Source organism: Lithobates pipiens, unplaced genomic scaffold, assembly GCF_037356315.1.
Source record: "Lithobates pipiens isolate NorthernLeopardFrog02 unplaced genomic scaffold, aLitPip1_a1.2 Scaffold_23, whole genome shotgun sequence".
In the NCBI taxonomy this organism is placed as follows: Eukaryota; Metazoa; Chordata; class Amphibia; order Anura; family Ranidae; genus Lithobates; species Lithobates pipiens.
Window position 1 is genome coordinate 161,364,711 of NW_027507785.1, and position 143,059 is coordinate 161,507,769.

The window sequence follows — 143,059 nt, forward strand, 5'->3', positions numbered from 1 at the left end:
TGCTGAACAGGATAGTTAGGGCCCATACCAGCCCTGGAGCCAGACTGTCCTTGGTTTAATTCACTGTTTACATTTGTGTACAGTACACCAGAGAAGAGCAAACAAGTTTTGACAGTTATGCTTACTACTTACTGCACAGCTTTGTAAAATGATGTAAAAAGACAAACATCACGTTTCGCAACTGTCTGGTGTTTGGGAAACAATGAATTTTGCAATAATTGTGATAACCTCTGCAATGTAATTTGTGAATATCTTCTAGAAAAACAACTTCTGTGCTATGAGGAGAAACCTAAACAATCCATTCAACTAGTATTAAATAAGGCCCCTTTCAAACGATAAGCCCAGTCGGATCCACCTATCTGTTTTTCAGGCGGATCCGAGCAGGCCACCTATTGACTCCTATGGGAAGGCGGATGTCAGTGGAGATGTGTCCGCTTTCACCCGTCTGCCATCCGATCCACTCAAGACAGATGTATGGCGATACATTTGTCATCCCTCTGGCAGATCGGTTGGGATTTGATGACATGCTGTCCATTTTCATCTGATCTCCCCATATAAATCAGCAGGGCCCTGACAGGTCCCTCCCTGCTCGTTGAGCAGAGACGGACCTGTCATCCGCTGGGTCTGCGGAGATCAACAGAGTGATCTCCTGCTGAGCTAGTGAAGCCCGATGAGTGGATTCACGCCATGTGAAAGGGGCCTTAGGCTAGCCCTTCTACTGAATAGTGGATGGTAGCTCTAAAGGAGATTGTACAATCAGATTGTATAGTGTATGGCCAACCTTTGAGACATAACTGCATGGGACAGCAGAGTAGGTGAAGAGGAGAGGAGTTATCATTGGGGAAAAAAAAACGAAACTATAATTATATTTTGTGCAAAAACTTAAATACATCAATAAAAAATTGTGCAGAAAACACATGGGAGTGAATAGATAACTATAAATCAATTATTATTGTGTTGAAAAAGTCCCAACAAACACAGGATGAACTTTAAAATAAAGAATCCATAAAGACTGCTTATAATTAATGTGTTAAAAAGTCCAAAAAACAGACACAATGAATTTGAAATAGAATGACAATGAAAGCAACTTCTGATGCAACCCCTGGAAATCTGCGATGGTGACTGGTCAATCCTTAATATCCGAACAGAAAAGTAATCTAAAAATAACCAGATGGCCTCTTACCGGACACGATAGGCCCATCCACTCTGAATAGGAATAGCCGTGCTTTGGTGTCTGGGACAGCGAGATGGTTTAATAACTTTCCAGCCTTCTAGTCACTATGCTCAATACTCCTCCAATAAGATTCAAAGGGGTTTAGAAGAAAAAGAGGAACTTCATGGTGCAGTAAATAATAGTTTTATTCCAAAATTTTCTAAGAAATACAATGCAACACACAGCTACAAGCTATCAAGTGTTTGGCTGGGACGTTATTAAACCGTCTCATTGTCCCAGACGAGAGAGAGCAGCTATTCCTCTTTGGAGCGGACCAGGTGGAACATCACAACTGATACTGTAGATATCAGGCGAGTTTGATGCCTATAACTTGGGGTCCATTGTGTCCGGTAAGAGGCCATCTGGCTATTTTTAGCTTGCTTCCCTGTTATTAAGCATTGACCAGTCACCATTGCAGATTTCCAGGGGCTACATCAGAAGATGCCTTCATTGTCATTCTATTTCAAATTCATTGGGTCCATTTTTGGGACTTTTTAACACATTAATTATAAGCTGTCTTTATGGATTCTTTATTTTAATGTTCATCCTGTGTTTGTTGGGACCTTTTTAACACAATGATAATTGATTTATAGTGATCTATTCACTCACATGTGTTTTCTGCACAATTTTTAATTGATGTGTTTGAGTTTTTGTGCAATCTCTTTTTATATATATGTTTGTGAATGAATATTTATTTCTTTGAGATAGCAGCATACATACATATTTTTTTCACCTTTTTTTCACTTCTTTGCTTTTTTCACACATGAATTGTATTTTGTATACAATATTCTTATAGTAATATTGATGACATTATTAGTTTGGTGAGTGCAGAATAATTTAATTATACATAGTTAGTCAGGTTGAAAAAAGACACAAGTCTATCCAGTTCAACCACAAAAAAAATAATATATATATATATAATAAATATCATACCAGCCCATATACCCATATATTATAATAATAATAATAATAATAATAATACATATAATTATATTTTACAGAGCCTCTAGCCCTTCCCCATTTTAATAACAAAAAAAAAAAATTGTTGTAGACTATGTCAACACTGGAGAGATTTCCAATTGCTGCCTCTTCTGACAGGAAATTAGGGCACATCTACCCAAAGAGGTCACAGACCGCATAAAAAACCTGACATGTGCTTCATGCTACCTCGCTCTGTCCAAAGCTTAAAATAATTGTATGGCTGGAGTATGACTACAGCTGGGCAGGTTAATGTTTGCATGGTCTAAAAGAAATCTAGACCCATCATACCACACCAAAGCAGAAATTCCTTGCTGGAATGATTGGGTCATGAAAATATCAGCAGCCCCTCAGCCTATTTCAAATTAAGGGCATGCTGGCAGTAGGTGCTGCTGTTCACATGTAGCCTCACACAGAGCTGTTATCTGCAGTTAGTAACCGATGTACAGCTGACTGCGTCCAGGCTCTAATATCCATCCATAACCACAGCTATCCGCATGCCATTAATTTAACCACCTGTCAGAAACCATTAAACAGACAGAGACAGAAGTACAATCAAATCTCAATTGTTTATTAACCACTTCAGCCCCGGACCAATAAACACCTTAAGGACCAGAGGTCTTTTTCCAATTTCGCACTGCGATGCTTTAACTGGTAATTGCGCGGTCAAGCAATATTGCACCCAAACGAAATTTGCGTCCTTTTCTTCCCACAAATAGAGCTTTCTTTTGATGGTATTTGATTGCCTCTGCGATTTTTTTTTTTGCGATATAAATGGAAAAAGAGCGAAAATTTTGAAAAAAAAAAGATATTTTCTTCTTTTTGTTATAAGAAAAATCGAATAAACTAAATTTTAGTCATACATTGAGGGCAAAATTTATTCAGCCACATGTCTTTAGTAAAAAAAATGTCAATAAGCATATATTTTTTGGTTTGCGCAAAAGTTATAGCGTCTACAAACTAGAGTACATTTTCTGGAATTTACACAGCTTTTAATTTATGACTGCCTATCTCATTTCTTGAGGTGCTAAAATGGCAGGGCAGTACAAACCCCCCCCCCAAATGACCCCATTTTGGAAAGTAGACACCCCAAGGAAATTGCTGATGGGTATGTTGAGCCCATTGAATATTTATTTTTTTTGTCCTAAGGGATTGAATAATGAGAAAAAAAAAAAATATATATAGATATATTGCTCACACATGCCATGGTTATATGTGGAATTGCACCTCAAAATATATTCCGCTACTTCTCCCGAGTATGGGGATACCACATGTGTGGGACTTTTTGGGAGTCTAGTCGCGCACGGCACCCCGAAAACCAATCACCACCTTCAGGATTTCTAAGGGTGCAAATTTTTGATTTAACTCCTCACTACCTATCACAGTTTCGAAGGCCATAAAATGCCAAAATATTTTATATTTTGCCACAAGTTGCGGGAATATTACAAACTTTTTATTTTTTGCACAAAGTTGTCACTAAATGATATATTGCTCACACATGCTATGGGCATATGTGAAATGACACCCCAAAATACATTCTGCTGCTTCTCCTGAGTACGGGGATACCACATGTGTGGGACTTTTTGGGAGCCTAGCCGCGTACGGGACCCCGAAATCCAAGCACCGCCTTCAGGATTTCTAAGGGCATACATTTTTTATTTTAGGGTCCTTTCACACGGGGCGGATCAGTTCTGATCCGCCCCGTGGATGTCCGTTTGCTCAGCGGGGATCACTCCGCCGATCCCCGCTGAGCAGGGAGATGACAGGTCTGTCTCCGCACACTGTGCAGGGACGGACCTGTCACAGCGCCGCTCTCCCCTATGGGAGATCGGATGACGACGGACCGCAGTGCCCGTCGTCACCCGATCCGATCCGCAGACGGATGGAAAAATAGCTTTTTCCTCCGTCACACTTTTTCGGATCGGAGCGGGTCGGATGTCAGCGGACATGTCACCGCTGACATCCGACGCTCCATAGAGCTCTATGGAGCACCCGTTCAGGTCCGCCTGAAAAACTGACAGGCGGGCCTGAACGGGACGTTAGTGTGAAAGGGGCCTTACTCCTCACTACCTATCACTACCTATCACAGTTTTGAAGGCCATAAAATGCCAAGATGGCACAAAACCCCCCCAAATGACCCCATTTTGGAAAGTAGACACCCCAAGCTATTTGCTGAGGGCCATGTTGAGACCATTGAATATTTTTTTTTTGTCCCAAGGGATTGAATAATGACAAAAAATAAATTTTTTTTTTTTTTTTATAAAATGTTGTCACTAAATGATATATTGCTCACACATGCCATGGTTATATGTGGAATTGCACCCCAAAATATATTCCGCTACTTCTCCCGAGTATGGGGATACCACATGTGTGGGACTTTTTGGGAGTCTAGTCGCGCACGGCACCCCGAAAACCAATCACCACCTTCAGGATTTCTAAGGGTGCAAATTTTTGATTTAACTCCTCACTACCTATCACAGTTTCGAAGGCCATAAAATGCCAAAATATTTTATATTTTGCCACAAGTTGCGGGAATATTACAAACTTTTTATTTTTTGCACAAAGTTGTCACTAAATGATATATTGCTCACACATGCTATGGGCATATGTGAAATGACACCCCAAAATACATTCTGCTGCTTCTCCTGAGTACGGGGATACCACATGTGTGGGACTTTTTGGGAGCCTAGCCGCGTACGGGACCCCGAAATCCAAGCACCGCCTTCAGGATTTCTAAGGGCATACATTTTTTATTTTAGGGTCCTTTCACACGGGGCGGATCAGTTCTGATCCGCCCCGTGGATGTCCGTTTGCTCAGCGGGGATCACTCCGCCGATCCCCGCTGAGCAGGGAGATGACAGGTCTGTCTCCGCACACTGTGCAGGGACGGACCTGTCACAGCGCCGCTCTCCCCTATGGGAGATCGGATGACGACGGACCGCAGTGCCCGTCGTCACCCGATCCGATCCGCAGACGGATGGAAAAATAGCTTTTTCCTCCGTCACACTTTTTCGGATCGGAGCGGGTCGGATGTCAGCGGACATGTCACCGCTGACATCCGACGCTCCATAGAGCTCTATGGAGCACCCGTTCAGGTCCGCCTGAAAAACTGACAGGCGGGCCTGAACGGGACGTTAGTGTGAAAGGGGCCTTACTCCTCACTACCTATCACTACCTATCACAGTTTTGAAGGCCATAAAATGCCAAGATGGCACAAAACCCCCCCAAATGACCCCATTTTGGAAAGTAGACACCCCAAGCTATTTGCTGAGGGCCATGTTGAGGCCATTGAATATTTTTTTTTTGTCCCAAGGGATTGAATAATGACAAAAAATAAATTTTTTTTTTTTTTTTATAAAATGTTGTCACTAAATGATATATTGCTCACACATGCCATGGTTATATGTGGAATTGCACCCCAAAATATATTCCGCTACTTCTCCCGAGTATGGGGATACCACATATGTGGGACTTTTTGGGAGTCTAGTCGCGCACAGCACCCCGAAATCCAATCACCACCTTCAGGATTTCTAAGGGTGCAAATTTTTGATTTAACTCCTCACTACCTATCACAGTTTCGAAGGCCATAAAATTCCAAAATAGCACAAAACCCCCCAAAATGACCCCATTTTGGAAAGTAGACACCCCAAGCTATTTACTGAGAGGCATGTTGAGTCCATGGAATATTTTATATTTTGCCAAAAGTTGCGGGAATATTACAAACTTTTTATTTTTTGCACAAAGTTGTCACTAAATGATATATTGCTCACACATGCTATGGGCATATGTGAAATGACACCCCAAAATACATTCTGCTGCTTCTCCTGAGTACGGGGATACCACATGTGTGGGACTTTTTGGGAGCCTAGCCGCGTACGGGACCCCGAAATCCAAGCACCGCCTTCAGGATTTCTAAGGGCATACATTTTTTATTTTAGGGTCCTTTCACACGGGGCGGATCAGTTCTGATCCGCCCCGTGGATGTCCGTTTGCTCAGCGGGGATCACTCCGCCGATCCCCGCTGAGCAGGGAGATGACAGGTCTGTCTCCGCACACTGTGCAGGGACGGACCTGTCACAGCGCCGCTCTCCCCTATGGGAGATCGGATGACGACGGACCGCAGTGCCCGTCGTCACCCGATCCGATCCGCAGACGGATGGAAAAATAGCTTTTTCCTCCGTCACACTTTTTCGGATCGGAGCGGGTCGGATGTCAGCGGACATGTCACCGCTGACATCCGACGCTCCATAGAGCTCTATGGAGCACCCGTTCAGGTCCGCCTGAAAAACTGACAGGCGGGCCTGAACGGGACGTTAGTGTGAAAGGGGCCTTACTCCTCACTACCTATCACTACCTATCACAGTTTTGAAGGCCATAAAATGCCAAGATGGCACAAAACCCCCCCAAATGACCCCATTTTGGAAAGTAGACACCCCAAGCTATTTGCTGAGGGCCATGTTGAGGCCATTGAATATTTTTTTTTTGTCCCAAGGGATTGAATAATGACAAAAAATAAATTTTTTTTTTTTTTTTATAAAATGTTGTCACTAAATGATATATTGCTCACACATGCCATGGTTATATGTGGAATTGCACCCCAAAATATATTCCGCTACTTCTCCCGAGTATGGGGATACCACATATGTGGGACTTTTTGGGAGTCTAGTCGCGCACAGCACCCCGAAATCCAATCACCACCTTCAGGATTTCTAAGGGTGCAAATTTTTGATTTAACTCCTCACTACCTATCACAGTTTCGAAGGCCATAAAATTCCAAAATAGCACAAAACCCCCCAAAATGACCCCATTTTGGAAAGTAGACACCCCAAGCTATTTACTGAGAGGCATGTTGAGTCCATGGAATATTTTATATTTTGCCAAAAGTTGCGGGAATATTACAAACTTTTTTTTTTTTGCACAAAGTTGTCACTAAATGATATATTGCTCACACATGCTATGGGCAGAAGTCAAATTACACCCCAAAATAAATTCTGCTGCTTCTCCTGAGTACGGGGATACCACATGAGTGGGACTTTTTGGGAGCCTAGCCACGTACGGGACCCCGAAAACCAAGCACTGCCTTCCGGATTTAAATATAAAATGCTACCAAAAAAACTGTTAGCGATCACAGGGATCAGGCCTGACTCTGCGATCGCTGCAGTTATGTGTTTAGTGTTTTGTAAGTGACAGTGATCGATCGATACTGCACTTGGGTGGGCTGGGCAGAGGGGCAAAACGCAGGTGCTAGCAGGTATCTGGGCTGATCCCGCTAACAATGCGTTTTTTTGGAACCCTGAACTGCTGGGGACGCTAGTATAGATCTGATCAGATCAGATATTGATCTGTTCAGATTCTATACCACTACGGGAGGTGTATGCTTTGCGCGTGGGTGTTAGCGGTACTGGCACTAACCTAGAGCTGCCTGGGGCGACGCAGACCCTGACCCTAAAACCTAATTGATATCACCCGCCGGGTGATCAGGGGGTTAAACCTTTATTGGGTAATAAATGGTGGGTGCCCTGATGCTATAAAAAGCAAACTAACCAGAGTCACCCGTAACACTTATACGGTGATCAGTGGTGAAAGGGTTAACTAGGGGCAATCAGGGGGTTCAAATTTTTATTAGGTAGTATATGGGGGTCCCTGGCGCTATATAAAAACCTGACGGGGAACCTAAATAACTAACTGGCTAACCAGCGTCACCAGTGACACTTATACTGTGATCGCTGGTGAAAGGGTTAACTAGGGGCAATCAGGGGGTTAAAACCATTATTGGGTAGTATATCGGGGTACCTAGCGCTATAAAAACCTGGCGGTGAACCTAAAAAAATAACTAGCTACCTAGCGACAGTAGCGACACTGATGCAGCGATCAGAAAAATTATCGCTTAGTGACACTGGCAAAAGGGGGTGAAAGGGTTAACTAGGGGCAATCAGGATGTTAAAACCATTATTGGGTAGTATATCGGGGTACCTAGCGATATAAAAACCTGGCGGTGAACCTAAAAAAATAACTAGCTACCTAGCGACAGTAGCGACACTAATGCAGCGATCAGAAAAATGATCGCTTAGTGACAGTGGCAAAAGGGGGTGAAAGGGTTAACTAGCGGCAATCAGGGGGTTAACACCATTATTGGGTAGTATATCGGGGTACCTAGCGCTATAAAAACCTGGCGGTGAACCTAAAAAAATAACTAGCTATCTAGCGACAGTAGCGACACTGATGCAGCGATCAGAAAAATGATCGCTTAGTGACACTGGCAAAAGGGGGTGAAAGGGTTAACTAGGGGCAATCAGGATGTTAAAACCATTATTGGGTAGTATATCGGGGTACCTAGCGCTATAAAAACCTGGCGGTGAACCTAAAAAAATAACTAGCTACCTAGCGACAGTAGCGACACTGATGCAGCGATCAGAAAAATGATCGCTTAGTGACACTGGCAAAAGGGGGTGAAAGGGTTAACTAGGGGCAATCAAGATGTTAAAACCATTATTGGGTAGTATATCGGGGTACCTAGCGATATAAAAACCTGGCGGTGAACCTAAAAAAATAACTAGCTACCTAGCGACAGTAGCGACACTAATGCAGCGATCAGAAAAATGATCGCTTAGTGACAGTGGCAAAAGGGGGTGAAAGGGTTAACTAGGGGCAATCAGGATGTTAAAACCATTATTGGGTAGTATATCGGGGTACCTAGCGCTATAAAAACCTGGCGGTGAACCTAAAAATATAACTAGCTACCTAGCGACAGTAGCGACACTGATGCAGCGATCAGAAAAATTATCGCTTAGTGACACTGGCAAAAGGGGGTGAAAGGGTTAACTCTAGGGGCAATCAGGGGGTTAAATCTTTATTGGGGTGATAGGGGGCTACCCTGGACCTAACACTAACTGCCCTGACAGTTTTTACTTTTACAACTTACACTGAATGCATTGATCAGTAAAGAAATGATCAATGCAATCAGTGACACTGTGACTGGGGGGGGGGGGGGATCGGGGGGGGATCGGGGAGGGGTTTGTGTACCTATGTGTCAGTGTAGTGTTTTGGTGCACTTACTTTGTGTCTTCTCCTCGTAGTCCGGTCAAAAAGACGGCCCCGAGGAGAATGACATCACTTCCTCCTTCCTGTGTAAACAATACACAGTGAGAGGAAGTTCGTCATTGGCCAGGAGCGATCGAGAGGGGGTGACCAGAAACCAACGGCCATCCCCTCATCACGGATCGCTCCCGGAGGGAAACGGACCGCCGTATCCAGCGGGAGGGGGTCCGATCGGACCCCCCACCCGCTGGAAGGCAGGCACGTACATGTACGTGCTTGTGCCTGCCTGTGCCATTGTGATGACGTACAATGGCAATACGGCGGTCCTTAAGTGGTTAATAATAAAAATAAAAGGTTAATAGAAAAAAGTGTAGTCAAGTAGCCAGATCGGGTAGTCAGCCAGTCCAAAGTTCATAAACCAGATCGGGTAATCAGCCAGTCCAGAAGTCAGAGATCCAAGGAGAGCAACTTCAAGCCAGATAAGAAGCCAGGAGGGATGTCAGCAAGCCAGTCTTGAAACAAACAGCAGGAGATGGTTCCATGTGATGTGACCAAACCTGAAGGCAATGGAGAAATGAGCTGGAAGACTTTAAATAGGCAGGTCAGACGAGCATCATCGGGAACAGCTGGTAAATATGGAGAGAGAGAAGAGAGCTGGCAATTAGCCGACAGCTGAGCGGCCAGCCCAGAGGAGGAAGGGCTAAGCCAGCCCTGACAGTACCCCCCTTCAATGACCCCTCTCCCTCGGAGGGCCACCAGGCTTGAGGGGAAACCGTCTATGGAACTCGCACAGGAGTACAGGGGCATGTACGTCAGAGGATGAAACCCAGGAGCGTTCCTCCAGACCGTACCCCTTCCAATGCACTAGGTACTGTATGCGCCCACGGAACCTACGGGAGTCAACAATGGATTGTACGTCATACTCCTCATGGTTCTCAACCTGAATAGGATGAGGACGTGGCACCAAGGTGGTAAATCGGTTACAGACCAACGGTTTCAATAAGGAGACATGAAACACATTTCAAATGCGCATACTAGGAGGAAGTTCCAATGCATAAGCTACTGGGTTAATCCTGCGAAGGATACGGAAAGGCCCAATAAACCGAGGTGCAAACTTCAGTGAGGGAACATGAAGCCGGAGGTTGCGAGATGACAGCCAGACCCTGTACCCAACCTGATAGGAAGGCGCTGGCAGGCGTCTGCGGTCAGCATGGAGTCTGTACCTATCAATCATTAGCATGACGCAAAGCCTCCTGGACTTGTACCCAAGTGGAACGAGATGCTCCTCTAACGTAGGAATACTCTGCGGAACAAACGAGTCAGGCAACATGGAAGGTTGGAAACCATAATTGGAGACAATCGGGAGCCAGAATTCAAGGCACTGTTGTGAGCAAACTCTGCCCAAGGTAATAGGTCAGACCAGTTGTTATGATGGTCAGAAATATAGCAACGTAGGAATTGCTCCAAGGACTGATTGGCTCGTTCTGCAGCCCCATTAGACTGCAGGTGATACGCAGAAGAGAACGCAAGCTGGATTCCTCATCTGTGCACAAAAGGCTCGCCAGAACCGGGAGCCAAACTGACTGCCCCTATCCGAGACAATCACCTTGGGTAGCCCATGTAAGCGAAAGATCTCCCGAGCAAAAATGGAAGCCAGTTCCTTAGTGGTGTGTAGGGTTGAGCCGAACACCCCCCCCCCCCCCCCCGGTTTGGTCCGCACCAGAACTTTTGAACGGAGCGAAAATTCGTACGAACTTTAGAACCCCATTGAAGTCTATGGGACTTGAACGTTCGAAATTAAAAGTGCTAATTTTAATGGCTAATATGCAAGATACTGTCCTAAAAAGGGTTTGGGGACCTGGCTCCTGCCCCAGGGGACATGGGTCCATGCCTAAAATGTTTTTAAAAATGGCTGTTTTGGCGGGAGCACTGATTTTAATGACGATTAAAGTGAAAAAAAAAAGTTAAATATTCCTTTAAATATCGTGCCTGGGGGGTGTCTATAGTATGCCTGTGAAGTGCCACATGTTTCCCGTGTTTAGAACAGTCCCTGCACAAAATGACATTTAACGGAAAAAAAGTAATTTCAAACTGCTTGCGTTTTTAATGTAATATCTGGTTCCGGCAATATGGATGAAAATCATTGAGAAAAATGGCATGGGTAGCCCCCCTGCCCATTACCAGCCCCTTTGGGTCTTGTACGGATATTAAGGGGAACCCCGTACCCATATTAAAAAAGGGAAAGACGTGGGGCCCCCAGGCACTATATACTCAGAACAGCAATATACAGGCGGTGCAAACAAGACAGGTACTGTATAGATTTGTTGTGTTAAGTAGAATCTGTGTGTAATTTTGAACTGGTACATTTTTAAAGTGTAGCTCCAGTCAAAAAATCTATTTTTAAGCTTTTTGGAAAACATAGGGAAGGGTTATCACCCCTGTATAATTTGTTTTGCCGTCCGTCTTTTTTCATCTCACTTCCTGTTGTCTCCTTCTGTTTGCAAGTAGGAGACGTTTGTAAGTTGGATGTTTGAAAGTAGGGGCCTGCCCTATATGCTCTGCAGAAATCGTGGAACAAGGTATTGGTGTTGTAACAACATTGTAAGCCCTCAAAGTGACTCTTGGTGGGCGCTGGAGCGCCCTGCTGTGAACGATTATATCAAGAATTGTAATTATATGCCATTGTTGAACAGTGGTAGAAAAATTGATCTTTGGTGGTTGTGGTGCTGGTGCCACAACACTATAAGTCCTCACAGTTACTCTGGGTGGGCACAGGAACGGGCCCTCCTGTGAAATTTTATATCAAGAATTGTAATTACATGGCCCTATTAAACAGGGGCTGAAAAATTGGGCCTTAGGCACTGGTGCTGGTGCCACGACACTGCAACCTCTCCCATATACTCTAGTTGTGGTGCAGGAATGAGCCCTGCTGCAAAGCATTGCATCAAAAATTGTATTTAAACGCCCCTGTTAAACAGGGGTAGAAAAATTGGGCCTTAGGCACTGGTGCTGGTGCCACGACACTGCAACCTCACTGCAACCTCTCCCATATACTCTAGTTGTGGTGCAGGAATGAGCCCTGCTGCAAAGCATTGCATCAAAAATTGTAATTAAACGAACCTGTTAAACGGGGGCAGAAAAATTGGGCCTTAGGCACTGGTGCCACGAAACTGCAACATCTCCCATATACTCTAGTTGTGGTGCAGGAATGAGCCCTGCTGCAAAGCATTGCATCAAAAATTGTAATTAAACGCCCCTGTTAAACAGGGGCTGAAAAATTGGGCTGGTGGCATCACCCAGAACCAAAAATGTTCTTCCAACATATCAGCGGAGGAGGAAGAGAATAGACAATGAACATAACAGGACAGTCACTCAGCATCAGCATAGGCAGTCTTGAAGGGATGTGATTTAAAAAAAAAAAAATATTCCTTTACATCAGCTTCAGGTGCTTGGTAGCTGTGGGTGATCCAAGACTGATTCATCTTGATGAAGGTCAGTCGATCAACTGAGTCGGTGGACAGGCGCACCCTGTGATCGGTAACAAAGCCACCAGCAGCACTGAAGGTGCGTTCTGAAAGAACGCTGGATGCAGGACAGGCCAGTAGCTCAATTGCATACTGTGCAAGCTCTGGCCAGTGATCCATCCTCAAGACCCAGTAAGCCAGAGGATTTTTGGTGGGAAAGGTGTCCAAGTCTAACCTTGCCCCTAGGTATTCCTGCACCATGTAAATCAGACGCTGGTGATGGTTGCTGGAACCGATCGTGCCTTGGGGCTGCGGACTAAAAAATTATCTGAACGCACCGGTCAGACGGCCACCTTCTCCACCACTCCTTCTGACCGATGCCTCAGCAACACGTCCAGGACCAGGAGTTTGTAACCTCCCAGTCTCTGGGAACGCGTTGCACAGACCTTTCTGCAAGGCCTCCCGGAGATGTCTCATCCTCTGCTCCCTCTGCGACGGCAAGATAAGGTCGGCAACCTTACCCTTGTACCGTGGATCAAGGAGAGTGGCCAGCCAGTAATGGTCCCTCTCCTTGATCCGAAGAATATGAGGATCCTTCCGCAGGCTTTGCAGGATCAGGGAGGCCATGCAGCGTAGGTTAGCGGAGGCATTCGGTCCGGAGTCCTCTGGGTCACTAAGGACAACATGATCCACAGCTACCTCCTCCCAGCCACGTACAAGTCCACGGGTTTCTTGGAACTGTAAATCATCCTTACAAGACTGCTGCTGTTGCTGATGCTGAGTGCCAGCCTCCACCTCCATGCTGTCACAATCATCCTCCTCCTCCTCCTCATCCTCTTCCTGTGTGATGGGTGGCACAGCAGGAACACTGTCTGGATAAAGGGGGCCTTGAGAGGCAAGGAAGTCCTCCTCTTCCTGCCTCTGATCTGCCTCAAGTGCCCTGTCCATTATTCCACGCAGCGTATGCTCCAAGAGGTGGACAAGAGGTACAGTGTCACTGATGCATGCACTGTCACTGCTCACCATCCTTGTGGCCTTCTCAAACGGTTACAGGACAGTGCATGCATCCCTGATCATGCCCCACTGGCGTGGTGTGAAAAAACCAAGCTCCCCGGACCCTGACCTGGTGCCGTAGTCACACAGGTACTCATTGATGGCCCTCTGCTGCCTGTGCAGCCGCTGCAGCATGGCCAACGTTGAGTTCCACCTGGTGGGCATGTCACATAAAAGGCGGTTCTTGGGCAGGTTCAACTCCTTTTGGAGCTCAGCCAGCCGAGCACAGGCATTAAATGATCGGCGGAAATGCACACAGACTTTTCTGGTCTGCTTCAGGACATCCTGTAAGCCCGGGTACCTGCCTAAGAACCGCTGCACCACCAGGTTAAGGACGTGAGCCACACAGGGCACATGGGTCAGTTGTCCCGGTCGGAGGGCGGAGAGGAGGTTGGTGCCATTGTCGCAAACCACCATTCCTGGCTTAAAGAGGAGGGCCGGTTAAAAAAATTAAATTAAAAGTCAGTAGCTGCAAACACTGTAGCTGCTGACTTAATAAGCCGACTTACCTGTCCAGGCCGCACACGATGTCGACCGCCCGAGGCCGACCCGTCCCTCATCTCTCGGGTCCCGGCGCCGCCATTCGATCTAAGGGAAACAGGCAGTGGAGCCTTGCGGCTTCACTGCCCGTTTCCTACTCCGCATACGCGAGTCGCGCAGCGCTTTGTGAATGGGACGCGCTGTGTTCTGCGTAGCCCCTGGAATGCCTATGGAGCACTGCTGGTTTTGAGGACAGAGCACTGGAAGAGGCCATGGAGGAAGAAAAAGAGGAGGGGGTGGAGGAGAGAAGTGTGTCACAACCAATAGTAGCATTTTGGAGGTGTGGTGGAGGAACAACCTCCAACACTACTGCACCTTGTCCTGCATCCTTCCCAGCTGCCAGAAGAGTGACCTAATGGGCCGTGAAAGACAGGTAACGTCCCTGTCCATGCCTTCTGGACCATAAGTCAGCAGTAATATGCACCTTACCGCTGACCGCCCTATCCAGCGAGGCAAGGACATTGCCTTCCACATGCTGGTAGAGATCCGGAATCGCCTTCCGTGAGAAAAAGTGGCGTTTGGGGACCTGCCGCTGAGGAACCGCACATTGTACAAACTCATGGAAGGGGGCCGAGTCTACTAACTGAAAAGGCAGCAGTTGAAGTGCTAGCAATTTAGCCAAGCTAGCATTCAACCGCTGGGCATGTGAATGGCTGGGAGTGAACTTCTTTCGACGGTCCAGCAGCTGGGGCAGGGACATTTGCCTGCTATAATCGGACGTGGGTGTACAGCTAGCAGAGTGCACGGAAGCACTTGGCGATGACACACCTAATTCTACACCTTCATTCCTCTCAGAGCAGGTTTCAGAGAGGACTGAAGGTCTAGTGGGGTTGGAGATCCCAGCTGATGAGGAGCAAGGAGAGGTCCGCTTTGTTCTTTGGTGTGGGTCTTTGAGGTACGCTTGCCAATGAACTGCATGGCAGGTCAACATGTCTGGTCAAGCATGTGGTGTCCAAGCGGCTGATGTTTTGGCCACGCGAGATACGCTTGAGACATATGTTGCAAATAGCAGCAGTGCGATCTGATGCACTCGTCTCAAAAAAGGCCCACACCAAAGAACTTTTATAATAACACACAGAGGCAGCGCCCTGCACAGGCGGAGCTCTGCGGTGTGATTCAGTCGGTGTGCTGCCCCTAAGCTGGCCCCCGGAGGGCATCCTGCCTCGTTGGACATGTGCCTCCTCCTCCTCCTCTCTCCTACCAGGCACCCACGTGGAGTCAGTGCCCTCATCATCCCCTCCCTCTTCATCGCTGTAGCAAACCTGGCAGTATGCTGCAGCTTGTGGAACATGACTGCCAGATTGCTGTCCTTCTTGAGAATCCCCTCTCTCTGCGCTCACGCTACTGCCTTCCTCTAGCTGAGTATCATCATCAGAGTCTACAAAACACTGGGCATCCTCCTGGAGCATGTACCCAACACTGTGCCCAAAGAGTTCAGGAGACTCCTCAGGAGGACGTGATGGGTCTAGGGAAGGAGTCACTGATGATGACACTGAGAGGAGGGAAGATGATGCGTTGGCAGCTGCTTTGCTAGTACCCTGAGCCTGGGTGAGAGAGGATGAGGAGGATGAAGAGGGCTTGGTCATCCACTCTACTAAGTCTTCGGCATGTTGCGGCTCAACATGTCCAGCTGCCGAAAAGAAGGACAAGCGTGTCCCATGGCCACGTGCTGATGATGACGATGCACCGCGTCCGCAACCAGCACTGTTGTCTTTAGACACAGAGCCTGCTTGCCCTCTTTTATCGCCTGTCTGCCTCTCCTTGTTGGCCTTCCAGACATGGTAATGGCCTGAAGGGAGATGGAAAAACCAGCAATTGGGTAGTGTATATTGTGCTGGAGGCACACAACACCCACTAATTCCTGCAGATGGCAGATGGCTCAATTAGAGAAGAGCTATATAGGTGGATATAATGGTGTATACTGCGGTCAGGGCACACAGACAGCACGCACAATCTCCTACAACTGACTGCAAGCTCTATTAAAAAAGAGCAATATAGCTAGCTATATAGGTGGATATAATGGTGTATACTGCGGTCAGGGCATGCAGACAACACCCACTACAGAAGAGCAAGAACGCAAAATCATCCGATAACAAACGGTGTATACTGTGTTGAAGGTACACAGAACACCCACTAACTCCTACAGACGCCAACACACTACACAAGGCCGACGCGCTGGCGGCCTTATATAGTGTGGGGCGTATACTACACAGCCTGAGCTATGATTGGCCACAGGCATCCTGCCTGTGGCCAATCATGGCTCTCCTCGCTGCCGGCGCTGTGATTGGCCAAGCATGCGGGGTCACAGTGCATACTTGGCCAATCATGAGCCAGCAATGCACTGCAATGGCGCAGTGCATTGTGGGCCATGAGCACCACACAAATTTGTTGCGAACGGCCCATAACGTTCGGTATTCGCCGAAGGGGCGAACAGCCGATGTTCGAGTCGAACGTATGTTCGACTCGAACACACGAAGCTCATCCCTAGTGGTGTGCAACTATTTAAGTGGAATACAATGACACATCTTTGAGAACCGGTCAACCACCATAAGGATAACAGTGTTGCCTTGGGAGTTGGGCAATTCCACATTGAAATCCATAGACAGGTTAGTCCAAGGCCTCTCTCCATTGGGTATGGGTTGTAGGAGGCCCACTGAAAGGTGTCGTGAAGTCTTACTATGAGCACACACGGGACAGGCAGCTATGAAAGCAGTAACATCAGTCCATAGACTAGGCCACTGGAAATGTTGGGAGATGGCCCAAATGAGTTGATTCTTCCCAGGATGGCCAGCTGCCTTGGGAGAATGATAAGTATGGAGCACTGCAGTATGGAGACTCTCTGGGACAAAGCAGCGGTCACAAGGTTTATCAGGAGGAGCATGGGCCTGAGCAGCAAGATTTTTGTCACCCAAAGGAGAAGTAAGACTGGTGCGAACCGTAGCTAAGATATGATCAGGAGGAATCATAGGAATCGGAACCGACTCTGACTTGGAAGTGGAGGAAAATTGTCGTGACAAGGCATCAGCCCTTACATTCTTAGTACCGGGTAAGAATGAGACAATGTAATTAAAGCTTGACAAGAAAAGAGCCCATCGCACCCTTCTGGGAGAGAGTTGCTTAGCCTCAGAAAAGAATGTAAGATTCTTATGGTCAGTAAGAATAAGAACGGGCACAGTGGTACTTTCAATGAGATGTCTCCATTCTTTCAGGGCTAAAATGATCGCCAACAGCTCTCTGTCACCAATCTCATAATTGCACTCAGCAGATGACAATTTCTTGGAAAAGTAGCCTCCCGGATGCATAGTGCTCTCAGAGTTAGGACATTGAGACAGAAGGGCGCCAATTCCAGTCTCGGAAGCATCAACTTCTAGGATAAAAGGCAACGTAGGATCAGGATGTGCCAACACAGGAGCAGAAACAAAGGCAGACTTGAGAGTCTCAAAGGCCTTAATGGACTCCAGAGACCAAATCTGTGGGTTACCGTCCTTTCTGGTCATATCAGTCAGAGGCTTGACCAGAGACGAGAAGTTACGAAATAAACTTCCGATAGTAGTTGGCAAAGCCCAGGAAACGCTACAGAGGACATAAACCCACGGGTTGAGGCCACTGTAGGACTGCCGAAAGTTTCTCTGGGTCAATTGAAAAACCAGCAGTGAAAATGACATAGCCCAGAAATGTAACCTTTTCATGATGGAACTCGCACTTCTCCAGTTTACAATAGAGATTGTTCTCTCTTAGTTTCTGAAGTACATGACAGACATCTGTGTGGTGGCTCTCCAGGGACTTGGAAAATCTGAGGATATCATCGAGATAAACCACCACACACAATTGCAACAAATCTCGGAGGACATCGCTAATAAATTCCTGGAAAACTGCCGGGGCGTTACAAAGGCCAAAAGGCATTACCAGGTATTCATAAGGGCCTGTTCTGGTATTAAACGCAGTTTTCCACTCATCGCCCTCCTTAATGCGCACATGATTGTATGCCCCTCTCAGGTCAAGCTTCGTGAAAACCGTTGCTCCCTTGAGGCGGTCAAATAACTCCGTAATCAATGGAATCGGGTAGGCATTCTTAATCGTGACACGATTGAGACCCCTATAATCTATACAAGGTCTCAGTTCACCGCTCTTCTTTTTCACAGAGAAGAAACCAGTACCAGCAGGACATGAGGATTTGCAGATGAAACCTCGAGAAAGTGCGTCAGCAACATACTCCTCCAAGGCCTTATCCTCCAAGACCGACAAAGGGTAAACCCAGCCATGAGGAGGTATGGCACCAGGTTGAAGGTCAATTGTACAATCATAAGGCCGGTGTGGAGGCAAACTACCGGCTTGACCTTTATCAAAGACATCGCCAAAATCACGGTACTCCTCCGGCAGGGAGGGGAGTGAAGCGGTTCACAGGACCTTAGATACCTTCAGGAAGCATGTCTCACTGCATTGTGGTGACCAGGAGAGAACCTCAGCACGGAGCCAATCAAAAGAGGGGTTGTGCCTCTGTAACCAAGGATAACCAATAACCAGCGGAAATCTGGGTGAGAAAATAACTTGGAATTGGATTATCTCATGGTGAAGAGCCCCTATGGCCATGGACAATGGAACCGTCTCATGAGTCACATGGACAGGCTGTAAATGTCTCCCATCAAGAGCCTCAATGGCAAGTGGAGTGTCACGCAGCTGCAGCGGAATTGAGTGCTGCAAAACAAATGCAGCATCAATGAACAGGCCTGCAGCCCCAGAATCAATTAGAGCCTGTATCTTGATGGACGACTCAGCCAAAGAAAGGGTGACCAAAACCAGGGGCTTATCCTTCTGGATAACTGGGGACGAAACAACGCCACCTAAGGTCTGTCCATGACAGGACCTCAAGGTTCGGGCTTTCCCTGGACGGGTAGGACAAGACTTCAAAAAGTGACCTGTCTGGCCACAATAAAGGCAAAATCTCTCCCTCCTCCTAAAGGCTCTCTCATCCGTAGAAAGACGCGTGAAGCCCAGGTGCATGGGTTCATCTTCGCTGACCAACTCGGTACCGGGAGGCATGGGAGGTGAGGAAGGCATGGGTGGGACTACAAAGCTCGGAGGCAAACGTACAGGAGGCTTCTGCAAGTGCTCCTTAAGAGAATGTCTTTCTCTGAGTCTGGAGTTAATGAGGATGGCAAAGGAGATCAAACTCTCCAGCTCAGTGGGTATATCTCGGACTGCTATCTCATCCTTGATGGAATCCGAGAGATCATGAGAAAAGCAGCCAAGAGGGCCTCATTGTTCCAAGCAACCTCTGCTGCCAGAGTACGGAATTCAATGGCGTAGTCGGCAACAGTTCTCGTACTCTGTTTGATGGACATGAGCCACTTGGCAGCAGAAGCGGAGCGTGCGGGGACATCAAAAACCCTTTTAAAGGAGGCCACAAACTGAGGGTAACTCAAGACAACAGGTTTTTGCGTCTCCCATAGAGGGTAAGCCCAGGCCAAGGCTCTCTTAGAAAGCAAAGATATCACGATACCTACTTTGCTTCTGTCCGTGGGAAACGCCTGGGGCAGCATTTCGAAGTATATCTCAACCTGATTGAGAAACCCTCTGCATTGAACTGGATCGCCCCCAAATCGCTGGGGAAGCAGAGCAGAACCAGACATACCTCTTATAGAGGTAATACTCGAGGCGGGTGCCTGCACAGAGACTGGCGCAGCAGCAGGAATGGCCTGCGACTCAGGTTGTACCGGAGCACCCACCGTGGGAGATTCCAGGTGAGCCATGCGATTCAGGAGCGTTTGTAACGCCAAGGCAAACTGATCCATGCGGTTATCTTGCTCATCCAAACTGGAAAAAATATTACCAACAAGTGGATTGACTGTATCTTCTGAATTCATGGCCTTCACGTACTGTCAGGAACCATGAAACAGACAGAGACAGAAGTACAATCAAATCACACTTGTTTATTAATAATAAAAATAAAAGGTAAATAGAAAAAAGCGTAGTCAAGCATAGCCAGAGTCCAGTAGCCAGATCGGGTAGTCAGCCAGTCCAAAGTTCATAAACCAGATCAGGTAATAAGCCAATCCAGAAGTCAGGGATCCAAGGAGAGCAACTGCAAGCCAGATAAGCCAGGAGGGATGTCAGCAAGCCAGTCTTGAAACAAACAGCAGGAGATGGTTCCATGTGATGTGACCAAAACGTGAAGGCAATGGAGAAATGAGCTGGAAGACTTTAAATAGGCAGGTCAGACGAGCATCATCGGGAACAGCTGGTAACTGTTGAGAGAGAGAAGAGAGCTGGCAATTAGCCGACAGCAGAGCGACCAGCCCAGAGGAGGAAGGGCTAAGCCAGCCCTGACACCACCTCAATAACGCCGTGCGTACATATATGTTCCGGTATTGAGGCAGTTATACTGGGATCATACCGGGGTTATGGTTGAGGCTACAACTATAATCCCAGTATAATGTTTTTTACATCGGGCACTTCTCTTTTCTGTTTAAAGTCAGAAGCCATAAGTGACAAGGATTATGTCACTTCTGGTTTTGGTTTGTTTGTTTACAAAAACGTGTAAACAAATACCCTGCAATACCCTGCCATAAATTGCCATACCCGGAGATACCCAGCCATGCTCAGAGATACCCAGCCATACTCGTTGATGCCCTGCAATACCCAGCCATAGACATCCCCTCCCGCCCCGCCCTCCGGTGCTTCTACCGATTCACCAATACGATCAAAGCCAGAATCTTTTTTTTATTTTATTTCAGGCTTCCCAGCTTAGAGGTGAGATGTGGGGTCTTATTGACCCCATATCTCACTGTAAAGAGGACCTGTCATGCCATATTCCTATTACAAGGGATGTTTACATTCCTTGTAATAGGAATAAAAGTGATCAAAAAATTTTTTTTTGGGGAAAAAATGTCAAACTAAAATAAATAAAGTAAAATGAACAATAAGAAAAAATTTTTTTTTTAAAGCGCCCCTGTCCCCATGTGCTCGCATGCAGAAGCAAACGCATAAGTAAGTCCCACCGACATATGAAAACGGTGTTCAAACCACACATGTGAGGTATCGCTGCAAACGTTAGAGCGAGAGCAATAATTCTAGCCCTAGACCTCCTCTGTAACTCAAAACATGTAACCAGTACAAAAAATTTAAAGCGTCGCCTATGGGGATTTTTAAGTAGCGATGTTTGGCGCCATTCCACGAGCGTGTGCAATTTCGAAGAGTGACATGTTAGGTATCTATTTACTTGGCGTAGCTTCATCTTTCACATTATGCAAAAATTGGGCTAACTTTACTGTGTTTTTCTTTTTAAGCACAAAATTGTTTTTTTTCCAAAAAAAAGCATTCAAAAAATTGCTGTGCAAATACCGTGCGAGATATAAAGTTGCAGCGACCACTATTGTATTCTCCAAGGTGTTTGCTAAAAAAACATATATAATGTTTCGGGATTCTATGTAATTTTCTAGCAAATAAATTAGGATTTTTACATGTAGGAGAGAAATGTCAGAATTGTCCTGGGTGCTCCAGAACCCCTGATGGTGCTCTCTGCATGTTGGGCCTCTGTATGTGGCCACACTGTGTAAAAGTCTCACACATGTGGTATCGCTGTACTTGGGAGTAATAGCAGAATGTGTTTTGGGGTGTAATTTGTGGTATGCATATGCTGTGTGTGAGAAATAAACTGATAATATGACAATTTTGTGAAAAAAAAAAGTGAAAAAAACCTTGATTTTGCAAAGAATTGTGGGAAAAAATGACAATTTCAAAAAACTCATCATGCCTCTTACTAAATACCTTGGAATATCTTCTTTCCAAAAAGGGGTAATTTGGGTGGTATTTGTACTTTTCTGGCATGTTAGAGTCTCAAGAATTGAAATAGACCGTCAGTCCTTCAGGTGTGATCAATTTTCAGATATTGGCACCATAGCTTGTGGACTCTATAACTTTCACAAAGACCAAATAATATCCACCAATTTGTACTTATTTTTACTAAAGATATGTAGTAGTATAAATTTTTACCAAAATTTCTGAAGAAAAATTACTAATCTGCTAAATTTTATAACAGAAACAAAGAAAAATTATTTTTTTTACAGAATTTTCGGTCTTTTTTCTTTTATAGCACAAAAAAAAAAAACTGAGCGGTGATTAAATACCACCAAAAGAAAGCTCTATTTGTGTGAAAAAAAGGACACAAATTTCATATAGGTTCAGTGTTGCATGACTGAGTAATTATTCAAAATGTAAGAGCACCGAAAGCTGAAAATTGGTCTGGTTATTAAGGGTGTTTAAGTGCTTAGTGGTCAAGTGGTTAATGTGCCGTAGTTTGTCGCCATTCTACGGGTGTGCACAATTTTTAAGCGTGACTTTTCTGGTATCCTTTTACTCAGTGTAGCATCATCTTATATATTTTACCAAAACTGGGTATTATGTTGTGTTCACAAAAATATATATTTTTTATTTTTAACCAAATACCGTGAGACAAAAAAAATTAATCACCTATCATTTTATTCTCCTTTATGTAATGCTTGGGGATTCTGAGTACTTTTTTAGCAATCTATAGATAGGTAGAGAGACAGAAATGTTAGAATTGGCCCAGTAAGCAAGTTGTTAAAAGAAGTGTGTTTTTTTTTTTGTCCTATTATCATACTTACCTAGGTGGATGCACCTCTCTGCACTGAGAACAGAGCCATTGAACAGTGCCGATGGCTCGGTTCTCTCAGCTCCCCGAGCAGAGAGCTGCTGCCTGTCAGTCAGCAGCTCTCCGCTCTGCCCCCCCCCCCCCCGTGCTCACTGTAGCACTGAGCTGTGGAGGGGCAGGGAGCGGCCTTCTCAGTGGCTCACTGAGAAGCTGAGACAGGCATCAGTCCAGGCACCTAGGGGATCCAGACTTTATTGTTGTGATGACGTTGGCGCCTTGCACCCCTGTGACCCACAGGAGAAGTCCAGGTAAACAAGCTCAGGCTGGACTTCTCTCTTTAAATGGGCTTAGCAGCCATTGCTAATTGCATGACCCGATCATTCAAGCAGCAAGAACCTGCTTTTTCTTGCTGCAGGAAAATGGAGGTTGCATGCAACTGGCCGTGTGAAAGAAGCCTTATAGTTGTACAGTGTGCGCTTGTTTATGCTGGCTTGTTTATCCTGGCTTAGGGTAATTTATTGCACCCTAAGCCAGGGGAATGCAAAATATGTTTTAACGTAATTTGCATTGTTAAAAATAAATCTTATAGAAATATGTATTCTTCAACTACTAGGAAATTATCTTATATCTTTATTATTTGTGTAGGAGAATTAACTTGGCCTCTTTTGAAAACACTACACTGTTTTGGTGCCATTTTTCTTTACAGAAATAAATTTGGCATCTTTTGTACAACTTGGCAAAAGTGGAATGGGTGGAAGCCAAATGACAATAAAATTGTTTCACATGACAAGAGCCAGGCTGTAATGATCAGACATCATAGACTAATGGCAAGTACAGATGTTCTCAGAATCAATCACAATTATTTCCAGGAAAAGTGATGACTGACTGCAGAGCCTGTCTTTAGAGCATATGTCGCTTGTGACCTCAGAAAGGTCAGATAAATTACAGTGTTTTGTATAATAATAAACAAGGTACAGTATAAAATACTAAATTAATAATTTCCTTCTGGCAGTTCCATTGATAGATTTTTCAACCTAATATATGAATATTAAACTCCATCTGATCCAAAAATGTTATTACCAAAAGCAATATTTAAATGATTACTAAACTCATATTCTTGTTATATGGTTATACCTTTCTTGTAATGAGCTGTTTACCTAAGAAAAGATCCCACAACAATGACAGCTAAGCCTGAGGCTATGGTGGCAATTAAATGTGTTTTCTACTGACAGATTGTATTGCTTATTGGTAGTAACCTCTTTTGTTGCACACGGAAATCAATGTGCATCTAATAAGCTGATGGGCAGCAAGCAGTTAAATCTCTCAAAATAAAAAAATAAAGAAATGTAATCGCAATCTTGGAGATTTTAAGTCTTAATTCTATTTATGTATGGCAACAGACATTAAATCCTGGTGATACTAATGACAACATGAGTGATCAAATACCGACTCATACAGAAAGGCCTCATATCCCCCAAACTCCAGTACAACATCTTCAAAATATAAATTACAATCAGGAGAATGTTAGATCTCCCTGTCCTCCATTGTATGATCTATGACCAAACAGAGGAGGGAGAAATCAAAGGTCAAAACAGAGGTAGAGGTGGCCCTGTGAGATCCCAAAGCCCTTTTGTTTATGACAATACCTATCAGGTACCATTGTCAAATAGATTTCCCCCAATCACCATGTCTCTTTTTAGGGGGAGGAAGGGGTTGGCAGATGAGGGGTCGAGGTTACACTCCTCGGAGAAAGAGACCATTTGTGCACCCTAAATGGGCTTTAATCTCAGGGAAACCCAATGGCAAGATCAACCCTAGTGGGAGCGGGAGCAATGTGCAACAGCAAGGCCTATCAGGGAGAAGAATTAGGGACTGTAGGGCAGGACACAGGGTTCAAACAATTAAGAAGGGAGACCAAATAGGTGGTATATATAATTTAACGAATGTGAAATTATCTGCTAAAGAAACTAATATTTTACATCTGGGAATTAAATGTGGTTTGAAAAGACCAATCAGCAAGTTTGATGTGTTCATAGACATACACAAATACATGAGGAAATTAAATATAAAAAAAAATCTTTCTTACATAAGAGCCCCTACCTGACTAATATTGAAAATAACACATCCAGAGCAATGGATAGTGGATTGCGTAATAAATCCTTGTTCAGTCCACCAAACACTGCAACTGAACATCTGGAAGTATTTTAAAGTCTGGTTTTGCTTGATCTAGAACAAGTGGTCAGCCTGAGGTATATACCGTACTAGAAGTTAAGTATTTTGGGTGAAACAGGTCACCCATCCGCAGTGCTGACGGGTAAAGAAAGGAAATATTTAACACCAAGTAGTTGTCGTATACCTATCATTTACACTCTTCCTAAAATACACAAAGACCTAGTCAATCCTCCAGCCAGAGCTATAGTTAATGGTATTGTGTCTGTTACATCAAGCTTGGGGCAGTATTTGGATCAGTTTCTCCAAAGTAGTGTCCTTGAAATGAAGGCTTACTTGAAGGAAACTAACAATTTTTTGCAACTTTTGGAGAATGTGGAGGTAACTAATAATACAGATGTATCTGGTAACAGCTGTCCTCTTTATACATGGTTATCCAACTTGATGTATTGATAACTTGATGTTATCCAACTTGGCCTAAAGCCTCAATTGGGCTTTAGGCCAAAGAGATGATTTACCACATACTCACAAAATGTTTTTACACAATGCGCTTGACTTTTGTCTTTCTCATAAATATTTTTGGTTTGATAGCCAGTTTTTCTCCCAGAAGAGAGGGGTTGCTATTGCACCCAGTATTGCAAACCACTTTATGGGAGCATTGGAGTACAAATTTGTATTTGGAAATAAGAAAAAATAACTGGTCTTTTACAGATGATTCATAGATGACCTATTCTTTATATGGGACGGGTTGGAGGCCTCATTATGTGAGTTTATTGACTCTAAATACAATTATTAATAACATCAATATATCTAGTCAATAGTAAGGATCAGATTAATATCCTTGATGTAAATGTACATAGATATAATAACCGTTTAGAGACAAATGTCTACTTTAAACCCACCGATTGGAATAGCTATCTTCCTTTGCAGATTATGAGGGTTAAAACGAACTGTTCACCCACAAGTGACTTTCTCATCCAGTCCCAGATTATCAAAAGTAGATTTGTAGGAAAGGGATATAACCCCCAGCAGTTAAACACTTTGGTAGAGGAAGTGTCTCTGCTCCCTAGAGAAGTAGTTTTGAGAGATGGAATACCCTGGAATAATGATAATAGCCACAAATGGGGCTTTGTATCAGGTTTCCATTCACAGCATAAAGAGGTTGAAGCAATTTTCAATCAACACTGGCATATATTGTGTCTGGACAAAACATTAACCCTTTCAATGCTAGGTCCGTGCGTCGTATGGACGTACAGAATTGCCCGAAGGTGGCCACGTCAGTACAGTGTACAGACCTAATTTCTCCTTCTCCTATAAGCTTCTGGTCACTTCGATGGCCATAAGCTTATATCAGAATTGTTCAGACTCTGCTGAACAATTCTATAACTCTTATCAGCGGATTACAACCCGCTGATCAGTTATTAACCCCTAATTTGACTGCCCCCCCCCACCAACGCCACGGCCTCCCTGTCCCCTGCCTCTCCACCACGCCACACCCTTTCATCTAAAATTGCCCCCACTCTCCTCTCCTATCCCATTCACCCCCCTTCTAACCCCAGCACTAATTTCCCCCTCCACTCGATCCAATCCCCCCTGCAAACCCGCTCCCCGCAGCCACCATCATTAGCCGGCATCCCTGAGGAGCCGAGGAGGAGGAAGTAGGACAGCTCGCTACAGCACCTGCCCGGGGCTGAGGTATTGCAGATGAGAGGGAAAATCTATGCTGCCAGGAGAGTTATTTTAGGGAGGGGGGTTTGAGTATATGTTCTAAGGGGTGCTGTGTTTTGAAGTTTAAGCCCCCCAGCACAATTCCGCTCCCCTTCCAAAGCACCCCCTAGCACATGTCCTCTAACCCCCCAAAATCAAAGATCCCATCCCAGCTCCATCCATCCCCTGATCCCATCCATGCTTCATCCACCCCCATCCCAGCTCCATCCATTCCCCCATCCCATCCCAGCTCCATCCATCCCCTGATCCCATCCCTAGTCCATCCACCCCCATCCCACCCCAGCTTCATCCATCCTCCAATCCCATCCCTGCTCCATCCACCCCCATCCCAGCTCCATCCATCCCAGCTCCATCCATCCCCCAGATTTCATCTCTGGTCCATACACCCCATCCCACCCCACCTCCATCCATCCCCCCGATCCCTTCACTGCTCCATTCACCCCATCCCAGCTCCATCCATCCCCCTGATCTCATCCCTGGTCTATCCACCCCTATCCCATCCCTGCTTCAGCCACCCCCCATCCCATCCCTGCTCCATCCACTCCCCTGATCCCATCCTAGCTCCATCCATCCCCCTGATCCCATCCCAGCTCCATCCACCAACCCCATCCCATCCCGGTTCCATTCACAACCTGGTTCCATCCTGGCTCTATCCATTCCCCTAATTCCATCCCGACTCCATCCATTTCCCTGATTCCATCCTGGCTCCATCCATCCCTCGTGATCCTACTCCAACTCTATCCACCCCTCAATCACATCCTGGCTCCACTCACCATTCCATCCGATCTCCATCCATTCCCCTGATTCAATCCCGGCTCCATCCATTTCCCTGATTCCATCCCGGCTCTATCCATTTCCCTGATTCCATCCTGGCTCCATCCATTCCCGGAGGGTGACACCATGTTTTACTGCACCAGGTGACACCAACCCTAGTGTACGCCATTGTATGGGGCTCAGGGGGTTTAGCACTTTTACATATGATGGTTTGCACATGGTTTGTTTATGGTTAGGAGCGCGGTATGAAAATGTATTATTTATTGTTTTATTTTTATAAATTATAGCCAATGTTTTAATTACTAAAGGTCTTGGGGGTCATGATAGAATTTGCTCTTCATGTCCTTTTTGGTAGACATCTGAACTGCCGAAAAATTATGTTTAATTTTTCGGGTCATTCATTATGATCGCAATTCATTAATTCATAAATTCGTAAATTTGAACATTCATTTAATAATACATTTTTTTCATTATTATTATTGTTATTTATCATTATTAATTTGTTACATTCCATTCATTTAGATATGGCATTCGTTATTTCGGATAATTTGTAACTTCAGATAAATTCATATTTGTTATGTTTACTAACAGACAAATTTCAAAGAAAATTCCAATACCTATAATTTAATAGTTAGTTATTATTTCAGATTTTTGAATTTTCGGTTTTCAGATTATCGAGCTTTCGAATTTTCGAATTTACAATAACAAATATTAAAATTTACGAATATTCGGAAAAATTTGTCATTTTTCATTAATTTTGATGTTTTGTCGAAATTCATAAAAAAATGAATTTGCAATTAAACAAATTGCACATGTCTACTTTTTGGCAAAATGGGCAGTAGTCTCCAAAAGGATTTTGTATTGCCATCCTCTGGACCAGAACTGCATGTTGAACTTGAGGGACATAAGAACTTTTTCCACGATGTTAGTGTCATCTTGGGGATGTGACAAGAAATCTTTCCAAAGTGAGGAAAACTCTCTAACACAGTTGTAGCCACAATAAAATGTTTCATTACAAAACTTCCCCTCCATTTGTGTTTTGGTGACTACTCTGAAGTATGGACTTCACTTTCAGTCCCGGTAACAATGGTTATTCGAACAAATAGAGATGATGATTCTTCCTAGTGGGGGACAAAACAACAATAAACACTTGACAGGTTTGCTAATCCTTCGACATTTTATCCAAAACTAAAAAAAGAAAAAATGTTTTGGATTTAGACAAACTTTAAGTTGTGTTAGTCCTTTAGAACAATGTTTATGAACCAGCTAGGTCTCAGGAAAATATATGAGCAGTTTATTTGACTGTTCTTACATTTGCAATGCCTTCTAAAATTCATTTAGTTACTTCTTTAAACCACTTGCTAAATCTCTACATTTCAGATTAACATTTTAGAAGTGCTGGTAGATTAGAAATGTTGGAATTGTGTTGGAACTTTAATTGTTTAAAGCCTCAGTTTAGCTACATTTTTTTTAATCAGTCCAGGGGATAATACTAATCACTGTAATGTGAAATGTTCCTTGTGCTGCTGGCTGCTCTCTTAATTGAAATCCAAAGTCTTCTGTCCCCTCCCCCCACATCCCCACAGCCACGAACTTCCAGTGCTGTGGGAGTTAATCCTGTACAAGTGGCTGGACCTGTCACAGGCTCTCTTCAAGAGTAACGAATATGCCCCCCCCATTCATGGAAGCTGTACTGTAGCTTCCATCAAGGAAGAGAATTCTATAAACAGAGGATAACTGGATAACTAAAAGGTCTACCTCCTCCATTTATAGGAAGCTTTTTCATTGATGGAAAATATAGTACAGCCCTCAAAAATTCCACTCTCCTGCTCGCATTTTGCGAGTGGATTTTGAGGGCTGGTGAGTGTGGGCTGCCTGGGAGCACGGGGGGGGGGGGGGGGCGCAGTCATATACAACACCTCCTCTTTGTCCATGCACTTTGATAGTTCATCTGTCCAATCCTGGGACAGGTGATCTGTCTATCAAAGTTCCCCGGACAAGGGGAAGGGGCTGTGTATGACGGCGTGCAGCGGGGAATACACAGCTATTATAATGAAAGCTATTATGTTCCCCGCTCTAATCAACCAGGCAGTGGCTCTCTTCTCTCTTCCCCTGCATGGGTAGGCTGCATTGGGGACACAGTCTGCACTGGCGGACAAAGGCTGCACTGGCAGACACAGGCTGCACTGACGGACACAGACTGCATTGGGGACACAGGCTGCACTGGCGGACACAGACTGCATTGGGGACACAGGCTGCACTGGCAGACAAAGGCTGCATTGGGGACACAGGCTGCACTGGCAGACACAGGCTGCATTGGGGACACAGGTTGCACTGGCGGACACAGGTTGCATTGGGGCACAGGCTGCATCGGGGGCACAGGCTGCACTGGCAGACACAGGCTGCTTTGGTGGCACAGGCTGCATTAGTGGACACAGGCTGCACTGGCAGACACAGGCTGCATTGGGGACACAGGCTGCATTGGGGACACAGGCTGCACTGGTGGACACAGGCTGCACTGGCGGACACAGGCTGCACTGGCGGACACAGGCTGCACTGGGGACAAAGGCTGCACTGGTGGAAACAGGCTTCACTGGAAGACACAAGCTGCACTGGGGACACAGGCTACACTGAGGACACAGGCTGCACTGGCAGACACAGGCTGTACTGGCAGACTCAGGCTGCATAGCAGACACAGGCTGCACTGGCAGACACAGGCTGCACTGGTGGACACAGGCTGCATTGGCAGACACAGGCTGCACTGGGGACAAGCTGACGACGCTTAACTGCGAAATGCCTAGGAGCTGTGGGAGACACATCACCTGTGATTATCAGCCAGGAACAGGTCGGTTGAGGGGAGGGAGGAGACCACCACCTGTGGAACATCGTTTGGCTTGACCTATCCTATGTGTTTTTCTCATTGCCGGAAAAGCTTGGTGTCTGCTTAAGGACACAATAATATGTAAGTGCAATATGTTTTTATCGATTTTCTATTAAAGATGTTACTGTTTTACACTATATTGGTTTTATTAAATTTTATATGATTATACGGAAACTGCGGAATTGCTAACGGGAGAAGTGTATTGAGGATTGGTTATCCGTTGAATGAACCGAAGGCTTACTGGTTGGTGACGCCTGGTGAGTGCCCATTCTGCTGGGTGACGGTGGCACAGATTTGTTTGCTCTTTTTGGTGACACACGCGGATAAGATGAATGGGGATTAAGATGACACAGTTGGAATTGTCGCAATAACCATTACATTTGAAGGACTATAATTTTTGCAACTATTAACGGTGTTATATGCATATTGTTTAGGGATATTTTTGTGATATTAAGGTGGCACAGTGATTATATAGGAATTTTTTGATAAGAATTGATTTAAAAATATTTATATTGGGAAGGGGGAGGCGCAATCTCCTGGTATATATCGCACATTCACTATAACCCTCAAGGTGGGGGATTTTGATTGGGATTGCAGCGTACCCAAAATATTATAAAAGAGGAACAAGGGGTTGGTTTGAGCGCCGGTACAATTGGAATTTTTTCTTTGCACTGGGGACAAAGGCTGCATTAGTGGACATGGATAAAGTTAATATTTATTTTTATAACTTAATTCTACATAAAACATTTTATGAGGGTGTGTTTAGGGGCAGAATTCTGGGAGGGGCAGGGTAGGGGTTGGAGAAGCAACTGGTGGCAAGGCTAGTAGCTCGGGACTTGACATTTTGAGCCCTATCAAGTACATCTTCTATGCATTGGGGGGGGGGGGGGGGGGCAGAAATCACGGGCATAGAAATATTAATGAGTGCCTGTGACAGGTCCAGATGATCGTTGATTTATTAACCCCACAGTAATGTCCCTTGTGCTGATTTTTTTTAAAATTGAATGTGGTATTAAATGCAATCATTAGATGTGGTGACAGCATTGGTTTTCTTTTTTTTTTTTAGGCTTGTTCCCCTCTGTTTTCACCTGGTGATCTAGCCAGTAACACACCTTCCGTATTACAGTCCCCCCATTCTTGTCAGTCTGGGGTTTTACATGAATAAATAAAATCTGTAAGCACCACTGCAAGTGTTCAAATAGAAGGTTGGTATTTGACTTTAGCCCACTGTTGGCAGAAAATGGGTCACATGAGTGCAGAACGAACTGAACTCCTGTCATCTATAGGAGAAGTACAGCCAAAAAAGATTTCATCATACTTTTCTTTAATTGATTTGTCTCATCCCTGCAAACGTATACATCTGGAAGAGATCTTATTCTTTAAAAAAAACAACAGACCTACTGGCTAAATCACCAAATGAAAATAGTAGAAAGAAAGCCTAAAAAAATAAAATAAATGCAGCCATCACATAAGATTTGCTAAGCTGCCATAAAATAAATGCTTGCTTTTGGGTTTTATACTGCTTTAACTAAAGTTAAGCTTTATGTTCCACTGATTGATAGTAGAATTGCCAGTAGTGGCTTATGAAGAATAGTGTAATTTAGAAAATTATGTGCAAAGCATCAGGTGGATAATGCACACATATGCTGCACATATTAGAAGATATATTAAAACCATAAATTCCGGAGGCTAATTAGGGAAAACTTTGGGTCTGATTAAGTTTGCAGCCGGTGTCCATACTGGGTCCATGTGTCTGTGTACAGAATGATGTCAGCCTTGGAGAGGGTCTGCTAGTGAAAGGGGGAGAAGGGAGGAGTTGGAAACAGTTCATAAGAGTCAGTGAAAGTATTGAAGCCCTAAAACTAGTAGACATGTCCAGCTAGCAGATTTGTGACTGATGACCTGTGACAACTAATCTAGGACTCAGGTAAATGAACTTATATAAAGAGATATTACATGTTTTTCATACAGTGCTGATATACTATATATAGAGATATTATCTAGGAAAGGCTATGAAAATGATTTGGGTTATCTGTGGATACATTGTTACTTTTGATAATGTCACGTTTCGCAGTTCACATTTCAGTCGTAATACATTTGTGTAAAGATACGTTTTATGATAAATGCATAATGTGTTTTATTAGTAAATTGTTAGTAAGAAGATGAGTTCCATTTTGCTGTCACCCATAATTTATGGTCATACCGAGTTTGTGTAGGCGGCTGTTCTTATGGCACTGCGTCTTTTCAAGTCCTCCCATTGCTTTTGGGGATTTTATGTGAGTGAAAGTGCAAAACTCATTACATCTGTAGAAAATGCTAAGACAAGATTATCTGATGGAGTACAAACAACAGTTACATAAGAATCCTTATCCTTAAATATATTACATTGTAATCCCGGGAAGCAGAAAAAAATGAGATCACACTTAAAGACACGTGGAGTAGTTATAATAGAATATTACTTATTAGAATGAGAACTATTGCACAATTAAGAAAATATTCCAGCTTGGAGATAAGAGGCAAATTCATCAGCAGCACCTTATTTGAGGGTAGGCAGTTTTTAGGCTACTTAGAATTTAGCTAGGGATGACTTTTCAGTAAATAAACCTCTATTCCACAATATAAGTATAATACATTACATGTATTAATATTGCACAAATGCTTAGTAAAGGTTATGGGAAGGAATACAATGCTTCTTAATCCTGCTGCTCAATCCCCTAAATTCAACTGAAAAAAAGACAAAGCTTTCTGTCATTTGTCTACCAGTATTTCCCTGTACACACGATTAGACATTCCGACCACAAAATCTGTCTGATTTTTTCCAACGGATTTTGTCCGAAACTGATGATGCATACACGTGGTCGGACAAAGTTGTCAGAAAATCTAATTGGAACGAGGTGACGTTCGTTGCGTACGACGGGACTACGTAGAGGTTAGTAGCCAATAGCTTTGGTCTCGTAATTTGATATGAGCATGCGTGGCACTTTGTCCGTTGGAATTCTCTACAAACGATCGGAAAAAGTCCAATCTGATTTTTTTGTCGGAAAATTTTAGATCCTGCTCTGAATTTTTTTCCGTCTGAATTTCAGGCGTAAAAAGTCCGATAGAGCCCACACACGATCGGATTTTCCAACAATATAATCCGATCTAACCTTTTCCGTCAGAATTTCCGACCGTGTGTACAGGGCATTACTCTGTTATCCCTAAAATTCCATAATGGATTACACTCAAATGCATGGTCAAAGGATGACTTTAGGAACAGGCAGCCAATCAGTGAATATATGTGAAAACAATTCCCACCATTTGATGATTCAATTTGCTTATTAGATGATCAGGCATTGAGAAGGAGTTGGTGGAGGTTTGTGTGATATAGATCATGTTGAAGGCAATGCAAACATGAAATCTTTTTTTCAGTGTATGTATCTCTGTGTGTGAATCTCTTAGCCCTTGTACACATGGTCAGAGATTCCGACGGAATGTGTCCTATCAGAATGGTTTGTCGGATAATCCGACTGTGTGTGGTATGCATCGGACTGATTCCGTCGGAATATCCGTCGGACCCAATTTTCCAACTTGTTGGAAATATTTTCCGACCAACTGGTTCGATCGGACATACTCCGATCATGTGTAGAGAATTTTGATCGGACAAAGTGCCACGCATGCTCAGATCAAATTCCTACATCAAAGCTATTGGCTACTAGCCTGAATGTAGTCCCATCGTAACGAAATTACGTCATCATGTTCTGAAAGATCTGATTTTTCGACGACTTAGCCCGACCATGTGTGTGCAACAGTTTCGGACAAGATCCGACGGACAAAATCCGACGGACAAAATCCAACGGATTTGGTTGTCGAAATCTCTGACCGTGTGTACAGGGGCTAATAGTCTCTTACAGAAAATCCAAATCAGCAGCAGAGTTGTCAGCGTACCATGCATGCTCCTTTAGGAGGGTTTGACTGCCTATCAGGTATGCAGGTGACATGTACTGACCTGATAGGCCAGCCAATGGCCAAATGAATGAACATGTATGGTACTCGCTGACTCTACTGCTAATTATGAAACAGCAGCTTAGCATTGTCAACCTGTATTAGGAAATGCTGCTGCATAAAAAATTGTTAGTATAAAAAATGTACAACAGGTTAATTTTGTAAAGAGCAAACTGTTTCCACCATATATCGTAAATCCTGTATAATAATAATAATAATGATAATTCACAAAAACATGGTTTGCTTAACCACTTACAGACCGGACCATTTTGCTAGTCAAAGACCAGACCCCTTTTTGCGATTCGGCACTGCGTCGCTTTAACTGACAATTGCGCGGTCGTGCGATGTGGCTCCCAAACAAAATTGACGTCTTTTTTTTCCACAAATAGAGCTTTCTTTTGGTGGTATTTGATCACCTCTGAGGTTTTTTTTTTTTGCGCTATAAACAAAAATAGAGCAACAATTTTGAAAAAAACACATTATTTTTAACTTTTTGTTATAATAAATATCCCCCAAAAATATATAAAAAAACATTTTTTTCCCTCAGTTTAGGCCGATACGTATTCTTCTACATATTTTTGGTAAAAAAAATCGCAATAAGCGATTATTGATTGGTTTGCGCAAAAGTTATAGCGTTTACAAAATAGGGATAGTTTTATGGCATTTTTATTAATAATTTTTAATTATTTTTTTTTTTACTAGTAATGGCGGTGATCAGCGATTTTTATTGTGACTGCGACATTGTGGCGGACACATCGGACATTTTTGACACATTTTTGGGACCATTGTCATTTCTACAGTAATCACTGCTATATAAATGCAGTGATTCCTGTGTAAATGACACTGGCAGTGAAGGGGTTAACCAGTGGGTGGCAGTGTAGGGGTTAAGTGTTCCTAGGGGTGTGTTGCTAACTGTGGGGGGGTTGGGCTTTCATTTAGTGAACACTGATCTCTGCTCCAATCACATGGAGCAGAGATCAGCGTCACTAGTTGCTAGGCAGAATGGAGAAATGCTGTTTACACGGCATTTCCTCCATTCAGCCATCCCGTGAGACGATTGCGGGTATGCCCGCGGCGATTGAGTCCACGGGACCCACGACCGGACTCACGGGGGTCCGACCGGCACGAGAGCGCTCCGCCAGCGGCGCGCTCACGATGGCAGGCAGCATTGAAGATTGGACGTACCTGTACGCCAATATGCCTTCCCGTGCCATTCTGCCGACGTACATCGGCGTGCGCTGGTCGGGAACCGGTTAAGAAAACCACATTCGTGAGGCATGATGCCAAACATACTGAAAAATATACTTTTGGTTTCCACACACTTTAATAGTAAGGTTTAAAATGTAGTCTAAGGCTGGATTCACACCTATGCATTTTTAGTGCTTTTTGCATTTTGAAGATTTGCACTACAGTCCATTTACCATGGTATTGCTAATACAGAAGTTGACTAAAGGTGGCGGTAAAGAGCAGAAAAACCACGTGATTTGGTGAAAGTTGGCTGAAAAAGTCCTGCCGTGTGTATGCAATACAAGTTCATGGCCGATGCCCTTTGTACAAAAATCCACGGGAAAGTTTGTACAAAGTCCTATCGTGTGTATGAGGCTTAACAGGTTCTTTTCAAAGATTGCCCTGTATTTGACTCCATCCATCTTCCCATCAACTCTGACCAGCTTCCCTGTCCCTACTGAAGAAAATTATCCTCACCATGTTTCACGGTGGGGATGGTGTGTTCAGGGTGATGTGCAGTGTTAGTTAGCTGCCACACATAGCATTTTGCTTTTAGGCCAAAAAAGTTCAATATTGGTCTCATCTGACCAGAGCAACTTCTTCCAAATGTTTGTTCTGTCCCCTATGTGGCTTCTCGCAAACTGCAAATGGGACTTCTTCTCAGCCCTTGTACACACGGTCGGAGATTCAGACGGAATGTGTCCGATCTGACCGTATTGTCGGATAATCCGATTGTGTGTGGTCTCCATCGGACTGTTTCTGTCGGGATATCCGACGGACCAAGTTTTCCAACTTAAAAAGACAAAAAAGTAGTGATGCACAGTACTATAACAGGGAATTTAGCCTAGGAGGCTAATAAATTCTATAGGCACTAAGATTATTAGGTGATATATATACTACCGCATAAAGTAAAAGGATGGTATGTAAAATGGTATGCGTGTTTTATGAGGGGATGGTAAGGGACCCTCACCTCTATAACATGGTAGTATTCAGGATAAAAATCAAATGAATATACAAGCATAAAAAAGAAAAAAAGGCACAATAATTAAAACTAGTGATTCCCAATGCGATTTGTTAAAGCTGACAAAATCGCATAAAGTGCCAGTGCTAGACGATAAATAGGTCCGTGAGAATATCTACTACACCATAAAGTAAATTAAACAATATACATAAAGCAGTCACAAAAAATAGTGATTCCCAATGCGATTTGTTAAAGCTGACAAAATCGCATAAAGTGCCAGTGCCAGACGGTAAATAGGTCCGTGAAAATATCTACCACACCATAAAGTAAATTAAACAATATACATAAAGCAGTCACCAACTCGATAAATCAATTGTGCAGAGAGTGGTTGGTTGTAACTGACAAAAATCGCATAAGGTGCCAGTGCCAAAAAAGTTATAGAACAAAATACGTGCAGGTGTCCTCTACCATAAAATAATCAAAGCAATATCAATGCAACAGTAAGCAGCTCAGTAATTCAATTGTGCAAAGAGTGACAGAAAATCAAAATAAACGCATAAGCAATGTTGGTGTTGAGGGAATAAACAAAATCCCTCTAGAGTAATCAAAAATGGCCGCCAAATGAGCTATTACTGTCTCTATTTAAAGACACTTCCTTGAGCACTAGTCATCCCCTGATGAAGTCACGTGACCGTGACGAACACGCGTCGGGACGCTACCGGAAGTGACGCAATCGAGCTCGAGGCTCGTTTATACACTACATAAGAAACTTGTTTGTTTGTGAGTACAAATTTTTTTGCTGTAATAAACTATTATATTGGTTAAAAACTACTACACTATGGGGCTCCCTTCCTCCTCATTTTTTAACCCCTTACATACACGCCAATTGCCGAGGTACCCCCCCACGCTGAGTGCTGCTGAGCGATTACTTAAAGGGACCAACACAGCGCAATAGGCAGGAGACGCCAGTATCTGGGCATACCGGAACAGGACCTCGAGGGATAAAGAGCACCAGGAACCCTGAGGATATATATATCATATGCTGTTACCTTACAGCTGTAAGGTAAGGGGACACCCATATTTCGACCACACAGGACCACGTGGGATATATTCACCATCACCACTACCACCATCGATTACATTGCTCTTTTATAGTGCACATATATCCAGACACCAGCACTTTATGCGATTTTTTGATATATGCGATTTTTGATATAATCGCCACCGGCTGTCGCACAAGCAGAATGGACACATTCCGATAAATTTTATTATTCAATTTTTATATATAATTTTCTTTTCTGTTTTACATAGATTTTAGCTATTGTGCACAGCTTTTTGATTACTCTAGAGGGATTTTGTTTATTCCCTCAACACCAACATTGCTTATGCGTTTATTTTGATTTTCTGTTACTCTTTGCACAATTGAATTACTGAGCTGCTTACTGCTGCATTGATATTGCTTTGATTATTTTATGGTAGAGGACACCTGCACGTATTTTGTTCTATAACTTTTTTGGCACTGGCACCTTATGCGATTTTTGTCAGTTACAACCAACCACTCTCTGCACAATTGATTTATCGAGTTGGTGACTGCTTTATGTATATTGTTTAATTTACTTTATGGTGTAGTAGATATCTTCACGGACCTATTTACCGTCTGGCACTGGCACTTTATGCGATTTTGTCAGCTTTAACAAATCGCATTGGGAATCACTATTTTTTGTGACTGCTTTATGTATATTGTTTAATTTACTTTATGGTGTAGTAGATATTCTCACGGACCTATTTATCGTCTAGCACTGGCACTTTATGCGATTTTGTCAGCTTTAACAAATCGCATTGGGAATCACTAGTTTTAATTATTGTGACTTTTTTTGTTTTTTTATGCTTGTATATTCATTTGATTTTTATCCTGAATACTACCATGTTATAGTGGTGAGGGTCCTTTACCATCCCCTCATAAAACACGCATACCGTTTTTACATACCATCCTTTTACTTTATGCGGTAGTATATATATCACCTAATAATCTTAGTGCCTATAGAATTTATTAGCCTCCTAGGCTAAATTCCCTGTTATAGTACTGCGCATCACTACTTTTTTTCTTTTTACTCTGTAACTGGGGTCCAAGTACCCCACTTCAGTGTGTGCAGCAGTACGAATACTAGATTCTTTCCTGATTAGGCGCAGGAATAACTTCTTTCATAAGTTTTCCAACTTGTCTATAACATTTTCCGACAACATGCTCCGATCGGACATACTCTGATCATGTGTAGCCTACTCCGACGGACAACGTGCCACGCATGCTCAGATCGAATTCCTAGACCAAAGCTATTGGCTAATAGCCTGAACTTTGTCTCGTCGTAATGAAATAACGTCATCACGTTATGTACAATCGGATTTTCCGACAACTTTGTCCGACCGTGTGTATGCAACAGTTTCGGCCAAAATCCGTTGGCCAAAATCCGACGGATTTAGTTGTCAGAATGTCCGACCATGTGTACAAGGGCTTATAGCTTTCTTTCAACAATAACTTTCTTCTTGCCACTCTTCCATAAAGGCCAGATTTGTGGAGTGCATGTCTAATAGTTGTCCTTTGGACAGATTCTCCCACCTGAGCTGTGGATCTTTGCAGCTTTTTCAGAGTTACCATGGGCCCCTTGGCTGCTTTTCAGATTAATGCTTTCCTTACCAGGCCTGTCAGTATAGGTAGATGGCCATGTCTTGGTAGGTTTGCAGTTGTGCCATACTCTTTGGTCCTTGAGATGTTCAAAGCTTGGGATATTGTTTTATAACCTAAACCTGCTTTAAACTTCTTCACAACTTTATCTCTGACCTGTCTAGTGTGTTCCTTGGCCTTCATGATGCTGTTTGTTTACTAAAGTTCTCTAACAAACCACTGAGGGCTTCACAGAACAGCTGTATTTATGCTGAGATTAAATTACACATAGGTGGACTCTATTTACTTGTTGGGTAACTTCTGAAGGCAATTTTAGTTAGGGGTATCATGGTAAAGGGGGCTGAATACAAATCCACACCACACTTTTCAGATGTTTATTTATAAAAAAAATCTGAAAACCAATTATCATTTTCCTTCCGCTTCACAATTATGTGTCACATTCTGTGTCAAACCCAATAAACCCAATAAAATACTTTGGCATTTTTGGTTATACCATGACAAAACATGGAGAATTTCAAGGGGTATGAATATATTTTCAAGGCACTGTATGTCCTAGAGTACATAAAACGTCCCCTCTCCTTATGTCCATAACATAGTGGGGTGGTATTCTGTAGTTTGCAAAGGTGAACTGGGTAGGTATAAAAACACTGCTTTGGGTAACACAAGCCACAGGATAGCAGTGGATTTCTGGGAGGATCAACAGCATTTTATTTGGAATTAATTATTAGACATAACAAAACATGAGCTAATAAAGGAAGTTTATTGTCAGGGCATTTACACCAATCAGTCATACCTTTATAACGACTGACATATTAAGTTAATAACATTGAGTATCTCATTACAATGGCATCTGAAAGTTCGCGGAATATATTAGGCAGCAAGTAAACATGTTGTCCCTGAAGCTGATCTATTAAAAGCAGACAAATGAGTATTGCATTTTGTTGTGTATGGGGCTGCTTAGCTGCGGACCTGTGTCCACAGCCAAAAGCCCCTGCAATGGGTGTGTGACCATCAGAACAGGACCATGGAGCAATAGAAGAAGGTGGTCTGGTCTGATGAATAATATTATCTTTTACATCATCTGGATGGCCAGGTGCATGTGCACGTGGGGAAGAGATGACAACAAGATGCAGTATGGGAAAAGGCAAACTGCTGGAGGCTTGGGAAGCTTTTGGCAGTGTTCTGCTGGGAAACCTTGGGTCCTGCCATTCATGGAAATGTTACTTTGACAGGTACCACCTACATAAATATTGTTGCTAACCAAGTACACTCCTTCATAGTTACATAGTAGGTGAGGTTGAAAAAAAGACACAAGTCCATCAAATACAACCTATGTGTGTGATTATATGTCAGTATTACATTGTATATCCCTGTATGTTGTGGTCATTCAGGTGCCTATCGGGTGTTTCTTGAAACTATCGATGCCCCCCCCCCCCCCGCGCTGAGACCACCGCGTGTGGAAGGGAATTCCACATTCTTGCTGCTCTTACAGTAAAGAACCCTCTACATAGTTTAATGTTAAACCTATTTTCTTTGAGTGGCCACGAGTCTTGTTAAACTCCCTTCTGCAAAAAAGTTTTATCCCTATTGTGGGGTCACCAGTATGGTATTTGTATATTGAAATCATATCCCCTCTCAAGCGTCTCTTCTCCAGAGAGAATACGTTCAGTGCTCGCAACCTTTCCTCATAACTAATATTCTCCAGACCCTTTATTAGCTTTGTTGCCATTTTTTGGACTTCACTCCATTTCCAGTACATCCTTCCTGAGGACTGGTGCCCAGAACTGGACAGCATACTCCAGGTGCTGCCGGACCAGAGTCTTGTAGAGCGGGAGAAATATCTTTTTATCTTTTGAGTTGATCCCCTTGTTTGTTTTGTTAGCAGCAGCTTGGCATTGCATGCCATTGCTGAGCCTATCATCTACTAGGACCCCCAGGTCCTTTTCCATCCTAGATTCCCCCAGAGGTTCTCCCCCAGTGTATAGATTGCCTTCATATTTTTGCCACCCATGCATTATTTTACATTTTTTATACATTAAACCTCATTTGCCATGTAGTTGCCCACCCCATTCATTTGTTCAGATCTTTTTGCAAGGTTTCCACATCCTGTGGAGAAGTTATTGCCCTGTTTAGCTTAGTATCCACAAATACAGAGATTGAACTGTTTACTCCATCCTCCAGGTTGTTTATGAATAAATTAAATAGGATTGGTCCCAGCACAGAACCCTGGAGGACCCCACTACCCACCCCTGACCATTCCGAGTACTCCCCATATATCACCACCCTCTGAACTCGCCCTTGTAGCCAGTTTTCAATCCATGTACTCACCCTATGGTCCATGCCAATGGACCTTATTTTGTACAGTAAACGTTTATGGGGAACTATGTCGAATGCTTTTGCAAAATCCAGATATACCATGTCTACGGGCCTTTCTTTATTTAGATGGCAACTCACCTCCTCATAGAAGGTTAATAGATTGTAGACATGTGCAATTCGTTTAGTTCCAAATTCATTCTTTAACAAATTTTGACAAATTTGTTAATTCCGAATTTCCAAATTTTTCAATTTCCGAAATTTCAAAATTTGCAAAATTACGAATTTCCAAAATCTCTGAATTTCCGAAATTCCAAATTTCGGATTTTCGAATTTCCGAGTTTCCAATTTTCGATTTTTCGAATTTCCGAATTTAAGAGTTTCCGAATTTTCAAATTTTCGAATTTCGGATTTCCAAATTTCGAATTTTGGAAATTCAAAAATTCAGAAATCCGAAAATTCGGAAATTCGGAAATCCGAAATTCGTAAAATCTGAAATTCGTAAATCCGAAAATTTGAAATTCGGAAATCCGCAAATTCGGAAATTTGGAAATCCGAAAATCTGAAATTTGGAAATCCGAAAATTCGAAATTCGGAAATCCGCAAATTCGGAAATTTGGAAATCTGAAAATCTGAAATTTGGAAATTCTGAAAATCAAAAATTCGTAAATCCGAAAATTCGAAATTCGGAAATCTGCAAATTCGGAAATTCGGAAATTTGGAAATCTGAATATTCAGAAATTTGGAAATTCAGAAAATCTAAAATTCGGAAATTCGGAAATCCGGAAATTTGGAAATCTGAAAAATCGAAATGTGAACATTCATGAAATTTCCGAATTCCAAATTTTCGAATTTCCGAATTTTCAAATCTGTCTAATAGATTGGTTTGGCAAGAACGATTCTTCATGAATCCATGCTGATTACTGCTAATGATACAGTTCTCATTGATAAAATCTTGTATATAGTCCCTTATCATCCCCTCCAAGAATTTACATACTTTTGATGTTAGGCTAACTGATCTGTAATTTCCAGGGATGTATTTCGGGCCCTTTTTAAATATTGGTGCTACATTGGCTTTTCTCCAATCAGCTGTTACCATTCCAGTCAGTAGACTGTCAGTAAAAATTAGGAACAATGGTCTGGCAATTACTTGACTGAGTTCCATAAGTACCCTTGGATGCAAGCCATGTGGTCCCAGTGATTTATTAATTTTAAGTTTCCCAAGTCTAATTTTAATTCTGTCCTCTGTTAACCATGGAGGTGATTCCTGTGAAGTGTCGTGAGGATAAACACTGCAATTTTGGTTACTGAAGCCCCTTGATTCTCTCGTGATAACTGAGGAGAAGAATAAATTCAATACCTTTGCCATCTCCCCATCCTTTGTAACTAGATGTCTTTCCTCATTCTTTATGGGGCCAATATGGTCTGTCCTCCTTTTTTTACTGTTCACATACTTAACCACTTGCCGACCACCGCACGACGATATACGTCAACAGAATGGCACGGGCAGGCATATGGGTGTACCTGTACGTCCCTGCCTTCCCGCGGGTGGGGGGCCCGATCGGGCCCCCCCCGGTGCCAGCGGCGGTCGGTATCCGTGCAGGAGCAATCCGGGATGAGGGGGCGGCCATTCATTCATGGCCACCCCCTCGTGATCGCTCCTGACGAATGGAAGTGAAGCATTGCATCACTTCCTCTCCTGTAATGTAAACACAGGCAGAGGAAGTGATGTAATCTCTCCTCCGTGTCGGTATTTTTCGTTCCGGCACCGAGGAGAGAGGATCGGTGAGTTGCACCAACACGACACTACACAGTAGAACATGCCAGGCACACTCACACCCCCCCTTCACCCCCTGATCACCCCCCCAATTACCCCTGCCCCCCCCAGTCACAGTGACACCAATTGCATTTTTTTTTTGCATTGGTGTCATTTGTGACTGTAATAACTGTTAGGGCAGTTAGGGTTAGCCCCCTTTAGTTCTAATGTACCCCCCTAACCCCCCAATAAAGGTTTAACCCCGTGATCACCCCCCGTCGCCAGTGTCACTAAGGCTGGGTTCACATTGCAGCGGTTTATGAGAACGGATGTGATTCGCACCGCACTGCAGTGCAAATCACATCCGATCTCTGTGCGATTCGAGTTCAGCCATACAGATAGTATGGCTGAATTCGCGTCTCACCCGCCGCAAATTCGCACGATATGCGAACTGATCTGGGGGTGTCATTAACATTTCACTGACACTCCCAGCAGTTCGCATAGGGCAGTGTGAACTGCCGCCGGGAGGCATGCGATGCGGGAACCCGCCGCGGATTCGTGGCGTTCCCGCAACGCTCCAGTGTGAACCCAGCCTAATAAGCGATCGTTTTTCTGATCGCTGTATTAGTGTCACAGGTGACGCTAGTTAGGCAGGTAGGTATTTAGGTTCGCCGCAGCTTTTTATAGTGCCAGGGACCCCCATATACTACCGCATAAAGCCCCCTGATTGCCCCCTAGTTAACCCTTTCACCAGTGATCACCATATAACTGTTACAGGTGACGCTGGTTGGTTAGTTATTTTTTTATAGTTTCAGGGCACCCGCCATTTATTACCTAATAAAGGTTTAACCCCCTGATCACCCGGCGGGTGTCATTTGTGACTGTAATAACTGTTAGGGCAGTTAGGATTAGCCCCCTTTAGTTCTAAGGTACCCCCCTAACCCCCCCAATAAAGGTTTAACCCCGTGATCACCCCCCGTCGCCAGTGTCACTAAGGCTGGGTTCACATTGCAGCGGTTTATGAGAACGGATGTGATTCGCACCGCACTGCAGTACAAATCACATCCGATCTCTGTGCGATTCGAGTTCAGCCATACAGATAGTATGGCTGAATTCGTGCCGCACCCGCCGCAAACTCGCACGGGACCCTTTTTTTGGTCCGCAGCAGAATCGGATCGCATGGGTGTTCACACCATGCGATCCGAGTTTGCAGATCGCACTGCGATATGCGAACTGATCTGGGCGTGTCATTAACATTTCACTGACACTCCCAGCAGTTCGCATAGGGCAGTGTGAACTGCCGCCGGGAGGCATGCGATGTGGGAACCCGCCGCGGATTCGTGGCGTTCCCGCATCGCTCCAGTGTGAACCCAGCCTAATAAGCGATCGTTTTTCTGATCGCTGTATTAGTGTCACAGGTGACGCTAGTTAGGCAGGTAGGTATTTAGGTTCGCCGCAGCTTTTTATAGCGCCAGGGACCCCCATATACTACCGCATAAAGCCCCCTGATTGCCCCCTAGTTAACCCTTTCACCAGTGATCACCATATAACTGTTACAGGTGACGCTGGTTGGTTAGTTATTTTTTTATAGTTTCAGGGCACCCGCCATTTATTACCTAGTCTCACTAGTGTACCCCTAAATTTAGGGGTGTCTACTTTCCAAAATGGGGTCATTTGGGGGGGGTTTGTGCCATCTTGGCATTTTATGGCCTTCAAAACTGTAACACCCTTAGAAAGCCTGAAGGCGGTGCTTGGTTTTCGGGGCCCCGTACGCGGCTAGGCTCCCAAAAAGTCCCACATATGTGGTATCCCCGTACTCAGAAGAAGCAGCAAAATTTATTTTGGGGTGTCATTTCACATATGCCCATGGCATGCGTGAGCAATATATAATTTAGTGACAACTTTGTGAAAAAAATAAATAAAATAAAAAAGTTTGTAATTTTCCCGCAACTTGTGGCAAAATATAAAATATTCCATGGACTCAACATGCCTCTCAGCAAATAGCTTGGGGTGTCTACTTTCTAAAATGGGGTCATTTGTGGGGGTTTTGTGCCATCTTGGCATTTTATGGCCTTCAAAACTGTAATAGGTAGTGAGGAGTGAAGTCAAAAATTTACGCCCTTAGAAAGCCTGAAGGCGGTGCTTGGTTTTCGGGGTCCCGTACGCGGCTAGGCTCCCAAAAAGTCCCACATATGTGGTATCCCCGTACTCAGGAGAAGCAGCAGAACTTATTTTGGGGTGTCATTTCACATATGCCCATAGCATGTGTGAGCAATATATCATTTAGTGACAACTTTGTGAAAAAAAATAAAAAAAAAATAAAAGTTTGTAATTTTCCCGCAACTTGTGCCAAATATAAAATATTCCATGGACTCAACATGCCTTTCTAAAATGGGGTCATTTGTGGGGGTTTTGTGCCATATTGGCATTTTATGGCCTTCAAAACTGTGATAGGTATTGAGGAGTGAAATTACAAATGTATGCCCTTAGAAATCCTGAAGGCGGTGCTTGGATTTCAGGGCCCCGTACGCGGCTAGGCTTCCAAAAAGTCGACCACATGTGGTATCCCCATACTCAGGAGAAGCAGCAGAATGTATTTTGGGGTACAATTACACATATAACCATGGCATGTGTGAGCAATATATCATTTAGTGACAAGTTTGTGTAAAAAAAAAAAAAAACTTTTTTTTTTGTCATTATTCAATCGCTTGAGGCAAAAAAATAAAATATTCAATGGGCTCAACATGCCTCTTATCAATTTCCTTAGGGTATCTACTTTCCAAAATGGGGTCATTTGGGGGGTTTTGTACTGCCCTGCCATTTTAGCACCTCAAGAAATGAGATAGGCAGTCATAAACTAAAAGCTGCGTAAATTCCAGAAAAAGTACCTTAGTTTGTAGATGTGACAACTTTTGCGCAAACCAATAAATATACAGTTATTGACTTTTTTTACCAAAGACATGTGGCTGAATACATTTTGGCCTAAATGTATGACTAAAATTGAGTTTATTGGATTTTTCTAATAACAAAAAGTAGAAAATATCATTTTTTTTCAAAATTTGCGGTCTTTTTACGTTTATATCGCAAAAAATACAAATCGCAGAGTCAGTCAAATACCTTTAAAAGAAAGATCTATTTGTGAGAAAAAAAGGACGCAAATTTTGTTTGGGTACAACATTGCATGACCGCGCAATTACCAGTTAAAGCAGCGCAGTGCCAAATTGTAAAAAGACCTCTGGTCATTGACCAGCAAAATGGTCCGGTCTGAAAGTGGTTAAAGAATTTCTTGGGATTTTTTTTGCTCTCCTCTGCTATGTGTCTTTCATGTTCTATCTTAGCCGTCCTTATTGCACCCTTACATTTCTTGTTGCATTCTTTATAAAGTCTGAATGCTGATGATGATCCCTCAACCTTGTATTTTTTGAAGGCCTTCTCCTTTGCTTTTATATGCATTTTTACATTGGAGTTAAGCCATCAACAACTTTTGTTTGCTCTTTTAAATTTATTACCCAATGGGATGCATTGGCTAATGCCCTTATTTAATATGCTCTTAAAACAAACCCATCTCTCCTCCGTGTTCTTTGTTCCTAAGATTTTATCCCAATTTTGCCTTGTAGCAAGGCTTGTAGTTTAGGGAAGTTGGCTCTTTTAAAAAATTCAATGTCTTTGTATTTCCCTTATATTTCCTATTTGTCTGATTTATACTGAAGCCAATTGACCTGTGGTCGCTGTTACCTAAATTGCTCTGTATTTCCATATCCGTGATCAGGTCTGTATTGTTGGTAATCAGTAGATCGTGGAAAAGGTATTACCTGATGATAGTGGCCTCTTTCAGAAGGATAATATGCCCTGTCACCCTGCAACAATAGTTTAAAAATGGTTTGAGGAACACACCAATGAGGTGTTGACTTGGCCTACAAATTCTCCAGAACTCATTCAGTCGAGCATCTGTGTGCTGGAAAAGCAAGTCTGATCCATGGAGGCCCCACCTTACAACTCAGAGGGCGTTAAGGATCTGCTACTGATGGCTTGGTGCCAGATACCACAGCATACTTTCAGAGGTCTAGTGGTGTCCATGTCCTGAATAATGAGCCCGAGTCGAACGTCGAGCTGACCTGCAATTTTATTTTTTAAATTTTGGTTTGGGGTTAATATTCATACCAGACCCAAAGGGCCTGGTAATGGACTGTGGGAGAATAATTTTTTTTCAATGACTTTTATGTGTATTGCCAGGACTGACAATTTATTATAGCTGTGAGTAGTTTTAAATGACTTTTTTTCCTTTTAGAAATGTAATTTTGCTCTCGGACTGTTCTAAACATGGGAAACAAACGCCATTTTATAGGCATATTATAGACACCCTCCAGGTACGAAATTTAAAGGAATATTTCACTTTTATTGTTTCACTTCAAGCATTATTAAAATCACTGCTCTCGAAAAAATTGCCGTTTTTAAAACTTTTTTTTGCATTGATACATGTGCTCTGGGGCAGGACCCAGGTCCCCAAACACTTTTTATGACAATAATTGCATATAAGCCTTTAAAATTAGCACTTTTGATTATTCATGTCTGTGTCCCATAGACTTTAATGGTGTCCCGTGTTCGAACAAATGTTTTGCATGTTCTGCTGCGAACCGAACCGGGGGGTGTTTGGCTCATCCCTAGTCCTGAAGGGACAGAGCTGTTTTGACAGCAAAAGGAGGGCCTACTGAATATTAGGTGGGTAGTCATAATCTTATGGCTGATTGGGGTATACTCTTTGAAGCTGATTTACCATAGGGAATTGTTCACACATTGAGACCCCTCTCACATCACACCGCCCATAGAGTGGGCAGTAAAACGCTGCTATTTTTAGCAGCGTTTTACTGCCGGATTTGCGGCGCATTTCGGCCGCTAGCGGGGCACTTTTACCCCCTGCTAGCGGCCGTCAAAGAGTTAAAACCACCGGCAATAGGCCACAATAGCGGCGTTTTGCCGGCGGTATTACAGCGCTGCCCCATTGATTGCTGGCAGGACTTTTCCCTGACGTCCTGCCAGCGCACTGCTGTAGGGTGAAAGCCCTCTGGCTTTCACACTACAAACAATGGTGCAGCTTTTTTAGGGTGGATTGCAGGCGCTATTTCTAACGCTATAGCGCCTACAAAACGCCCTGGTGTGAAACGGGTCTGTAAGTTCACACAATAAAAGATTAATTTTGATTATCAAGCCATGTGAAACGAAAATCCCAATTTACTTATTTTACCTGCACATGCAGTGATTCACACAAATTATTGTGTGACCATTCTTAAATCCTTTAGTTTTTATTTTCCCTGGTTAAATAGAAATTAATATTTTAAATAAAAATTTAACAGTATATATATATATATATATATATATATATATACAGTATATGCTGAAACTCTACAGTATATCGTTCTTAGGGATAATAAATATAATTTACATTAAGTACGTATGTATATTAGGAATGCTTCTAATCAGGAGAATTTGAGAAACAATTTCTAGCGCCATATACTCAACATGTTCTCTTTGGGCCCAAATAGCTAAGGAAAGACTGTAAAAAAATAAAAATAAAAACACATGGGGAGTTATTTAAAAAAGGCAAATCCACTTTGCACTACAAAGTGCACTGGAAATTGGAACTTGGAAGTGCAGTCACTGTAAATCTGAAGGTGGAAAATGCAAGGAAAATAAAAAACAGCATTTTAGCTTGCACATGATTGGATGATAAAATCAGCAGAGCTTCCCCTCATTTTAGATCTACCCCTCAGATTTACAGTGACTGCACTTCCAAGTGCACTTTCAGTGCAATTTCAAGTGCACTTTGCACCGGTAGTTTGCACTTGTAGTGCAAAGTGGATTTGCCTTTTGTAAATAACACCCTATGTTTTTATTTTTTTATGCATGGGTGACTCTTGAAGCAAGCAAGATGAAGCATAGCACACCAGGTACCAGAGTAAATCTGGCCATACGCCCTACAATTTTCTTATTCAGTTTTCTTTAGATTTACCTTCAACTATGTAGTCTGCTTGATTGCATACAAATTGAAAGTGTTTAGGTTTGACCTCCTATTATATGGTTTTGGTAAAGCTAAAGGAAAGTTTACAAGAAAAATTGTATAATGTATGGCCAGCCTAAGAGACACATCTTGCCTAAAACCTTGAGCAAACAGTTTTTTTTACAATCTGTGTACTCACATTAAAATAACAGAAATTCCCCATTCTTGACATTATCTGCTCAATGACCCAGAGACATTCACCTGTCTCAATTTTTACAAATTTGTTCATATTTACTGGTAAGTCATAGAACTAGCCGGTGAATGTTGCAAAGGGAAAATGCCTCTGAATGCAGGGGACTTTCTGAAAAATGGACTTTGAATGTGGACTTATTTTACCTATTATAAATTGTTTGGTAAATGGGGTCTGCAGACTGTAACCATTGTAACCATGTTTCTGTGTTTATCACTAACTTCATTGTAGCTATAGAACAGAAAACAGAACAGCTATAAAACAGGCTTTTTTTTTTTTATTCCATTATCATGTTAATGGGGGGGGGGGGGGGGATAAAAAAGGAAAGTAAAATTTCTCACATATGCAAAGTTCAATAATAAAACACATTAACCTGTATGATTTCAAATAGAAATGAACCAATAGTTGCAGAAAATGTTAAAACGGAGTCCCCCCTGACATGCCACATTTGGCATGTAATTCTTTTTGGGGGGGCGGGTAGCAGAAACCCTCTTTTTAGAGGGTTCCAACTCTTACTTCCTCCTGGAGCTCCGTGGCGCCGGAAGGAAGTTCACCTCTCCCCCCCTCCTTCTCGGCAATCACCTGGGACACGTCACAGGTCCCAAATGATTTGTCCGGCCAGTCACAGCACGCAGCGAGGCTCGCAGATACACAGTGTGTGCCCGGCTGTGAAGCCACAGCCGGGCGCCCATAGTGACAATGCTGGCACTGCAGAGAGGAGGGGGAGACGAGAGGGGTTTTGTTCCCCTGCATCGCTGGACCCTGGGACAGGTAAATGTCTGATTTATTAAAAGACAGCAGCTGCAGTATTTGTAGCTGCTGACTTTTCTTTTTTTTTTTTCGGCGGAACTCCACTTTAACATAAAAAAAATTGTCACTTTATGACCACTAGATATGCCAAATATGGGCAACTCTACTCCAAACTGATATTTAAGTTTGGAATTGGCACTGTTGAGTTTATGCTTTGGCTGCCCTCATATCTCTTTGGGGCTTTCGTTGTGGGATTTACTGAGAGTATTTTGCATCAAAGTCCATGAACTCCTGAACTCTTTATTATTATTAATAATAATAATAATAATAATAATATTTAATTTCCTTTCATGACGATCAAGGTAGCATTTTACCATCATCAACATACTTGAAACCACACAGAAATAAAATATCTATTTGGTTGGAACTTTTTTCTACTCTGACTATACAGCATGGGTTTGATTTGATTGATTCCCGCAATGCATGCACTGCATATTTTGGTGTAGAATATAATATTTTTGTGGGTAAGTTCTTTACTACACTTTTTCTATCCTGAGCTAATACTCAAACTCCACAGCTGGCCCCTATTGGTATACTGAGAAAAATCTCTTGGCAACAAAAATTGGGTTTGATTCCTTTGAGTCTGATAATTTGTTGTCTGGTTCATCCAAATCCTCTGCAGTACTGTAAGCCAAGAACTTTATAAATGTATCTAATAGAGTATAAAATACCATTTAGTATGAGATAACATTTTAGAACAACATTTTGAATATCTGCACAAAAACACTGTGAACATTTTCAATGAAGTTGCAGGAGATGCATTCAGTCATAAAAAAAAGATTTTGCTCATACACAGTGCTGCATTTACCAGGTTATACAATACAGTATTTGGCCCTTTTTCCAGCACCTGTACTTAAAAAAAGACCACCATATATTATCTTAAATATCCTATAAAAAACAACAGATACCAAGCATTCCCTTAAATCTATTAAAATTGAACTAGTGTTTGCCCTTGTATTGTATTAGAGATTGTTCGAAATTTTGTTAAACTTGATTGATTCATGGGGCCAGAATGTTGGGCATAAAATTAGTAATATTCAGGAAAACCATCATTCCATAACCATTCATCTGTCTTTATTTACTCTGATTCATTATATATTTACCAACATTTGCCAGCAAAATTTCCAATCTTTTCATTCTAGAAAATGTTGTACGATACATCTGTAGCAAATGGGCAAAATGTGTGACGTATTTTCTGATCTAGGAAAAGTATGACATTCATAGCATAACCAGTGGAAATAATACAGTATGACTTGCCTACCAGAAGGTTGAAGGCAACTGGTCAATCTGTTTGGCATGAGCAGCAGAAGTTCATTATATACCCTGTTTCCCCGAAAATAAGACCTAGAGTGATTGTCGGTGATGGCTGCAATATAAGCCTTACCCCCTAAATACGCCCTAGTTAAAGTCCTTGTAGTTCTTATTTTCAGGGTAGGGCTTATTTTTGGGGAAACAGGGTAGGGTTTATTTGGGTGGTAGGTCTTATATTGCAGCCATCACCGAAATCACGCTAGGTCTTATTTTTGGGGAAACAGGGTATTAATGGTGAGTTAGTAAATATTCAACGAATAAGCAAGGGCAAAGTTCACGTAACTGCTGCCTTCCGCAGCTGCACATACTCACCTTCTCTTTTTTTCCCTGAAATTTGTGTTTGTCTAGACACCATGACATAAGAGAGGACACCCACCTCAATCTCTGTATTATTACTTGGAGCTTACATGGGGATGGGGACTGTTTTTCCTATCCCGATATGATTGAGTTCTGAGCAGCCAATCACAAAGCACAAATACTATCATAAAGGAGCAAGGACAGTGAGTCATATGCTCTCAAAACCAGTAGCAGTTGGTATTTCTCTGCGCCTCTGGTGGCCAAACACGGAAAATGAGTATTTACTATACATCTGAAGATGGAAACAGTTAAATTAACCTGATGCTTTGATCCGCATGGGTAACAGGTTCAGTTTAAGCACAGGTTTGCTGTAGGTAGGCACTTACATGAAACCTTTTATGAGAAAATCACACAGTGATATGTACTGTATGTGTTATAATATCAGCAAACAATGGACCTATTCTCTTCCTGTGTTGCAAATTTCACAGCATAACAAGCTGATATTCCTCAAACTATTGCATGCAATCCATGTATGTAAAATACAGATTTGATTTATCTTCTGTTTATTTAGTGGAATCTTTACACGAATGACTTTTTACATTCCAAAGTTAATGGTCTCAAAACAAATCGTTATTGAAGAAAACAACATCTGGTTCCAGTGGGTTGGGCAACAGGTCAACCTCCAAGTCATATGAAGCAATTATTTTTACTCCCTTTTGATACTAAGAATATGGGTGCATTTCCTTATGTATGCTAGTGTGTACAACTGGTTATAAGAAAATAACAGAGCATGCAAACATACTTCTAAGCTTTAAAAGGAAACATCAGTCAGTCATCTTAGGCATGTTCAATAGATGATACTATAATTACTTAAAAGAAACATACCGAGAGGTAGCCATAATAGGTTTTCTTTATTAAAAAATATTTTTTTCATGGAAAATCAAAGAAATGACAAAACACTGAATATTAGGTTCTTAAATTCATCTGATACATTTTTTATTTCTTACATGAAAACGCAGGTATTGATATGACAAAAACTATAGGGGTTGCTTTTTTTTTTTTTGCCTTCCTCTGGATCAACTGTGAGTATAGAATTGGGTATATGGGATTTATGATATTATTATTATTTTTTTTTTCTTTTTGTTTGAACTAGATGGACTTGTGTCTATTTTCAACCTAACTATGTATAGAGTTAAGCGTAATTTGTTCAAAACATAGCCAGAGTCAGGACTATGAAGTGCAGTGGTCAATTGTAAGTGCCAACTTATATTGGTGGTTAGTGTCGCCTTATTACAGTGGTGGTCAATGTCCTATAACACTGGTGTTCAGTGATCAGTTTTCTCATAGTATTGGTTGTCCATGGTCTTGGTCCATTTATGATATAGGTGGTCAGTTATCTGTTCCCCCTTTCTGGTGGTCATTGTCCCCTTATTAGATGGTATTGATTGGTGAGTGTCGCCTTATTACAGTGGTGGTCAATGTCCTATAACACCGGTGTTCAGTGATCAGTTTTCCCATAGTATTGGTTGTCCATGGTCTTGGTCCATTTATGATATAGGTGGTCAGTTATCTGTTCCCCCTTACTGGTGGTCATTGTCCCCTTATTAGATGGCATTGATTGGTGAGTGAAACCTTCTAGCACAGTGACAAAGCAATAGTGAATTGTGGGCAGTAACAGGATCAAATACTAGCTTCTAGACTGAAATACATTTTTTATGATAAATTTAGGTATTTGCATAATAAGGTTTCCTTTATTCTGAGGTTCTTGTGTTATGTGGATGGGGCTTGACAACATATAAAGCATGCTTTACTGCAACCATTTATTCTATTCTGATGTTGTCAGGAACGGTATTGTGCATCAGAACAGAGAATCAAATATAGATGTAGCCAGGAGCTGGCTAATATTTTCTGTATTATCAGAAGACATTCTGCAGTATTGCTATAGTGAGACTGTCCTCTCCTAGTGCTTAGCCTAGACTCTATGTCATCACATCCTGAAGTCAAGGTGAATGAGAACGAAGGGGGGAGCAAAGCTTCTTGGGATATGTAGTCCAAGAGGCAAAATTTAACATTCAGTCAGACTGTTATGAACTACAAATCCCAGCCGGCTGGGGAAGGAGTACAGAATGCTGGGGGAGGTAATACCTCTTGGGACCACAGCCTGGATCCACAAACAGTGACTTTGTGTTAGACTGTGCTATGGCCAAATTGAGGTTTGTGCCACAGGGAGAAAGAGAGAGTCATTGCAAGTGTGTGTGGGAGCATCCACTGCCAGACACTTCTGTTCATTCCGTGGCAGCCTAGAGGCTGCTCTCATCACATCCAAAGCAGTTCCAGCTGGACAGTGTGATAAGAGGTCAAGCACTGCGGAGGCCTGCTGTGGATTCTTCATGCCACTCTTCAATACAGTGTGACCAAAGGTCAGCCGAGTCTTTGCACAGGAGACAGGTAAGGCAGAGTCCGTAAGTCAGGCAGGGATCAGATGGAGGGAGCAGGCAGAAATAAGTCAGGGTACAAGCCAAAGGGTCAAGCTAGGGGATCAAGAAGAGCAGGTCAAGGCAAGCCGGGTTGGTACACAGGAAATCAGATCAGCAGGATATACAAGGCACAGGAACAGAGGGAAGCTGAAGATTAACCAGAAATGCACCATTGTCAGCAGCGGGTTTATCACGATGTGTGTGTGCCGCTGCGCATACACGTTCGCCTGTTCAAGGCGATGTGTGTCCTTGTGCATTGATTCACGCCAGCGTGCCTTTGCCTATGCTGGGTCGCAATCCCTGCACTATTGTGCCTGGGGATGCACATATTTCCCTGATAGTGCCTCTATGCTGAGTGAGTCTAATGGGAGTGGCTTCATAATTATGAATCAGCTGCTGCAGAATCAGGGCTCTAATGAGGAAAACTGCAGGGTTTGCATACCTTTGGACGTTATTTCCTATTGGGAGTATAATGACATTTTTTTGTTGCAGAGGATACAGAAATCTGACTTGTATCTTAGTGTAGATTTCTGGAAAAATCAGTGAGCCAATCACACAAGCAGGAAATTATGTTTCTGGGGGGCGTTCTGTACACATTCGGTGTACAGAACACCACCAGGTAGCCATATTGCATTACACTTTACAGAAAATGACAGAGCTGCAGATTGAAAAGGAAAGGTAATTTTGAATAATGTTCAATTACAATATGACTTGTGTGGCAATTGTATATGTTATATTATAATTTCTTTTATTAGATTTTTTTTAAAGTGGAGTTTCCCTTTAAACACTCAATAGTGCATCTATTTGACACAACTGTGCTCTCAATGCACAATGCATATAAAAATTAAAGTAAAGCAAACAAAATGTGTCCATAAAGTGTTGATCACATTATGTGACATTTCACGCTTCATAAAGTCTCTTATATTCTTCCGTTCAAACAAACACCCAAGTGCCGCCACCTTTGACACAGAACACTCGCCAGATGACCATGACCCTATTGACAATATTAGTCATATAGTGCTTTTCCCCTTTAAGGGAAGGGGGTGCCAGATCAGCAGCTCAATCTTTACCTCCCGCAGTCTCCGCTAAAGTCCAGATGCAGCCAAAAAGAAAACAAACTTGCATTGTTTAAAACCCTCAATTTATTTACAATTATATTCGAAAACCATAAAGATGCTCACTCACATTCATTGGTGCACAGCCTTACACCAGGATAACAGTGCTTAATCACACATAGCAGTAACTCTGCTGTTCCAAAAAAAACAATCCACAGCACCAGTGAAGCTATCCTTAAAGAAATATCTCTCATCACAGTTTGCATCAGTGGGATAACGTCTCTTCCTGTCCAGCCCACCCCGATGCAGAGTTTCGTTGTGCTGATGTCTTCAGGGGGCTTAAAGCGGGAGTCCACCGGGACTCCGCGTTTTTTTTTTTTTTTAAAAGCCAGCAGCTACAAATACTGCAGCTGCTGACTTTTAAAATAGTGACACTTACCTGTCCAGCGCGCCCGCGATGTCGGCACCCGAAGCCGATCGCTAGGTCGTCTGTCGGGTCCTGCCGCCGCCATCTTGGGTATGGGAATCAGGAAATGGAGCCTTTCGGCTTCATTTCCCGGTTCCCTACTGCGCATGCGCGAATTGCGCTGCGCAATAAGGACGCTCCCCGCTGCCTCTGGGAGCTGTGTGTTTCCCAGCAGGCAGCGGGGCACTTGCGGGAAGGGGCGGGCACTTGCGGAAAGGGGCGTAAGTTACGCCCCTTTCCGCAGAGAGCTGTCCCGGAAGTGGGTGCAGTTACCTGGATTATCCAGGTAACTGCACCCCCTCCCCCCTGAAAGGTGCTGATTGTGGCACCGGAGGGGGGGAGGGTTCCGATGAGCGGAAGGTCCACTTTAGGGTGGACCTCCGCTTTAACATGAACAGGTTCCTGTTATTTTTATTTTATTTTATTTAGCTTGGGCTAAATATACAGTGCCTTGCAAAAGTATTCACCCCCATGTCATTTTTCATGTTTTGTTGCCTCACAACCTAGAATTAACATGGATTGTTTGAGGATTTGCATCATTTAATTTACAGAACATGCCCACAACTTTGAAGATTTTTTTCATTTTTATCGTTAAGCAAACAACAAATAGGACAAAATAAGAGAAAAAGTCAATGTGCATAACTATTCACCACCTTAAAGTCAATACTTTGTAGAGACACATTTTGTGGCTATCACAGCTCCAAGTCTCTATGAGCTTGCCACATCTTACCACTGGGATGTTTGCCCATTTCTCCTTGCAGAACTGCTCCAGCTCCTTCAAGTTGGATGGTTTGTACTTGTGAACAGCAATTTTTAAGTCTGACCACAGATTTTCTACTGAATTGAGGTCTGGGCTTTGACTAGGCAATTCCAAAACATTTACATGTTTCCCCTTAAACCACTCAAGTGTTGCTTTAGCAGTAAGCTTGGGGTCATTGTCCTGCTGTGTGTGAACCTCTGTCCTTGCTTCGAATCACACACAGAGTGGTACAGGTTTTGTGCAAGAATATCCCTGTATTTAGCACCATCCATCTTTCCCTCAACTCTGACGGGTGATGTGATATGTTGGGTTTGCGCCAGACATAGCGTTTCCTTTGATGGGCAAAAAGTTTATATTTAGTCTCGTCATACCTTCCTCCATACATTTTGGGAGTCTCCCACATGCCTTTTCACAAACTCAAAACGTGCCATTTTGTTTTTTGCTGAAAGTAATGGCTTTCTTCTGGCCACTCTGCCATAAAGCCCAACTCTATGGAGCGTACGGCTTATTGTCGTCCTATGTACAGATACACCAGTCTCTGCTGTAGAACTCTGCAGCTCCTCCAGGGTTACCTTAGATCCCTGTGCTGCCTCTCTGATTAATGCCCTCCTTGCCTGGTGCATGAACTCTATCAGATTGGACAGAGAGCATCTGTGAACAGTAATCTTTAAGTCTTGCCACAGATTCTCAATTGAATTTAGGTCTGGACTTTGACTGGGCCAGTTTAACACATGAATATGCTTTGATCTAAACCATTCCATTGTAACTCTGGCTATATGTTTAGGGTCGTTGTTCTGCTGGAAGGTGAACCTCTGCCCCAGTCTCAAGTCTTTTGCAGACTCTAACATGTTTCCTTCTTCTTTCTTCTTCTAAGATTGCCCTGTATTTGGCTCCATCCACCTTCCCATCAACACTGATCAGCTTCCCTATCCCTGCTGAAGAAAAGCATCCACACATTATGCTGCCACCACTATGTTTCATGGTGGGGATGGTGTGATGTGTATCATGGTGATATGCAGTGTTAGTTTTCTGTCACATTCCTTTACAGTAGAAGTTATGTTATGTTTTTAGGCCAAAAAGTTCAATTTTGGTCTCTGAGCAGAGCACCTCCTTCCACATGTTTGCTGTGTCCCCCACATGGCTTCTCGCAAACTGCAAATGGGGCTTTCTTTCAACCATGGCTTTCTTCTTGCGACTTTTCCATAAAGGCCAGATTTGTGGAATGCACGACTAATAGTTGTCCTGTGGACAGATTCTCTCACCTGAGCTGTGGGTCTCTACAGCTCTTCCACAGTTAGCATGGGCCTCTTGGCTGCTTCGCTGATGAATACTCTCCTTACCCGGCCTGTCCATTAAGGTGGACGGCCATGTCTTGGTAGGTTTGCAGACTTTCTATTTTCAGGTGATGGATTGAACAGTGCTCTGTGAGATTTTCAGTTTGGGATATTTTTTTATAACCTAACCCTGCTTTAAACTCCTGTGATCTATACCAAAGTATGATGATGGCGAGGTCTAAAATAACCCAAACAAAATCCAAAAGTCTGTAACAAGACAAAAATCCTTGTCTGTGCTTAAGCAGCCATGGAATCTGGTACATTCAAGAAAAAGCATGAGTAAACTTAGACGGAATTATAAAACTTAATTAACTTTCAATAAAGGACTTCTGATCAAGCCCCACTGTAAATAGTTACATTGTATTTGATCTTGTGTGCAGTTTATCTTTCCTGAGGCAATGAGTATATGTTGGAGATGCAAGGGGGAACCATTCTCCATGTTTTCTGGACCTGTATGAAACACAAAGGTTTCTGATATCAAGTCAAGGAGACCGTTAAATGGCTTACTGACCTTAATCTGGACATGGACCCAGCCAAATACTTGCTGCACCAATTCCGATCTCCCAAAACACAGATATAAAAACTCAATATTGATACATCTGCTAAATGCTGCCAGGGGCTTGTATACCAGCACTTTGGAAGCAGGAATCATCTTCTACACTTTGGTTGTGATTTGCTAAAATGGGCGAAATTCATTCTATGGAAAATATTACAGCCTCATTGAAAAGGAAAAAGGAGAAACTCCGACACAAGTGGTTTCACTGGTCTCTTTACGTCAGTGCTCGACAAAACCCGGTCGCCAGGTCGCATTGGCGACTAGAATCAGTGACCTTGCGCCTGGGGCAGCATAGCTGGGGGTATCCCGTCTCCGTGGACCCCCCCCGCGCGATCGCGTCGGGCCGCGCCGCAGGCGGCCGGTAATTGAGCCCCCGGCTTTGAGGCCTTCTGTGATCCTATGGTTCCTTCTGGAATCTGGCGCCCTCTTGTGGTGGCCGTTGGAATTACAACCAACAATGCTAATGGGCCAGTCTTTCTCCATCCCTTTACTTAGAACCCCTAAACAAAACAAAACAAAACAAAAAATTTATATTTATATATATATATATATATATATATATATATATATATATATATATATATATATATATATATTTATTATTTATTCTAACACCCTAGAGAGTAAAATGGTGGTCGTTGCAATACTGTCTGTCACACCATATTTGCACAGCGGACTTACAAGCGCACTTTTTTTTGGGAACATTTTTTTATTTAATAAAAAAAAAAAAAAAACAGTAAAGTTAGCCCAATTTTTTTTTTTTTATATTGTGAAAGATAATGTTACGCCGAGTAAATCGATACCCAACATGTCACGCTTCAAAATTGCGCCCGCTCATGGAATGGCGACAAACTTTTACCCTTTAAAATCTCCATAGGCGACGTTTAAAAAATTCTTCAGGTTGCACGTTTTGAGTTACAGAGGAGGTCTGGGGCTAGAATTATTGCTCTTACTCTACCGATCGCAGCGATACCTCACATGTGTGGTTTGAACACCGCTTTCATATATGCGTTCGCTTCTGCACGCAAGCTTGGCAAGACAGGGCGCATTTAAAACAATTTTTTTTTCTTATTTTAACTTTTATTTTTATTTTTTTCACTGTTCTTTAAAAAAAAAAAAAAAAAATGTGTGTCACTTTTATTCCTATTACAAGGAATGTAAAAATCCCTTGTAATAGAAAAAAGCATGACAGGTCCTCTTTTATATATGAGATCTGGGGTCAGAGAGACCTCACATCTCATATTTACACTAAAATTCAATTTAAAAATGTCCCTCTAAGAGCTATGGGCAATGACTTGGAGACAGGTGGGGGGCTGGGGGCTATCTTCCCCTCACTCGTCTCCATGTCAGGCCAGGGACAGGTCCAGATCGCCGTCACGGACCTGGCTCCTAACTTTTTTAGCTGGCTCCTAGATTCCAAGCAAATTTGTCAACCCCTGCTTTACGTGTTCCAGGGAGTAAGACATTTCTCACAGTGGAGCAGTAAGATTCCACGTTATATCCTTTTATGAATAAAGAATGTAAAAAAAAAAATAAAAAAAAAAAAAGAATACACAATTGTGAGGCTGGGGTATTGACCTATAGCAGAGCACCTCAGTGTGAACTTTCATAAATTTTCCATAACTTCTACTGTAAAAGGAGTTGCCTTCCTAAAAAGTGGTTACCTTAATATAGAAGAAGATAAAACTCAGACACAAAATGTGTTGTGTTACTAACAATACACTCTTGTATATTAAACCCCTCCTTTTCCTGTGTAAAAACTGAGGAGAAGAATGCATTTCATTTAATTGCCTTGTGCTTGTCATTTGAAACCAACTTTCCTTGATCATCCTTTATTGAGCAAGTATGCCTTGCCTCCTTACTATTAATATATTTAAAAATTTGGAGGGATTTTATTACTCTCCTTAACTGTTTGTCTCTCTTGGCCTATTTTTGCTGCCCTGATTGCACTTTTACATTTCTTATTGCATTCCTTGTAATGTTGGGATGCCAACAATGACCCTTCGGCCTTATATTTTTTAAAGGCCATTTTTTTCTCTTTACATGCCTTTTCCTGCTAAAGTTAAGGAACCCAGATTTAACTTTGGCTCTTTTATATTTGTTGCCTATTAGAATGCACGGGCTAATGCCATTATTTAATATGCTCTCAAAGCTCTCCCATTTTTCCTCAGTTTTCAATGTTTATAGAATTTGATCCCTTCTAATATATTGTAGTATGGGGTGCAGTTTAGAAAACCATTCTTGCACTACCGTCATGACTCCTTTTCCTATGAGTTACGCTGAATGTAATTACTCTGTGGTCACTGTTTCCTAGGTTATTCCTTATCGTCACATCTAAGTGAAATAAAACTTCAATTGCGCAACCTGGATGAATCAATCAATCAATCAAGTGAACAAATGAGCCACTGGATTACAAACTTCCATGCCCAGACTAATGTGTCATTCATTCCTACTGAATAAAAAATCAATAAAAAAATAATCTTAAGTATTGTCCACAGTGGAGTATATTTCCACCCTTACATTAAGCACTTTGTGTACTGTTAACCAAGCCTCCTTCTCAGTCCAACGTTTCTATGGCAACCCTGCTTCCCTGTTCATAGCTGACTTGTTTTAGTTCATAGTATTTACTTGTGCCGATTGTCTTGTTGATCCATACACTGGGTGTATTTAGAGTTTGTATTATTATATATAGGGGCATGCGGCTTGGCCCTATACTGCAAGGAATAGGCGGTTCGCATGGTTTGAGTTTGTAATATTTATATGTATTTATCACTCATGGTTGGATTTCATATTAATTTATGTTTAGAGGCTGGGAACAGCCCATAATTCATTGTCACTTTATTTATGTATACACATTTTGATGTTTGTGGGATTTAGCACAGCTTATATATTTATCTTTAGTTTTTTTTTTCTGTAGTTATGTGACACAGTTAAGCCGCAGCCAAATCTGATCCGTTTAGGATCAAGCTATATAATTGTTTCTTGTGTTTCACCTTAGTGCAGTTTTTCCCCTTTTTTTTCTGTTCTTATTTCACATTTACTAATTGCTGCTTTGGTTGTAGGTAAAATCATTTTTTGCCATTATGGATATTTTTGAATTCCGAGCTAAGAGGGTTGTGAATACCTCTGAAGTCTTCAGCACCACCCCTATTACCTCGGAATCTGATGTTGGGGGTTTGTTTGTTAGGTTAAAAAACCTCTCCACATCGGAAATTCATGCACAATGGGACATTGCGTTCCTCGAAACATACATAAGGGAAGCAATGGAGCTTGAGGTGGGAGGTGAGTCCCCCAAGGGGTGATCCTGATGGGGAGAGCTGGTTTAAGTTTTTCAATGATGCAGGGATTGAATTATTACGGTTTCTTGTGCGAAAGAAAAACGAGAAACTTACCAGATTGGATGAGGACATCAAATTAATTAAGGAGAAACTAACACCTTTTATTAATGGAGAAAAATATAAGGATTGTTCTAAAAATGTACAAAAGGTCTTAGAGAAGGAGGAGAAGGATCAAAAATTAAAAAAAAAAAAAGTATGGTAGGGATAGGGAGGATTACCAGTCGGGCTATGTTTTCGCTTGGCAGAGGAAACTCGCCTTGAAAAACAAAGAGGTCACGGCGATGGATACCCTACCCCAGGTAGTGGCCTCTAATAGCCTGAGTGGTAACCCTCCATTGGCCCATGTGCAACAAGATTCCAATTACTCTCCAAGAAGGGATAATACATATAGCAGACCAAAAGCAAAGCCAAGAATGTTCAGTAGAGAGACATGGCAATGATATTTCGATGCCCCATCCCGAGGACGGAGAAGTAATGGGGGTTCTCGGCCAGATCCACACCAACATATGAATCGGAGGAGACCCCAGGTTGGCCATCAATTTAGACGGCCTTCTCTCGGCCATGTACAAGGATATGATAGGACTAACTCAATCACATTAGAGATAATGGAAATTACGATTCAGGGGCTATTACCCACAATTGTTTTTTTCCTTTGTCTGATTTGGAGGCATCTGACCACATTAGGCAGGACGACGGCCCAAGAAATAGAGGGGGTTACGGTGATAGTTCAAGGATGTATCATCATCTTGATCATGTGCGGGGCCAGGGTAACCAGAGGCCCCCTCAATACTCAGATTCCCCTGGAGGGAGAGAAGACCACAGGTGGGGACAGGACAATCGTAGGTCCTTCCAACACATAGACTCCCCTAGAAGGGTAGAAGGCCATAGTTCGGATTTTCACAGGGACAACAGGGGCATAAAAAGGCCCGTAGAACGAAGAGAGGAAGCAGAGGGGGAGGAGAATCCAGTTAGCTAAAAAGAAGGAGACCATAGGATTAGTGATGGACGAACTTCCGACGGGACGTTTCGCGAACGCGGCCGATAGTTTGCGAACCGTAACGTTCGCGGCGGGCCCCATTGACTTCAATGGGAGGCGAACTTTGCAAACCTACAGGTCAAATTTGCAGCCACAAAATAATTACTAGCTGTGCAAACATAGTCCCACCACATGGCCAATGACATAACACATGTATGAGGTGAATCTGGGATCGACAACTACAAGCATTCTTTTTTTATATGTGAAATTGTGACAATTCAGGACTGTGGAGTGCATGAAGGCAATGGAGGAGAGGGAAGGTCAGGGTAGGCAAAGAAGAGGGTGCAGGAGATGATCACCAGCAGCGTGACATACAGCAATGACACCTGCACCGTGATAGAGTGATCTGACACCAGCACCGTGATAGAGAGCACTGACATCAGCAGCGTGACATACAGCAATGACACCTGCACCGTGACAGAGTGATCTGACACCAGCACCATGATAGAGAGCACTGACATCAGCAGCGTGACATAAAGCACTGACACCAACACCGTGATATACAGCACTGACACCAGCACCATGATAGAGAGCACTGACATCAGCAGCGTGACATACAGCAATGACACCTGCACCGTGATAGTGATCTGACACCAGCACCGTGATAGAGAGCACTGACATCAGCAGCGTGACATAAAGCACTGACACCAGCACCGTGATATACAGCACTGACACCAGCACCGTGATAGAGAGAACTGACATCAGCAGCGTGACATACAGCAATGACACCTGCACCGTGATAGAGTAATCTGACACCAGCACCGTGATAGAGAGCACTGACATCAGCAGCGTGACATAAAGCACTGACACCAGCACCGTGATATACATCACTGACACCAGCACCGTGATAGAGAGCACTGACATCAGCAGCGTGACATACAGCAATGACACCTGCACCGTGATAGAGTGATCTGACACCAGCACCGTGATAGAGAGCACTGACATCAGCAGCGTGACATAAAGCACTGACACCAGCACCGTGATATACAGCACTGACACCAGCACCGTGATAGAGAGCACTGACATCAGCAGCGTGACATACAGCAATGACACCTGCACCGTGATAGAGTGATCTGACACCAGCACCGTGATAGAGAGCACTGACATCAGCAGCGTGACATACAGCACTTACACCAGCACCTTGATATACAGCACTGACACCAGCACCGTGATGTACAGCACTGACACCTGCACCGTAAGCAGCCCCAGGAGGATGTCAGCATAGCACAGGGATGGTGGGAGCCCCTCATAATAAGCAGCCCCAGGAGGAAGTCAGCACAGGGATGGTGGGAGCCCCTCATAATGAGCATAGCGCAGGGATGGTGGGAGCCCCTCATAATATGCACGACAGAGGTACAGCCCCAGGAGGAAGTCAGCACAGCACAGGGATGGTGGGAGCCCCTCATAATAAGCAGCCCCAGGAGGAAGTCAGCACAGCACAGGGATGGTGGGAGCCCCTCATAATGAGCATAGCGCAGGGATGGTGGGAGCCCCTCATAATATGCACGGCAGAGGTACAGCCCCAGGAGGAAGTCGGCACAGCACAGGGATGGTGGGAGCCCCTCATAATAAGCAGCCCCAGTAGAAATATGACACCGCTCAACCTCTTCAAACAGGAGGGTATGGGCATATAGTACGGTGTGCTTTTTTTGGACAAGGAAGTGAGCCAAATGAAGAAAGAAGGTCTGTGTGCTCGATTAAAAAAATCGTTTATAGACATATACATGGTCTACTGGTCACATGTGTTGAATTCCTCCGAGATCCATGCCTCATTCATTTTTAAAAATGTGAGGTAGTTAACACAGTCGTGAGCTAGGCGAGTACACTTATCGGTCACGATCCCCCCCCCCCTGCTGCGCTGAACGTCCTTTCGGACAGGACACTGGACGAGGGGCAAGCCAACAAGCCAACAGTTCGATTGCAAATTGGGCAAGCTCTGGCCAGAGGTCAAGCCTGCCCACCCAGTAGTCCAGGGGTTCATCACTCCTCAGAGCGTCCACATCGGCCGTTAACCCGATGTAGTCGGACACCTGAAGGTCTAGGCGTTCCCTGATGCTGTGTCATGGGAGGGATGCCTAACAGAGGCATCAGCACAGAGTAAACAGATCAATGGGCTGCACTAAAGGAAATAGGCTCAAAAGGTAAGTGAAAATATATATATTTATTAAGGAAAAAGACACACGTGCAAACCAAACACAACAAACCATGAACAAGCAAGAACACAAATAATACACAGCAACCCCAAAACCCTAAACTAACTAACTAACTATATATACACATGGAAAGGGAACACATATATAACAAGGCAGGGATGAGAGACAAGGGGAACAGGAGGCCAGGTGGAGGAAGCAGAAGCAAGGGGAGCCAAGGCAGGAATCAGGGGACAAGTCTCAGGAACCAGGTATAGGAAACAGAGTCCAGGACAGGAAGCAAATCAGGAACAGGTTTCTGGCAACGGCTCAGATCAGGCAGGGACAAGGCTTGCAGGAAGGAATTCTGAAGCAATGAGCCTCAGTGAAGGGCGGGCTTATATACTTCCAAGCAATTCCACTTCAGGTGCAGCTAGATTACTAGAATGTCCATTTGCTGGGAGACACCAGCTGGTGACCACCAGAACTGCAACCTTTGATGGCAAAAGAAACAGTGACACCAGCAGGCGATCCAAGCAACAACACTGTTCCTGACATGCTGGATCCGGATGACACCTGTCGATGGGTCGGCTGAAAGAATGACCTCATATCAGAAGTCACCAACACATCTTCAAACCGGCCTCTTCTTGCAGGCGCTGTTGGATTGGTACCCGCAACTCCTTCTCTGGGAGTGGGAATTGCTCCTCTGCCAGCGCACGCAAAAGCAGAATGCAGCATTTCTCGAAGCAAGGCCTGGAAGTGCTCCATTCTGACAACCCTTTGTGACGGCGGTAACATTTCTGCCATTTTGTGTTTGTACCGGGGGTCTAAGTACGTTGCCACCCTGTACTGGTCCTTGACCCTTATGCTTTTTATACGGGGGTCCCTATTAAAACACTGGAGCATGAAGGCCCCCATTTGCACTAAACTGGAAGCGGTGTGGTGGCCTGGCTCCTGCTCATCATCTAGGATAATGTCGTCCTCTTCATTCTCCTCTCCCCATCCACGCACAACAACAGGGATCCCAGAAAAGTTTAAAGCATGCTCTTCTTGCTCCTCCTCATCCACCCCGGCACCATCCTCCTCTGACTCCTCTTCAGACTCCTGTTGTTGACTTGTCTCAGATAGAGTAGCCCACCGGGAATTCATCCAGCATTGCGACTTCCTCATCTTCCCGCTCCTGCTCCTCCACAGCTTGATCAATGACACGACGCAATGCACGCTCCATAAAGAAGGCATAAGGTACCATGTCACTGATGGCGCCATGGCTGCGACTGACCAGTTTGGTGATCTCCTCAAGCATATAGAAGGTTGAGTTCCATCGCGTCGGGCAATCGCAAATAAGACGTCTGACCGGCAGATTGTGTCGCCGCTGAATGTCAGCAAGGCGATTCATGGCCGTGTAAGATCTTCTGAAATGGGCAGAGATTTTCCTTGCCTGCCGCAAGATGTCCTGGACCCCAGGGTATTTGACAACGAATCGCTGCACGACCAAGTTTAAGACGTGTGCCATGCATGGCACGTGCGTAATTTTGCCCTGTTTCAATGCGCTAAGCAGATTGGCACCGTTGTCACACACCACTTTACCAACTGTCAAATTGAGCGGTGTTAGCCACTGATCTGCCTGTGAACGCAAAGCTGAAAGGAGTGCCGGGCCAGTGTGGGTCTTGGCTTCCAGGCACAACAGACGCAGCACGGCATGGCAACGTCTCACCTGGCATGTCGAATAGGCTCTGGGGAGCTTGGGCGGCGCAGCGGAAGAGACGCTAGCAGCGGAAAAGGAGGAGTCAGCCGAGGAGGAGAGGGAGGAGGATGGAGTAGGAGGAGGAGGAGAAGAAGAGCCAGGCCTACATGCAATCTGTGGCGGTAAAACCAAATCTACACGGGTGCCACGGGTTACATGCTTGACGGCCGTCAGAAGGTTCACCCAGTGGGCAGTAAAAGTCATATACCTTCCCTGCCCGTGTTTGCTAGACCACGTGTCTGTGGTCAGATGTATCTTGGCACCAACACTGTGTGCCAGAAATACATTCACTTGCCGCTGAACATGGCCATATAGCTCTGGGATGCCCTTCTCTGAGAAATACTTCCTTCCTGGGACCTTCCATTGTGGTGTTCCAATGGCCACAAATTTTCGAAAGGCCTCCGAGTCCACCAGTTTATATGGCAGTAGTTGGCGGGCTATCAGTTCTGACAAGTCAGCCGTCAACCGTTGGGCAAGAGTTTATCTGGCGTCATCATTTTTTTACGTTCGAACATTAGGCCCACGGAAGCCTGCCTTTTTGCAGAAAAACGTGAGCTTGGCGTGATGGAAAGTGGAGTGGAGGACAATTGTGAGGAGAGAGGAGAAGAAGTAGAAGACTAGGCTGGACGGTGAGAGCCTGGAGTGTGGCTTTGTGTGTTCCGTTGCTCCCACTGGGCTCGGTGATGGCTGCTCATGTGCCTTCTTAAGGCGGTCGTCCCTAGGTGAGTGTTGGGCTTACCGCGACTAATGCGTTGACTGCAAAGATTGCAGATGGCAACGCTATTGTCAGCAGCGGACACGTTAAAAAAAGCCCACACTGCGGAGCCATGTGCCGGCGTCCTGGGAGCGCCAGATGTGACCGTACATGGTCGATGACTCGCTCCTGATACATTAGCAGTCTGCTTTGTCCCTCCTGTGCAATGTAAGTTATTCCTGCTTCTCCTCCCTATCTGCTGGTCCATATCTTCCTCTGAACTCCCCTCCTCTTCCTCTCTTGTGGGCACCCACGTGACATCACTAGACACGTCATCATCGACGTCACCTTCCCCACCGCTATAAGTAGAGATTTCGGAGTAGGCAGCAACACCGGGGACCAACCTCCTCCTTGGGCTGATCTGGGTACTGCTACGACTGCTGAGTGGCGGTTCTTGCTACCTCCTCTTCCTGATCCAATGCCAAGAGTGGCTGCGCATCAGAAATGTCTTGATATGGATCGGAAAATAATTCCTGTGACTCAAGCGGAAGGTATGTGGTGGTGGTGGTGTTGTTGGTGGTAGTGTCTTTGGGGGTGCACATAGCAGAGAGTGAAGAAGAGGGTGCAGAAGAGTAAGGCTGAGTGAGCCACTCAACCAAGTCTGGTGCGTCCTTTAAAGTAATTGAACGCGCCTTCTGCAACTTCCCACATCGGCTCAAGCCTGTTGCTCCTGCCCTACCTCTACCACCCCTGCGGAAGGGCCTGCCTCTTCTTTTGCCTGTCATTTTTTAAATGACCCTGTGACAAAACTCTCAGTCCCTATACTGATAAAGGACTGCTGCATAATAGGGCAGAAGTCAGCAGTAGTGCACCTCAACCCTATATATTGTGGACCTATACCAGTCCTTAAGGATTAGCAGACTGTACCTCACTCAACCCTATATACTCTAGTGCGCTATACCTTACCAGTCCTTAGAAGGACCTTTGTGCAACTAGTAGGTTGTGATTAGCAGACTGTACCTCACTCAACCCTATATACTGTAGTACACTATACCTTACCAGTCCTTATAAGGACCTTTGTGGAACTAGTAGGTTGTGATTAGCAGACTGTACCTCAGTCCCTATACTGATAAAGGACTGCTGCAGAATAGGGCAGCAGTCAGCAGTAGTGCACCTCAACCCTATATATTGTGGACCTATACCAGTCCTTAAGGATTAGCAGACTGTACCTCACTCAACCCTATATACTCTAGTACGCTATACCTTACCAGTCCTTAGAAGGACCTTTGTGCAACTAGTAGGTTGTGATTAGCAGACTGTACCTCAATCCCTATACTCATCAAGGACTACTGCAGCAGAAGGGCAGCAGTCAAGTATAATATTCTTTCTATATTTGGAAGAAAGAATATTATACGTGTACAAGCCTATTACCATACCAGTCCTGAAAAGAACCTTTGTGGACCTAATAGTAACAGCTACTGATTAAACTGACTGTCCCTCACTGCCACACACAGCTTCCTGCCTGTCCCTATTTAAACTGACAAAACACAGGCTGCTGCTACAATAACTTGAATAGCACTCAAAACTATATCCTGTACTACTTTACCATACCAGTCCTGAAAAGGACTTTTGTGGACCTAATAGTAACAGCTAATGATTAAACTAACTGTCCCTGCTGCACACAGCATCCCGTCCCTCTCTCTACACTGACAAAAGACAGGCTGCTGCAACAATGTCTTGAATAGCAGTGCCTCAAACCTATATCCTGAACTACACCTAACACCTATACCATACCAGTCCTTAAAAGAACTTTTGTGGACCTAATAGCTAGTGATTTGGGTCACTGCAGTCTCTCCCTGCTCCACACAGCAACCTCTCCCTATAGTGACATACGAAAGACCCGATCCGGTGGCCATTTTACATTCTATTTATAAGTTAGGGGGAATGTCCAAGTGTCCATGTGCTGTAATGTCTCAATTGGCTGTCCTGTACCACATGATGGATGTGTCATCATAGGTCAAAGTTCTTTTACACAGTAAACACGGAAGTCCGCCGGGCGAACAGCGGCAATAGTCCGCCGATCGGGCAGACCGCGAACAGCCGAAATTCGCCGCGAACCGACCGCCGGGCAAACCGTTCGGCCATCCCTACATAGGATCTGGTATTTTTTATTTGAGTAAGCAGGTTTTGTCAGACCCAGAAAAAAGGTTATGGGATAAAGGTTTAAAATTTGCCCCACCAAGAAATATGAGCAAGTTCCAGACGTATATGGATATACACAAGTATGTCCGTAAGCTAAATATCAAAAGGTATATGCTTAGTAATACAACTTTAGATGGGGAAAGGAGTAGGTCAGTGTTCCAACACTCTAACCTCTCCAATGCATCCCTTTTCAATCCCCCAGGCCCTATACCACCCAACATTAGGGTTTTCAGGGATGTGATTTTACGTGATCTTGATTCATTGAAAGTGAAGAAAGTTAAAATGCAGAAAGATCTTGAGGTTGGTCTAAACCCATTGTGTACTAATAAATCATTGGTTATTAGGCCAGCAGATAAGGGAGGGGGTATTGTGGTGTTGGACCGTGAGGATTATCTGAAATAAATGCATTGTATCATAGATGATAGTGATACCTACACCATCCTAAATAGGGACCCCGTCGTGAACTATGAAAAGACCCTTGAGAGGATTGTTGATTGGGGTTTCTGGAGGGGGATTCTCAATGAAAAAGAGAAACTTTTTCTGGTACCACGTGCTCCTCGTACGCCGGTAATCTACTATCTCCCTAAAGTACATAAAAGTGTCGTTTGCCCCCCGGGACACCCAATAGTGAGTGGCATAGATTCGATCACTTCCCGGGTGGGCAAATACATAGATCATTTTTTTGCAGCCGTTGGTCCAGACCATGCTGTCCTATATTAAGGACACTAAACAGGTCATCAATATTTTATCCAGTATAACCCCTAAAAGAGGTTTATGGCTAGTGACTGCAGATGTCACCTCACTATACACTATCATCCCGCATCATCTGGGTTTGGAAGCGGTCAGATTATATCTTGAAAGAGGGCCAGGCCTTGTATCTACACAGATTGAGTTCATCATGGAACTCTTGGAGTATGCAGCCAGTCACAACTATTTCTGGTTCGACCACCAATTTTATCGCCAGGATAGGGGAGGGGCTATGGGGGCTAAATATGCCCCCAACCTTACCAATCTATTCATGGCCAAGTGGGAGGAGGACGTTATTGATGCTCCCAAGAGGCCGGAAGTGGCCTTATGGGCGCGTTACATCGATGACGTCCTCCTCCTATGGGATGGAGCGGAAACGGAATTACATACATTTATGGCCACCCTCAATATGAATAATAGGGGCATTAAACTTAACTTGGAGGCTAGTCAGGAAGAGATTTGTTTTCTAGATCTAAGTATCAAAATAAAGACAATCGATTCGTGACATCCACTTTTTTTAAAGCAACTGACCGTAATTCCTATATCCCTTTAGATAGTTGTCACTATGAACCCTGGTTGAGGGCTGTACCCCAGGGGCAGTTCACGCGTCTTAGACGGAACTGTACTGAAATAAGTACTTTTGAGGATCAGGCAACTCTCCTTTCAAATCAATTTCTAGAAAAGGTATACAATAATGATTTTTTGTCAAAAGCACTTCAAACGGCTCGGGAAAAAGAGAGGATGACATTGTTAGACGACAGGAGACCTGTAGGCATGGAGGTACAGAATAGGATTCCATTTATTACTACCTTTTCGGTGCAGCATCGTAGCATTAAGCAATTAATACAGAGACATTGGCACTTGTTAACAAGTGACCCGGTCCTTGGTACCATTCTGCCAACTAAACCACAAGTAGTGTTCAAGGGGGCATCCTCTTTGGCCAGTCGCATGGCACCAAGTGTGCACGACCCTCCAAACATTAACAGATCTTTTTTCCAGAATTTGAAGGGATATTATAAATGTAGAAATTGCCAAATTTGTACTTTAAATAGCTTTAAGGACAGGAAGATTTGTAAGTTTGCATCCATGAGTACATCAAGTTCTTACGATGTTGAACCATTTATCACCTGTACATCGGAAGGAGTAGTTTATTTGATACAGTGCCCTTGTGGCCTCCATTATGTGGGGAGGACCAAGAGGGCACTGAAAACAAGACTCAATGAGCACATAGGGAACATTAGGAGAGGTTTTGACAAGCACCCGGTGTCGCGTCATTTTGACCAAATGCACAATAGGGACCCCTCCAATACGTTGTATGTGGGCATTAATAAGTATAGACCCCTTTGGAGGGGCGGGTCACTGGTTAGGGAGATTTCTAAGCAGGAAATGGCCTGGATATATAGGCTTAGGACTTATGTCCCGTATGGCTTGAATGTCGATACGGATGTGAACGCCTTCATTAATAATTCGTGAGGGCGTACACATCCCGTTCGTATTTTTTTTGAGTACTTTGGGATCCCCTACAGATAATGTTACGGGCACTGGATGCAACCAATGTCCTCTGAGAGTTGGCTTTTTGTGTGGTTTTTTAAATATTTTTGGCCTCTTTATATATAATATAAAGAAATGGAGAGTATTGTTTAATTACTTGATACATTGTTATATATATTGTCAGAAGAATTATTTAAGTTGTCTTAAATTATATCATTACATGTATCATAAGATATTGTGAGCTCTCCCCAACAGGTTTACACTCTGGGCCGGTGGCTTTATGGGGTATTTATCTAATAGATGTGTGTGTTTACTTCCTTGTATAGGGGTATGAGATACAATATTTTTGACACATCTCAATTTTTAGGGTTTGAGTGTGCCAGCAGTGCAAGACTGAGCTTGTCTCTATTGGATTCGGTGTGAGCCCTATACTTAGCATTTTCATTTTATTTTTATTTTTTATTTCTATATTTCCTATTTTGTTTCTCTCCTCCTCCCCCCCTTGAAAGAGCTGTATTTATTCTTATACTTTTATTTTCGGAGTGTTGAGCCTGGTCCCTCACACAGTGGGCTTGTTTTTATAAGGCATTTGGGGAGTTAAAGGTAGGGGTTGGCTGCCAGCGATAAGCTGGAAGTGTGGGTGTGGCCTGTCTGTGACGGTGGGCTATCTCACATCCAGCACGATTGCAAGCATCCCTGTGATGTCAGGATTCATAGGGAGGCTGGGGAAGTATCTATGAGTGAAAGTGAGGCTTGGGTATACAGGAAGTGACTGTGTATTGGACAGGACTGACCGAAAGTTATTTGATAAGTGAGGCTTGGTCAGACCGGATGTGGCTGCAAACCGGATGTGACGAACCGGAAGTTATTCGATAGTGAAAGCGAGGCTTGGTCAGACCGGATGTGGCCGCAAACCGGATGTGATGAACCGGAAGTAGAGCGGAGGATGCCGAGCTTTATTGGTCTCTCCTGTTGTTGTTGTTATGGGGTGATTTGTTGGGGGTTAGACGTGGTGCCCCGGAAATACAGCAGGAATGCGCAGTGTCTCATTGGCCCCTTTGTGATGTTGCTGATCCAATGGCAGCCTCACTTGTAACAAGCACACTGGTAATTGGGTGGTCTCCATATGGGGGGTGAGAATGAGGCTTGGTTAGCTTGAAGTCCCCTAGTGGTTTACTGATCTCATTGGTGGGATTAGTGACTTTGGGAGGGCCTGGCGAATCAGAAGAGGTATCTGACATGGGGGAGGCTTGGTTTTGGCGGGAACAGCCGGGTGCCCAGAGTGAGGCTTGGAGGGGTAGTGACAGTAAAAATGGAGGTGACGCAGCGTGCCGCTCATGCCCCTGGATGACGCAATTTTGTTGCAAAATGCATAGGGCTGAGCGATACGCTAACGTCACCTCGTGTTTGGAACAGTTCCAGGAGAACAGGTCGGCCGGCGCAACGGACTCAAGGCTGATGATTTCTATATACACTGTAAGTGCAATTTTATTTTTTGGTTTTTAGTAATAATAGGTTTTACACTATTTGGAGTTCTATTTCTCTTCCATGGTTTTGGTATACCTATCCTGAGTCCCTTTGAATTTATGAGAAAGATTTTTTTGGGAGTGTTTTCTACAATCCTTATATTGGAGTGGTGGTGCAAGGAGAGTATCGAGGACCCCTCTGGATTGGGAGACGATTATATATTCATATGCCTTTTGTGACCCTCTGTAGTGGGGGGTCATGATTTTCTGGTAAGCGGCAAATTTAATTATTTGGTGGCGGATCATGCACTACCTAATCGCATACAGCAGTGGTTCGCTTATGGTTCATTTGTGGAGGATCTTATTCACATTCTTTATTACACAAAGAACTTTTTTTGACTTACACATACAGACTTGTTGATCCATACACTGGGTGTATTTAGAGTTTGTATTATTATATATAGGGGCATGGGGCTTGGCCCTATACTGCAAGGAATAGGCGGTTCGCATGGTCTGAGTTTGTAATATTTATATGTATTTATCACTCATGGTTGGATTTCATATTAATTTATGTTTAGAGGCTGGGAACAGCCCATAATTCATTGTCACTTTATTTATGTATACACATTTTGATGGTTGTGGGATTTAGCGCAGCTTATATATTTATCTTTAGTTTTTTTTTTCTGTAGTTATGTGACACAGTTAAGCCGCAGCCAAATCTGATCCGTTTAGGATCAATCTGTATAATTGTTTCTTGTGTTTCACCTTAGCGCAGTTTTTCCCCTTTTTTCTGTCTAATGTTTACCTGTGTCAGTCTTATCAGCTTCAACTGATAAGACTGCAGTAATGGCCAGGTTTACACTGCATGTGATGTCACATGGTCACATGGTGTGTAGGAGGAAGCTCTGAATGATTCTGCAGCCTCCTGGGATATCAGTGTTGTGACGTAGGAAGTCCTGATAACAGATAGACAAGCACATAGAGAGTGTGGCGTAAATCAGGGGAGATCTGGGCATGCTCAGTGATGTCATTTCTAAAGAAAAAAAAGGATTACAACAATATTAAGCAAGTAAGGAGATATCTACAAGCGGTGTTCATTAGGGTTTTTTATGCTGCTTTACATGGGTAAAAGTTGTGGGGGAGGGTTTACAACCACTTTAAGTATTATTGTGATTTGTGAATACACTACTGTTTTGCGCTGTAGTTTAACCACTTGCCGACCAGCGCACGCCGATGTACGTCGACAGAATGGCACGGGCAGGCAAATGGGCGTACATGTACGTCCCTTTAAATTTGCCGCCCTGCCATCGGGAACGCGCCGCCGGCGGCGCGCTCCCGCGCTGGTCGGGACCCCCGTGAGTCCGGTCGCGGGACCCGCGGACTCGATCGCCGCGGGCATACCCGCGATCGTCTCATGGAGCGGCCAAATGAAGAAATGCCGTTGTAAACAGCATTTCTCCATTCTGCCTATCAACTAGTGATGCTGATCTCTGCTCCATGTGATTGGAGCAGAGATCAGTGTTCACTAAATGAAAGCCCAACCCCCCCACAGTTAGTAACACACCCCTAGGAACACTTAACCCCTACACTGCCACCCACTGGTTAACCCCTTCACTGCCAGTGTCATTTACACAGGAATCACTGCATTTATATAGCAGTGATTACTGTATAAATGACAATGGTCCCAAAAATGTGTCAAAAATGTCCGATGGGTCCCCCACAATGTCGCAGTCACAATAAAAATCGCTGATCGCCGCCATTACTAGTAAAAAAAAATAATAAAAAATTATTAATAAAAATGCTATAAAACTATCCCTATTTTGTAAACGCTATAACTTTTGCGCAAACCAATCAATAATCGCTTATTGCGATTTTTTTTTTTACCAAAAATATGTAGAAGAATACGTATTGGCCTAAACTGAGGGAAAATTTTTTTTTTTTATATATTTTTGGGGGATATTTATTATAACAAAAAGTAAAAAATAATGCGTTTTTTTCAAAATTGTCGCTCTATTTTTGTTTATAGCGCAAAAAATAAAAACCGCAGGGGTGATCAAATACCACCAAAAGAAAGCTCTATTTGTGGGAAAAAAAGGACGTCAATTTTGTTTGGGAGCCACGTCGCACGACCGCGCAATTGTCAGTTAAAGCGACGCAGTGCCGAATCGCAATAAGTGGTCTGGTCTTTGACCAGCAAATTGGTCCGGTCTGAAAGTGGTTAATGCACTTAATATAAGACTTTTAAATGTGAACATATTTTATTGTTTTTCTATGCCAGGTTTTTTATTAGGTAACAGAAGTTTTACACTGCTCTAACCAACTGTAAATGTTACAATAAATGCATTCAGTTTCAGACTGCATCCCCCTGTATTATACTTGCCCTTTCTTTGTAAAAGTAGGGTAAAAGGGCTCTGCCATTTGGGTTCTTAATAAATCCACGTGTTCAGTTGCATTCCCCATGGTATTGACTTACAACTAAAAAAACGAAATGTCCTTTTGCCTTGTTTAACCATTCGCTTTCATACACAATGGTTTGTTCAGAGTCTCTTATCAGAGTCCAAATATATTTTTCTGTTTTTCCATGACTCTATCATGTGAACACATGTTCTTAATTTTCTGTTGCTAATTTAGATCTAATGAAAAAGAAACGGAAGTTGTGACTTCAGTCTTGTCATCAAGCAGTAAAAAGTTTTACAGACTCAGTCACTTGGTATGTTATAAACTTTCACAGGAAAGGTAAAAAAAAAGAAAATTGGAAAAGTAGACCTAAAGACTTTCATTTTTAAAAAAACCCTTCTGCTATGCTAAATACTGGACTGAGAAAAAGTCTCTAATTCGCACCTAACATGCAGTCTAGGCTTATTTTGGCTAGAGGTCCCTCTGCAGATGCTGCTGGCGGGGCATCACTAGATGCTGGCACCAAGGGAATATTTTGCAGGTATTCTACTGAGTGCCCTGTGCAGCAATAGCGTGTATATTTATTTTCACACTCCCGGCCATAGCTGCCTTTATTTTTCACAGTTAAATATGTTGGAAAGACAATATAATATTAGTGAACTCAAGAATCATTCCTAGGTTTCTGTACAAATCATAATACTTCTTTTGACTTAACCACTTCAGCCCCTTCCCGACCAGAGCACTTTTTGCGATTCGGCCCTGCGTCGCTTTAACTGACAATTGCACGGTCGTGCGATGTGGCTCCAAAACAAAATCAACGTCCTTTTTTTTTAACAAATAGAGCTTTCTTTTGGCGGTATTTGATCACCTCTGCGGTTTTTATTTTTTGCGCAATAAACAAAAAAGAGCGACAATTTTGAAAAAAAGGCATTATTTTTTACTTTTTGCTATAATAAATATCCCCCAAAAATATATACAAAAAAAATGTTTTTACTCAGTTTAGGCTGATATGTATTCTGCTACATATTTTTGGTAAAAAATAAATTAAACGCAATACGCGTGTATTGATTGGTTTGCGCAAAAGTTATAGCGTCCACAAAATAGGGGATAGTTTTATGGCATTTTTATTAATAATTTTTTTTTTTACTAGTAATGGCGGCAATCAGCGATTTTTATCATGACTGCGACATTATTGCGGACATATCGGACAATTTTGACACATTTTTGGGACCATTGGCATTAATACAGCGATCAATGCTATAAATTTGCATTGATTACTGTAAAAATGTCACTGTCAGTGAAGGGGTTAACCAATAGGGGGTGGGGAGGGGTTAAGTGTGTCCTGGGGGAGTGTTTATAACTGTCTGGGGGATGGGCTAGCAGTGACATGACACTGATTGCTGCTCCAGATGACAGGGAGCAGACGAATGTGTTCTGTCCCTAGGCAGAACGGGGAGATGCTGTTTACATCGGCAACTCCCCGTTCTTCAGCTCCGTGACAGGATCACGGGTATCCCACTGACAAATGAGTCCACGGGTATGTTACTTTGCCCAGCCGTGCCATTCTGCCTACGTATATATGCTGACAGCGGTGGGCAAGTGGTTAATAGATTTATACCAATTGATTTACAACTGATATTATATTCTTAGAAAAAGATTTTTTTAACCACTTGACCTCTGGAAGGTTTTACCCCTTTCATGACCAGGCCATTTTTTGCAATACGCACTGCGTTACTTTAACTGACAATTGCACGGTTGTGTCCCACTGTACTCAAATAAAATTGATGTATTTTTTTTCCCACAAATAAAGCTTTCTCTTGGTATTTGATCACTTCTTCGGTTTTTATTTTTTGCGCTATTAACAAAAAAGACCAACAATTTTGAACAAAAAACTATATTTCTTACTTTCTGCTATAAAACACATCCAATAAAAAAAATATAAAAAAATCGAATCTCTTCATCAATTTAGGCCAAAATGTATTCTGCTACATATTTTTGGTAAAAAATAATAATTCCAATAAGCGTATATTGATTGGTTTGTGCAAATGTTATAGCGTCCAAAAACTATGGGATATATTTATGGATTTTTTTTATTTTTGTATTTTTTTTTTTTTTTTTACTAGTAATGGCTTCTCTGTAACTTCATCATAACTATTCAAAGTGGTTTTAACCCCAAAAGCAAAAATGTAATATTTTGCAACTTACCAATCATTAGATGTGGTGGCTGCATCAATTTTCTTTTTTTTGGCTTTTTTCCCCTCTGTTTTCACTTGATGATCTGGCCAGTAACACACCTTCTGTGTTAGTGAGACAGAGCTCTAGATAAATGAGCACAGGAGGCACAACAGACATTGTCAGTCTGGGGGGAAGTGGTGTTAAATGTATTAGCAGATTTAAATACACTAACAAATTAAAGCCACATTCCAGCTCACATTTTATAATCAGTTGCAGCAATTTATTTTACTTTTGGGACAGGTTTTAAATGAACTAATAAAATAATTTTAAGCACCCATGCCAGTGGTAAATGTTTTTTTTTCATCCATGTAAACCTATACATTCTGCTGGAGAGCTTGTGCTTTTGAAAAACAAAAAACTTGCTGGCTGGATCACCAGATGAAATTATAAGAAAGAAAGCCAAGAAAAGAAATCGAATGGCGGCACAGTGGTGTAGTGGTTAGCACTCTCACCTAGCAGTAAGAAGGGTCGCTGGTTGGAATCCCAACCACGACACTACCTGCCTGGAGTTTGCATGTTCTCCCTGTGCCTGCCTGGGTTTCCTCTGGGCACTCCGGTTTCCTCCCACACTCCAAAGACATGCAGGTAGGTTAATTGGCTTCTGTCCAAAATTGGCCCTAGTATATGAATGGGGACCTTGAGATGTGTGGGACCCTCCTTGAGGGTAGGGACTGATGTGAGTGTGCAATGTACAGGGATAGGGACAATTGTAGACACTCACTCAGGTTGAACTGGATGGACTGGTGTCTTTATTCAACCTTACTAACTATGTAACTATGAATGCAGCCATCACATCTAAGAATTGGTAAGCTGCAATATTATACATATTTGCTTTTGAGTTTAATACTGCTTTAACTACTTCAATACCGGGCAATTTTACCCCCTTCCTTTCACACAAATAGAGCTTTCTTTTGACAGTATTTAATCACCACTGGGTTTTTTATTTTTTAATAAATAAATCAATTAAAAAAATACTGCAAATTTTATAAAAATAAGTGTTTTTCTTTGTTTCTGTTATAAAATTGTGCAAATAAATAACCTTTCTTCATAAATTTAGGTCATATGCATTCTGCAACGTTTCTTTGGTGTAAATAACCCAGATCAGTGTAGATGATTATTTTACAATTTTATTTCTAACGCACAGTAACCAGAGCAATGCAGTGTTACTATGGTAACACTGTACTACTACTATGGTAACACTGTACTACTACTAACACTGGGGAAGTGATCAGGATTTTTTTTGCATATTATGATTGTTTATACCAATGAATTTTACTGGTATAAGCAACTATTTTTACTGAATGAAACTTGTTCATTCAATGTCTTTGTTGTCATTAGCTGTGATTGTCCAAAGCTAATCACATGGTACAGGCCCTGTCTGTACCATGTGATCACTGTGACCAATCACAGCTAGCAAGACAATTGTATACAATGGATGGCATGAAAGGAAGCTATCCATTGTTTACAGCTGTCATGTGATCTGCTGTGATTGGTCACAGCGATCATATGGTACTGGCAGCAGGCCGATACAATGGTCAGTCATCGTCTGTGTCCAGTGGACACAGCCAATGACAGAATGCAGCGTTGTGTGGCCATTCGAGAGGTGCATTCTGGGACGATGTGATATGTTTTCATTCCAGAACAACAGTGCTCCCGTCTGCCCGTCATTTTATTATACACCGAAGGTGTTAAGTGAGCTTTTTGCTAGGTTTCAAACGAGTCAAAAACAGGATTTTTTTTTACAGACTTTATAGGTACCAAATGGAGGCTACAATTTAAAATGTCATACATTTTATTGATATCAGTATGTAAAATATCAGGCCAAGGTCCTAAATTTCTCATGCATCAATACAGCATATCTATGCATCAATAAAATGTATGTCATTTTAAATTGTAGTCTCCATAGGGTGCCTGTAAAGTCCACCAAAAAAGTATTGTTTTTAACTTGTTTGAATTTCATTATGGATGTGTTACTAAGTAATCCCTCATTACATTGTATGTGCTTTTTGCCAGGCTACAGACATTCTACACGCAATGAGCTTTCAACACTTGAGCTCAAGAAAGTTTTACCCCCCTAAAGACCAATGCGTTTTTTGCTATTTAGCACTTTGTTAACTGGCAATTGAGCGGTCATGCAACACAGTACACAAATGACATTTATAGCATTTGCTTTACACGAATAGAGCTTTTTTGGTGGTATTTGATCACCACTGTGTTTTTTATTTTTTTGTTATGTAAACAAAGCAAAAATTAAAATTTTGAAAAAAATTATATTTTCTATTTTCTGTTATAAAACACATCCAATGAAATAAATTTTTGATAAATTTAAGCCACAATGCTACATGTCTTTGGTTAAAAATAAAAAAATCACAATAAGTGTATATGAATGAGTTTGTGTGAAAGTTATATCATCTACAAACTATGGTATATACTGTATGTATATTTGAAATTGATCAATCCTGATGTACTGATGGCCTATCTCATTTCTTGAGGACAGCACAAATAAACCCCAAATGTCCCCTTTTTGGAAAGTAGACAGTCTGAGGCATACTGTCACCAGTGCAGTAAAACCCCTGTATATGCAATAGTTTTAGCTGTCATGAATGGATTAGCCATTCATGAACTGCTTGGCTATGGTTGTGATCTATGACTGGCTAAGCTAACCACTAGGTAGTAGGTAGTCAGGTACCATGTGATTCCAATCACAGATTACAACACTAAGCAAACTGTTCATGAACGGAAAGCCGTTTGTGACAGGTTGTGTACATTGTGGTCACTATGACCAATCTTAGAGATCACATGATACCTGGTTACGAGGTCACAGGGGAAGTGCACTGCACACCAGAGCGGGAGTGCTGCACACACCTAACCAAGTAAAGGTTCAGTCACATTTATATAAATAACCGAGGTTGCCCGTGATGCCCTTTCACAGTATATCTGGAAGGAGGGGGGTTAAAATAAGCCCTTGCTGACTTTTTAGCATGCACTGTGTAGCAATTGATCCTTAAATTCACAGTAGTGACACTGAAGTCATTTAAGTCATTCTCTTGGCTTCTCAGAGCTGTGAAATCTTGTATAACAAAGTCAATATATCTAAAAAGCATATTTATTTAAAATCCAGCTTGTCTCCCTTGAACCTGATGAGTGGGGCAAAATCTGTTCCACCACAAAGTCCTGTTCTCAGAATGTGAATGCCTTAGAAACAAACTACAAAATGTTAAATTGATGGTACCTGGTCCTTAACTTTACACCCATGTGCTTCAGAGCCTGCACAGGCACCCACCTACGCATTTGGTGAACTTCCCGAATGTTAGTACATTTTAGGACAACATTTTTGGAGCACTTACAGACCTCCTTTGTTCCAGTATCTCCCTGGACCCAACCATAAACACCCACCTGATGTCATCAACAATCAAGCCTTTACTACAAATCACCACTGCAACCATACAAACAAACTATAGCTAAGGCTTGAAACTATAAACCCTGGTTCACACCAGTGAGGCTTTGAAGCTTGCACTGAGACATTAGTCACGCCAATTTGAGCAGTTTCATTGCCGCAAACGGGGTGGGACATTGAACTGTCAAGTCACATGACAAGTTGCACTGTTTTCTTTTATTAAAAGGTTGTAAAGGATAGTAATATACACAAAGACAGTGATACAATCTTTGGATCTATACAATAATGGCCAAGGCATTTTGAGACAATGAAAAAACACATCTAGTGCTACTCAGATGTTCATCAAGTACCAATCTCAGATTCCATTACTTCAAATAATCACATTGTAATTGGTTAGATATGTAAACACTGTGTGTGTCTTGAAAAAAAAAAAAGAAAAAACATCCTACACAGAATTAATTGGGATACAAAACAAAATAGGGAAGGGAAATTAACCAACAAACAAAATTTTGTGCACCGTATAGACACTGTAATTATCAGCACTCCATTAACCATCAAAGTCAAATGTACAAGTGAGACCAGGCAGACCACTTAATATTAAATGATAGGAAGTTTTCAGAGCTCAGGGAAATAATGAGTTCATAGTGGAAATGAGTATTAACCCTATGAATCACTTTGGAGATAATGGGGGCATAAATGGTTTTCCATATTTTGGTAAGTATCAGTCGAGCTGTTATGAGGATATGAGCCACATAGCTCTATATTGGCAAGGGTATTTATTTAAAGATAAGTTTAGTAATGCTAGTTGCGGGTTAGGGTTTGTTAGAGTACCATTAATTTTTTTAATTAATTCAAAAACTGCATTCCAGAAGCTTCTGACGCACTCGCAATCCCAGAGTATATGAAATATGTTGCCAATGGATCCACAATGTCTCCAGCATAAAAGTGAGCGATCTGGATAAATATTAGATAGCTTACAGGGTGTTAAGTAGCCCCTATGCACAATTGTAAGAGAGGCATCCAAGTGATCGCTAATTGGGCTTTACCAGCTCTGGACATTGGGCATGTGCACATCCCCACTTGGAGTATGTAGTACACACTGTTCTTCTGCCCTGCTCCAGCAATTGCCTCTCCTCCTTGCATCTGCAATCAAATACATCTATTGCAACATCTTCAGAGAATAGCAAATGTTTAGAAGTCAATGCAAGCTGCTCCGAAGTCACCCCAAAGTAGTACAGGAACCTTTTTCTAAGTCGGAGCAACTTGAGTCGCTCCTATTAGAACGGTCCCATTGCAATGCAACTTGTCGAGCTGCTAGGCTGCCTGACAGGTCACCCCTGTGGGAACCATCACTAAGGGATTGTTCACACTTGACTAAATTTCTGGATGATCAACAAACGCTTCTTTAGCGTTTGTATGGCATTTGGCTGGCGTCAATGAGCTTTAGAATGGGTGTTTTACAAGCATTAAACATGCTCCCTAAACCCCTATGAGTGGTTTTGTAGTGTTTGATGAGCATTAAAACTGCTCCACAATGGAAAGTGACAGAAATAATCACATTTTAATGCGCCGCAACTGCACTAAAACCACGCCGAAAACACCTGCCAGAGCATTTGTGGAGCGTTACCATAGACTTCAATGGGAGGCGTTTAAAGGCTTCAAATGGCCCCTGACTCAACATGAGGCTTCAATTTTGAAGCGACACGATGCTAGACATTGAGGGGCATTTTTAATGCCTGTCAAACGTGTGCTCTTGATCCCGGTGTGAACTCAGCCTAAAAAAAAAGAAGTGCAAAATTTAATTTAATTTGTCAACTTTGCAATGATTTGTACCAGAATCATACTTTTAGTGTGGTTTTAAAAATGAACAATATTAAAAAATTTAAATATGGACATTTTCATGGGGGAAATTACAGCCAGCACTGAGCTCCACCCTACTACTCTTGTCCAAGTCAGCCTAGTGTAGTACCTGGCTTTTACTGTTGTCAGCTTATGTTTTTGTGAATAAAAGTGCTCTTCTCCAGCTGCAATCATTCATAACACAAGTTTCCACTCTCTCGGTTGTGATTTGATGCCTAGTGATGAGTGAAGGTCCATTTTAACAAACATAGGGTGGATCATGTGTGGGCTCCAGCGGACAGACCTAGAAATAAGGTGGATACCCTTACCGGAAGTGATGGACACAAACTACTGTATAGTAAATGTGTCATGCAAGCTTGTGTACGTCACACACGATTTGTATGCATCAGGTCATGGATCACCATCCGAGTAGTCACTGCCCACTTCAGGATCGCTACACCTCAGATCTCCAGGGGTTCTCGACTCTCTCTCAAAGGTTCCAGTAGGTTAAAAGCTCGGAGCGGGTTCACCATAAACGAAAAGTAAGGACACAATGCCTCTCGTAGGGAAATTCCACCATTGAAGGTTTTATTTGAAAAAATTCCAAATGACATAAAAATTACATAAAAAATATCCAAAAAATCACGTGATCCAATAAAACGAAACGATAAAAAAGCAATATGGGGAGCAGGAAACGCTATCCCGACGCGTTTCGACTAATAAGCCTTCTACTGGGGTTGGGATTGCGGCTTTCATTCCAACCAGAAGTGACGGTTCTGCTGGCCGAAGAACCTGTCCATGGTCAGAGGTAGAAGGGAAGCTGTCGCCACTAATGGACCAACCACCTTATTACCAGGGACCACAGTTAGTAACTGAAGCAAGTCCCGGAACAGCATTCTCACTAAACAGTTACCGTGGAGAATCCACAGGCCAGTGGAGTGAAGCTTGACAAGTTTCAGCAGTGCAAAGCTAGGGACCCAGCAGAGAGGCAGGGTGACGCTTGAGGAAGATACCACCATGAAAATTGGAGGAGCTCAAGGGATTCAGTGGCAGTGAATCAGAGGGTCTAGTGAGAGACAGGGAGCTAAGTGTATTGAAGAACTACAAGGAGAAGTTGTATTGAAGGTGAAGGAACTGTTACGCTGAGCATTCCTGCACGTGCAGATGCGGCTTCTTGCTTTAGACCTTTCCCTGCATGGCTGTCCTCCTATTGAAGTATCGGAATCTGCAACTACTCAAGGGTGTCCTGGCCTAACCCTCTTTCCCCCATAAAAGTTTGTAAGAGAAATAAACATCTCTTTTGCATTTAAGAAGTGTCTGGCACCCAATAACTTCCACCTTGCACCCACTATTCCTTACAAGCCACCATATACAGAAGGATGTCAGCTATCTCTGGCCCTAGAGGTCCTCATCAGACTGAAGGAGGCCAGAGACCTTGCTACAGTAAAAACAAGTATTGTATTAGAAAAAGATTGTAAAATTTGTGAAATCTTTAAGAACTTTAGCTAGGATGCTTTAGTCTATTTAGTCAAACTAAGTATCACAATTCTTTTCCATCTTTTATCACACAGGATTGCCAATAATGTTTAATTGTCACCTCCTTTTCTCAACGTTAACCATCTTCACATTTGTCAGAGCTTCTAATGGGAACAAAGAGTTGATTGACCAACTTGAGAAGTGGAATTACAGAGAAGGAGGTAAATGCACTGTTGCACATTTATATACTTATTTATAATAGGCATTTAGAAAGCTCTAAAAATGTATTCAATACTGTACTTATTATAAATTGGCTTTGCCTCCTCCCAGGACAGGGCCTCTGTGAAGAAAGGGGATTCACTTCTTAGGAAATTAACCAGGAACCTATGTACCCAGGTTTATATAGTTATTAACCATTTCAGCCCTGAAAGTATTTACCCCCTTAATGACCAGGCCATTTTTTGCGATACAGCACTGCGCCATTGTAACTGACAATTGCGTGGTCATGCAACAATGTGCCCAAACAAAACTGACGTCCTTTTTTTTTTCCCGCCACAAATGGAGTTTTCTTTTAGTGGTATTTGATCACCTCTGCGATTTTTATTTTTTGAGCTAGAAACAAAAAAATAGCGACAATTTTGAATAAAACGCATTATTTTTTACTTTTTTCTATGATAAATATCCCCCAGAAATATATTTTAAAAAAAATGTTATTTCCTCAGTTTAGGCCGATACGTATTCTTTTACATATTTTTGGTATAAAAAAAATCACAATAAGCATTTATTGATTGGTTTGCGCAAAAGTTTATAGCGTCTACAAAATAGGGCATCGTTTATGGCATTTTTATTAATAATTTTTTTTTTTACTAGTAATGGTGGCGATCAGCGTTTTTTTATTTTTGTGACTGCGACATTATGACGGACACATCGGACAATTTTGACAAATTTTTGGGACCATTGGTTTTAATACAGTGATCAATGCTTTAAAATTGCATTGATTACTGTAAAAATTTCACTGGCAGTGAACGAGGGGGCTGGAGGGGTTAAGTGTGTCCTAGGGGAGTGTTTCTAACTGACTGGAGGGTGGGCTTGTGTGACATGGACACTGATCGCTGCTCCCGATGACAGGGAGCAGACGATCAGTGTCCTGTCATTAGGCGGAACAGGGAGATGTTGTTTACATCGGCATCTCCCCATTCTTGAGCTCTGTGACACAATCGCAGGTATCCCCGCGGCGATGGGGTCATGGAGCTCGCGGCAGGCGCGCACGCACAGCAGGAATTTCAAAGTAAATTAAGGGTACTCTACTTTGCCCAGCCGTGCCATTCTACTAACGTAAATATGCTGACAGCGGTCAGCAAGTGGTTAAATGGTGCATGTGGTTGATTGTTCTGGCAGTTTGGTACCAGGTTCCACTCCCTGATAGGCACACAGCAGCCAGGCACACTACATTTCCTAATCACTTGAGGCAGAGAACAGACTGCGCATGTATTTTTTTTTTGGTGGTTTTTATTTTTGTGTAGAACTTGGATAGGGTAAGGGTGAGGTTAGGGATACTCCAATAACAAACTTGAAAGGGAGGATTCTAACTCTGCACTAAGACTTTAGGGTGAAGGCACAAACCATAAACTCCTCAATAGGAATGTAGTTCTGGGTGTACAAACAGCAACTGCTGATTTCCCAGAAAAGCTAAGGAAAGACTTTGGGAATTCAGGGTGGTGGCACCCCCTTTGACGTGTATAGCTGAACAGTACCAAACGGAATTCCTCAAAAGGAATACAGTCCTGAGTGTACAAAGTAGTAGCTGGTGATCTCCAAGAAAAGCTAAGGAATGTGTTTAGATCCAGAAGGCTGGTACTCACAGTTTCTTGATCTTAGTGAGCCATGGTCAACTTCTGTACTCCAGCTGCCTGTGTTCTGGGTCTCTAGGAGGCTTTCTGGAAATGCTCTAGTAGGGTAGAACAGAGATCCCCCAGCCAATCAGTAGCTGGGACCCCATAAAAGGTGGTTGGCTGTTCCAGGCAGCTCTCCCAGGGAAGCCACAGCCCTCAGGCTGGGTCTTACTTCTCAAGGAACAAGAGACCCCTGCTGAGGGCCCTAGCTTATTAATATCCATCCTCAGCCCCCTACTGGTTATCTGCCATATTGACCAGGGATTGGCTGGGGAGATAGTAATATACAGGCCGGGGTCATGTTTTCCCACCCACTAGGTCCCAGAGACAGGAGGAAGCAACTGGGTCCATACCAACAGAGCCTAGAGCAGACATAACTAATCAAAGACTGCTCTCCCTGATTACAGGTAAGCCAAAAAAATAAATTTAGTAGCTCTATGGGGATATATATATATTTTTTTTTTTTTTACAATTAGATTTTATTAAAGAAATAGCCAGTTACAATACAAATATAGCAATACATAACAAGCGCAAATACAATTGCCTGTGTGTACCATAGGATAACAATAGCGTTACAGACTCAAACTCATACTTTTAGTCCTCTTGTTTGCATATAAACAGATTGATAGAGGATCCCTATTAGACTAATAAGCCCCTCCAAAAAAAAAAAAAAAAAAAAAAAAAAAAATGGAAAGGCCCATTAGTAAAAGGGTCGGTACCCTACCATTCCCAAAGCGTCAATGGGATCTAAACATATATATCGATGGGTTGTAAAAGCCTGTCCCGGCGTATCTGCCTTATAACTTTATACCACTCTAAATACACCCTATTGCCTATCGTACAAAGGCCAAATGTGACTAATAGATATATATATTGTATATATTACAATTGTCCCTAAATAATCAAGCGGGCATTGCTAGCCCGAACACACAGCGCCCCTTCCACCTCATGTTTGTATCAAAAAGGCGTTTACAGAAGAATTGCTAAACACTACCCAAGGTCGCCATATAACTATATACTTGCCCATGCTTTCATGGGCTGTAGCCCTAATTTCTTCCATTTTATGCAAATATCCTATCTCCCCCAGCCATTCCATAATTGAGGGAGTCATAGTGTTCCTCCAATATCTCGGTATCACTGTCTTGGCGGCAGTTAGAAGAAATCTAATCAGCGATTTTTTATATTTACTCATAGAAAGGTCAGTAATATGTAGCAGGCAACATTTAGCGTCAAGGGGGATCTGTGTATCAGTTATTTGTTGTATAATACTAATCACTTGGCCCCAAAATGGTCTGATTAGGTCACACTCCCACCATATATGTTGTAAAGTGCCCTTAGCTTGATTACAACGCCAACATAGGTCTGGAACATCGGGGAACCACTTATGCAATTTAACTGGCGTGTTATACCAATTCGTCAGAAGTTTAAAAGAAGTTTCCTGTAATCTAGTGCTAATTGCACATTTATGAGCAAATACACATGCCTGTAGCCATTGGTCGTTTGTAAATGATGCATTTAATGCTGCTTCCCAGAAAAGCTTATGTTTATTAGGTTCCAGACGTGCTGCGGATTGTAACCACGCATACGTGAGAGAGATATTTTTCGTAGAAGCCTTGGCACGAAGGCAAACCGCCTCAAAAGGCGTTAATGGTCGTAAAAAATGTTTGATCCTCCGCGGGCTCAAAATATAATCATGTATTTGTCTATACGTCCATTGCCCCAAAACGGTTGAACCCAAAGTATGTTGTAAGTCCAACATTGATTTAATCTTATTACCCTCAAAACAATGAGTGGCTAATAAGGGCAGATTCCCACATATAAAGTGCCGGATAGGTTTATGCATGCCTGGTATAAAGTCAGGATTATCTACTAGTGGTGTCAATGGGCCAGGTGAAGTAGTCAAACCCGTTGTTTGAGCCACTATTTGTAATAATCTTAAAGTGGTCCCTATAAGGGGATGTTGCTTAAGCTGTTTAGGGCACAAGTCCCACGGAATCCAAGGGGAATATGTCACTGGAATAGGACCTACATCGTTTTCAAGTTTCACCCAATCTTTATTATCCGCATGGCAGGTCCAGTCAATCATTCTGGTAAGATGAGTGGCCTTATAATAATTTTTGAAATTGGGGAATCCCATTCCCCCACTGCCTTTATCTCTAGTGAGTATTGCAGGGCTTATGCGTGGCTTTTTAGATGCCCATAAGAAGTGTCTAAGAATAGCATTCAATGACTGAAAAAATTTTGCAGGTAGCCATATTGGCAAAGTCTGGAAAAAATACAAAAATCTGGGCAGGATTGTCATTTTGACGATCGCTGCCCTACCAAACCAGGAGAAATGTTTAAGTGTCCATCTCTCCAGGTCTTTTTTCACGTTTTGTAACAATGGCAAAAAATTTTGGCTATATATCTCAGTTAGACTGGCAGTCAAATGAACTCCTAAATATTTAAGGGAGCGGGATTCCCACTTAAATTTACAGTTACGTAAAACAGCCTCCCGTGTGGTCTCTTGTAGCGTAAGATTGAGGGCCTCAGATTTTTTATAATTAATTTTGAAATTCGCCATATAGCTGTAATGCTTAAATATAGTGCACAGATTGGGCATAGTAACATGCGGCTGAGTTATAAAAAACAGTAGATCATCCGCATACGCAGCACACTTGTATTCCTTATCGCCTACGTGGAAACCATGTATAGAGGATGATAAATTAACTGTGCGGATTAATGGTTCCAAGGTGAGTATAAACAGCAAGGGCGAAAGAGGACACCCTTGCCTAGTCCCATTCCTTATCTGCACCTTGTCTGACAGTGTCCCATTCACCTTAATTTGGGCCGTAGGATTATAATAAATAGTTTTAATCCATGATAGCATATGTGCTCTCAAACCTATATGGGAGCAAGTCGCATACAGGAAGTCCCACGACACACGGTCGAAGGCTTTCTCTGCATCTGTAGATAAGAGCATGCCTTCAAATTGTTCTGTTTGGGCCCTGTGTATAAGATTAAGGGCTTTAATCACGTTATCTTTCGCCTCCCTACCAGGCATAAAACCTACCTGCTCGGGACCTATAAGTTTGTGCAACAATGGGCGCAGTCTGTTCGCTAGTATTTTCGTGTAAATTTTTAGGTCCACATTCAATAAAGAAATCGGCCTATAGCTAGCACAATCTAGAGGGTCTTTATTAGGTTTAGGCAATACTGTAACGTGCGCTCTCAGGAAATCTTCTGGTAACGTTTGTGGGTCTCGGAAGTGGTTAATTGTATTAATCATGTATGGAATCAACAATTCCATAAAGATTTTATAATAGTGGGCTGTTAAACCGTCCGGTCCAGGGCTTTTCCCCTTTTTTAGTTCCTTAATAGCTGCGGTGAGTTCACCTTCAGTTATCGGTTCTTCCAGTGACAGCGCTTCCTCCTCAGTAAGTTTGGGGAGTCCGCTGTCAGCCAGGAATTTATTAGTAATCTCTGCTGTCGTCCCCCTTAGGTCGCTAGGTTTATGTAACTGCGGTAGATTATACAAATTGGAATAATATTCCTGAAATCTTTGCGCGATTTTCGCAGCATCCTGTGTTGTCTGACCGTCACTGGTTTTAATTGCAGCAATATTCGTCGATAATAATGTTTCTTTAAGGGCCTTTGCTAAAAGTTTGCCTGTTTTATCATTGTGTTCATAGAAGAACCCCTTCTTCAAGAAAAGGATCTTTTGTGCTTTAAGGTTCAAATGGGCTTGTAATTTTTTCCTCAATTCTAATAAGGTTACTGCTGTATCAGTTGCTAAGGATTGTTTATGCTTCCCCTCTAGGTCTCTAATGGTCTGTATCAAATCATTAATCTCCCTCTCAGCAACCCTTTTTCTCGTGGCCCCCAGCCGTATGAGCTCCCCCCGAACCACGCATTTATGGGCCGCCCAAATTGTAAACGGCGACAATTCTTCAGAGACATTTTCTGTAAAATATAATTTAATTATATCTGCTATTTTGTCAGTGTTGTCCTTATCCGTGAGCAGGGAGGGGTTTAATCTCCACGAGTGGGGGCCGCGATGTATGTTTATTTTGTGAAATTGCAACGATATAGGGGCGTGGTCAGATAGGGTCTGCACACCTATTTTAGCAGATTTTATACGGGGTATATCCCTTTGAGTAACAAAAATGTAGTCTATGCGTGTAAATTTATTATGCAAGGGTGAAAAATATGTGTAGTCCCTGCCTGAGGGGTTTGCCAAGCGCCAAGTATCTATTAAAGTAAGGGAAGCTAGAAGTGTCTTGATTTTACGCAACTTTTTATACGGAGTGCTGGACCTGCCATCTGATGTATCCTGAAGGGGATTTAGCGCTAAGTTGAAATCTCCCCCCAGCACCACACATCCAGATGCAAAGCCCTTCAATTCATCTACCACATGTTGACAAAAAGTAACCTGTGCGGTGTTGGGGAAGTAAACGTTAGCCAAGGTAACCGGGGTTCCCGCCCAAATCCCCTTCAAAAATAAATACCTTCCGGCAATGTCCGCCATCTGCTGATGTACAATGAAATCTGCATTTTTATGTAGCAGAATTGTCACCCCCTTAGATTTGGCCTCGGGATTTGTTGCATGGAAAACATATGGATAATGTCTATCATGCAATTTAGGAATCTTGCCGGACCGGAAGTGGGTCTCCTGAAGAAACACCACTATCGGTTTCTGCTTGTGGAGTTCCCTAAGCACCGCCAATCGCTTCTCCGGTGTATTTAGACCCCTAACGTTATGGGAGATCACAAAAGCATGTTCATCTAGCATAGAATACGCCATATTAAATACAATAACTAAATAAATACAAGAAGGGAGAAAAAAAAAAAAAAAAAAAACACTCAGGTGGATAGACACCCAAATGGAGTGACTAGGAAAAATGTCTCCTCCTATCAACTGTAGGAGAGGAGAAGAAAGAAAAAACGTTGTGAATCCCCGTCTGGATAAACCAGACAGCGATTCACATGTGGAAGCAATGGGAGGACTTTCCTTCAGAAAATGGTAATAAAATAAAACCAAAAATACAAAAACTATTAATTATCTGTTTAAATATAAGAAAAAACCACTCCAGTCCTTCCGTGATTCAAAAATTAAGCACATATTAAGGCCACATATATACCCTTCCAGCCAGAAGGATAAGATTATGAACAGAGTTAAGTACATAAGATTTATTTTAATATTGCGCTATAGGCGCCTTTAATAAACAACAACTATAATAAAAAACTATAGTGAGAACTGCAATAGTCACCGGCTACCATACCACCCATAATACTCTGACTGATCTTAGTGCTCACTATACCCCCAACTGCCACTCTTATCACCCCCACATTCCCCCTATAGCGGTGTGTGTTTCCTTCCCTAGCTTACTATATCTGAAAAAAGAAATAATCATATCCTTATAACACTCGGACCATTCCCCTTATAAACATATTCAGTTCAACTACAAAAAAAAAATGTCCATATGGCGAAAAGCCAAAAAAAAAAAAAAAAAAAAAAAGAAAAAAAAAAGAGAAAAAAAAAAGGAAGGAAGACAAGCTCCCACTCTAAGATTATCCATGTGGCTGTAGCCAATGCTCTGTCCCAAGTTGTGAAAGTCTGCCCCTATTCAAGCTCTGAGGTTTATCCGGGCGAGGTTTTTTGGCTGCTAGCTTCGACGGAGATGGCTGTGGGGTATGCGGTGGAGAGGTCTCCAGCGGGGGGCAATGGAACTCCCTATACCATTCCGGCACTTCAGTCAATGGAATTTGTAGCTGTGCACAGAAGCTTGAAATATCCTCAGGCATGCGCAGATAATATTGTTTTCCCGAAAACGTGGCATTCAACGCAAAAGGAAAGCGCCATCGATAAGGGATACCCCTCTCCCTTAGAACGTTAGTCAATGGGCGCAAAGCTCGCCTATTCTGTAGTGTGATGTAAGAAAGATCCTGGTATAGTGCCACAGCATGATCATTAAAACAGATCTGATCATTCCTCCTTGCTTTCCCCAGTATCTCTTCCTTCAATAGGTAGCTTTGTAGGCAGCATATAATATCCCTTGGGGGGGCTGTGTCACTTGGCTTTGATGCTAAGGTTCTATGCACTCTTACAAACTCAATATCAGTATCCTTAGGTCTTTCCAACACTCCGTTAAACACTGACTGCAAAGCTTGTTTTATCTGCGCAGGCTCAATCTTCTCGGGGATCCCCCTCACTCTAATGTTCTGTCTGCGCCCCCGATTGTCAAGTTCCTCGAGGTGCTTGTTCATCTGAATAAGATGAATGGTGTGGGATGAGACAGTGGAGCACAGCCTCTCCACCGCTCTATCCCTTTTTGCCTCTGCTCTTTCATTCTGGGACAGTCGATCCGACAGAGCTATAAAGTCAGCCTTTAGGTCATTAATAGCAGAAAACAAAGTGCCTTTAATATCAGCCGCTATTTTTGTCATTTCTGAGAGCATAAGAGGGTGATCTGAGCAATCCTGCTCCCTTACCCTATCCTCTGAAGCCGACCTGGAGTCCTCTCTGTGTTCTACCTCGTGGCTTCTCAGCGCCATCTTACTAGCAGGGCGGCCCCTACTCCTCTGTATCCTCTGTGCTTGAGGGTCGAAAATGTCCGCTATACGGCGTACTCCAGAGGTGGGATAAGGGCTCTGTGATTCAGGACTCTCAGGCAGTCTATCTCGTCTGCCCATCGCACTATTCGATATAGCTGGTAAGGAAGCAGATCACAATCCGACGGAGCTCAGCTCAACTCAGCAAGCGGTGTCCATCGCACAATTCGATATAACTGAAGGGGGAGCTCAGCAAACGGTGTCCATCGCACAATTCGATATAGCTGGAGGGGGGGTTCAGCAAGCAGTGTCCATCGCACAATTCGTTATAGCTGGAGGGAGAGCTGGAGGGAAAGCTCAGCAAGGCGGTATGGCGTCCATCGCACAGGGCGGTATGGCGTCCGTCGCACAATTCGATATGGCTGGAGGGGAAGCTGGTATCACGGACCGACGGAGCGGAGCTCAGCTCAGCTCAGCACGCAGCGTCCATTCCCTTCGGCGTCCAAGCCACGCCCCAATATATGTGTATATATATATATATATGTGTATATATATATATATATGTGTATATATATATATATATATATATATATATATATATATATATATATATATATATATATATATATATATATATATATACACAGTATCTCACAAAAGTGAGTACACCCCTCACATTTTGGTAAATATCTTATAATACATTTTCATTTGACAACACTGAAGAAATGACACTTTGCTACAATGTAAAGTAGTGAGTGTACAGCTTGCATAACAGTGTGAATTTGCTGTCCCCTCAAGATAACTTAACACACAGCCATTAATGCCTAAACTGCTGGCATAAAAGTGAGTACACCATGCAGCGGTTTAACAGGACAGGTTTCACTCAGAACAGGCCTCACCATGGTTGACTAAAGAAGTTGAGTGCACGTGCTCAGAGTCATATACAGAGGTTGTCTTTTGGAAATAGATGTATGAGTGCTGCCAGCATTGCTGCAGAGCTTGAAGGGGTGGGGGGTCAGCCTGTTAGTGTTCAGACCATACCCTGCACAGTGCATTAAATTGGTCTGCATGGCTGTCATCCTAGAAGGAAGCCTCTTCTACAGATGATGCACAAGAAAGCCTTCAAACAGTTTGCTGAAGATAAGCAGACTAAGGACATGGATTACTGCAACCATGCCCTGTGGTCTGATGAGACCAAGATAAACTTATTTGGTTCAGATGGTGTCAAGCATGTGTGGTGGCAACCAGGTAAGGAGTGCAAAGACAAGTGTGTCTTACCTACAGTCAAGCATGGTGGTGGGAGTGTCATGGTCTGGGGCTGCATGAATGCTCCCGTCACTGGGGAGCTACAGTTCCTTGATGGAACCATGAATGCCAACATGTGCTGTGACATACTGAAGCAGAGCATGATCCCCCTCCCTTCGGAGAATGGGCACCAGGGCAGTATTCCAACATAATGACCCCAAACACACCTCCAAGACGACCACTGCCTTGCTAAAGAAGCTGAGGGTAAAGGTGATGGACTGGCCAAGCATGTCTCCAGACATAAACACTATTGAGCATTGGAAAGTTCGGGGGACCAGCTAGATCGCAGGACACAGGCTTTTCACTCAAAAGGAGGTTTATTGAACTTAAATGGCTTTATAGTAGCAAAAAAAAGAAAAAAAAAGAAAGAGAATTCAGTCTCACCGACTTTCAAAGTCCAGAATTGCAATCGCGGTCAAACAGTCCTTGGTTTCTGTTGCAGGTAGCTTCCCCTGCCAGTAGGCTTCCAGGCAGGACACTGCAGCTGCAAACAAAAACACCATCCACCATCCACCATCCACAATCTCCAATTTCCACTACACTCCTCCATACCCATCTACATCTTCCTGTCTTTTTTTAAACCTACTTCCTCTGACAGGTGAGTTAACCACTTTTGTTCCCTTAAAGGGACCACAGTCCAAACAGAGGGGGAACATAGCGTCCTTCCAGGACCCAGCCACAGCGTCCTGTATAGCATCTATAGAGGAACCTCAAATGGAAGGTGGAGAAGCACAAGGTCTCTAACATCCACCAGCTCCATCGTGTCATCACGGAGGAGTGGAAGAGGACTCCAGTGGCAACCTGTGAAGCTCTGGTGAATTCTCCATGCCCAAGAGGGTTGGGGTAGTGCTGGAAAATAATGGTGGCCACACAAAATATTGACACTTTGGGCCCAATTTGAACATCTTCGCTTAGGGGTGTACTCACTTTTGTTGCCAGCGGTTCAGACATTAATGGCTGTGTGAGTTATTTTGTGGGGACAACAAATTTACACTGTTATACAAGCTGTACACTCACTACTTTACATTCTAGCAAAGTGTAATTTCTTCAGTGCTGTCACATGAACAGATATAATAAAATATTTACAAAAATGTGAGGGGTGTACTCACTTTTGTGAGATACTGTAGTTGATGGGAAGATTGATGCAGCCAAATACAGGGTAATCTTAGAAGAAAACTGTTAGAGCCTGAAAAAGACTTGAGACTGGGGTGGAGGTTCACCTTCCAGCAGGACAACAACCCTAAACATACAGCCAGAGCTACTGTACAATGGAATGGTTTAAATCAAAGCATATTCATGTGTTAGAATGGCCCAGTCAAATTCCAGACCTAAATCCAATAGAAAATCTGTGGTAAGAAACACTCTCCATCTAATCTGACAAAACTTTAACTTTTTTGCAAAGAAGAATTGGCAAAAATATCACTTTCTAGATGTGCAAAGTTGGTAGAGACATGTCCAAAAAGACTTATGCCACATACACACAATCAGAGTTTTCGTCGGAAAAATCTTGGATGTTTTTTCTGCCGGAATTCCGCTCAAGCTTGGCTTGCATAAGCACAGTCACACAAAAGTTCTCTGAACTTTCGACCATCAAGAACACAGTGACATACAACACTACAATGAGAGGAGAAAATTATGTTCAATGCTTCTGGGCATGCGTAGAATTGTTTCTGAACATGCGTCGGAATTGCTACAGATGACTGGATTTTCTGATCGGAACCTTTTCCGTCTGGAAAAATAGAGAACCTGCTCTCAATCTTTTGCTGGCGGGAATTCCGCCATCAAAAGTCCGATGGAGCATACACACGGTCGCAATTTCCAACCAAAACCTCACATCGGACTTTTGCTGGTGGAATTTCTGATCGTATGTACGGGGCATTACAGCTGTAATTGCAGCAAAAGGTGGTTCTACAAAGAAATGACTCAGGGGGCTGAATATTAATGGACACCTGACTTTTCACATATTTGTAAAAAAAATTTAAAACCATTTTGCATTTTCCTTCCACTTCACAATTATGTGCCACTTTGTGTTGGTCTATCACATAAAATCCCAATCAAATACATTTACATTTTTGGTTGTAACATGACAAAATGTGGAAAATTTCAAGGGGTGTGAATACTTTTTGAAAGCAATGTAATAGGCAAGAATTAAAGATTAAAGTGGAAGTAAACTCCCCTATCGTTTTCAGCCAAGGAAGCTGCCATCTTTGCCTCTGTTTAATCTTCAACTGCTATGGTGCTGCACATGTGATTCGTTATGACACCAGCCATTGGATGGTTTGATAGTTTGGCTGAGAGCACAGCCAATGTGCAGTAAGCATTCCCGGCATGCCTTTTTTTTAAACTGTTTAAATCGATGGGTTTACTTCCACTTTAAGAAACTGCATACTCAGTAAGTGATTAAATCAGCTGCTAAAGTTCTTTAAAATGTAGCATTTAGTATCACTTTAACCACTTAACAACTGCCCATTGCCGATTAACGGCTTCAGGGCGGTTGTTTAACTCTGAGAGGCCGTTAATTAACGACCTCCCAGAATGCTGCTCTCGCGCGCCCCCTGGGGTGCGCACACGAGATCATCCGTGACCGCCGGGTCCAGTGGACCCGGCGCATCACGGATCACGGTAAACGCCCGCTCGTCGCGGCCGTTTACCACGTGATCGCTCCGTCAAATGACGGAGCGATCACTTGTAAACAAACCGGCGTCATAACATGACGCCGGTTCCTCCCTCCCCCTCTCTGTACCGATCAGTACAGCGGAGGGGGAAGAGATCGGTGTCAGCAGCGATGTGGGCTTCATCTGCAGTGCCCACATCGCTGCTCACCAAAATGTAACCCCTCAATTCCCTGCCAATACTCTGCAATACTCTGCAATACTCTGCAATACCCTGCAATACCCTGCAATACCCTGCAGTACCCTGCCATTACTCTGCAGTACCCTGCCATTACTCTGCAGTACCCTGCCATTACTCTGCAGTATCCGCCATTACTCTGCAGTATCCGCCATTACTCTGCAGTATCCGCCATTACTCTGCAGTATCCGCCATTACTCTGCAGTATCCGCCATTACTCTGCAGTATCCGCCATTACTCTGCAGTATCCGCCATTACTCTGCAGTACCCTGCCATTACTCTGCAGTACCCTGCCATTACTCTGCAGTACCCGCCATTACTCTGCAGTACCCGCCATTACTCTGCATTACCCCCCAATACTCTGCAGTACCCGCCATTACTCTGCAGTACCCCCCAATACTCTGCAGTACCCTGCCATTACGCTGCAATACCCCCCATTACTCTGCAATACCCCCCAATACTCTGCAATACCCCCCAATACTCTGCAATACCCCCCAATACTCTGCAATACCCCGCAATACCCTGCCATAAATTGCCATACCCAGCCATACTCGGAGATACCCAGCCATACTCGGTGATACCCTGCAATACCAAGCCATAGACGCCCCCCCACCCCTCACCACCCTCCGGTGCTTCTACCAACTCGCCAGTACGATCAAAGCCAGAATCTTTTTTTTATTTTTTATTTTTTTATTTCAGGCTTCCCAGCCTAGAGATGAGATGTGGGGTCATATTGACCCCCAGATTTCACTGTAAAGAGGACCTGTCACCCCATATTCCTATTACAAGGGATGTTTACATTCCTTGTAATAGGAATAAAAGTGATCAAAAACTTATTTTTGGGGAAAAAAATGTCAAACTAAAATAAATAAAGTAAAATGAACAATAAAAAAAAAAAAAAAACAATTTAAAGCGCCCCTGTCCCCATGTGCTCGCATGCAGAAGCGAACGCATACGTAAGCCCCGCCCACATATGAAAACGGTGTTCAAACCACACATGTGAGGTATCGCCGCGAACGTTAGAGCGAGAGCAATAATTCTAGCCCTAGACCTCCTCTGCAACTCAAAACATGTAACCAGTAAAAAAAATTTAATGCGTCGCCTATGGGGATTTTTTAAGTAGCGACGTTTGGCGCCATTCCACGGGCATGTGCAATTTTGAAGAGTGACATGTTTGATATCTATTTACTCAGCATAACTTCATCTTTGACTTTATGCAAAAATTGGGCTAACTTTACAGTTTTTTTTGTTTTTTTTTAAGCACAAAACTGTTTTTCCCCCAAAAAAACGCGTTTCGAAAAATTGCTGCGCAAATACCGTGTGAGATAAAAATTTGCAACAACCACCATTGTATTCTCCAGGGTCTTTGCTAAAAAAAAATATATAATGTTTTGGGGTTCTCTGTAATTTTCTAGCAAATAAATGATGATTTTTACATGTAGGAGAGAAATGTCAGAATTGTCCTGGGTGCTCCAGAACGCCTGATGGCGCTCCCTGCATGTTGGGCCTCTGTATGTGGCCACACTGTGTAAAAGTCTCACACATGTGGTATTGCCGTACTCGGGAGTAATAGCAGAATGTGTTTTGGGGTGTAATTTGTGGTATGCATATGCTGTGTGTGAGAAATAACCTGATAATATGACAATTTTGTGGAAAAAAAAAAAGGAAAAAAATCTTGATTTTGCAAAGAATTGTGGGAAAAAATGACAACTTCAAAAAACTCATCATGCCTCTTACTAAATACATTGGAATGTCTTCTTTCCAAAAAGGGGCATTTGGGGGGTATTTGTACTTTTCTGGCATGTTAGGGTCTCAAGAATTGAAATAGGCCGTCAGTCCTTCAGGTGTATAAATTTTCAGATATTGGCACCATAGCTTGTGGACTCTATACCTTTCACAAAGACCAAATAATATCCACCAATTTGTACTTATTTTTACCAAAGATATGTAGTAGTATAAATTTTGGCCAAAATTTATGAAGAAAAAATTACTAATCTGCTAAATTTTATAACAGAAACGAAGAAAGATTCATTTTTTCACAGAATTTTCGGTCTTTTTTCTTTTATAGCACAAAAAATAAAAAACTGAGAGGTGATTAAATACCACCAAAAGAAAGCTCTATTTGTGTGAAAAAAGGACAAAAATTTCATATAGGTCCAGTGTTGCATGACTGAGTAATTGTCATTCAAAATGTGAGAGCACCAAAAGCTGAAAATTGGTCTGGTTATTAAGGGTGTTTAAGTGTCCAGTGGTCAAGTGGTTAAAGGAGGTGCCTTAGGGTAGAGGATACTTTACGTTAGTTGTCAGCTTTAGAATCAAGAGCCCAATGCTGAAAACAGTGATGGCTTCCTTGTGTACCAATGTACTACCCAATGCGATATGTCCATATCCTCATATCTTGTAGTTGATACAGAAAAATACAATGCTGAGTAAAATTTTATTTGAATATTTCTATTCTAAGGTGTTCTTTTCTGCTTTTTCAGCAGGGAAAGTAAATATCCTAGGAACCCGCAGCATCACAGGGACATTAGAGAAATGGGGAAATGAGATCTTCAATGAAGGGAAAGATATTCTTATGTTCCAACCCCAAACCCTACTTCCAGATTACACGGGGTATCAATCTTTATTCCAAATGATCACTATATGAAAATCAAAATATACAAAATGTAATAGAAAATACGGTCCAAATGCATCCAATGAGAAACTGATTCAATGCCAATATGTTCAACTATATGAACTACAGTCAATGCATTTTATTTGTTTTCACTGACAAGTGACAAGAGACATTTATAACTGTGCATTGAAGCAATTTATGGCACACATGTTTTACTGCACATTGCTACAGTGCATCTTAAGGCACAACTATTTCTGCCTTAATGCAGCTCATTGCACATATACAGAAATAAATTCAGCTACACTATGGTGTACCACAACCAGGGCCGTTTTTAAGGCAGGGCAAAAGGGGCAGCTGCCCTGGGCCATGTCATTGTTGTGGGGCCCAAAGCAGCTGCCTCATACTTGCCAACTATCCAAGTTTACATTCCCTTGTCATTTGAAGTTTTATTCCCTTGTTGTGTCCTGATATCTCAGTGTGAAGTGCTGCTACTAATGCTGCCCAGCTCTGCCCTATTGTTGTGTACATATGACTGACCTGCAGACCATGTTTACATGTAAATAACCTTCATATGTAAATAGCAGCAGCATTCATGTATAAATAGTTGCATCTGGCGACATAGATCTGTAAATAAAGGTGGCATTCATATGTATATGTAGGAGATGATGTGCTGTAACCTCTAGCAACCAAACAATGAGCAGTATTACTGTATAGTAATCTCTATCAAACAATCAACAAGCAGAAATCATGTGCTGTAACATCTAGAAACTAATCAGCGTGTCGTATTGTGTGCTGTAACCACTAACAACCAGTCAGTAAGTGGTATACTATAACCAATCACAATCGCTGCCTGATCTGATACAGTAAACTGATCTTAAGTTTAGCTGCTATTTATTGCATGTCTCTGAGCTGGTGGAGAGCGAAAATGTATGGAGGAGGGGGCCCAAGAAAATGTTTGCCCAGGGTCTAATCAATATTAAAGATGGCCCTGACCACAACACACAAATAGTGTACTGTACTGCCAAAAATAGTGAAGATGTGTTTTTCATGTGCTGTGTTGTGGTGCATGAACCGGTTCCCGACCAGCGCACGATGATGTACGTCGACAGAATGGCACGGGCAGGCATATTGGCGTACAGGTGCATCCAATCTTCAATGCCGCCCTGCCATCGGGAGCACGCCGCCGGCGGCGCGCTCCCGCGCTGGTCAGGACCCCCGTGAGTCCAGTCGCAGGACCCACGGACTCGATCGCCGCGGGCATACCCGCGATCGTCTCACGGGACGGCTGAGTGGAGGAAATGCCGTGTAAACAGCATTTCTCCATTCTGCCTAGCAACTAGTGACGCTGATCTCTGCTCCATGTGATTGGAGCAGAGATCAGTGTTCACTAAATGAAAGCCCAACCCCCCCACAGTTAGTAACACACCCCTAGGAACACTTAACCCCAACACTGCCACCCACTGGTTAACCCCTTCACTGCCAGTGTCATTTACACAGGAATCACTGCATTTATATAGCAGTGATTACTGTATAAATGGCAATGGTCCCAAAAATGTGTCAAAACTGTCCGATGGGTCTCCCACAATGTCACAGTCACAATAAAAATCACTGATCGCTGCCATTACTAGTAAAAAAATAAATAATAAAAAATGATTAATAAAAATGCTATAAAACTATCCCTATTTTGTAAATGCTATAACTTTTGCGCAAACCAATCAATAATCGCTTATTGCGATTTTTTTTACCAAAAATATGTAGAAGAATACGTATCAGCCTAAACAGAGGGAAAAAAATGTTTTTTTATATATTTTTGGGGGATATTTATTATAACAAAAAGTTACAAATAATGCGTTTTTTTCAAAATTGTCGCTCTATTTTTGTTTATAGCGCAAAACATAAAAACCGCAGGGGTGATCAAATACCACCAAAAGAAAGCTCTATTTGTGGGAAAAAAAGGACGTCAATTTTGTTTGGGAGCCACGTTGCACGACCGCGCAATTGTCAGTTAAAGCGACGCAGTGCCGAATCGCAAAAAGTGGTCTGGTCTTTGACCAGCAAAATGGTCCGGTCTGTAAGTGGTATTCAAACTGAATGTGCTGCTACAATGTGCAAATGGGTTGAAAAGATGTACTTAAGGAACTTATGAAAAAAAACACCATTAGAAGATTGAAACAAAATGGCACCTGAGGCAACCTGTCCCCACTTCTACTACCGTAACCACAACAAAATGTCACACTCCCGTAATGTCACTTCCTTTTAAAAACTTTATTCAGCCACAGCCGTCTTTACGATTAGGACTATTGCGGTGAAACACTTTCAGAGACGGGCAGTTCTCAGGCAGGAACAAGCTATATGCTGGTTGTGACCTAATAAAGTTTTTACAAAGAAGTGGCATCAGTGGTTTGAGGCTTTCTGTCTGCAGTAGCTATGAAAAAAACATTAAGGGTCCTTTCACATGGGGCGGATCAGTGATGATCTGCCCCGTGGATATCCGCTTTCACAGCGGGGATCACCAGAACAATCTCCGCTGAGCAGGCAGAGGACAGGTCCGTCTCTGCACACTGCGCAGAGACGGACCTGTCACAGCACCGCTCTCCCCTATGGGAGATCGGGTGACGACGGACCGCAGTATCCATCATCACCCGATCCGATGACAGATGGAAAAATAGCTTTTTCCTCCGTTACACTTTTTCGGATCGGAGCAGGTCGGATGTCAGCTGACATGTCACCTCTGACATCCGACGCTCCATAGACCTCTATGGAGCATCCGTTCAGGTCCGCCTGAAAAACTGAAAGGCGGACCCGAACGGATCGTCCGTGTGAAAGGAGCCTTACTGTTCTGCATTCCTTTAAAAAATTATTTGGATTCAATAAGCTAACTCAGTATTAAATTACAGTCACCTATTGCACAGCATAATTCTGGGAGCAGAAAGGACAGCACAAAATTAATCAGGCTCTGCTCATTTGCATGTGCTGAAAGGAAGCATGCTCACAAGAAGTGGAAGGCTAGTGAGTAGAACCAATGACTTACCAGCTTGTTGCTGATCATTGTACAGTCAGCAGGCTGGAAGCGGAGAGGTGGCACTACTGCATCCCTAATCCTATAGCATAAAAAGTGATATTGCACTTTTTTTCTTTGTCATCTGGCTCAGATATATGAACCACAAAAGTGGTTGAACAAAGTAGTAATCTGAGTCATGTGCCATTTTTTTTTATATACAGTATCTCACAAAAGTGAGTACACTACTCACATTTTTGTAAATATTTTATTATATCTTTTCATGTGACAACACTGAAGAAATTACACTTTGCTACAATGTAAAGTAGTGAGTGTAGAGCTTGTACAACAGTGTAAATTTTCTGTCCCCTCATTAATGTCTAAACCGCTGGCAACAAAAGTGAGTACACCCCTTAGTGAAAATGTCCAAATTGGGCCCAAAGTGTCAATTTTTTGTGCGGCCACCATTATTTTCCAACACTACCTTAACCCTCTTGGGCCTGGAGTTCACCAGAGCTTCACAGGTTGCCACTGGAGTCCTCTTCCACCTCTCCATGACGACTTCACGGAGCTGGTGGATGTTAGAGACCTTGCGCTCCACCACCTTCTGTTTGAGGATGCCCCACAGATAATCAATAGGGTTTAGATCTGGAGGCATGCATGGCCAGTCCATCACCTTTACCCTCAGCTTTTTTAGCAAGGCAGTGGTCATCTTGGAGGTGTGTTTGGGGTCGTTATGTTGGAATACTGTCCTGTAGCCCAGTCTCCAAAGGGAGGAGATCATGCTCTGCTTCAGTATGATACAGTACATTTTGAAATTCATGGTTCCTTCATTGAACTGTAGCTCCCCAGCTCCGGCAGCACTCATGCAGCCCCAGACCATGACACTCCCACCATCATAAATCAGAAGACGTTCCGGACAGCCGCACTCCAAAGAAATTTTTGCCTTTTATTCAAAAAACTTCATAAAAAATACATGTCACAGCAGAACAGACAAAAGAGCTTATGCGTTTCACACTACAAACAGTGCTTAATCAAAGCTTTGATTAAGCTGTGATTAAGCACTGTTTGTAGTGTGTAACGCGTAAGCTCTTGTCAGTTTTGCTGTGGCATGTACTTTTGAATGAAAGGCAAACATTTCTTTGGAGTGCGGCTGTCCAGAACTTCTTCCGATTTTTGATTGCTATATGCATTGCCAGCACCTGGGCTTCTAAACTGGAGGAGATGTTTTCTACTTTTGTCTGACCTACCTGAAGCAGTGATACCCCTTTCCCTACTCCCACCATCATGCTTGACTGTAGGCAAGACACACTTTTCTTTGTATTCCTCATCTTGTTGCTGCCACGCATGCTTGACACCATCTATACCAACTAAGTTTATCTTGGTCTCGTCAGTTACAGTTCCCCATAAACATTTAGTCTACATAGTAAGGTCTGTTGGCATGGATCATAGGGTGAGTACATAGATTGAAAACTAGCTTCAAGGGCGAGTTCAGAGCGTGGTGATAAATGGGGAGTACTCTGAATGGTCAAGGATGGAAAGTGGGGTCCCCCAGGGTTCTGTGCTGGGACCAATCCTATTTAATTTGTTCATACACTACCTGAAGGATGGGGTAAACAGTTCAATATCTGTATTTGCAGACAATACTAAGCTAAGCAGGGCAATAACTTCTCCGCAGGATTTTGAAACCTTGCACGAAGATCTGAACAAATTAATGGGGTGGGCAACTGAATGGCAAATGAGGTTTAATGTGGAAAACATTTAAAATAATGCATTTGGGTGGCAAAAATATGAATGCAATCTATTCACTGGGGGGGGGGACTCTGGGGGAATCAAAGATGGAAAAGGACCTGGGGGTGCTAGTAGATGATAGGCTCAGCAATAGCATGCAATGCCAAGCTGCTGCTAACAAAGCAAACAGAATATTGGCATGCATTAAAAAGGGGATTAACTCAAGAGATAAAGCAATAATTCTCCCACTGTACAAGACTCTGGTCTGGCCTCACCTGGAGTATGCAATCCAGTTCTGGGCACCAGGAAGGATGTACTGGAAATAGAGTGAGTACAGAGAAGGGCAGCAAAGCTAATAAACGGTCTGGATGATATTAGTTATGAGTAAAGGTTGCAAGCATTGAACTTATTCTCTCGGGAAGAGAGGTTTGCGAGGGGATATGATTTCAATTTACAAATACCACAACAGGGATAAAACTTTTCCGCGGGAGGGAGTTTAATAAGACATATGGCCACTCATTAACATTAGAAGAAAAGAGGTTTTATCTTAAACTGCGTAGAGGGTTCTTTACTGTAAGAGCGGCAAGGAATTCCCTTCCACAGGCAGAGTTTTCAGCGGGGAGCAAAGATAATGTCAAAAAACTATTAGATAAGCACTTGAACGACCACAACATACAGGGATATACAATATAATACTGACATATAATCATACATATAGGTTGGACTTGATGGACTGGTGTATTTTTCCAACCTCACCTACTATGTAACTATCTTTTCTTTCAATATTAATGCCAAAATCTCACAATTTCTGCCAGGGTATGCATACTTTTGAGCTCAACTGTATGGGTAATTACCGTGAAGATGAATTGGTTGTACAATTTAAAGCTCAACTACACTCTCAAATTCAATCGGCTAAATATATTTCACGCTCATAAAAAAAAGGTGAGCAAAGTCACCTGTACGTTTTAAATGCAGTGCAATTGAAAAAATAAATCCTGCTTCTGCATTATTGATGCTCTTCAAATAAAAATTTGCATTATATAGAGTTCAATGTAAATGCATGTAAAACCCACCACACAGACATGAACCTACCATTACAGTTAAACTGGCCGCAGATTTACCTTTTTTTTTTTATCAGCCAGGCAGCTGATCAAAAAAACTGAACCGATTCCCCCATCCATAATTCAAGGTAGATGGGGAGATCCTCCACTGCCAGAATAAAATGATCAGCACTGTGGCAAATATGTTGCAAACGCTGATCGTGCAAAAATATACCGACAGTCCCATTCGGGAGTAGTCAATCATGTCAACTTATCCTGAATGGGAACGGCCATACATGGAATGGAATTTGACCTTGGAATGGGTAATGCAGAGGTAATGATAAAAAAGAGTTTTGCTTATAGTTCTACTTCAAACCCCTGAAGTGGGTGGTCACTTGCCGGCAGGCTTTACATTTTCTACACCCATGAAAACCTGTTCGGTCCCAAAACATTTTAGTTTAATTGGGGGGATGTAAAACTTTTTTGGCCACTTGGTCTCCAAAGGATGTATTCCTTCTATATATAAAAGTCGGTCTCTCTGGTAGGACTTTACTTAAAACTTTATCCATGCTGAGGATGTTCCAGTGTTTTCTGAATATAGTTTTGATTTCTCGATATTGCTCCTGAAATCCACTGATGAAGCCCCATTCATGTTTGCAATGTACCGTTGGTAGAAAACCAATTTCTTTCTCCTATTATGGTATAACCATTTATCCTCCCACCCGCTCATGAACAGATTTGCGAGGCTGGGCGCAAACTTGGCGCCCATTGCAACTCCAGTCTTCTGGCTGTAAAAGTTGCCGGCATACCACAAATAGTTGTATGTCAAGCAATAATCTAATACCATCCTTAAAAACTTCTTCTGAATGAATGGTATGTCATCTCTCTTACTAAAAGACCAATTAAGGGCCAGAAGAGCGTCATCGTGCTGCACTATTGAATACAGTGATGCAACGTCTGCAGTGACTAAAAAATGTCTGCGTCTTGAGGAATAGTTACTCTCCTAATCTTCTGTAGGAAGCTTGTAGTGTCTTTAAGTTATGCTTTAGTAGTGATTACACTAGTCTGTGAGAAATGATCCAAATATTGTCCTACACTAGCTGTCACCGAGTCTATTCCCTTAACTATCAGTCTGGCGGGCAGATTTACAGGGTCTTTATGAATTTTAGGGACCGTATAGATTCAGATTGTAGGTATTCGGTTAAAGCTTGGGCATAGATATAGTTTTTCCTTTTAAGTAATCATTCTCATATAAAAACCATAGTCCACAAGGTTCCTCAAATCCTCATTATACGTATTAGTAGGGTCCTTATCTAATTGTAAATATGTGTTCTCATCCTCCAGCATAGTCTGAAGTTGGGAGTGGTAAAAGGACTTATTCATAATAACCACACAACCTCCCTTATCTGCTGGACAGATGATAACGTATTTCCTAGATTCCAAAGCTTTGATACCATCTGTAATATATTTGAGATTAAGGCTTTTTTTAGGTGTTAATGACTCCAGGTCTTATAAAACCAACTGTTTAACCACTTCTACCTGATGGTTAGCCGACACAGGTGGATTGAAAAGCGATCTATTTTTTAATCCACTGTCTATTCCCACCCTCTCTTTATTATTAACTTTCTTACATATTTGTGTATGTCTATATAGACATTAAATTTGTTTCAAAGTTTTGTGGATGTATATTTCAACCCAGCATTCAAGATATTTGTTTCTTTTTGTGTTAGTATGGTATTGTAAAGATTGTGAATTCCACTTAATCCACCTCTCTTTGCCTATTTCTGCTGGATCCTCCATCCTGATCTACATCCTCATCTGGTTTTGTCCTCATATGTCTGACTGGACTGTGCTGTCCCCCCCCCCCCCCATTTTGGGGGGTGCCACCATTCCTGTTGGTTGTAGGGATAGTTCTGAGATGTTGTTTGTTCTTTCCAAGGACGATTCCCTCGATTGCGCTCCCTGGGCTGGCCTCTCATCCCTCTCCCTGAAAAAGAAGGAGGTGGGCAGGGGAATTGTGTATTATATACATTTCCCCTATTTCGTCTGATTTCCCAGCACTTCATACCGATTCTGTGTCTGAACATTGTACATCTGTTGTTGTGTGATATTGTTGGGTATTTGACAAGGATTTCTACCTCTTCCTAATTGTTTGTTCCCCCTGCCTCTATTGTTTTGAAGCGTTTGTAATAGTCTTCTGTCCCTTTTAGGATGTTTCACCTGGGATGGTGTCTCAAAAGGTCTCTCTCCGAGATTATTTCCTACAGAAGACTAGGAGAGTAACTATTCTTCAAGACGCAGAAATGTTTTTAGTCACTGCAGACGTCGCGTTACTGTATACAATGATACAGCACGATGATGTTTTTCTGGCCCTTAGTTGGCCTTTTAGTAAGAGAGATGACATACCATTCATTCAGAAGAAGTTTTTAAGGAGGGTGTTAGATTATTGCTTGACACAACTATTTTTCGTATGCTGGCAACTTTTACAGCCAGAAAACTGGAGTTGCAATGGGCGCCAAGTTTACACCCAGCCTCGTGTAGCACTGACCCCCGAAGGAGCGGCTGGTTTGATTGGGCTTACCGTTACCTTCTTGACCTCGTGTACGTCTAGGGGTTTCCTGAGGTAGAGGGCCCAAAGAACTGCAGAAACTGACACTGGATCCAGTTTTGGGATATTTATTTGACAGCAAGTCTCAAATGAAGGATAGAGGGTTGGGTAGGAAGTTCAGGTACTCTTGGAACTGCAAAAAAATAGAAAGTCTCTCACTATAGAAATCCAGAAAATTGCCGCTTACAACTAGATTCTCACAGCTACCGGACAGACCTCCTCTCACTAGGCATAGCATATGACAGAGTGTTTAAATAAAGCAAAGTCTCTGCCACAGACTTGAATGTAGAACACTTGTGAAGGAAGTCTCTGCCACAGACTTGGATGTAGAACACTTGTGAATAAAGTCTTTGCCACAGACTTGAATGTGACTGAAGAATGTAGGTAAATTTAGGGAACTATCATACGGTACCAGTATCTCACAGCCAGTCTGGCGATACCGTATGAGTGTACATTCACTTGGTGTCTTTCAACTGAGCCTCCAGGCTCTTTCTGAGAAGCCAGCCTTATGGGTGGCCTTTCCAGAAGAGTCCTCCCCTGGTTGTTTCTCCAGTTGCTGGGCCTCTCCACAGATGAGACGGCACTGGACCACCTTTGAATCCTCCTTCCAGTTATTTTGCCTCGGGCTAGCCAGCTCAGAGACTCGGAATTGGATGGATCCGCGCCCCAGGCCATGAGGGCCATGGGGGCTGGTCAGGAAGACCAGGACCAAGCAGACAGAAAGATCTTCTGGACCAGAACCCAGAAGCATGTGATGTCAGTACCTTAAGTACCCTCTCCCAGAATGCACAGCAAGATGACACTCCCACTGGGCTGGTTCCGAGCAAGAATGGCACTCAATAGGCCTAGCTAAACTGCGTTCTCACACTTGCCAGTGGTGACCGCGACACCTGTGGCCAAGCAGAACCCAGTGCAATCCAGCTAGATTGGTACTGAAACCATAATTTGGTATAATTGACCCTAGAAAATTATTTATTTATTTATTTTGTGCGTATCAACGCACGTAGTGTATGCTCTAGAATGCCCTTGCGGGTTAATGTATATTGGCCGGACAAAGAGAACATTGGCCAAAAGGGTTTCAGAGCATATATATAATATCACTATAGGATTCCAAGAGCATGGTGTATCACTTCACTTCAGAGAAAAACATAATAGAGATCCAAGTGGCCTCAAATTCTGGGGTGTTGATAAATTACACCCCAGATGGAGAGGGGCCAATATGGTACGAGAAATCTCCAAACAAGAATCCCAGTGGATTTTTTTAACTAACACTCTCGGTCTGAAATATAGAGTTAGATCTTAATTGCTTTATAAGCAATTATTAGGACTGGAAGTGCTGTAATCAATAATTAGTGGGATTTGAGCAATAATTGTCATTTTATCATGAATTTATTAAGACTTTTATCTAGTCGCTATTTAGATTTTAGGTCAATTAGGTCACACTAATTAATTTGTTTTAACTCATCATTATTAAGCATTTGAAACTTGGACAGAATATAGGCTTGGACAGAATATGTTTTAAGCATATTCTTATAAATATTACTATATAATGAAGTATCACCGGAGGTGAACGTATGCGCAGCTTAAGAATAATATATTGGAGTACTGCGCATATGGTTTTGGCTCCCCGATATAAAATATTTTGAGGAAGCCATTATGTGATTTTATTGGGTAGAGAAGTTTTTAGCAATATGTTTTAATAATGTTATCTTTATTAACGATAATTCTTTAAAATAATTTTCACTGTATTTTTGCATATGGTTTGAATATTTATATTGTAATGATATATGCTGTGAGAGATACTGAACAGCTGGTTGGTTAAGGCAGAGGTGACTGCCCCTTCTGCTATTTAAATGAGAAATCATGTTGTGTGGCCACTCCCTCTGAAGACGTAATTATGAAGGCGTGACCACATGACTTACCAGGCTCACATTGGTGGTGTCTTCCCAGGACTCATCGCGGAGGGAGTTTATAGTGGAGCCACGATTGGCAGTGAGATTGATGCCAAATATTATGTTAACATTATGTACGGGGGGGGGGGGGTGCTTTTATTCTAATAAACAGTTTAACACTATGAAGGATATCCCCCTGTATTGTTACATGCTTGATTCACTGCACTAAACTGATCCTACCAAGGAGATTTCAAGTTCCCAGTGAGAGAGGCTGCAGCCTTATGTTGTGGAGGATTTAACAGGCTCTGCTAATACTTACCTTTGGTAGGCATACACACAAAGGGGTGAGCACTTGGTGGATTGGTGAAGGTGTAGTAGCTAATGATTCAAGAATCTTGATTCTGCTTTCATCAGGAGTCAGCAATAGAGTCTACCGGTGTTTCCTTTCTTTGGCAGTTTCCAATTTATGCTTTACATATGTATGTTTTATTTTTATATACAGTCAGGCAAATCTGTAATTAAGCTATAAATGTATGTCTATGTGATACTTAGTAAAAGTTACATGGGTGATTCCTCACAAGTATAGTCTCTTCACTTCCTACCTTTTCCTTATAAGAATTATGTGCTGCACAAATTCTAGTACAAAGTTCCAAATGAGTTCAGCAAGAAGTCAGAAGATCATTTTTCCAGGGAGTATATTGTTTTTAATGACTGAAGAAACTCTAAAGCAAAAATGACCTGGCAGCACATCAAGGCAAGGGTCACAGTTTGAATGTGCTGATATTACATAATTACACATAACACTATGATATTAGCAGCTAACAGTAGAGGACGGCACATCTCTACACACTCCTCCTAGTGAAATCTTTAAGTTCCATCAAAGGCAACACAAGGTGCATAATAAAGTTAAAGTTAAGACACAGTGTTGTCCTCTCCCTATTACAATGGCTTGTTGAGGAAAAACAACAAGTTAGTAGCAATACACACCAGGTGAAGCATAAAGCAGACATGTTGACTAAACTGGAGACTGCTGCTACCCAAGCATGATACAAGTGTGGCTAAGTGCATAGTTGCCAACTGTCCCGAATTTCGCGGGACATTCCCGCGATTAGGACATTTGTCCCAAATTAATTTTGTCCCGGGAAATGTCCCACGAAATTCGGTTTGTCCCGGGAAATCTAATTTCCCGTTTTTTTGCCGCCGGCCGCTAGAGGTCGGCGGCCGGCGGAGACAATGTCTCTGCCAGCCGCCATTTTTAAGAAGACCAGAAGTTGGTCTACACCTGTGGCGCCGTCCACCCCCGCTGCTAGTGTGTGTTTGTGTCAGTGTAAAGGGCGGTGGGCGGCGCCACAGTTAAATGTCTGCACACGGCAACGGCGGCATATCGGGGGCCAGTCTGTCAATGTGGATGTCGGGATGGGGGCCAGTCGGATGTCGGGGGCCAGTGACAGTCATGGTATGTGGATGTCGGGGGCCAGTCTGTGAATGTGGGGGCCAGTCTGTGGATGTCGGGGGCCAGTCTGTGAATGTGGGGGCCAGTCTGTGAATGTGGGGGCCAGTGCTATGTCGGGGGCCAGTCTGTGGATGTCGGGGCCAGTCTGTGGATGTGGGGGGCCAGTCTGTGGATGTGGGGGGCCAGTCTGTGGATGTGGGGGGCCAGTCTGTGGATGTCGGGGGCCAGTTGTATGTAGGGGGCCAGTCTGTGGATGTTGGGGGCCAGTGGTATGTCGGGGGCCAGTCTGGAGATGTGGGGGCCGGTCTGTGGAGTATGTGGGGGCAGGTCTGTGCAGGATGTGGGGGGGCGGTCTGTGGATGTCAGAGGAGCACCAGATGTAAGGAAGGGCTCCCCTGATGGACACAGATGTGAGGAAGGTACCTCTGATGGGGCACCTGATGTAAGGACAGACTCCGCTTGGGACACTTGATGGCATCTGGTGGCAGGCAACGTGGCTAGTGACGCGCGAATGGCTACCACTGATTCGGCATTATGGTGAGTTGAATGATTTCATTTTATATTACAATATAATAATAGAAATAATGCGCTTCAATCATCCTGACACCATAACAATCATGGCGCCGGGATGATTGAAGCGCCAACACCAGGTATTTGGAGTATCTTTATCTGCTGATTGTCAAACTCTGGAAAACACATATTGCTATTGTAGTGTAGGATCGGGGGGCTGCTGCCCTCCTTTCCCTCTCCCCCCTTCCCTCTCTCCATCCCCCTCCTTTCCCTCTCCATCCCACATTCATCTCAGACTCTAGCCACGCCCCATGTAAGCCACGCCCACTATTTACGTAAACCACGCCCATTTTTAACCTTTCATATGCCCCACCTATAAACGCATGCCCCGCCACCTAATTATACCACGACTCCGCTCACTGCCAAAAAAGTGTCCCGCATTTTTTTTTACAATGTTGGCAACTATGTAAGTGATAAACCTGGGGTCCCTCAAGTTATCATAGGTCAATATGGGTGGTGGATGTTTGACTCTCTGCCCTTTCTGCACTTCCCTCTGAGGTAATTATATGTTTTCAGGCACTGAACTAAGACTATGAGTCAAGGAAAGGGATGGCACTGGCTATTTAGAAGGATCAGACTGGACATAGTCATGTAGCACACCTCCTTGTCTTGCAGCCAGGTGCTAAGGATTTTCACACAACCGGCCGTACTCACGTTTGCTTGGTTCCAATAATGAATCCAGTTTTTTTTTGGTATTTATTGTTGGAACTTGGATAGGACAAGGGAATAGTGGGATACTCCAACTATTAGTGGTTTATGAAATCATGTTCTGGAAGCTTCTTGTATGCAGAGAATACTTTACTTTCACGGAGAAATATCAGAACATGTCTTTATAGTGGGACAAGAAACAGGGGGATACAACTACACACATTTAGGAATGAAGGTACTTCTTCTAAATACATTAACATAGAAAACACATTATAACACTGCAGTGCCACCTACTGGTATAGATAGGTACAATGCATAACGTACTGTTCACAGTACAAAAGCAACTTTGTATTACTTGCTGTTGTTCTTTCAACACTCCTTCTCAACAGCATGAGCTTTGTCAACTTATATTCAGCTTCTTCTGGAAATTACTATGACATTCCTTCAACAAAGGCTTGATGAGTGCATCAGCAGTCATCTCCTTTGACGTGCAGTAATGAATGTCAATAACACCTTGTTCTTAATTGGGCCTCAGTAGGTGATATTTGACATTGATGTGTTTGGTTCTAGGATTGACCGTTTCTGATTGCGTAAGCTTTATACATCCCTGGTTGTCTTCCAAAATGGGAATTGGTTTTGACATGTCTATCCCAATGTCTACAAAATGTTTACTAATCCATGTCGCTTCTTAACACACGTGTGCTGCTGCAATGTACTCTGCTTTAGTTGAAGATAGAGCGACAGTTGTTTGCTTTTGACTAGACCAACATATGATTCCTTCCCTAGGGTGACCAGATGTCCCTGGTTTCAGGGGAAAGTCCCTGGATTGAGGACACTGTCCCTAGACCAAGTCTGTCCCAGGTTTTGTCCCCGGATTTGACTTTAGCAGGAGCTGGGGCAATTTTCAAACACAGTCAGTGCAGAATAAAAAAAAAATCTGAATTACACACCCCCGCTCCTACTAGCTTAGGTGTATTTTTTCCATTATCTGTGTCCATTTCTGATTAAATGTGCTGATCAGAGTGGATGGACTATTTCTTCAGTTTCCGGCACAAGCCCATTCATCTCCGCTCACATGTTCTTCTGCCAAATCCCGGCCAGCCACTTCCCTGATTATCTCCTTGCCGTCCCCAGCAGAGTCATTTTCCTCCGCTCCCCACCCAGTAGTAGCCGGGGCCCAGAGAGTGAGACCTGAGAGGCTGTGAGTCGGGTGGCGGAGGTGGGCAGAGAGAGGCAGCTGAGCTCAGCTGATGATGTCCAGCAGCAGGAATAGAGGGGAAGCAGATCCAATCGTGGGGCTGCCAGTGCCTTCAAGGCTTCAACACACTTGTGCTTTGGGGGTGTCTGTGAATAGACTACATTGCACTGTATCTGTCTCTCTGGCATTAAGGATGATATCAGAACTCACAGGCAGCGGGAGGCACTTATTGGTCAGAAGTTAACAAAATCAGCACCCAGCAGCCATGGCATGTGACATACTGTGACAGATCCAGCCAGAGCCATGATAGAATGCCTGCTGCCTGTGAGTTATCATAATGCTGATGATCTTAACCAGTTTCTGATCGCCTGATAGCAGATTTACTGCTACAGGGGGGTCGCACTGCGCAGGATCACATATATACATGATCCTGCATTTCTGGGTGTCAGAGCTAGTCAGCGGATCCGGCGGACTCGTCTAGTGGTCTGCCTATGTAAACAAGGCAGTTCGCCATTCTGTCAGTGTGGGAGACATTAATCCTGTGTTCCTGCAAAGCAAGTACAGGGATCTATATCATCTCTTAGTAAAAGCACCTCCCCCACAGTGAGAAAACACTTGTTAGACACACATTTAACCCATTGATTGTCCTAGATGTTATCCCCTTCCCAGCCAGTTTCATTAGTACAGTGACAGTACATATTTTTAGCACTGATCACTGTATTAATGTCACTGGTTCGTGTCAAAAGTGACACTAATGCCACGTACACACGAGCGGAATGTCCGACAGAAAAAGTCAGACGGAATCTTTTCATCGGATATTCCGATCATGTTTTAAATATTTCCGACGGAACCAATTCCTATTGGAAAAACGCTTGTCTGTATGCTGTTCCGATGGACCAAAAACGACGCATGCTCTAAAGCAAGCACGAGACGGCAGCTATTGACTACTGGCTATTGAACTTCCTTTTTCTAGTCCCATCGTACGCGTTGTACGTCACCGCATTCTAGACGGTTGGACTTTGGTGTGATCATGTGTAGGCAAGACAGTTTCAGCGGAACTCCGTCTGAAAAACCTTCAGAGTTTATTCCGGTGTAAGTGGCATTAGTGTCTGATTTTGTCCATCGCAATATCGCAGTCCTGCTATGAGTCGCTGATTGCTGCCATTACAAGTAAAAAAAAATATGTCCCCAGATTTCATTTTAAAAATCTGGTCACCTTATCCTTCCCCCATACTGGAAAATGAATCCACTTGTGGATTTGAGGTCTGTACAGTCCACAGCCCAATCAGCATCCACATATCCAACCAGTTTTGGATTTGATGTTGCTTGTAACTGTAATTTCATCTGCATTTGTTCCTTTGATGTATTGCATCACTCTTTTTATTGCGTTCCAGTCATGCTGAAAGGGAGCTGAAACTTTCCTGCATAGTATGCCCACTGCTGCAGCTATGTCTGGACTTGTCACCGGGGCAACATATAGCAGATTAACAATTGCACTGCGATACATATCATTGTTGGCTAGCAGGCTTTCTGCTTCATTGCTCTTTTGATAGCTTGGTTCCATAGGAGTTTTCATTTCCTTTGCATCTTACATATGGAATTGTTCCAAGATTTCAGAGATTTTCTGAGATTGGTTGAGAAGATAACTTCCATCTTCTTCTTTTTCTATTTGGATACCCAGATAGTAGCAAATGTTACCTAGCTCTTTGATTTCAATTTTTTCTTTCAGCTTGTGAGCACCCCCCCCTCCTGAGCCATACCAAACCGCGTGCCCTCAACATGGGGGGTGGGTGCTTTGGGGGAGGGGGGCGCCCTGTGGCCCCCCACCCCAAAGCACCTTGTCCCCGTGTTGATGGGTACAAGGGCCTCTTCCCGACAACCCTGGCCGTTGGTTGTCAGGGTCTGTGGGTGGGGGACTTATCGGAATCTGGGAACCCCCTTTAATAAGGGGGCACCCAGATTCCGGCCCCCCCACACTATGTGAATGAGTATGGGGTACGATGTACCCCTACCCATTCACCGGGGGGAAAAAGTGTCAATAAAAAAACACAGGTTTTTAAAGTAGTTTATTAGACAGCTCCAGGGGTCTTCTCGCCGGGCTCCTCCGTTATCTTCTGCTCTTTTGCCACTCTTTTGCTAGCGGAGGAGCCCGGCTTTCTTCTTCGTTGTTGCGCCATCCGGGGGTCTCTTTCCGACTTCGGGGGTCTTGACCTGAAGGGCCTGGTATGGATTTTGGGGGGACCCCCACGGAATTTTTTTTAAAAAATTGGTTCAGGGTTCCCTTTAAAATATTTATACCAGACCCAAAGGGCCTGGTAATGGAGTGGGGGGAGGGAACCCATGCTGTTTTTTTCAATGAGTTTAATCTATATTGCAGAGACCCGACAATTCATTACAGCCACGGTTTTAAATTACTTTTTTTCTTTAGAAATGTCATTTTGCCGTGGTACTGTTCTAAACATGGGAAAACTGAGCCACATTCCAGGCATACTATAGACACCCCCCAGGCACGTTATTTAAAGTAATATTCAATTTTTATTGTTTCACGTTAAGCATTATTAAAATCACTGCTTCAGAAAAAAACTGCTGCTTTTAAAACTTTTTTTGTGCATTGATACATGTCCCCTGGGGCAGGACCTGGGTGCCCAAACACTTTTTATGACAATAACTTGCATATAAGCCTTTAAGATGAGCACTTTTGATTTTTCATGTTAGTATCCCATAGACTTTAACAGTGTTCACGTGTTCGTCCGAATTTTTTGCCTGTTCTGGTGCAAACCAAACCAAACCGGGGGGTGTTAGGCTCATTCTTATTCTCCAGCTTTTCACTTGCAATATAGGCATATGCTTTAGATCCAAACATTCTGATGTGCCCTATACTAGGCTTTGATCCATGCCACATTTCAAATTGAGTACTTTAATGGCTCTTGAGGGTAGTCTGTTCTGTAGGTAGGTTGCAGAGTCATGACTGCTTCTCTCTAGTACTTGTGAGGTAGGTTGGCATCCGACAACATGCACCTGGCCGTTTCTCTACGCGTACGACTTTTCCTTTCTGCTACATCGTTTTGTTCGAGAGTGTATTGTGTGGTTTTCTGGTGTACTATTCCTTGTCTCTTTAGGTATGAGGTCACTTCTTTGCTTATGTATTCTCCCCCATTGTCGGTGAGTATTATTCCTGGTTTCTGTTGGAATTTGTCGCTAGACATGGCAACAAACTCTTAAAGTTTCTCTGTTCCATTCTTGTGCTTCACCAGATAGGTAGTTGTATACCTGGAATAATCATCAATAAAAGTCAGTAGATATCTGTTCATGGGAATTTTCATTTGACCGTATACGTCACTGTGTATGAGCTGTAGGTGGTGGGTAGTTTTTCTTTCAGATGCCTGTGGAAGGGGAGCATGTGTGGCATTTACATTTCATGAGCACTTTGCAAGACATTATTTTCAAATCTTCTGCTAAGCCTCTCTTTATAATGTCCTGTATATCTTCTGGACTTCTATGTCACAGCAGCCTGTGCCATAAGTGAATGCATTTGCTGTGTAGGTCATTAGAAACGATATTGGCTTGTTGGTCTGTGGTGATGAGCCTGTATCTTCCAGTTATCCTTTTGCAAGGAATTGCTTATTATTATGAATTGTGCATTTATCACCCTGGAACTTAACTATGAGACAGTTGTTTGCAAGACTTTTCACCGATAGAAGGCTGCCGTCTAGTTCTACAAAATACAGCACTTTCTTTACAAGGATATTAAGCTTTCCTTATGGTGTAATGCAGTTCAGGAATCCTTGGCCTTTACCTTCTGAAATTATGCTTTTCCCATTTGCTAGGAAAACATTTTTTGCACTGTAATCAATGTTTGTGAAGGTCTCATCGCTAGTCATGTGGCTTGTTGCTCCTGAGTCTATGCACCAGCCGCGTAACTTTCCACTCTGTGTCACTTTAAAGGTGCCACTCCATGATGTGTCTTCAATTATCTTTGTGGCTGCTTTATGCTTTCTTTTGTGGATAGCTCTAGCTTTCGCTGCTCAGCTTTCCAGATAGAACAGTCCTTTTTTAAGTGACCAGTCCTTTTAAAGCAAGAACAGGCTCTGCTTTTTTTGTTGGGCTTTGTGCCTTTGTACATCTTAAGAGCTTTGTCATCATAGTGTGTATTTTCTTTCCTTCTGTCATATTCAATTAATTTGCCTTTGACATGTGCCAGTGTCAGCTCCTGCTCGAGTCTGGTTTCTAAAGTGTTAATAAGAGCAGTATATGTCTCTGGAAGGCTGCAGAGGAGCAGGGCAACAATTTGATGTCCTCTCCAATAGCACACAGCTGCTCTATGTTTTCTAGCATAGCTTTCACGTGTCCACATATTTGCTGGCCTTCATTTTATCTCCTTTTATACACTCTTCTTAGCAGAATAGCTTGCTGTTTAGACTTGAACGCTCACACAGTTTTTGTAATGAAATCCACATACCTTTGGCCATTTTCTCTGTTCTTATGTGGATAAGTTGGTCATCTTCCACTAGCAAGCGTATAGTCCCTTTGCCTGTTTGTCTATCCTGTCCCATTCTTCCTGGAAGGTGATGACTACACACATGAGCACAGACTTAGCTATTTGTCACGGTCTACATAAGATAGTAACAATAGGTAACAGACTACAGTTAAACAGACAGAACACAGGAGCAATTACCTAATCATCACTGCTTCTGGTTTGGATAAAATACTGTATAGCAATATAGCTCCTGTATGTGGATATGTGGGGGTTGATTTACTAAAGGCAAATAAACTGTGCACTTTGCAAAGTGCAAGTGTAGTTGCTTCAGAGCTTAGTAAATGAAGGGGAGCTCTGCCGGCTTCCATCATCCAATCATGTGCAAGCAAAAATTCAGTTTTTTTTTTAATATTCCTTGCATGTGATTGGGTATTCTTTGCAAAGTAAAGCTTTACCTCATTTACTAAGCTCTGGAGCAACTGCCCTTGTAGAGTGCAACGGCACTTTGCAAAGTGCGCATTCTATTTGCCTTTATTAAATCAACTCTGTGGTGTAAGCACCTCTCACTTTCTCTTATTATGCCAATACATAATTATACATAACACTGTGATATTAAAATCTAACAACAGAGAGCAGCAGATCCCTACACATGCATGATGCTTGTGAAATGCTAATGAAACTCACGTCCATGTATATACATGGGAAATTTAGATTTGCATGAATTTAGATTCAGAGTTGCTGTGCCTCTCTTCAGTATTATTATACACGATTTATATAGCGCCAACAGTTTGCTCAGCACTTTGCAATGTAGAGGGCGACAACACAATTACAATAGAGTTTAATACAGAAGGGACAGGTGGGCCCTGCTTGTAGAGCTTACATTCTAAAGGGAGGGGGGTGGTGGTACAAAAGGTAATAGCTGCAGGGGATGATTTGATTGGGGTGGCTCGGGTACAGTTCTTAGGTGGGTGTGGGATAGGCTTTTCTGAATAAATGAGTTTTCAAGGATCTCCTAAAGCTGGACAGGATAGGGGCTGATCGAACATACCGGGGCAGGGAGTTCCAGAGGATGTTTGGTAGTTTGGTAAATGATAAATGTAGTATGATACATTGTAGCATTATAAACATAAATAAACTATGTCCTCCAGACCCCCCTTATTATTTTTAAAGTAAAAGAAGACCTCATTGTAAGTGACTGGGTAAACAGCAGCTACAGCCTATGGATACAAAGAAATTAACAGGAAATTGATTGTTCTTCTATCTTTTACTATGCATACCTAATGACTGCCCAGTTGGCTAGTTTCACCTTTAAATAGAGAAGGAGTGTCTAGGGATACATGGTTTAAATAGTTCACAATATTATGCATATCCTTAGTATTATAATGTATGTTGCCAAGAAATGAAGTCAAGTCTGCATACACCTATTCACTTAAATCATATTTTCAATTATTTTGTTTGATTTTAGTATCCGATCACTTTCCGAAGCACTCGATGACCTTCTCAGAGATGTAAACGCTCTGAAAAAACGGATTGGTGAATTAAATGATCGTCTTGATGGGATTAACAGGGCTTTCTTAAGAAAGAGGCTGCGCATGGCTCCTAGAAACCCTGCAACAATCCCAAAAAATCTAAGAGTTTTTCCACAACGGCAAGAAAAACTTACTCACCCTCCTAACCGTCCTTTCTCTGTGAAGAGGAAAGTATACATCAGAAGAAGAGTGAAAGCCTAGATCATGTCTCCATCTCTGTTTTTTATGTATAATGTGCAACTGTTATTTTATATCAGCACTATGCTGCAGCAGTACCCACCATATGCCTGCATGAAAGACTTTTGTATCAATATTTTTTAATCAAGATCATTAATGATATCATTGTGTTGGGATATTCAACATTATACAATGTAATAATCATGCTATCAAATACGACAATGGGCCTGATAAACTATTGTTTTTCCCACAGGTTTTGGCACACATGTGATGCGCATTTGACATATGCCCAAAAAAACATAGAGCACCTATACTGAAGAGGGTTTGCGGCATGTGCACTATAAACTACAAAATCGCATATTGTGATTTGTCGCACTGATTTTGCAGTTTCTGTGCCTATAAACTAAAATTTGTGCTACAATGTGGCAGTGTGGTCTGAAATACACACAAGGATGACTTCCTTTAATGTGATATTAAAGGCAATTATAAAAAAGCTCTGTGCTGCGGTTTTGCACAGAGCAGCCTTGATCCTCCTCTTCTTGGGACCCCCCTCCGGCACTCCAGGCCCCTCCCTCTTGCCGGGTGCCCCCAGAGCAAGCAGCTTGTAAGGGGGCAACCGGAACAGAGGGGAGGAGTAGGGAAGCAGCCAGGAGGTTTCCTCTGATAAGTGTTCCTATGGATACTCAAGATGGAGCAGGAAGAAAGTAGCTCATTGCTGCTCTGCTGCCTGCACTTCTCTCTCTCCCTCGGTGATCACTTCCTGATTGTGGGGGAGAAATTAGAACAAGTGATACAGTTAACTCCTATAACTTACTGTTTCACTCCTTGCACAGGGACAGTGTGTCAGGTCCCTGCAGGACCTATGGTTATTACTGGCACAGAGATCATGTTTGTGCACACAAATATACATGGGTCAGTGCAGAGCACTGCACCATTTATAGTTTATCGGGCCCTATATCTTTGTGTAAGCATTAAGTCAAATGCTATTGTAATATTTCAAATAATATTCTGAGATATATTGATCTTAAGCCTGAATGAGCGGATACAAAAAACACAAATAATTAAACTATTTACTGATTAATACAGCATTAAATGTTGTTGTTTTTTTAAGCAAGAAGTGTAAGTAAATCAATGTGTCCTGGTATCAGCCTCTATCAACTTCTGTACAGAAGGGCTGGAGTTTGAGCAAGCAGTACAAGAAGCCAATAAGTTCATGTGCTAATAAAAAGTTTGCTAATAAGAAGAGAAAGAAGGTTGATAGAGAGATGAGCTTGGCTGAGGCAGGTCCAAACCAACTTTGGTTCAGAAGAAGTAGTTTGAATGATGCTGATTATTAGACTAAGGACATCTACTAGCAGAAAACAAAATAATGTGGGGGAAATCTATTCTTTTATATCTTGTTTTTTAATTGGAATTTGTTAGTAAATTAATTGAATTTAATATAAATTAATTGAATTTAAAGAAAAAACTTGCGGATACAATTAGAAAATGAGTAAATCTTCTATTAGGGTTGCCACCTGCCCAGGTTTCCCCCGGACAGTTCGGAATTGGAATCATGCGTCCAGGTCTCAGACTGCCAGAAACCCGGACACATTATTCAGACCAGACCAGACTATGGCTTCCAGATGCATCTGGATGAGAGGTGTTGACTGCCAAGGGGTGAGTGAGCTCACCATCCATCCCTGTCTGTAAAAAGTCTCCCTCCTTCTCTCTCCTGCCTCTGAGTGAGTACACTAAGGTAATTCAGGGTTCTCAGAGTACCCCTTACATCAGAGTTCCCCTTTAGACCAGCGGCCACAGTATTTCCCCTTACATCAGAATCCTCTCCGTACATCAGAGTTCTCAGGGTTCCCAGAGCATCCCTTATGTTAGAGTCCCCAGAGTTCTCACTTACAGCAAAATATATGTAAAGTTTATACTATAAAAAAAATGTAAATAGCTGTGTACCGCTAAAGTGTTCGGGTTTGACGTGAAGAAAAAGTGGCAACCCTATCTTCTATGAATCCTGTTTGAAAATATTAATATATAAACCCCTAAAAAGTAAAAATAGGAGATCTAAACGAACCACTTTACGACCATCACATGACGATGTACATCCCTTATTTGAAGAGAGATATCTCAGTAGCGGCAGCAGCTGCTACCACAACCGAGGTATCCATCTCTTCAGGTGCTGGTCATGTTTACGATAATGGTGGTCTCTGCAGTGGATTCGGTGTGAGATCACCGTTATCGCGGCGGGAGAGGTGACACCCCCCTGGCGGAGGTAATCAGGTCGTGTCTCCTGCTTGATATGGATACGAGTGAGGGCAAGATGGCCCCCATCTGTCTCCATACCATAGCAGGGCAGAAGCTACGTCAAAACTTCACTTCCGCCCATACCTCTTAAAGGCACATTTTTTTATTGCATTTATTTTCAAATATGAGATCTGAGGACTTTTTGAGCCCAGATCTCATATTTAAGAGGACCTGTCATTCTTTTTTATATTACAAGGGATGTTTACATTCCTTGTAATAGGAATAAAAGTGACCCAATTTTTTTTCTAAAACAGTGTAAAAATAAATAAGATCAAGTAAAATAAATAAGATTTTATTTATTTTTAACCCCCCCCCCCCGTCTCGACAAGCTTGCACGCAGAAGTGAACATATATGTGCGTAGTGCCCACATATGAAAACGGTGGTCAGGTATCGCCATGATCGGTAGAGCGAGAGCAATAATTCTACCCCTAGACCTCCTCATTTTTTAAACGTCGCCTATGGAGATTTTTGAGGGTAAAAGTTTGACGCCATTCCATGAGCGGGCGCAATTTTGAAGCGTGACATGTTGGGTATCAATCTACTTGGCATAACATTATCTTTCACAATATAAAAAAAATAATTGGGCTATTTTTGTTGTCTTATTTTTTATTCAATAAAGTGCGCTTCTAAGACTGCTGTTTACATGTTTAAACATGTAAACACCAAAATCTTAAAACGAGGCTGGTCTTTAAGTGGTGAAGAAGGCATAAAGTCATTCTTTGGGATGGTGTTGCGCTCCTTATATAGAATTCTATGTTATCCTATATGTGAAATTTCACATATAGGATAACATAGAATTCTATATAAGGAGCGCAACACCATCCCTCATAATTTTGTTTACTTACACATTTGGACACGAGTTTGGTCCCTACGGTGTACGCAGCACCTTTTTTATCTTCTTTTAGTATATTGTCACCTATTTCCGTTTAGCGCAGGAGTACCCACTCTACATAAAGTCATTCTTTGGTAGCCTTGTAAAATTGTACAGGACTCGTTGTTGGTAATGAATATTACTAACGTTAAGTACATACAAAAATAGTATAGTACCAATTCTTGGTTGCTCAAAATTAAATGATACAGTCTCTGGTATTGTAGTGAAGTAATTAACATGACAGGGTCCAGGGTAGTGATAAATGACTGATTCTCTGAATGGCGAAAAGTTGTGAACGATATGCCCCAAAGTTCTGTCTTGACACTAATACATTTCAATTTGTTTATTAATGATATAGAAGTTGGAATTAAGGGCTAAACATAAGTGTTTGTTAATAAAATTGAATTATGCCAGGAAGTAACTTAATCACGGGATGAAGCATCATTATAGGAAGATGTTGACAGAATAGGGAATTGGGCAGCTACATGGCAAACGAGGTTCCTTATTGAGAGATGTAAAGTTGAATGCTAAAATAAACATATAAATTAAATATTATAAGGGGCAGCGATGGAAAATGATCTGGGGGTGCTTGTAGGTCACAGACTTAGCAATAGCATTCAAAGCCAAACCGCAGCTAACAAAGGTAGCATAATACTGTCATACATTGAAAAAGGGCATAATTCTACCCCTTTACAAAACACTGGTACAGCCTCATCTTGAATATGCATTTCAGTTTTGGTCACAAATCCTCAGGAAAGATGTTGTTAAATTAGAAAGACTTCAGCAACAGATAACAAATCTTTCAAGGGGGATAGAGGACCTCAGCTATGATGATCGACATAGATTAAAGTTATTCACTCTGGAGAAGAGGCACTTAAGAGTTGATATAATTGCAAAAGGTGATTTCAGTAACTGTAATAAACTGTTTACTCCAAGGTTCCTGAACAGGACATGCAGCCTCAAATTGCGGTTAGAAGAAAGCAGGTTTAACCTTAGATTGCAGAAAAAGTTCTTTACCTTTAGAGCAGTAAAATGTGTAACTTCCTCCCTCAGGATGTTTTCCTAAGAAGCAGAATATACAGCACCATGTGAATTGGTTAAAGAATAAAAATAACACACATACACACACACATAGGTTGAACCTGGGTCTTTCAACCTTATAAACTACAACCCCAATTTCAAAAAGTTGGAAACCTGTGTAAAATATGCATAAAAAAAGAATGCAGTAATATGCAAATCTTATAAACCCATATTTTATTCACAAAAAAAAATAAAAAATACATATCAAATGTTTAACATGAGAAAATATACAATTTTAATAAAAAAATAAGGTATTTTTTAAATTGATGGCAGCAACACTCTCAAAAAAGTTGGGACAGGGCAACATAAAATCCAACAAAGTAAGTAGTACTAACAAGGAGGAGCTGGAAGAACATTTAGCAACTAATTAGGTTAATTGGTAACAGGTCAGTAACATGATTATACAGCTGTTATTTAGCTGAGGCCGGGGCCACTCGGTTACGTTAATGGGCCACCCGCCTTCCTCTGGCATCACATGGCGTCAGAAGGAGCAGGGTCACCTGTTTACGTCACCAGTCACCCATTCCAAGTAAGGTGAAGACTATCTTCAGTCCCTTTTCTGTCTCAAAAAAATAGATATGGGGATCTGTTTAGACCTCTGATATCTCACCAAAGACCCCCCAAAAAAATGAAACAAAAAAAAGTAAAAATTTAACTGTAAACATTTTTAAAAAGTAGCAGTAAAAAAAAACATAGTAAGACCCAGTGGACCTCCCCAGGTCCACCTGCAATTAGCCTCTCCATGGTGACACCCCCTCCCGCACTCACCCCTCTTCCTCAGATTCTGCTCCTGGCCAACCCTATCCCTCCTGATTGGCCGGGAGGAGAAGCTGGAAGACAACATTAGCAAATTAACATTATTAATTTGCTATTGTCACAAGTGGGTGGGTTCAGGGTGCAATGCTCTGCGCCCAGAGCCCAACCTTTTTTAATCCAATTAGAGCCTCAAGCTCTAATCATGTAGCTTGAAAAAAAAAACTCATACAAACATATCAGTTAGGTGCCCTGTAATATTTTAATGAAAATATTGTTTGATAAAAATTGTATATATATATATATATATATATATATATATATATATATATATATATTATATATTAATATGAGTGTGCCCTACAAATCAGTAGAATCTTATTTGTATTCTACTGGTCATGTGCTTTCAGAAAATATATGGATTGGTGGGTCTTTAACAAACTCTGAAAGCTGTAAGGGAAAAATAAAAAAGCAATGAAAAAAAATTGCAAAAAAGGCCTAGCACCTGATTGTGGTAGAAAAAGGGTTAATGTCTAAACTGCTTGTTTTAGATGGCGCTGCCTTTCTTATTGTCATCGCTGAGGTGACTCCCTTCTCCATCGCTCCTCTCTTGACCAGTAGAAGCCTCAAAACTAGCCTTTCCATGAGACTGTAACCTAGGAGAGTCTGGAAAGGCATTACATAAACTCCTCTTTGATATTTCATCCTCTGCTCCCTCTGTGAGGATGGAATGAGTTCTGAGACTTTCTCCTTGTAACGGTGGTCAAGGAGGGTTGCCAACCAATAGTGATCCTTCTCCTTGATATCACAAATTCTCGGGTCCTTTCGCAGGCTTTGAAGAATGAGAGAGCCCATGCACGGGCATAAGAAGGCATAAGAATCAGAGACCTCAGGGTCACTTAGGATTACAGTGTCTAGAACTGCCTCCTCCCAAACACATACTCCTCCCAAACACATACTACTCCCAAAGGTTTCGTGGGATGGAAAACTGTCTCTTAAGATTTGACGTATGTCTTCCTCTGCTTCAATGCCTCCAAAACTGCCATAATCCTCCTCCTCCTCCTCTTATGTGTTCTGTGGCATCCCAAGAATGGTGTCTGCATAAAGCGGGCATTGAGTGGAAAGAAAGTCCTCCACTTCCTCTGCTTCAATGCCTCCAAAACTGCCATAATCCTCCTCCTCCTCCTCCTCTTGTGTGCACTTTAATCAACAGAAAGTGGTGTTTGGTGCACTTTAACTTGAGTACTTACTAAACAGACACACTCCACTATCACACTTCAATATACTGCAGTAAAAGTGCACTAATGCAATTCAATATACTACAGTAAAGTGCACTAATGCATTTCAATATACTGTCATAAAGTGCACTAGGGCACTCCAATATACTGCTGTAAAACATTTCAATGACGTAAAAGTGCACTAATGCACTTCAATATGCTACCATAAAAGTACACTCGCACACTTAAATATACTGCGGTAAAAAGTGCACTAATGCACTTCAATATACTGTTGTAAAAGTACACTAAGGCATTTCAATATACTGCCGTAAAAAATGTACACTAACGACTTTAATATACTGTTGTAACAGGGCACTAAGGCACTTCAATAAAGTGCAGTAAAAGTGCACTAACGCAATTCAATATACTGCAGTAAACGTGCACTAACACACTTCAATATACTGCAGTAAATGTGCAATAACGCACTTCAATACACTGCAGTAAATGAGCACTATTGCATCCTTAACCACTTCAGCCCCGGAGGATTTTACCCCCTTCCTTACCAGAGCTCTTTTTGCGATTTGGCACTGTGACGCTTTAACTGATTTAATTGCGCGGTCGTGCGACATTGCACCCAAACAAAATTGACATCCTTTTTTTCCCACAAATAGAGCTTTATTTTGGTGGTATTTGATCATCTCTGCAGTTTTTATTTTTTGTGCTATAAACAAAAGAAGAGTGACAATTTAGAAAAAAACAAGATTTTTTTTACTTTTGGCTATAATAAATATCCCATTTAAAAAAAGAAATAATTATTTTTTTTCCTTAGTTTAGGCCGGTACCTATTCTACATATTTTTGGTTAAAAAAAAATCGCAATAAGCGTTTATTGATTGGTTTATGCAAAAGTTATAGCATCTACAAAATAGGGGATAGATTTATGCCATTTTTTTTTTATTTACTAGTAATGGCGGAGATCTGGGATATTTTTCATGACTGCGACATTATGGCGGACACATCGGACACTTTTGACACATTTTTGGGACCATTCACATCTACACAGCGATCGGTGCTATAAAATTGCACTGATTACTGTGTAAATATGACTGGCAGGGAAGGGGTTAACACTAGGGGGCGCTGCAGGGGTTAACTATGTTCCCTGGGAGTGATTCTAACTGTGGGGGGAGGGGACTCACAAGGGGAGGAGACCGATCAGTGTTTCTCTGTACTGAGAACACACCATCGGTCTCCTCTCCACTGACAGGACGTGGATCTGTGTGTTTACACAGATCCACGGTCCTGCTGTGTTCCCAGGCAATTGCGGGTGTCCGGCGGGCATCATGGCTGCCGGGCACGCGCACAGGGTCCCGAGCGAGGCCGCGGGTGCGCACGCGCGCCCCCTAGATGGCTGGGAATGAGAGGACGTCATATGACGCCCGCCCAGGATGGGAGATCCCATCTGCAGGCGTCATATGACTATACGCCAGTGTTGAAGTGGTTAATATACTGCAGTAAACCTGCCCTGAAACACTAAATTGGCACTAAAGTAAAAATGAATGGTCACACTACACTCATGCTGCACTATCACTATATTCACACTACACTTACACTTTTCACTCAGAATAGAATGACAATAACACACTATAGCACACTAACTTGCTAGAAGCAATGAATGGAGAACTGTTCGATCTATCTTCACGCCAATATCACACTGCAAATTTCTGCTCTGGGAAGGATCCTTTTATAGTGTGGGGTGGGTCTATGAGCAATGAGCTATGTTTGAGCACATTCCTCATTACTTTCTCCAATCATGGCTCTGACAGTGTTCTTTTGCCCTGATTGGGCAAATGCTTCATTGCTTGAGCCAATCAGGACTTCCAATGCACTGTGCTGCGCCCTGACAATTTCGATGCTCGCCAAATGGGCAAACAGCCAATGTTCGGCCCAAACTTATGCCCCGGCCGAACAATTCGCCCAACACTAGTGGACATCTTCTCTGGGTCAAAGCTCATTTAAAGTGGTCTGTTACAAAGTGGAAAACTGTTCTGTGGTCAGACTAATTGAAATTGGATATTCTTTTTGGCAACCAGGGGCGCCGTGCCCTCCAGACTAAAGAGAAGAGGGACCTTCCATCTTGTCATCAGCGCTCAGTTCAAAAGCCTGCATCTCTGATGGTATAGGGGTGCATTGGTGCGTATAGAATGGACTGCTGAGAAAATATATAACTGTGCTCCAATCCTAATAGCTTGTACATGTATTTGAACTATCAGGTGCTAAATATTAACACTACAAATTCTGGATGGACCTTGAATGGTACTTGAAACCAGGCCATTGAAAGGGACCTGTTACTGTACATATTTGAAAAGCACTGTATGACCTTCTGTAATAAAAGATCATATATCTGTGGTGACTGCATAAGGGTGTAGTTATTGTCAATTGTACACAGTGTTATTCACACTTGAAGGATAGCTATACTATTTTTGTTATATTTACACTGTAAAGTATTTAATTCATATACATATCATGTACAAACTGTACTTATCACATTTGAATTTAGGATTTTTACTTTGTGTGGTGTCATTGACGATGTAAAGCACCTTACCTTTATTTCACTTTTTTAAAGTTAGTTTAACCTGCAACCAGAATGTTTGTCACAAATACACATATCTAAATATGTCTCGTCACTAGGGTTGGTGTCACCCGATGGGGTAAAACACGTTGTCCTGCCGCTGCTCCTAGCACAATCCCCTCCCCACATCCCCGTTCCTAACACAAAGCCCCCAAATCCCCTCTCATAGCACAAATCCCCCCTCCTCGCACAACCCCCCCCCAATCCCTTCTCCTAGCACAAGTCCCCCCTCTTCGCACAATTCTCCCCCAATCTCCTCTCCTAGCACAAATCCCCCTCCTCGCACAAATTCCCCCAATTCCCACTCACAGCACAAGTCCCCCCCAATCCCCTCTCATAGTAAAATCCCCCTCCGAGCACAAATCCTCTCAATCCCCTCTCCTAGCACAAATCCCCCCAAATCCCCTCTCATACCCCAATCCCTCCTTTTAGCACAAATCTGACTCTGGGTAGTATGCCACTCTCCCCTCAATCCCCCCCCCCACTCCCAGAGAGAACAAGGGGAATAAAATAACCCCTTACTACTATATTATTAAAATGTAAGTTCATCTTTACAGAACTTGTACTGGACCCCCTTCCTCATCCCCCTCCCGGTCCCGCTGACCTGGAGTCCCGCGATCACCCTCTGTGAGATATTGGATCACCGCTTTACCGGTCCAGTAATTTGAAAACCTTGCAGCTTAAGGTCCTAAATGTGCATCTCTGCATGTACGGATAGGAGGCATTCTAATTGGTTCAATCAGAAAGTTGACCAATCAGAACCCACCTAGCCTGTTCTGTCAGTGCTGGAGAAGAGGAGAGAAAGCCTGGACTGGTAAAGCCATGATCTGATGTCTCACAGTGGGTGATCGTGGGACTCTAGGTCACCCGGACCGGGAGGATGAGGAAGAGGGTTCAGTGTAAGTTTACCTTACAGATTTTCTAATCAAACAAAGAATGGGTAGGATGGATGGTAAATGCCAAAGATAGGTGTTGAGACAGAGAGGGGCATCATCACCGAGCCACGGGTTGAGCGCACACCTGCATTATTCCATCCGATAAACACCCCAACCTCACCCACCCCTTCCTGAACAAATCTTTCCTCTTACCTGATTTTATTTTCATTCTACTCCCACTAAATTGTAATTTAATTTATTCCTATATCCAGTGTTGTTTGTGATAGTCTCCTGGTTATCTGACTTTACTGCTCACTCTCCTATATTCATATGTACTGCATACAGTACATAGGAGACTGTTTAAAATCTATCCAACCAACCCAGACTCTATAGAATTGATATGTGTCTCTACTGCCAGTGGCGGAATTATAGGGGTCGCCAAGATCGCCATGGCGACCGGGCCCCTTGCTGCAGGGGGCCCGAGGGCCCCCTTTACTTCTGCGATAGGAGGGAAGGCTGAGAGGAGCTCACAATCATCAGCCGAACTGAAATCGGCACTGTGCGGCAGCTCCTCACATTAGGCTTAGTGAAAGCAGTGTGTGCTCTTTGTCTCCCCCTTGAGTGCAGTACCCGCCAGGAAGAGGTAAATGTCTGCTGTTTTTTTAAAATAAGCCTATCTACTGTATTTGTGATTGTATGTGTGTGTGTGAGCATGCTTGTATGTGTGTGTGGGAGCATGCTTGTATGAGTGAACATGCTTGTATGTGTGTGTGTGAGCATGCTTGTATGAGTGAACATGCTTGTATGTGTGTGTGTGAGCATGCTTGTATGAGTGAACATGCTTGTATGTGTGTGTGTGTGTGTGAGCATGCTTGTATGAGTGAACATGCTTGTATGTGTGTGTGTGAGCATGCTTGTATGAGTGAACATGCTTTTATGTGTGTGTGTGTGTGAGCATGCTTGTATGAGTGAACATGCTTGTGTGTGTGTAAGCATGCTTGTATGAGTGAACATGCTTTTATGTGTGTGTGTGAGCATGCTTGTATGAGTGAACATGCTTGTGTGTGAACATGCTTTTATGTATGTGTGTGTGAGCATGCTCGTATGTGCGTGTGTGTGAGCATGCTCGTATGTGCGTGTGTGTGAGCATGCTCGTATGTGCGTGTGTGTGAGCATGCTTGTATGTATGTGTGTGAGCATGCTTGTATGTGCATGTGTGTGAGCATGCTTGTATGTGCATGTGTGTGAGCATGCTTGTGTGTGAGCATGCTTGTATGTGTGTGTGTGAGCATGCTTGTATGTGTGTGTGAGCATGTGTGTGTGTGTGTGAGCATGCATGTGTGTGAGCATGCATGTATGTGTGTGAGCATGCATGTATGTGTGTGTGTGTGAGCATGTATGTATGTGTGTGTGTGTGAGCATGCATGTATGTGTGTGTGTGTGTGTGTGTGAGCATGCATGTATGTGTGTGTGAGCATGCTTGTATCTGTGTGCGTGCATGCTTGTATGTATGTGTGTGTGAGCATTAATGTATGTGTGTGTATGTGAGCATGCTTGTGTGTGTGCGCGTGTGAGCATGCTTGTATGTGTGTGAGTGTGTGTGAGCATGCTTATATGTGTGTGTGTGAACATGCTTGTATGTGTGTGTGAGAGCATGCATGTATGTATGTGTGTGTGTTCATATATGTATGTGTATGTATGTGTATGTATGCATGTGTGTGTGCATGTCTTTATCAGTGGCGGTGCATCCAAAAGGGTGCACAGGTTCCACCCCCTCTATGATCAATGGATAGATTCATGCATAGCATAGCATGAATCTATCCATGGCCACCGCTGCCACCGCTGCCACCCCCATATTTAGGTGTCTGGTTCCTTTTGGGGTGCCGGGTGCCTGAATTACAGCGGCGGGGGGTGTTTTTGTAGCGCCTGATTAGAGCCATGGGCTATAATAGGCTTCAAAATAGGTGAACTGCAAGCGCCATGCTTGACGCTCACAGTCTACCCAGCCAGGTGTGCTAGAAAAGTGAATTAATATTCACTTTCCTAACACTGAACCGCCTCTCCACCAATCAGGTGTGTGGGTCTTTTACCCATCACTTGATTGGCTGAAACGATAGACACAGCTATTGGACGCCCATCAGGAGGAGAGGACGGGAGATGAGGATGGCAGTAGCTGCATGGAGGACCCCGCTCATGGCCGTTACCCGCTGCCCCACCAAGACAGGGTAAGTGGCGGGCAGACAGTGAGCGGGCAGTGGGGATTCACAGTGGCAGCATTTGATGGGCACAGTAGCAGCATTTGATGGGCACAGTGGTAGCATTTGATGGGCACAGTGGCGGCATTTGATGGGCACAGCGGTGGCATTTGATGGGCACAGCGGTGGCATTTGGGCACAGCGGCAGAGTTTGATGGGCACAGTAGTGACATTTGATGGTACAGTGGTGGCGTTTGATGGGCACAGTGGCTGTAATTGATGTTTTTTAAATCGGTTCCTTTATATGCAGCCACCCACTTGGGACTGGGCCCTGGTGTTCCACCATCGGGCTCGGAGAAAAGAACCCTGTCCGGAGGTTGGGGGGGGGGGCCCGCCATGGTTTCCTGCATCGGGGCCCTGAAGGTTCTAGTTACGCCACTGTCTACTGCTATGCACCACTTCCTTCCTGGTCTACTTTCATAAGCCACGCTACAATCTTTGGTGGTTTACCTGTCCTCCAATATTTATTGTAGGTATTAATCCTTTAGCAGTATTCAACAGATGCTGTATTTTAGAGCTCCTGTATTTATCTCTTGGAGTAACTGCAGAGTGAAAAAGGTATTGCCAAGGATTTTGTGGTATCCCAACTCCAAAAATTAACCAAGACATTTGCACTATTTGCCTCCAGTATGCTTATCTGATGGCGCACTGCCACCACATATGAGCATGGGTTCCCATAATATTGTACTCCCTCCAACAATTTGCTGGTGACCCGTTTTCAGTCGATAGCGGGTTAAAGCCTGCTGATGGCTGACGTCACACAGCCGGTCCAGGTTCGAGAAAGATTCTGACCAGACAGTCGGGATCCACCCAGATGCCTGAAATGGCACCTGTCTCAGCCTCTTAGCGATCCGCTGAGAGCCTGAGCCAGCCCCTCCTGCCCCTTTCACAGCCCAGCGCTCCAGTGAGCCCTGGAAGGGCAGAGAGTGGGTGACTGACAGTCAAGGCTCTCTGCTCAGAGCGGAGGGGCAGAATCGAGTGATCACAGTGTTTGATCACTCGGTTCTCACTGCAGAGCTGGCAGGGGAGAGATGCAGCATTGATCTGAAGCTGCATCTAACCCCTGCCACCTATGGCATTATTATTTTTTTTAATCCTGAACTTCTCTTTTAATTCTAGGATTTTATGCCTTTTTCCATGTGTAACAATCTGGTCTAGCTCCCAAAAAAATTGGGTACCCATGGTTGATAAGAGCTATAGCTCCCCTTTCAAATCTTTTTTCTACAGAGCTGGAATGGTTATCAGATGTAGAAATAAAAGGAACATTAGCAATGAAAACTTTTTTTCTGTGCATTAATCTAATACTAAGGTATCAGTTTATTAAACTTAAAAAAGTGACTATTGCAGCTTACCTCCACCATGCACCAGTTTAATAAGCTGTAACGACAAGTGGAGATACTGTTTTTCACCTTTCTTCACAGCTCAGTGGGAAGTTTTCAGTGATTCCAAAGCAAACCACCAGTTTATTATGGTGCAATGTAAGCTGCACTGTTATGATGTACTGTATATGTAATTTACATGCTGCGCTTAACAAAGAAACACATGCTTTAAAAAAGGTTCAAGCAGAACCTAACTCCCAAAAGAGAGTTAGTTCCAATTCAACATTTACTACAATTACAGTCATGCAACACTGCACCCAAATAGATAGAACTTTCTTTTTGTAGTATTTAGGCCTCATGCACACGAGACGCAGTTAAACGCGCGTTCAGATGCAGTTGGACAGTTTTTTCAACTGCCCCTGAACTCATTCAATGTTATCCTATGTGTCCATGCACACAGTCTCGTTTTTTTCCGTTTTTATGCAGTTGCGTTTAATCTCGTTTTTCCAGAAGCAAAAAAATGCGTTCAGAAGCAAAAATTTCCACGTTTCAGACGCAAAACGCGGCAAAACGCGGCAAAACGCTGCTACCGCGTTTAGCCGCGTTTGCCTTTATATGCGTTTTTAAAGGTGACCTTTTTTTTTACATTAAAAATCTCAAAAATGATTGCAAATGATGAAAAACCATTAGAAAAATATTTTAAACAATTGCAATTGCAAGTGGACAATCCACAACTTGTGGCAAGTGACATGGCAGGTGGCAAGTGATGTGGCAAGTGGACAATCCACAACTTGTGGCAAGTGACATGGCAGGTGGCAAGTGATGTGGCAAGTGGACAATCCACAACTTGTGGCAAGTGACGTGGCAGGTGAAGTGGCAAGTGACGTGGAAAGTGGACAATCCATAACTTGTGGCAGGTGACGTGGCAAGTGACTTGGCAGGTGACACGGCAAGTGACCTGGCAGGTGACGTGGTAAGTGGAAAATCAACAACTTGTGGCAGGTGACTGGCATGTGACGTGGCAAGTGGACAATCCATAACTTGTGGCAGGTGACGTGGCAAGTGACGTGGCAAGTGGACAATCCACTTGTGGCAGGGGACGTGGCAAGTGACGTGGCAAGTGGACAATCCACTTGTGGCAGGGGATGTGGCAAGTGACGTGGCGAGTGGACAATCCACAACTTGTGTCAGGTGACGTGGCAAGTGGACAATCCACAACTTGTGGCAGGTGATGTGGCAAGTGATGTGGCAAGTGGACAATCCACTTGTGGCAGGTGACGTGGCAGGGGGCGTGGTAAGGGACGTGGCAAGTGGACAATCCACAACTTGTGGCAGGTGACGTGGCAGGTGACGTGGAAAGTGATGTGGCAAGTGGACAATCCACAACTTGTGGCAGGTGATGTGGCTGGTGACGTGGCAAGTGGACAATCCACATCTTGTGGCAGGTGACGTGGCAGGTGACGTGGAAAGTGGTGTGGCAAGTGGACAATCCACAACTTGTGGCAGGTGATGTGGCTGGTGACGTGGCAAGTGGACAATCCACAACTTGTGGCAGGTGGCATGGCAGGTGACGTGGAAAGTGGACAATCCACATCTTGTGGCAAGTGACGTGGCAGGTGATGTGGCAAGTGACGTGGCAGGTGATGTGGCAAGTGACGTGGCAAGTGGACAATCCACAACTTGTGGCAGGTGATGTGGCTGGTGACGTGGCAAGTGGACAATCCACAGCTTGTGGCAGGTGATGTGGCAAGTGATGTGGCAAGTGGACAATCCACTTGTGGCAGGTGACGTGGCAGGGGACGTGGCAAGGGACGTGGCAAGTGGACAATCCACAACTTGTGGCAGGTGACGTGGCAGGTGACGTGGAAAGTGATGTGGCAAGTGGACAATCCACATCTTGTGGTAGGTGACGTGGAAAGTGGTGTGGCAAGTGGACAATCCACAACTTGTGGCAGGTGATGTGGCAGGTGATGTGGCTGGTGACGTGGCAAGTGGACAATCCACAACTTGTGGCAGGTGGCATGGCAGGTGACGTGGAAAATGGACAATCCACATCTTGTGGCAAGTGACCTGGCAGGTGATGTGGCAAGTGACGTGGCAAGTAGAAAATCCACAACTTATGGCAGGTGATGTGGCAAGTGACGTGGCAGGTGATGTGGCAAGTGACGTGGCAAGTGACGTGGCAAGTGGACAATCCACAACTTGTGGCAGGTGATGTGGCTGGTGACGTGGCAAGCGGACAATCCACAGCTTGTGGCAGGTGGCATGGCAGATGACGTGGAAAGTGGACAATCCACATCTCGTGGCAAGTGACGTGGCAGGTGATGTGGCAAGTGACGTGGCAAGTGGACAATCCACAACTTGTGGCAGGTGACGTGGCAGGTGATGTGGCAAGTGATGTGGCAGGTGATGTGACAAGTGGACAATCCACATCTTGTGGCAAGTGACGTGGCAGCTGACGTGGCAAGTGACGTGGCAAGTGGACAATCCAAAACTTGTGGCAGGTGACGTGGCAAGTGACGTGGCAAGTGGACAATCCACAGCTTGTGGCAAGTGACATGGCAGGTGGCAAGTGATGTGGCAAGTGGACAATCCACAACTTGTGACAGGTGACGTGGCAAGTGATGTGGCAGGTGATGTGGCAAGTCACGTGGCAAGTGGAAATCCACAACTTGTGGCAGGTGATGTGGCTGGTGACGTGGCAAGTGGACAATCCACAACTTGTGGCAGGTGGCATGGCAGGTGACATGGAAAGTGGACAATCCACATCTTGTGGCAAGTGACGTGGCAGGTGATGTGGCAAGTGACGTGGCAAGTGGACAATCCACAACTTGTGGCAGGTGATGTGGCAAGTGACGTGGCAGGTGATGTGGACAATCCCCAACTTGTGGCAGGTGACGTGGCAAGTGACGTGGCAAGTGGACAATCCACAACTTGTGGCAGGTGACGTGGCAGGTGACGTGGCAAGTGGACAATCCACAACTTGTGGCAGGTGACGTGGCAAGTGATGTGGCAAGTAGACAATCTACAACTTGTGGCAGGTGATGTGGCAAGTGACGTGGCAGGTGATGTGGCAAGTGACGTGGCAAGTGGACAATCCACAACTTGTGGCATGTGACGTTGCAGGTGACGTGGCAAGTGGACAATCCACAACTTGTGGCAGGTGACGTGGCAAGTGACGTGGCAAGTAGACAATCCACAACTTGTGGCAGGTGATGTGGCAAGTGACGTGGCTGGTGATGTGGCAAGTGACGTGGCAAGTGGACAATCCACAACTTGTGGCAGGTGATGTGGCTGGTGACGTGGCAAGTGGACAATCCACAGCTTGTGGCAGGTGGCATGGCAGATGACGTGGAAAGTGGACAATCCACATCTCGTGGCAAGTGACGTGGCAGGTGATGTGGCAAGTGACGTGGCAAGTGGACAATCCACAACTTATGGCAGGTGATGTGGCAGGTGATGTGGCAAGTGGACAATCCCCAACTTGTGGCAAGTGACGTGGCAAGTGGAGAATCCAAAACTTGTGGCAGGTGACGTGGCAAGTGACGTGGCAGGTGATGTGGCAAGTCACGTGGCAAGTGGACAATCCACAACTTGTGGCAGGTGACGTGGCAGTTGGACAATCCACAACTTGTGGCAAGTGACGTGGCAAGTGACGTGGTAAGTGGACAATCCACAACTTGTGGCAGGTGCCGTGGCAAGTGACACGCTAAATACAAGTACACTGCAGCTCTCACAGCTGCTGCTACTCACTCTGGTCTCACAAAATTGCTGAAATAGTTAATAATACTGTTTTTTTGAGCTGAGGAGGGTCTATGATGTTAGCTTAACTAAACGCTTCTAGACGCAAACGCGGTAAAACGCGGTAAAACGCCGCTAAATCGCGGTAAAAATCGCTGTAAAAATCGCGGCAAAGCGCGCGTTTCTAAACGCCGGTTTCAACATGTTCCCAGCAGCGTTTGCATCTGCGTCTCGTGTGCACGAAGCCTTAGTCACCGCCAGGTTTGCTAAATAAACAAAAAAACACCAAACATTTTGAAAAAAAAATTTTTTTTCTTTGTATCTGTTGTAAATTTTTGCAAATAAATAATCATTCTTCATAAATTTAGGACAACATGTATACTGCTACATTTTTTAGTAGAAATAACTCAAATAAATGTAGATAAGTCTGTATGAAAGTTATAGAGTTTACAAACTATGGTATATACAGTAGTATATCTGAATATTGATCAATCCTGATGTACTGCAATCTCATTTCTTGAGGCCCTAAATTGCAAGGACAGTAAAAAAATACCCACAAATGACCCCTTTTTGGAAAGTAGACAGTCCAAGCAGGGCCGGGACAAAGGGGGGAAGAAGGAGAACCAGCCCCGGCCTCTGGCTGTATGTGCAGTGCACTAAACCTCTGCGCCAAACTGTATGTTGTCTACCGGACGCTCGAGTTTGGCACATCACGGATCTGGTGGACAGATTACTGGGAGGGGCTGGGGAAGACCCGGCTGTCATGGTGCACGTTGGCACCAATGACAAAGTCAGAGGTATGTGGAGTGTCCTAAAAATGGATTTTATGGACTAAATTGAGGAAAAGGACCTCCAAGGTTGTTTTCTCAGAAATACTACCGGTACTTCGAGCCACACGAGAAAGGCAGAGGGAGATTAGGAAAATAAACAAGTGGCTGAGGAGCTGGTGTAGAAGGAGGGGTTTGGGTTCCTGGAGAACTGGGCTGACTTCTCAGTTGGTTACCAGCTCTATAGAAGGGATGGACTGCACCTAAATGAGGAGGGTGCAGATCTGCTCGGAGTGAAGATGGCCAAAAGGATATAAGGGCTTTTAAACTAGGGGGGGAGGGTCCAGAGGTAAAGACAGTCAGCACAGAACAAATTCCAGAAGGTAGTATTGGGAGCACTAGTGGTAAGTTGACTAAAGCACCTCAACTCGAGCTGAGTACAGTAACACAAGTCCTATTTGCAAACTCAGAACACCCAATAAGGAGATAGTATGCAACCAGTCTAAACTACGTGGTATGTTAACCAATGCCAGGAGTCTGGCGGACAAGATGGGAGAACTAGAGCTACTGTTGTAGGAGGAGGATTTAAATTTTGTAGGAATTTCAGAGACTTGGTTCAACAGCCCTCATGATTGGCTGGCAACCATTTAAGGGTATTCCCTATATTGAAGGGATAGAGAGGGTAAAAAAAAGGGGGAGGGGTATGCCTGTATATCAAAAAGGATGTACAAGTGAATGTGAGAGAAGACATCCCTATGGGAGCAAAGGAGGAGGTGGAATCCTTATGGGTGGAACTACAAAGGGAGGAAACTAAGGGGAAAGTAATACTGGGAGTATGCTATAGGCCCCCTAACCAGGGGGAGGAGGTGGAGGCGGACCTCCTATCACAATTTGGATTAGCAGCAAGAATGGGAAGTGTGATTATAATGGGGGATTTTAATTATCCAGACATAGACTGGGTGGAAGGAACGCACATTCATCTAAGGCTCGCCAGTTTCTAAATGTCTTGCAGGACAATTTCATGGGACAAATGGTAAATGCAGCATCTACAAACAAACGTTACTAGATCTACTGATTACCAACAATACAGACCTGATCACGGATGTGGAAATACGGGGCAATTTAGGAAACATCGATCACAGGTCAATTCGTTTCAGTATAAATCACACAAATAGGAAATGGAAAGGGGAATACAAAGACACTGAATTTCAAATGAGACAAAATCCCTAAACTAAAAACCTTGCTAGAAGATAATAATTGGGATAAATTAGGAACAAAGAACACGGAGGAAAAATGGGTATGCTTTAGGAGCATATTAACCGGTTCCCGACCAGCGCACGCCGATGTACGTCGGCAGAATGGCACGGGCAGGCATATTGGCGTACAGGTACATCCAATCTTCAATGCTGCCCTGCCATCGCGAGCACGCCGCCGGCCCCGTGAGTCCGGTCTCGGGTCCCGCGGACTCGATCGCCGCGGGCATACCCGCGATCGTCTCACGGGACGGCTGAATGGAGGAAATGCCGTGTAAACAGCATTTTCCCATTCTGCCTAGCAACTAGTGACACTGATCTCTGCTCCATGTGATTGGAGCAGAGATCAGTGTTCACTAAATGAAAGCCCAACACCCCCACAGTTAGTAACACACCCCTAGGAACACTTAACCCCTACACTGCCACCCACTGGTTAACCCCTTCACTGCCAGTGTCATTTACACAGGAATCACTGCATTTATATAGCAGTGATTACTGTATAAATGACAATGGTCCCAAAAATGTGTCAAAAATGTCCGATGTGTCCGCCGCAATGTCACAGTCACAATAAAAATCGCTGATCACCGCCATTACTAGTAAAAAAATAATAATAAAAAATTATTAATAAAAATGCCATAAAACTATCCCTATTTTGTAAACGCTATAACTTTTGCACAAACCAATCAATAATCGCTTATTGCGTTTTTTTTTTACCAAAAATATGTAGAAGAATACGTATTGGCCTAAACTATTTTTGGGGGATATTTATTATAACAAAAAGTAAAAAATAATGCTTTTTCTTCAAAATTGTCGCTCTATTTTTGTTTATAGCGCAAAAAATAAAAACCGCAGGGGTGATCAAATACCACCAAAAGAAAGCTCTATTTGTGGGAAAAAAAGGACGTCAATTTTGTTTGGGAGCCATGTCGCACGGCCGCGCAATTGTCAGTTAAAGCGTGTGCCGAATCGCAAAAAGTGGTCTGGTCTTAAGCCAGCAAAATTGTCCGGGGCTGAAAGTGGTAAAGGAACTCAGTCAAGTAATTGCAAGACCATTGTTCCTATTTTTTACAGTCTACTGACTGGAATGGTACCAGCTGAGTGGAGAAAATCCAATGTAACACCAATATTTAAAAAAAGGGCCAAGATACATCTCTGGGAATTTCAGACCAGTTAGCCTAACATTGATTGTATACAAGCTCTTGGAGGGGATGATAAGGGACTATATACAACATTTTAGTAATGACAACGGTATCATTAGCAGTAATCAGCATGGATTAATTAAGAATCATTCTTGTCAAACCAATCTATTAAGCTTCTATAAGGAGGTGAGCTGCCATCTAGATAAAGGAAGGCCCGTAGATGTGGTGTATCTGGATTTTGCAAAAGCATTTGATACAGTTCCCCATAAATGTTTACTGTACAAAGTAAGGTCCATTGGCATGGACCATAGGGTGAGTACATGGATTGAAAATTGGCTACAGGGGCGAGTTCAGAGGGTAGTGATAAATGGGGAGTACTCAGAATGGTCCGGGTAGAAAGTGGGGTCCTCCAAGGTTCTGTCCTGGGACCAATCCTATTATTTATTAATAACATTCATTTATTAATAACAGTAATTTAGGGGCGCTCTAGAATGATCTACACGTGAAAAATTGATCAAACCATATCAATACCAAAATAACATTGATACAAAATATTAGAACAGTGATCTAATCACCATACAAAGAAAAAGCATAATGTAAGAATATAAAATACAATAAGGGCTAGTGAACCACCAATCACATAATAAAGTCCCAATATGCGTGCCTCTACATGGAAGAATCCTGAATGATCCAAGTGTCGAAACAAATATTATAATTGTGGTATAGCAACAGATCCAAAGGGACTCCCTCCACCAAGAAAACAGTAATACACCACTTGTGAAGATACAAGTCCAAACTGCTTACCAGATTCGTTTGACCACTTTAATTAAAAAGTAAGTCAAACAGCGCCTATACAGGTAATGCCTGCTCATATGGATGCTGGTGGAAATAACAATGGATAATACGTCCCCCTTCACAGACTCAGGCGGTATATATGAAAAAATACAAAAGGATCCATAGCGTGATACTGACTTTAATAAAAAAATATAAATAAAAACAGACAGCCAAATGGCTCCTTACGTGGTTGTGTGCCTGACCCGGCACTGGGGCTGCTCGCCTTGACAGAAAACTCGCTCTTCAAACGAACGATGTGTTCCTTCCGCAATTGCTAGTAGTGTGCATTCCAGGCCTTCAGACCAACAACCAGAGGGCCAGAAGTGGCGTCAGAAATGTGACCAGGTACCGCTCCGACGTACGTTTCGTTATTAACGTCCTCAGGAAGCGTACCAGGTGACTCGTAATAGCGCTTATATCGAATCCTTGTAAGGCTATAGCGAATAGAGGGAGCAGGTCATGCGCAGCCTCAGTGCAGCTCAGGCAACACAATGAACATATGCTATCATTACCATTCATGTCCATAATGCATAACATGCAAAAGATATAGCGCATATACATTTTTCATTTAAAAATAAATAAAAAACATAGTATTTTCTTCAGAAAATAATAAGATGACAAATAATTAATACAGATAAAAATAAACAACAGAATTCCAGCACGTAATCATTAACAATGGATTAATGCAATATAAAATAAAATTAACAATAAATAAATGAATGAAAAGCTAAAATACAGACTCAAAAAAATATTAAAATAAATATATAATAAACTTCCTAAAGGCATATATATACTCCAACCCTAAACCAAGAAAAATAAATTTATACATGCACCTACACCAGGAAGGCGCATGCATATACATAAAGGCCGAGAGGAACACATTCTCTTGCTTTCCTTTAGGAAGTTTATTATATATTTATTTTAATATTTTTTTGAGTCTGTATTTTAGCTTTTCATTCATTTATTTATTGTTAATTTTATTTTATATTGCATTAATCCATTGTTAATGATTACATGCTGGAATTCTGTTGTTTATTTTTATCTGTATTAATTATGTGTCATCTTATTATTTTCTGAAGAAAATACTATATGTTTTTTATTTATTTTTAAATGAAAAATGTATATGCGCTATATCTTTTGCATGTTTTGCATTATGGACATGAATGGTAATGATAGCATATGTTCATTGTGTTGCCTGAGTGGCACTGAGGCTGCGCATGACCTGCTCCCTCTATTCGCTATAGCCTTACAAGGATTCGATATAAGCGCTAATTACGAGTGACCTGGTACGCTTCCTGAGGACGTTAATAACGAAATGTACGTCGGAGCGGTACCTGGTCACGTTTCTGATGCCACTTCCGGCCCTCTGGTTGTTGGTCTGAAGGCCTGGAACGCACGCTACTAGCGATTGCGGAAGGAACACATCGTTTGTTTGGAGAGCGAGTTTTTCTGTCAAGGCGAGCAGCCCCAGTGCCGGGTCAGGCACACAACCACGTAAGGAGCCATTTGGCTGTCTGTTTTTATTTATATTTTTTTTATTAAAGTCAGTATCACGCTATGGATCCTTTTGTATTTTTTCATATATACCGCCTGAGTCTGTGAAGGGGGACGTATTATCCATTGTTATTTCCACCAGCATCCATATG

At 43.0% G+C, this 143,059-nt stretch overlaps 1 protein-coding gene across 1 annotated transcript; it reads left to right on the forward strand.

Moving 5' to 3' along the window:
* The first annotated feature begins 32,257 nt into the window (after positions 1-32,257).
* LOC143927979 (uncharacterized) lies at positions 32,258-121,466 on the forward strand. Its single transcript, XM_077452517.1, has 4 exons — positions 32,258-32,376; positions 84,968-85,093; positions 99,934-100,063; positions 120,145-121,466. The coding sequence occupies exons 2-4, from the start codon at positions 84,979-84,981 to the stop codon at positions 120,407-120,409; spliced, it is 510 nt and encodes a 169-aa protein (XP_077308643.1). The 5' UTR covers positions 32,258-32,376; positions 84,968-84,978; the 3' UTR covers positions 120,410-121,466.
* The last annotated feature ends 21,593 nt before the right edge of the window (positions 121,467-143,059 follow it).

Excerpts from the sequence above, each read along its gene's own strand:
- LOC143927979 (XM_077452517.1), top strand. The coding sequence starts at position 84,979 with ATGTTTAATTGTCACCTCCTTTTCTCAACGTTAACCATCTTCACATTT. Across the intron at positions 85,094-99,933 it reads GTGGAATTACAGAGAAGGAG|CAGGGAAAGTAAATATCCTA; the intron begins GTAAATGCACTG and ends CTGCTTTTTCAG. Across the intron at positions 100,064-120,144 it reads CTACTTCCAGATTACACGGG|TATCCGATCACTTTCCGAAG; the intron begins GTATCAATCTTT and ends GTTTGATTTTAG.